The 139,588-nt window shown below is 35.9% G+C and overlaps 19 protein-coding genes, 1 non-coding gene and 1 pseudogene across 27 annotated transcripts in view; 13 read left to right on the forward strand and 8 right to left on the reverse strand.

The window, feature by feature from the left end:
* The window catches only part of LOC147282189 (agamous-like MADS-box protein AGL80), a 672-nt gene extending 586 nt beyond the window's left edge, over nt 1-86 (forward strand). The window contains exon 1 of the mRNA XM_086248184.1: nt 1-86. This exon is cut by the window's left edge and continues 586 nt beyond it. Coding sequence (XP_086104310.1) covers nt 1-86 — 86 coding nt within the window.
* Nucleotides 87-8,138: 8,052 nt separating this feature from the next.
* On the reverse strand, nt 8,139-9,795 carry LOC147282190 (uncharacterized). Its single transcript, XM_086247564.1, has 3 exons — nt 9,336-9,795; nt 8,727-8,831; nt 8,139-8,623 (listed from the first exon to the last, which is right to left on the reverse strand). Exons 1-3 carry the CDS (start codon nt 9,651-9,653, stop codon nt 8,312-8,314), a joined length of 735 nt encoding a protein of 244 aa, XP_086103690.1. The 5' UTR covers nt 9,654-9,795; the 3' UTR covers nt 8,139-8,311.
* A 1,835-nt stretch (nt 9,796-11,630) lies between these two features.
* LOC147282191 (putative RING-H2 finger protein ATL71 pseudogene) lies at nt 11,631-12,284 on the forward strand (annotated as a pseudogene).
* A 6,228-nt stretch (nt 12,285-18,512) lies between these two features.
* On the forward strand, nt 18,513-22,071 carry LOC147282192 (uncharacterized). The gene is made up of 4 exons (XM_086248857.1): nt 18,513-18,802; nt 19,269-19,370; nt 19,516-19,676; nt 21,739-22,071. Exons 1-4 carry the CDS (start codon nt 18,715-18,717, stop codon nt 21,850-21,852), a joined length of 465 nt encoding a protein of 154 aa, XP_086104983.1. The 5' UTR covers nt 18,513-18,714; the 3' UTR covers nt 21,853-22,071.
* Nucleotides 22,072-22,926: 855 nt separating this feature from the next.
* Nucleotides 22,927-24,457, forward strand: LOC147282193 (Glutaredoxin family protein). The gene has a single exon (XM_086248743.1). It carries the CDS (start codon nt 23,245-23,247, stop codon nt 24,127-24,129), a length of 885 nt encoding a protein of 294 aa, XP_086104869.1. The 5' UTR covers nt 22,927-23,244; the 3' UTR covers nt 24,130-24,457.
* Nucleotides 24,458-27,851: 3,394 nt separating this feature from the next.
* Nucleotides 27,852-32,062, reverse strand: LOC147282194 (structural maintenance of chromosomes flexible hinge domain protein). Its single transcript, XM_086249261.1, has 4 exons — nt 31,393-32,062; nt 30,262-30,417; nt 29,372-30,067; nt 27,852-29,156 (listed from the first exon to the last, which is right to left on the reverse strand). Exons 1-4 carry the CDS (start codon nt 31,762-31,764, stop codon nt 28,044-28,046), a joined length of 2,337 nt encoding a protein of 778 aa, XP_086105387.1. The 5' UTR covers nt 31,765-32,062; the 3' UTR covers nt 27,852-28,043.
* Nucleotides 32,063-48,158: 16,096 nt separating this feature from the next.
* LOC147282195 (ubiquitin carboxyl-terminal hydrolase 8-like) lies at nt 48,159-56,649 on the forward strand. Its single transcript, XM_086248538.1, has 13 exons — nt 48,159-48,559; nt 48,662-48,850; nt 49,466-49,604; nt 50,920-50,979; nt 51,065-51,160; nt 52,227-52,577; nt 52,691-52,831; nt 52,947-53,117; nt 53,253-53,510; nt 53,855-54,003; nt 54,477-55,040; nt 55,273-55,546; nt 55,935-56,649. The coding sequence occupies exons 1-13, from the start codon at nt 48,210-48,212 to the stop codon at nt 56,049-56,051; spliced, it is 2,859 nt and encodes a 952-aa protein (XP_086104664.1). The 5' UTR covers nt 48,159-48,209; the 3' UTR covers nt 56,052-56,649.
* A 429-nt stretch (nt 56,650-57,078) lies between these two features.
* Nucleotides 57,079-59,220, forward strand: LOC147282196 (dihydroneopterin aldolase 2-like). Its single transcript, XM_086247228.1, has 3 exons — nt 57,079-57,735; nt 58,209-58,413; nt 58,818-59,220. The coding sequence occupies exons 1-3, from the start codon at nt 57,717-57,719 to the stop codon at nt 59,020-59,022; spliced, it is 429 nt and encodes a 142-aa protein (XP_086103354.1). The 5' UTR covers nt 57,079-57,716; the 3' UTR covers nt 59,023-59,220.
* Nucleotides 59,221-60,533: 1,313 nt separating this feature from the next.
* Nucleotides 60,534-63,287, reverse strand: LOC147282197 (uncharacterized). The gene is made up of 7 exons (XM_086247511.1): nt 63,157-63,287; nt 62,893-63,036; nt 62,731-62,813; nt 62,474-62,644; nt 61,762-61,872; nt 61,298-61,364; nt 60,534-61,213 (listed from the first exon to the last, which is right to left on the reverse strand). The coding sequence occupies exons 2-7, from the start codon at nt 63,011-63,013 to the stop codon at nt 60,933-60,935; spliced, it is 834 nt and encodes a 277-aa protein (XP_086103637.1). The 5' UTR covers nt 63,014-63,036; nt 63,157-63,287; the 3' UTR covers nt 60,534-60,932.
* A 4,115-nt stretch (nt 63,288-67,402) lies between these two features.
* LOC147282198 (agamous-like MADS-box protein AGL62) lies at nt 67,403-68,005 on the forward strand. Its single transcript, XM_086248185.1, has one exon. It carries the CDS (start codon nt 67,403-67,405, stop codon nt 68,003-68,005), a length of 603 nt encoding a protein of 200 aa, XP_086104311.1.
* A 2,718-nt stretch (nt 68,006-70,723) lies between these two features.
* Nucleotides 70,724-73,952, reverse strand: LOC147282199 (L10-interacting MYB domain-containing protein-like). Of its 2 annotated transcripts, none has more exons than XM_086248476.1 (5): nt 73,853-73,952; nt 72,656-72,995; nt 72,438-72,570; nt 71,617-71,957; nt 70,724-71,373 (listed from the first exon to the last, which is right to left on the reverse strand). In XM_086248476.1, the coding sequence occupies exons 2-5, from the start codon at nt 72,986-72,988 to the stop codon at nt 70,849-70,851; spliced, it is 1,332 nt and encodes a 443-aa protein (XP_086104602.1). In that variant the 5' UTR covers nt 72,989-72,995; nt 73,853-73,952; the 3' UTR covers nt 70,724-70,848. The 2 variants fall into 2 exon arrangements, with proteins under 2 accessions (XP_086104602.1, XP_086104603.1); XM_086248477.1 differs by lacking the exon at nt 73,853-73,952 and adding an exon at nt 73,600-73,804.
* Nucleotides 73,953-74,834: 882 nt separating this feature from the next.
* LOC147282200 (uncharacterized) lies at nt 74,835-78,176 on the reverse strand. Of its 3 annotated transcripts, none has more exons than XM_086248480.1 (4): nt 77,470-78,176; nt 76,255-76,426; nt 76,032-76,176; nt 74,835-75,247 (listed from the first exon to the last, which is right to left on the reverse strand). In XM_086248480.1, exons 2-3 carry the CDS (start codon nt 76,414-76,416, stop codon nt 76,033-76,035), a joined length of 306 nt encoding a protein of 101 aa, XP_086104606.1. In that variant the 5' UTR covers nt 76,417-76,426; nt 77,470-78,176; the 3' UTR covers nt 74,835-75,247; nt 76,032. The 3 variants fall into 3 exon arrangements, with proteins under 3 accessions (XP_086104606.1, XP_086104605.1, XP_086104604.1); XM_086248479.1 differs by having other exon boundaries at nt 76,255-76,487; nt 77,470-78,175; XM_086248478.1 differs by having other exon boundaries at nt 76,255-76,476; nt 77,470-78,173.
* An 8,595-nt stretch (nt 78,177-86,771) lies between these two features.
* Nucleotides 86,772-92,523, forward strand: LOC147282201 (polyketide cyclase/dehydrase/lipid transport superfamily protein). The gene is made up of 11 exons (XM_086248101.1): nt 86,772-87,075; nt 87,701-87,953; nt 88,076-88,203; nt 88,759-88,867; nt 89,013-89,052; nt 89,239-89,328; nt 89,423-89,522; nt 89,644-89,780; nt 89,867-89,969; nt 90,450-91,090; nt 91,805-92,523. Exons 2-11 carry the CDS (start codon nt 87,815-87,817, stop codon nt 92,079-92,081), a joined length of 1,764 nt encoding a protein of 587 aa, XP_086104227.1. The 5' UTR covers nt 86,772-87,075; nt 87,701-87,814; the 3' UTR covers nt 92,082-92,523.
* A 3,909-nt stretch (nt 92,524-96,432) lies between these two features.
* LOC147282202 (iron-sulfur cluster co-chaperone protein HscB homolog) lies at nt 96,433-100,118 on the forward strand. Of its 3 annotated transcripts, XR_015122981.1 has the most exons (8): nt 96,433-96,860; nt 97,194-97,290; nt 97,401-97,490; nt 98,026-98,091; nt 98,744-98,812; nt 99,216-99,358; nt 99,650-99,734; nt 99,842-100,118. XR_015122981.1 is itself a non-coding variant. In XM_086248723.1 (7 exons), the coding sequence occupies exons 1-6, from the start codon at nt 96,514-96,516 to the stop codon at nt 99,351-99,353; spliced, it is 807 nt and encodes a 268-aa protein (XP_086104849.1). In that variant the 5' UTR covers nt 96,433-96,513; the 3' UTR covers nt 99,354-99,358; nt 99,842-100,118. The 3 variants fall into 3 exon arrangements, 2 of the variants coding, with proteins under 2 accessions (XP_086104849.1, XP_086104848.1); XM_086248723.1 differs by lacking the exon at nt 99,650-99,734; XM_086248722.1 differs by lacking the exons at nt 99,650-99,734; nt 99,842-100,118 and having other exon boundaries at nt 99,216-99,583.
* Nucleotides 100,119-100,427: 309 nt separating this feature from the next.
* On the reverse strand, nt 100,428-103,589 carry LOC147282203 (Pentatricopeptide repeat (PPR) superfamily protein). The gene has a single exon (XM_086248629.1). The coding sequence runs from the start codon at nt 103,575-103,577 to the stop codon at nt 100,428-100,430; it is 3,150 nt and encodes a 1,049-aa protein (XP_086104755.1). The 5' UTR covers nt 103,578-103,589.
* Nucleotides 103,590-103,702: 113 nt separating this feature from the next.
* Nucleotides 103,703-103,775, forward strand: TRNAR-UCU (transfer RNA arginine (anticodon UCU)). The gene has a single exon. It is a non-coding gene; the product is annotated as a tRNA-Arg (tRNA).
* A 1,094-nt stretch (nt 103,776-104,869) lies between these two features.
* On the forward strand, nt 104,870-107,056 carry LOC147282205 (Mal d 1-associated protein). The gene is made up of 2 exons (XM_086247154.1): nt 104,870-105,171; nt 106,467-107,056. The coding sequence occupies exons 1-2, from the start codon at nt 104,972-104,974 to the stop codon at nt 106,840-106,842; spliced, it is 576 nt and encodes a 191-aa protein (XP_086103280.1). The 5' UTR covers nt 104,870-104,971; the 3' UTR covers nt 106,843-107,056.
* Nucleotides 107,057-108,877: 1,821 nt separating this feature from the next.
* On the forward strand, nt 108,878-113,438 carry LOC147282206 (calcium-dependent protein kinase 26-like). Its single transcript, XM_086247153.1, has 7 exons — nt 108,878-110,633; nt 110,982-111,125; nt 111,224-111,376; nt 111,711-111,826; nt 111,978-112,145; nt 112,675-112,899; nt 113,085-113,438. Exons 1-7 carry the CDS (start codon nt 109,673-109,675, stop codon nt 113,208-113,210), a joined length of 1,893 nt encoding a protein of 630 aa, XP_086103279.1. The 5' UTR covers nt 108,878-109,672; the 3' UTR covers nt 113,211-113,438.
* A 4,634-nt stretch (nt 113,439-118,072) lies between these two features.
* LOC147282207 (TPX2 (targeting protein for Xklp2) protein family) lies at nt 118,073-122,002 on the forward strand. Of its 3 annotated transcripts, none has more exons than XM_086247214.1 (9): nt 118,073-118,432; nt 119,453-119,678; nt 119,780-120,145; nt 120,237-120,292; nt 120,468-120,542; nt 120,663-120,741; nt 120,825-120,896; nt 121,042-121,149; nt 121,328-122,002. In XM_086247214.1, exons 2-9 carry the CDS (start codon nt 119,463-119,465, stop codon nt 121,784-121,786), a joined length of 1,431 nt encoding a protein of 476 aa, XP_086103340.1. In that variant the 5' UTR covers nt 118,073-118,432; nt 119,453-119,462; the 3' UTR covers nt 121,787-122,002. The 3 variants fall into 3 exon arrangements, with proteins under 3 accessions (XP_086103340.1, XP_086103339.1, XP_086103341.1); XM_086247213.1 differs by having other exon boundaries at nt 118,074-118,432; nt 120,660-120,741; XM_086247215.1 differs by having other exon boundaries at nt 118,074-118,432; nt 120,660-120,741; nt 121,260-121,389.
* Nucleotides 122,003-127,323: 5,321 nt separating this feature from the next.
* LOC147282208 (fasciclin-like arabinogalactan protein 17) lies at nt 127,324-131,377 on the reverse strand. The gene is made up of 2 exons (XM_086248146.1): nt 129,932-131,377; nt 127,324-127,436 (listed from the first exon to the last, which is right to left on the reverse strand). The coding sequence occupies exons 1-2, from the start codon at nt 131,271-131,273 to the stop codon at nt 127,363-127,365; spliced, it is 1,416 nt and encodes a 471-aa protein (XP_086104272.1). The 5' UTR covers nt 131,274-131,377; the 3' UTR covers nt 127,324-127,362.
* An 8,092-nt stretch (nt 131,378-139,469) lies between these two features.
* The window catches only part of LOC147282209 (E3 ubiquitin-protein ligase RHF2A-like), a 6,185-nt gene continuing 6,066 nt past the window's right edge, over nt 139,470-139,588 (reverse strand). The window contains exon 9 of the mRNA XM_086246709.1: nt 139,470-139,588. This exon is cut by the window's right edge and continues 349 nt beyond it. The gene's annotated coding sequence lies outside the window, so the exon portion shown is untranslated.

Genomic DNA, 139,588 nt, shown 5'->3' on the forward strand with positions numbered 1-139,588 from the left:
TTGCTTATGTTGGTGGTGGTAGCAGCACTGCTATGAGTGATATGAGGGTCCCTATACATGCATATATTCGGGAACTAATCATATAGGGCTGATGTATGAAAATTTTAGTGGTGGAAGTGATCATATAGAGTTGCCTCATGTGAATTATGGGATGTTTTCGCCTCATTATGGTCATAATGTACTAGGGCATCCACATCATCATGGTAACACTAGTGGCGATGACGACGATAGTTCAGGAAGTGATTTGGGAATGCCTTAAGGGCTTTTTGGAGGTAACAAGGCTTGAAGTGATGTTAGGCTTCCTTATGATGTTAGCAAAACTTTACAAAATCGTCTATTTCTTTGTTACAATACAATGCACTTGATCATTAGAAATAATAATAAAAAATCGAATAAGAAACGAAAGCTGCAACATATACTTCTCTTGTGTTGTTTGTTGTGGTCGTCATTTGGTTATTTTTCCTTTTTGTCTCATTATGTTTGAATTATGTATCAATTTCTCATCTATAATGAAATAATATCTTGTCATTTTAATTATGCTATTGTCTTGTTGAGGAGTCATCGCTCTATTAGATAATGATCATATAAACACAACGAAATTTAAAATTTAAATATGATCATTCTTCGGATTGATATTTGATGCAAACTATTAACAAAACTTAATATGGATGATTCCTTGCTTGCATGCCTCGAAGCCAATTGAGGAATAAATCCAAGCTTTGTAAGTTAGCTATTGGTTCCTTCAATCACACAAATATAATATCTCTTATTAGTCCACGCTAGGAGGAGATGTGGAGATGGACTCACAAGAGAAGAATGTGCTAGTTTAACTCTCTAGTGTTTTGGTTAAACATCGGTTAAAACATCTCCCCTATTACCAGATGTGACAAATCCTAGGGGTGGGCACGAGATGGAGGGGGATGGGACTTCCCTCATCCCGTTCCCATCTCATGATTTGAGTTCGGGATCGGTACGGGATGGGATGAGGGTTTTGGGATTATGGTACCATCTCGTCCCGTACCAAAGTGATTCGGTACGGGTTCGGTACCATCCCGATCCTAGACAATAAAATAATAAAAAATTAATTATTCAATTTTTATTCAAGATTCATCTTCAAATAATAACCTGTAAACAATAAACATAACCTATTTTTATTCAACTATGCAAACGGAACAAGAATTCAAATAATAAACTGTTTTTATTCAAGATTGAAAATTCATCTTCAAGACTTCAACAATTCAAAATTCAAAATTCAAATAAACAACAATACAACATAAACTTCAACAATTCAAATATTCAAAGTTTCCATGTTCAAACATAAACTCATAAATCAGCAAATCACAATTAAGCCTCATGGCTTATTTACCAAATCCAAACTACAAAACATAATTAAGCCTTATGACTTATTACATCTCAAACTACAAAACATAATTTTAGGGATCAGGCGTTTTACTGTTTTAGAATTGGCCAATTGGGGATGATTACTGATTCAGAATTTTCAATTTTAGGAAAATAGGATTGTAGGCCATTTGGCCATTTGGGAGTCATGGGCCATTGGGCCTCACGGGTGTGGGTTGGGTTTTTGGGTGAAAGACTAAAAGTTAAAAAATAAAATGGGTTTAGTGATATTTGGGCCTATTAAATTATTAAATAATTAAATTTTAATTAATCGGTACGGGACGGGACCATCCCGGTATTGAAACTTCAGGACCGATCCCATCTCGTTTAAGATCGGTATGGGACGGGATCGGTACGGGATTGAAAAAAAAAAAACGGGATGGGATCAAATGATACGGAATGGCACGAAATGGGATGGTTTCGGTATTTTCGGTCCTAATGCCCACCCCTAACAAATCCTTTATTACACACGTACTTGACCCCACACGTCAATGACTATATCCAATCAATCCTTAGCTAAACTTGTGGCTGGAGCCTAACTATAGAACAATCAAATATAAGAACCGAACGAATAGGACAATTGTCGTATCCTAATTCTAAGGACCATTTAATTATCAAGAATTTTTTGAATTCTTGTTGACGGGTGAGTAATAATTCATATAGATATATATACTGCAGCCATGTTTAGTGTACCATGAGACGATATCCATGATCTTCTCCTAGTGTCTCTACATCGATAATCTGAGACTAATTATCTAGACCTTAAACAGGGATATATCATGTTGGTTTTACCATATTGATATTGTTTAGATATCAATCCTACGACCATGAATATTTTAGAATTTAAGTACTAAGAGATATAAGTCTCATAGTCTTAACTTAAAACCATATACCTCTTTTATGTATGTACATATTATATATATAGATATACTATGCATATGGAGAATATGACATAAAGGACAAGTTTCTCTTAATTGATAAAAACATGTACATGGTACATCATATGTGTGCAACCCAATGATTGGCCTTAGGGCTTATATCTAATAGGTTGTACAACTAAACTAATAAGGCACTAACCATTGTTGGGTCCACACCACAACGTGATTCTACGATTCTAACATTATGTTTTTTATGTCCCCGTTAAATGATTATTTTTACAAAAATCAACCTATTCGAAACCATTTAGTGATCATGTAACTGCGATAAAATAAATAGAATATATAGCATTTTTGAAAAACATTGAAATTATCATGTTGATAGTTAAATGTTTAAGTGATTTTTGATTTGACTAATTTTTTTACAAAGACTATCCATGAATGAGATTATTCCCTATAAAAATGTCATGGCCAAAAGTTGAAAGGCTATGAATCAAGGCCAGGTTTTTGTATTTTTGGTGTGATTGCAAGCGTTTCATTTATTGAGCTTAAAATAGCCAGAGTAGAAAAATGATTGATGAAAAGAAATAATAAAATATTAACGCGCCAAAAACAAATCTAACTTCCAACAATCAATTGTGCGACAAGCAAACGAACAACTCACATGTCTAGGTTCTTTCCTTATATGTGAAAGTAAAATACTTTAATAATAAGAACAACAAAAAAATACAGCAACAATAGCATATTGAAAACTAAGAAAATAAAAAAAACAATAAGTAATCAATATGAAGAAAAAGTTCAATCTTAGTAGAGCAGCAAAGAAGATTGGAAGAAAATAAATATAAAAACTTTGAAAAAAAGAATACTAAAAGACCAGGAAAAATTGTTTTCTTGAGAGGCTTTGAGAAATCTTGATTGCAAGAGTTGTCTGATTTGTTTGATTGTTGGAGAGAGAATGCCTGTGAATTTCTATTTATAGTGGACTATTTAAATATTAGACCTTAAGATTTCCGAGGCATACTAGGATTTGGCCACATGTATGGCTGAAATTACTCATTCGTAAATGAATAATTGCCAATGAGCTGAATTATATAACATATATGTCTTTGCTGAACAAATATCCAAACCTTGCTGAGTTGAAAATGATTTTGGGCCAAAGCCTTTCTCGCTCACTTGGCCAAAAAGTCTCAACATATCTTGGATTCTTTCCAAATTTCTTTCAATTCCCGCAAGAGCTACGAATTGAAATTCTCAATCAACGACTTGAGATGCCCTAAATAATGACTTGAGAAACTCTAGAGTAGGGGTGGGCGCGGTGCGGTTCGGTCCTTTTCTCCCCCGGAACCGAGCGCCGCGCCGAACATTCATACGCGGTGCAGTTCGGTGTTTAAAACCGGGAAAGGAGTAAAAAAACCAAACCAAACCAAACCATTCAAGGTGCGGTACGGTGCGGTTCTCCACTGCGGTTTTGTAACATTTACATATGTTTTAAATTTTTTTAATGTTTTATAATTTATATAAAACATATGTTTTGGGGTTTGAGCAATTAGGTTTGGTTGAGCAAACTAGTTTATGTAACTAGACTATATAGAGTATATAGAATATATAAAATTTTAAAGCTTAGGGTTTATGGTTTAGAGAATGAGAGATGAGTTGCAACCAAACCCCAAGACAATACTTTTACTTCTACAACCACCTTTACTTTCGTCACCGTCCACCTCCATTTCCACCACCAACCACCTTCATTTCCGTCACCGTCCACCATTGCAACACAAGAACCACCTCCGCCATCTTCTCAGGCAAGCCACCTTTTCCTTCTCGGCATCTTCTCTCCTCTCTCTCCATGGCATCTTCTCGCTTTAATCTCCTCATTCTTCACCTTCTTCTTCTCCTTCTCGGCCAACCCGTATTCCGACTGTCTCCGACTAAGACCCGAGCCGTTTAGTCGGAGATGGTTTGGACTCCCACTCGACCCACCCCGCCCGACGCCCACTCCTAATAAAAACCACATAAACAAAGTAAATAAATGAATTCATGCAAGAGTTTTCAACCTCTTGTGTAAAAAATGCAACGATAGTGCTGCTTTATATGTTCGGGGAGAACAACGAACTACCTTGGATATTCAACCCCCAAAATCACTTCCTTATCACGGGAGAGCTACTACCTTGGATATAACCATGAAAGATCCCAAGCAATCTTTAAATTCAATTGAAAGAGTTGGATAATAGTTTAAGGGGCCGGGTGGGAAGAGTGTTTATTAAGTGGGTGTTTGAGTTGGTATATCAAGGGGTATTATAGGAATAATGAGGGGTGTGAAGAGTGTTTTTATATATTTTTTTTCAAATTTAAAAAGGTGTAAAAATAAAGTGGGTGAGAAAATAAGAGAAGGGGGTGGGAATATAAGCACTCTATATGTAAATTAACAACTCCTATTGACTAAGAACAAGTCATTATAGGAAAACAATTACGTGGTTAATTTATTACGAGAAGCTATTTTGTATAACTGATATATTGTCACGTGATATAACCAATTCACGTATTAGAATATGTGTAGATGTTATTAATATTATACTTTACAAGACCCCACAAGTATAAACTCATATGCGGCCACTCATATGATAACATGTGGATTAATAACACCACGTAATTATATATCGGTTATACATAATATTTTTTGTTTATTACTATGCTATACATGACATGAATTTGAGTATGACATTTGAGAATCTGAGTGAGATAACTAAAATGGTAATAAATCAAAAGGTAATAGCTAGCCCACCTAAATTAACAACTCATATTTGGCTAAGCACATGTCATAATAGGAAAACAACAATTAATTAGGTGGTTTATTATCATGCTATACATGGCATGAATATGAGTATGACATTTAATTGGAAATCTGGGTGCGATAATTAAAATGGTAATAAATCAAAAGGTAAATAACTAGTCCACCTAAGAGGATTTGGAAAATTTAAAATATCTTAATCAGTTTCTATCTATAGTTATATGTTTTTTTTTTTTTTTTTGTGAGACTACATTTTTTCTTTTTGTGGCTAATTAATATTTTCTACAGTTTCACTTAATCCAAGTATATGGCCATCTATAGTATGCCTTATTGCCATGTTAAAAGTATTATATTCATTATTCGATAGTGTAAGTTCTGACCGTCGTCGTACTTATTCTATTTGACAAGATAAAAAATAGACATTTAGCGCGATCGACTTGTACGTACTACTTATGCTGATGTTAATTTCTATAAAAATTCATTTTTGTTACTAAACACCACAACCTTAAAATCTTTAAAGAAAATAGAATTTTTAACTTCAATTTTAATGACCAAATTGGCAGTGCACTGTGCACCTTTGATTTATGTGTTTTTCCAAATCTGCCTTTAAAACAAGATTGTTGGAGTCTCATCTATCATCCTTTACAAGTATATATACCTTGGCCGGGTTGGGGTGTACGTAGAGCAACATTAGAGTTCTAAGTGTAGAGAAGTAGTGAATATATAGAGAGAGCTATAGCACCTAGAGAATAGCATCAACCATGGCTAGGAGAAAGGTCAAACTTGCATGGGTAGAGAATAATAAAGCTAGGAAAAGTACCTTCAAAAAGAGGAGGGAAAGCTTGTTGAAACTAATGTCAGAATTCACCATTTTATGTAATGTGAATGGTTTTGTTATTGTGTATGCGCCAAATAACAACGAGCCAGCGATGTGGCCAGACCGCCCAGCAGTGGAAGAAATTCTCAGGAGGTTCCAAGACATACCGGAAGCTGGTCGGCAGAAGAAAATGATGAACCAAGAGATTTACCTGAAGGAGAGGACAGCTAAATTGAAAGAGAAAATCTGGAAGCACCAGAAAAAGAACCATGAAATGGAGATGAGAGAAAAGATGCACCAAATTGAAAAAGGTAAACCGTTTTTTGCCTTTGAAACTAGTGAACTAACTAGTTTGGTTTTCTTTTTGAAAGAAAGGATGAGCGAGACCAAGAGAAAGATAGAATATTTTGAGGATGGTGCTTTGCCTCCTCCTCATGAGGGTGGAGATGCAGATCAAAATATGAACCAAATAGGAGGAAACACACTTTCAGATGGTTGGAATAACCCTGTACAAATGGATTATTTGTACATGAAAAATGGGAACACTGTTGGTGGTACCAACAATAATGATAGGAGTGATATGGGGGAGCTGCCATCATATACCTATTTTGGAAGTTCTTTTGGTGTCAATGAGATGGAGCTGCCTGGTGGGAACCCCTATGGTGGAAGTCATGATTTGGGGTTTCACAATCCAATTGTTCAAAACAACAATATTGGTCCTAGCAGTAGTGTTAGGACTGATATGGAGAAACAACCTCCACATACATATTTTGGCAGTACTTTTAATGCTGCCAATTACATGAGAATGCCAATTGAGAACTTTGCTGGAAGTTGTTTTGGGCTGCCCTATGGGCATGGCAGCCAATATGAAAATGGTATGGAGTGGCCATATAGAAATTTGGGAGTAAGGGGTGACGAAAATAATATAGGGCTGCCTCTAAATTATGGAGGCATTACTACTGGAACTATGATGGGGCAGCATGGATGCATTCCTGGTGGCAATACTGGATGGAATGTTGGAGGCAATAGCGTTGGTCCTGTTAGATATAATGATGGAATGGGGCATCTGCCACATCAGAGGCCATCCAGGAAGTGATTTGCAGCTACCTCTTGGATTGTTTGGAGGCAACAATGGTGGAAGTGATGTCGGGCTTCCCTATGATGTTAGCAAAACTTTCCAAAGCTCCTTCTCTCCTTGAATTTTCATGTACTTCTATCGTGTTTGATTTGGTTTTCTTTTAGTTATTTGACTTTCAATCCCTTTGCCTGATCTTGTTTGATTTATGTTTCAATTAATTTCTCTCTATAATGAATTATTGTTATCTTTTCTTATACTTTTATGCAATTTTATAGTTTATTTTGATTGTGTAAGCTTACATACTTTTATACATATGCTACTTTTATAGGAAGACATTGTTGAGAATTTAATTTATGCAATCAACTGGAAGTTTTGAAAAGTCTCAAATGGTTCTTCAATTAAACAAGACAACGATTATGATAATAATAATAAATAATAATACTTTATTACATATATGTTCTTACTCACTTATGTGTAGTCAGTTTGATATAATATTAATTCATGCAAACATATAATGACAAAGAAGAGAGGGAAGCAAAATGAATATCTAGTACTTTGATTTGTACTACTTCAATTTGGAGAGGCCCAATTGACTACACTCTGATCTAAGATGGCATTTCTGTGGTGGTGTAAAGTTGATATTTCCCTTGAAATAAACATTTTATTAGAATTTGATTCTAGCCGTCACATTAAAGATTCTTATAAGCCCTTAAGTTTAGTTCAAGTGGTAAGTGGTGAAGTGTGACTGTGGAAAAATGAATTAGGACTAAGACTGGTTTCGATCCTTTCTAATGTCCTAAGAAAATTGACATTTCATATGTAAAATGTGGGATTTTTATATATTGTATTTTTGTTGGAAATTTAAGTTGTGGGAAGGGAAGTTTCCATACTGCATGAGAGGTGAGATAACCATGGCAATTGTGATTCTCACCAATTTTGTCAAACCAACCAAACTATCACAAATTCTGGAGAATTAACAATTCTTACTAAAATTTCTGCAGAACCAACACTCATAATTACTGCAACTCTGAACAATGAACACTCGGCATTTGAATTGTTTAAGGTACCAAGGATTTCTCAAAATCCCTTCAACTCCTAAATAATAAGTAAAAATCAATGCAAACTATGCAATGCAGAAATAGAGTCTGAATCAACCAACTACTAATTTGAGTGTCACAAACAAAATTAGAACACAAATCTGATGAAATTGATATCTCTTTCCTATAATCACAATATGATCCTCAAAGGTGATTAATTTACAACAATATGTGCAGGAAACACACAAACAAATAGATTATGAAACCTAGTGCCTAGTGGGTAGTGAGAAAATTACAAGATTCTGGCAGAAACAGTGTACATTAGAAAATATTGTTAAACTGACTAGTGAGAGAGTCCTTCAAATTTGAATAGAGACCATAGAGTGAGTACTGACCAAGGTTGGCCACCTCATACCATGAGTTGAGCACTGAAAGGTGTTTGTCTGTGCCAGAAAATGCCAATTGGATCCCAAGGCTGCAATCCACAGAGCCTCCATGGTTTTTGCAGCTGCTGGTCTTGATTGCACAGTCCTGACTTTTGAGGCAAACAAAGTTGGAGTTCCCTGAACACTTGGAGCACCCATCCCTTTTCCAATACAGGTTTTGCAGCCTGCCCTTGTTGAACTCAAGCACCTGCATAAACAAAATTCCAAGGAATTTTTTTTTATTTTTTTTTTCACCAAACCAAGAACCACAATGAGAGGAAAAAAATACCAATTGCAATGAATTTACTTACCAGGGTAAAGCTAGTGACAGTATAGGAACTATTCCCAACAAAAGCAGGAATGGACCTTGCAGCATATTTACGCCCAGCAAATGCAACCATATACCCATAAGAATCCTGGTAATGCAACACCAAAATAACCGAATTTCCAATAATTGTTCACACCTTATCGGAAAATTTCGAAAACTGCCCTTTTTTTATTTCTATTAAAGACATTTAGCCACTTTTTAAAAATTTTAGAAAATAACTCTCGAGTTGTACTCGAGCTCCCATCATTAGTGTAGTGCTCGAGCACTACTCGACAAGCATCAAACACTTATCGATGAGGCTTCGAACACAACTTGAGGGCCCCGAGCACTACTGAAGGGGCCCGAGCACAACTCGAGGCCCCGTTCACTACTCGAGGCCCCGAGCACTACTGACTACTCCAGGGATATATTTGTCTAAAATTCTAGAAAAATGGCTAAATGTCTATAAAGGACTCAAATTTTAGCTAGTTTTTCATATTTCGCTACTCAATCCCATAGTTTCTGTTGGGGTTAGAATGCTTAATAATCAATAAAAACCCATAAAAGAAACCCTAATTTGAAAATAACAATTGAAAACGAAAGAGGAACGAACCGGTTTAAAGGAGGAGTTGACGGAGAGGAGAGAGATCTCGTCGACCTTGGGCCGGAAAACGGCGATCTGGGATTGGAGGGTGGAGAGAGAGAGTCTGCTATCGCACGGCGACAACTGCGCGGTGGCGTTTGCTTTGTTTGGAAGGAAGGTTTCGTTTGACGCGAAGGCGATTCCCAAGGTGAACCCGTCCCACCTCTGCACCGTCGTGTCCGCGCACGGCGAGTACACGCGGTTGTTGTCGCCGCCTTCGATTAACGACACCGTCATCATCGTCGTTATCGTGAGGAAGGTCGTCGTCCATGTGCCGAAGACCGCCATGGTTGGAGTTTGGAAAGACAGAGAAGATGACTTGGTTGTTAAGCTTGGAAGGACGCGGAGTTGGAGGTGTGATCTGGTGCTACGCACGGAGATGAAATTCAGCGTGATCGAACGTTGACTTGGTGCGATGATCGTGGATCTGGGAATTTGGAGGGAAGGAAATTGGGCCAGCAACGTAAAAGAAAGTTTACTACGGCCCAAAAGGCCTTAAACATCATTACTTTTCCAATTAATAAAAGAAGATTAAGGATAAAGGATTACATGGTAAGTTTCCATTGGACAAGGGCAATTGTATTTACATTCAAATTTTCAAATTTTAATACGTTTTTGCTTTTCTATTACTAAAGTATAATTTCTCACTGTTAAATATATTTGAATGTTACACGTTTATTTTACAAAATGAACAATTTAATTAGTCTAAACAAACCAATTCAATCTACTTTAATCGATTTGATGATTTTAGTGAATTACTAAATAACTAACTTCAAAAATTAACATGTTTGTATTGATTAACAGGTTTTTCCAATATATATAATCCCTTCTTTAGTTAACTGCAAGTACTGGCGTTCAATACGTAATGCAATTTTGTACTGACGTTCACTACGTAATGCAATTTTTAAGTATTTACACTTATGGTTAACCGCATTAAAAAATTATATGTATGCATGCATTTATTATATAAATTAACAAATGAATCCATTGGAGTTAATTACAACACTCAATATCAAAGGAAGAAATTTCTTGTAACAAGGATAGTTATGTGGGATCACCAATGTGAGAGGACTAGAGGTGGGAGGGTCTCACATCGCAATTTTCCAACCCTTTATTCTCTCATGTTAGTGATGACACCTCATTGTTCTTATTGTAGGGAAGTTCTCCAAAATTAAGGATACTACTTGGGTCACCCCTTGGGGGTACCCCAAGGTCACCCCTCCCCCCTAAAATAATAATTTCGGTAATGCCGGCCCATGATCGAAACCGTTCACTTTTTAAATCACCTATTATAGATCATCTCTGCAAAAAATCAACTTAATCGAAAATCGTTTGATTATATAACTGTTGTTGATTAAATAGAAAAAATCAACGGTTTGATCAAAAAATCACTCTTTAATTGAAAACTATCAATTTTTTCTACTTAATTGATAATAGTTATTTAACCAAACGATTTCCGATTGATTTGATTTTTTGCAGAGATGATCTATAATAAGTAATCTAAAAAGTGAACGGTTCTGATCATGCGCCGACATTACCCAAATTGTTATTTTGGGAGAAGGGATGACTTTGGGGTACCCCCGAGGGGTGACCCAAATATTTTCCCAAAATTAAATATTGAATCTCTCCCTTCTCTTTTTACCTTCTATGTATTAAAAAAGAAAAAAAAAACAGTTGCATCCATTGACAAAGGACCAACCACATGACCCCAAATATTGTTTTGAATAAGGCTCTTACCAATCAACATGTGCTAACTTCCAATTCATTCTCTTGGCAGGGATAGAACAAGAGCTATAGCTGTATCAATATTCTGTGGGCACATAATATTAGCTTACCTCATTCTTTTTATAAAATAGCAGTAAACACCAACTAACCTTGCAAAATGCATGGAACGTGTGTTGCACGCCCAGAGAGGAGAAATTATCAAATATATACAGATAGATATGGAGAATTGGTTGTGAGTTGATAGAGAGATAATTATATAACAATACAGAGATGCAAAAAAAGCAAGACGTTACTCATAAAAGACAAACAATCTAAACCCAAAACCAAAAGGATTATCAGCAAACGTTGACCTTAAAAAACTTGCAGAAACAAATGATATCCATAATCTTACGCAAAGAAAAAACCATAATGTACTCACATGTAATGCCTCCTCCTCATTCACCTCTCTCCCTGTCTCTTTACTCAAGTCCAAATGCATCTTCCCTTTAATTAAAACTCCAACTACACCTTCTCTTTCTCTCACTCCACCTCATGGACTCGTTGACTTCTTAAAACTTGGATTCCCCAAATAACCAATTCTTTTGTCATTGTGCCAATGGCTGACCAAACCAAACCCAACATCATATGCAGCATCTTCCATCTCAATCCCTCTTGTTTTGGTTGTTATTTCTAAAGGAGATGATGAACAGCACAAGTGACACTAGTGGTTTCCTTGGCTCCAACAACATTGGTGGCTTTGGTTATGGCATTGGTGTATCAGTTGGAATCCTCCTGCTCATCACAACCATCACCTTGGCTTCCTACTTCTGCACCCGGACAACCCCATCGCAGCAGCAGCAGCCTTCCCCAGCGCCAAGGAACGCCCTCCGCGAGCAGCCTGACCTGCACAACTTTGTTGTTGACATAGGACTAGATGACAAGACCATCAAAAGCTACCCCAAGCTACTCTATTCCGAGGCCAAGCTCCAAAAGACAGACTCCACTGCCTCCTGCTGCTCCATATGTCTAGCGGATTACAAGGCCTCCGATATACTCCGGTTACTTCCGGATTGTGCACACCTCTTTCACCTCAAGTGTGTTGATCCATGGCTGAGGCTGCACCCAACTTGTCCCGTCTGCAGAACATCTCCAATCCCAACGCCTTTGTCGACTCCTCTGGCTGAGGTGGTTCCATTGGCAAGCAGGCGAGACTGATCATGGTGGATGGAGTACTAAAAGGAGCATGGATTTGCTTTTGGGGTCTTTTTTTTTTTATTTGTGCATCATTTGTACACAGAAAACATCATTAGCAGCATATCATTGGAGTTCCCAAATAATTGATGGAGCTCTTTCATAGTGAAAGTTTGTTCAATTCTTTTGCTTTATTTTGTAGTTTGAGAATGTTATGCCAGTAGGTGTTAACTATCAGTTTGGGAATGTATGAGAAAATGAATCAAATCAAGGATGGTCCCAACAAAAATAAACATCAAATCAAGAAAAAGAAGGGAAACTGAATCTAGATGCATCCATACAAATAGAAAACAAAAACAAAACCCAGTTGATGGATGAATTCCATATGAACGAAAACAACAAGCCAACTTATGCTAAAATCACCCAGAGAATTTGATGTTTGCAGAATAAGCCTGATAAGGATCAAGAGCCTAATATCTAAGCAGATCTGTACCTAAAGTTACTAGCCTGAATCTCATAACTGAAGGGGACAGTGACATTTATGAGTTACTACTAGGTAAGTCATTTACTGGTACAGGTTACCCTTGTTAAGAGTTAAGACCTATAATAGCCAGATTGCTGAAATTGAAGGGGAAAGTGACACTCCTTCTGACAACAGAACCTTCCATGATATCCTCCAAGATGCAAAGACCGAAGAAATCGAAGCATCCAACCCAAAAACCAATTGGCAATGGGACGAGAGACCTCTTATAAATACTATGCAAGGCTTTACATTCCCATCGTGGGATCTCTCAACAAAGACCTTTCTGATGAGAAAATATGTAAGAGGCATGCTCTGGTTGCAATTCCTATTTAAGTGGACAAACAAATTCCGAATCTATTAATACCCTCATAAAGCACCCCATCAATATCCATTGCCCACACATGATCAATATTTTCCCACATTGAGATTTCTTTGTAATTTCGTTTTCCTTCTCTTGTTGATGGAAACTGGAAGACATGAATTTTCTGTCCAACCTGAGCACAAGAAATTTCCCCCAGCTTTCTATGCATAGCTTCTGCCCTAATTCTCTGCCTCTATCAAAACATTGCAAGCTACCTATATGCCTTTACATCTCTATTATACAATCTTTAGAGTACACTTCAACTAGCAGAAGTCCTACTTAATTATTACATGCCTTTGGATCCTCCATGCTTCTTTAATGCTTTTCTGAAGTAATGATCTATAAAACAAGATGAAAACAGGTCATGAGAAGTGTTTCTCTACATGTGATGTACCTATCAAACTAGGAATGAGACTATTTCAATTATAAACCCAAATAAAAGAGGCATTTTCTGACAAGAAATATAAAAGAACTTTTACTTAAATGATCCTCTAACATTTCATAAGAAAATCGTTTAAAGTCCTCCATGAACAAGGGCTTAACTAGATATACAGTTGGGCCATAATTCTGAAACGCATCCCACAGAAACGTACAAAAACCACAAAATAATTTCTAGCAAATTCTGCAACCTATTCATTCATGTTAACACCTATTTTCCTTGCAACAATGCCACATCCACTTTCCAATGTTCCAACAACAATTCACCAAACATTTATGAATGGTTCTTGTTATATTATATCAACAAAATTATTTTGTTTCTCATTTAGAATATTGTTCCAACAACAATACAGCTAAGAGCATCACTGCAACTCAGCACCTATGCTCCCTCCCCTTACCACCAAAACTCCCTACATGAAGCATATAAAACTAAAGACAAACAATTTTCACAGTGAGATAGATTCCGTCCCTTTTCATCAAATAACGAGGGGTTTAATTCTAGTTCTTTAACAACCAAGAACATTACTGGTTCTTCTAGTAACTATAAATGAGCCTCAAATGTAAAATCATATATACATTGTCCTCATTATTTATTCTAGCTGATCATTTTCGGAATGTCAAAACCATCTCTGCCTCTCTATATCTTTCATTAGTTTCCATGTCCTACTAGCAGCTCCATTTCTTATGCATGCAACCAAAACGTTGATGGTTGCTTGACTGCATCTCCAACTTCCTCAAACTCAAAGCCAGCAGGTAAAGGGCATCTAAGACTATATCAATGCACTAAATTAGAACCCAAAGCACATGTGTTCGGAAGAAAGAAAAAGAAAAAGAGAATACATGTCTCTGTTACATGCATGCCAATGGGTTCTTAGTACCTGCTAGCTTTTGAGGATTCATGACTAAACTTGTACTCCTAGTCTCCTATCATTTTAACAAATTAGCATCTATATTTATTATGCACATGAAAAATCTCTTTGTTCCTTTTTTTTTTTTTTTTTTCCTTTTCTAAGCACATGCACTTCGGATTCCAATTTAGCACATTGATAGCAGCATAGCATTTTTGTGTCTTTCTCCGTTACATGCATTACTGTTGTGTGGGTGCCTTGTTTTGCCTAGTCAACCACAAACATCGCTTCCCATTCTAATATAATGTAACATTCATATCTACTGGCTAGGATAAACTTGAATTGAATGCCGAGCCCACCATTAACAATTCCAAATCTCAACTCGAAAACATTGCACTAGATCCCAAGTTTCACCACTACCACTAGTAAAACTTTCAAGTAACGGGTGTATACCCGTTGTCTCTGTCTCTCTCATCATCACATGACATCATGACCTAGCATGTGATGAGAGAGATTAAGTTTTCTTCCACTACCACCTACAAAATTCCAGATTTAGGGGTTCTTAATTTTTCTTTTGAAAAAATAAGGAAAAGATACGGTGCTAATTGGACAAAAAGGGCTTAAGCTTAAAATTGTGATTCAACCTAAGAAATCCAAGCATGAAGCCATGAATGTCTATACTGCATGAGCATTCATAACTATAGGATTCAACCATAATTTTTTACCAAATTACTGTGTACCAACATTCATGACAATGGCATGTATCAAATCTCAAATGAAACAACTGATCATAATGATGCTCGTGACAAAATATTTGGACAGAAAAAGCTTCACTACTGCATCAGCATTCACAAAAAAGTTAAACTAGTCGCAACCATGAAAACAATGAAACATGCCTACTAATACCATAGCATTCAAGGTAGAAAAAAACACATTAGTCTCTATGGGGTATTGGGGTTACCTGAACAAGCTTATTGAGGCCATGGTTTGCTATGCTGAGAACCGAGCATAGGCAGTGGACCCAGATAGTCCGTCCTTGACAAGTGACAAGAGTAGCATCGCTTTCGACCGCCTGCGCAGCTTGGAAGTATAGACGCAAGTAAAATTTCCACTTTACACTCATTTTTGCAGTTTTCTTCAAAAACTAGAGAATTTTTTCATTGTAACTGATACATCGCACCTAGTCTAACAAATTCAAAGTATAAGGATATTATTGGACGGTATGTTTATATTAATATGATACAATATTAATAACATCTAACTATATTATAACACATATACTAGTTACACCACGTAACGATGTTCGGTTATACAAAAAAATCTATACAAAAACTAACCCTTTTATATTAGCATATTTCAAAGTACAATTGTGCTCTACTGATTGGCAGCGGCGTCAATCGATCGGCCAATATAAATGCTGCCAATTTGTTCTTTTGGGGATCAATCGGTGCCTATTTGTTGCATAAATTTTAGGAGAAAAACTTTTATGCAACAATTATTAATGGTGTGGCATCACTAACGAAAAGAAGGAGATTTGGGACCATAACTTCTTGAATAAAGCTATCTGACCATGTGTATGTTACAACATCCGATTACATATTTATGTGTATATTTATTTCAAGTAAAGTTTATAATTTTTAAAATAAATAATATACATAGGACTGTAGCATAAAATGGTCGTACTATACACGTAATCAGACAACCCAACTTAAGAATTTCTCTTTCATTACCATATCCCTATATGTACTATTTACTTTAAAAAATTATAAATTTTATTTGAAATAAGAACACTTGTCATTGGAGATTGCACAATACAAGTTGCACCACTTCCTATTGAAGAATATCTTGTTTGGACATGAGACATTGAGCTTTGGGATCCACTCCCTCTGTTGATAATGACATCATCAACCCCTGTTACATGAGAGTTTTTAGAATTTAACTCTTGAATTTTGAGCGATCTAAAATTTGAAAGTTACAATTTAAAATCTAAATTTTATATGGCGATTCTATGCCTTAAAGTAAGTAACCCTATCAAGAATTATACTACGTGCCAATCGATCCACTCCACAAATGACACATTCAAAACCTTATAAAATATGAACATATGGTTAAGAGAATAATTTATTAAAACTATGTTAAAGTAGCTAGTGTGTTATAATCAAGATTGAATAAAGATGTGAATTGAAATAAAGATTTTAGATTTTAGATCACATCTTAGACTTGTATATTGACCTCATCTTGATCCTCTTAAATAAATCTATTTCCCAAATCTAAAGCCGATTAATTTTCAATAAAGTTTTTTAACTTGAGGTTAAAACAGTGAAAGTACGTGGAATTAAAATGTGTTATTTTAGATGGCTCCTATTTGAACACCCTTCCTCTTCTCACTACACACCCCTCGTTTAAATTGTGAAATGACAAGTTTAAGTTATTTAACCCAATAGTAAAAAACTTTAAAGGACCACTATTAGTTTATTATGAAAAAAAAAACTTTTTCTCTACACACCTAAACCCAACACCCCGTAACCCATTTCATCTTCCAACTCCAACATTTCAGCCACAACCTTCCTCAGCCCATAACCCCCTTCATCCTTCAATTATTAAACCCTAAATACATATTGTTGCTCTCAACACCAACATTGTACAAAAGTTTACTTTTTTTTATGAAGGGAGACTCACCTCGTTCCTTATTCGTCTTCAGATAAGGTATGATTATTAGTTTTTAAGTTTTTTATGAACTTTTTTCGTTTTTTGAACTTAGCTCTTCGTGGTTTCACTAAGGGTAGTTTGAAAATGTCAGGGGTGTTTTGTGAGAAATTATAAAATTTGAAAAGATAAAAAGGTGTGTAATGAGAAATGGGTGTGTAATGAAAAATGGGTGTGAAGTGAGAAGGAGATTTGTGTTCATATAGTAAAAATCTTGTTTTATGAAGATACTCATTATTTTACCTAATTATTAAGGGAAACTGATGTAGAACAAATGGCATAACGGTTCATGCAACAACTCGAACGCCAGAAGCCCAAGAAAAGAAACAAGCTTCAGCCCGGCCCAGTGTCAGAAATGGGCCCATGACATACCGATTCGAAGGGAACGACCGAGGGCCTATGACAGGCGATGACCGAGGGCCTATTTTGGCCAAATTCCTTCGTTTAGGGCTTCAAATAAGCAATTTAGTGTTTTTGAATAAGTTTCCTAAATTGCACTTTATTTCCATTTTTATTTCCGTTTTGAATTTCGAACGTCTAGGGTTCTGAACGTATTTAAACAACCTTTTGGCTGTTTGTAATTTTCAGTTTTATTATTTTTCAATCAGAAAACCTTGAGATTTCTCTCATTTCTCTGGTGGATTCCATATTCTTTCTTAGGGATTAACGCTGGTTTTCCCTAATATATCTCAATTGCGTGTTACGCTGCGTCAGAAACTATGAAATTTCTTGGGTTTATTACGCTTTGAACCCTCTAGATTTGGGTTGTTTTTCACTTTGCAACATGATTTTGAAAACCCTATAATTTACACAATAATATTAGGCTTGTCTTTCAATTTTTTCCTATGTTAATTTTGATCGTCATATGAAATGTTATTTTCTTACGTGGAAGCTATGTGATCCATGTATTTTCTTTATGCGGCATGTAATAAGGTGTCCACCCTAATTTATGTTAAGGTCAATTTCGTAAAATCAATTACCCCTTTCTCACCCAATTCTACCATGTCATGTGTGCCATCTGACATGACACATGCCCCAACAAAAATTTACAATGGACTTCTCGGCACTTGCTACATAAGAAAGTGTGGGTTCCATAGCTTTTATATAAGCAAGTAACGCTTCAAAAGAGAGGTGAAACACGGTCATACTTATAGAGGGTGGAAATTGAAAAACAAAACTAACATTAAGGTATAAATTGTAGAGTTTTGAAAATTAGAATAGCGAGTGAAAAACGATCGAAACTTGAAGGTGTCGATTGTAAATAACCCAACCTTTTAAACAAAAACGAGTCCGTGACAGCAAAGGAGCCTCTAAGGCTCTAAATATATAAGTCTTCCTTCTTCGCCACCTAACGTTCCTCTGTCTTCAACCAACATAATAACTATAAGTCGTCGGTCATCTTCAGACTCCTTCTTCTTCTTAGCCACCTTACCTTCCTCCATAATTCACAAATACCTCTCTTTCTCAGTTTCTCTCTCTGTCTGTCTGTCTTTTAGTTTTATAAACCCTAAAGTTTCACAGTTTTTATAAATATATATATAATATAGTTATTTTATTCGAGCAAAGCAATCCGTGAAGATGGCTCAGCTGAAGTTCATCGCCACCCTCCTGCTCTCGCTCTGTCTGGCTTTACCTCTCATCCAAGCCAAGGACGTCAACTACTGCGGTTCGTCACTCGAATCCTTCTCTTCCAGACTTTACTTTTTTTGTTTTCAGTATGCCTTATATGATTCTATGCTTTCAGATTAAGCTTTCAATTCTCTGTTTGCTTGCCCAGAAAATCACAAGTTTTCCACTTTTACAGTAAAGTCAACTGATTGTTGTTGTCAAATCCGATTTGGGTTCTTTTGTTTTGACATAAACAGAACATGGAAGAAATATCGGATATGCATCTGCATCCCCACTCTCTAGACAAAACCAATTTTTACAATTTTTAAGTAATTAATTTCCCAACTCAAGAAAAAACAAAAAAGAAGTATGGGTTTTGTTTTTCATTAGAAATTTTTCTCTGGGGTGTATATATTCAATAAAAGGTGTTTCAGTGTCGTATTTTACAATGGTTTGTTTCTTCACTTGTTGTTGTATTGCTGTTTGTTCAATGAAACTTAATTGGATACCCGAAATATGTTCAGATAAGAGTGCTGACTATGCTGTCAAGGTCAAGGGAGTTGACATATCTCCTTATCCTATAGCGAGAGGCAAGACTGCCAGCTTCAACATTTCTGCAACTGCAGGTTCTATTAAAGCTTGACTCTTTTAATAAATGTTTAATTTACATATAATTTGAAGAGATAAACACGACTTGGATAATCCTATGTCGTTTGAAGACTTTGCTGGGAGTTTGGTTTTGACGGGAGCCCTTTGTATATGCGCTGACAGGTGACTCCATCTCTGGAGGGAAATTGGTGATTGAAGTTTCTTACTTTGGTTGGCACATCCACAGTGAGACTCATGACCTTTGTGACGAAACATCTTGCCCTGTTTCAACTGGTGATTTCTTGATTTCCCACTCGCAAGATTTGCCTGGATTCACTCCACCTGTAAGTCCTTGCCTAACACATTTATAGTTTCATTGTATATGTAACTACTGACAATCAAACTTGAACAAGCCTCTGAGTTTAACTGTTGGTTTCCTGTGAGCTTCATGAATACAATGAAATATTTATAGTAACTGTTAGGTTGTCACCTTAGAAAGGGAATGAAGACAGCTGAACGCCTTATTGTAAGTAATCACATCATTGTAGATAAATGTAGGACATGAGGACGGTGCTGTATTATGGTGATGGTCGACTGTAGATGGCAGAAATTTTAGTAATCAAAAGAACTTTTAGCAAAAAGAAGAAGATGATTATTTATGGTTTCTGTAATTTCAGAGTAGATTGAAAGATAGGAGGAAATAAATAGAGACATGTAAAAGTAGATTGAGAGAGGATACAGGTCTCCAAGCATTCAACAAAGACACAAATTCCTTTCCTTCTAATCTACCTTTGACTTCAAAAGTGAGCCTTATCTATAGGCTTTTGAAAGAACTCCAAATAAGAGTTGTATGAAATCGGAGAATTAAAGAGTAGAAGACTCTTATAAAACTTAAAAGATGTTGATTCTTTCTAAGACCCAAATACATTCACTCTTTATAGCCCTTAACATTAATTCTTAGATTGACTCTTTGACTAAATCTTAAAAATGGGTGGACTCTTTTGATTACAACCGACATTCTTCTTTAGACAAAAAAGGCCTCATTGATAGACTGGGGCCAATGGTCTTAGTCTTTAGCTTCCAATGAGGAATGGACTTTGAGATTGTGTTCTTTACCCATCTCATTTTATTTTACAAATTTGATGTGTGGCTCAATAAGCAATCCAAGCTTGCAAAAAGCATCCACGAAAATAACATTGATGCAGCTATCCCTTTCAATAACTATGGTGTAGACTGCACAGTTGATCATTATATCGGACACGCATTTGAAAAATGTTGCTCCTTTGCCAATCTTCCTTGTCATGCTTCTTTTGTGTAGTGAGAACTGAGAAGAGTACGCAAAACCAAACAAGGTTGCCGCTCATCACTGCAATGATCAAAATTTCTGTCCCCACCACTTTCTTGTTCTACTTCTTGCGTAATAATTCCTTTTTCTCTCTGCTTAGGGGATAGCATACGCAATAAGAGCTTCTTTATTATAGAAAGGTCACCAATTGATCTGGACATTGTGCTGAAAAATTTTCAAAGCCTTTGCATGTCCAACATTGCACCTTGATTTTAGCTTTAGAAAGGAGCCTATAATCATTTGTAACCAAGCTAAAAAACTTATTGGTATATATTCTTCAACAAACAAAACTTCCTTGCACTAATTCTATGAACTGTAGGTGAACTCATAGCTTGTAGTAAGCTTGTACAAAGTAGCATGCAATAATCATCTACATAATGAGGTTTTTTGTTCATCTACTCCTGAATTTTTGCATTATAGATGCCTTTGCATAACAGATAAGAAGATCCTGAAAGAAAACTCTAAAAGTTTTCTAAGAAGTGCCTAATTTCTGAAATCCAACTGCTTTGCAATGTGCTGCTGTTTACTCATTTCATTCTGTCTTTCGGCATCTTTATTTCAGTTTTTGCTTACTTATCATCACTTAATTTGGATCTGTTAATAGAAGCCTATGAAAATAGAGATTGAGTCTATTTGAGTCTCAAACTCCATATAGTAGACATTCCATGATGCAAAATGACCAGGATCATCCATGTTCTTTAGAGCCAATACATTCTTTAGCTGGATTGACAATATTAATTGCAGAAAACCAGTGGAAAATAGCTCCTGATAAATTTTTTGAGTGCTTTAAAAAATATATATGGATTATACCTCACTCTGATACATAAATTAAATTGGTGCTGCTTTATGTTTGATTTCTTTCCCCTTTGATTCTCAAACTGCTTTTGGAATCACCCTGCTCCCTTCATCATTACCACTGTCATTGCCTCCTCCATCTTATTAGCAATTTGAATGAACCTAACATAGACCAAACTACCCGATGTCATGTTGATCAGCGATACAATTTTGTGATGTGTGTATTCATCTGCTGTCTGAGTTCTGACTAAGTTTGGCACATGCAGGGTTCATACTCTCTTCAAATGAAGCTGTATGACGGAAACAAACATGAGCTGACATGCATTGCCTTCGATTTTGACATTGGGTTTGCATCATCCGATTCTGTGGCTGATAGTTAAGTGCATCAAATGTTGGTCATTTGGTACACCTATCCAAACTATATTATATAGCATGTAAGTCTTATAAAAAAAATATATATTATATAGCATGTAAGAATAATTCTCATTGTTCCATGCTTATACTTCAACTTTGCTGGTATTTTGTGATGTGTAAATTATTATCACTCCATCTACTTGTTGTTGAGACTTTTAAAAGTTAATGGAACTGGAATTAAAATATGAGACGGTGTTATATTACATGTGATGAAGTGTGATTGCAGATGATAAGCAACAACCAGTCATTTTGGTTTTTTATTTTTTTGGATAATCCTTTTGTTTCAGAAATGATTGCACTATAGTAAAATACTTACGGCTCACCATTATGCTTGTGGCTGAATCAATGAATATGGACAAAAAAAAAAATTTGCTAATCTTATAGCAAGCAGGTGCAAGGCACGTGCAGTCGCTCTCCGAGCATAGACTCAAGTGTAGCTCCAGAATGTAATTGTGCATACTCGATATGGTGTGTTTGGTCTCATACTTGACATGGTGCGTTTGGTCTCATGCTCGACATGGTGTGTTTGGTCCCATACTCCGACATAGTGTCTGATACCAAATGGTATGAACTTAGATAGGACTAGTCCTCACAAAACCAACTTGCATGTAAATGGTGTCCAAGAGTTCATATACCCACAACTAGCACATACTTAGCGGATGAGATTGCAAGCAAAATACCCTCTCAAGTTAAGGATATAACACAATTTATGGAGGGTTTTGAGCCGAGTGCACAAACTTTAGATTCCTTATCGAACCATTATGGGCATAATGGTTGGATGTGTTTGCTGGTACAAAAGGTTTCAATCACTTTAGTTGTTATCTCGACTCTCGAGGGTTCCAACTGATTAAAGGAGGAAAAAGAAAGCTGCTTTTGCTCACTTGCAATTGAATTATGGTCAATTGGCACACCTTGTCTCCCCGGAATTAGCTCTTTTACTGTAACACCTGTAAGAGTCAAACACTTATTAAATTGTGCTAGTTTGAGTTAAGAAGGGCATGGACACCCCCCCTCTTCAGTGTTCACGAAGGGGCATTTCAGTCATTTACTCTTTCAATTGGTGGTGGAATTTACAGTCATACCACTTAAATCATGATTGGTATTTGGTTATGGGTCAATTTAGCTCTAGTGGATAGAGGTATGCCCAACCTCATAGACAGCCCAGCCCCCACCTAGTTTCTAAACATCCAACACTTGGCCATTTTCATTTTTCACCTTCCAGCCACTGGAAACCAATAGATAAAATGTCATCAGCCTATGGACCTTCAATCCCCTGACTAGTCATTTTCACTCCAAAACACCATTCCTTTATCTGCATGTGATCACATGCCCATTCTATGAACTAAACAAAGAAAGAGATGAGAGGAATGGGGGGAAAATTTCTTAACAAATTGAAGTCCATCCCAACAATTAGTACCTTGAGACATGGCCTGGTCTTCCAGCTAAATTCCACAGAAAAGTTCTCTAATCAGAACCATCCAACACTGTCTTTGCTGGTTCACAAAGATGAAGATGATCAGAAGAACAACAATCTCTCTGCAGAGACAGTAGTTCACAATACTGGGGTACCAGAGCATGTTAAAGAGCTCAGAGATGAAGGCATGGAATTGGAATTCAATGTTGGCCACAAGGAGAATGTTACACCACCCTCCATGATGACCAAAGAGACAGTGCCTGCCAATGATAACATGATCAACATGGATCATCATATTGCAAATGAAGCAGAGGATGAGGATGAAGGACATCCATCTTTATTAGATTTTGAAGAGAATTGTCCACCAGGAGGAGGCAATTCTGTCATTCTATATTCAACAAGCTTGACAGGCATCAGAAAAACATTTGAGGACTGCAAGTCAATCCGGTTTCTGCTCAAAAGCTTGAAGGTATCAGTGCACGAGAGGGACGTTTCGATGCACATGGAATTCAGAGAAGAATTGTGGAGGATATTTGGTGGTAGAGTGATCCCTCCAAGGCTTTTCATCAAGGGAAGGTACATTGGAGGAGCTGATGAAGTAATAGGGCTTCATGAGCATGGGAAGCTGAGGAAGCTCTTAGAAGGAACCCCACTAGACCTGTCTAATTCCTCATGCACTGGCTGTGCCAACATGCGTTTTGTTGTGTGCTTCAATTGCAACGGCAGTCGAAAAGTGTTTGCGGATGGTGATCATGAGAATGATGAATTGCACATTAGATGTCCGGAGTGTAATGAAAATGGCTTGATTAAGTGCTCCATCTGCTGCTGAAAAGTGTAACTAGATATTCTGGTTTTGATGTTACAACTTTTCTAGTTGTAAAATGCTTAGTGTTTGTGATGCATTAGCTTGTCTGAAATATGAAAAACTAACAATTGATGTTGCAGAGTTTCAGTTGTAGGAATCTAGTATATAGTAGAAAATTATTTAGCTTGATATACATTGTTGGTCATTCCCTAACAGCTTAAGCTTCCAAGGCACAATGGTTGTCTAACATGGTTTAGAGCCTTGTTTGCAGGAGGTCATGGGTTCACAATAGTTGGACCATTCCCTAATATAGCTTAAGGTTTTGCAGTTTAGTGATTGTCCAACATGTTAATAGGCCCCTGATTGCAGAAGGTCCTGAATTCCAAGCCTCCAATCCTTATTTCTCATTTCTTTGTTGGTTTGTAAGGTGTAAGGTGAGATTGCACCTATATACCTATATATTTCTTTCTTATTTCCTAACCGATTAAGTTATTGGGGTCTACTGGTTGTCTAACAAAAGCCTAATACATAATCCTAACTGTTCTTTCCATAGCTATGGAACTGAACATGGTATTGAGGCAGCCTCCATTTCCATTCACTTGGATTTCAAAGCCAAAAGGACTGCAAAACAGCCTGCTTGAAGAAGATTCAGTATTTGGATTATGTTAATATGCTGTGAAGTAGCATGGGTTTGAGGGGTTTGGGGGCAAGTGGGAGAACTTTGTTTATGCTAATTTCTTCTGCTCACCAGGTTGCAGGTAGATGCAACTTCTTATCTTCTTTTTATCTTCAGGTACAGATTTTGAAATGATGGCTAGGGAAGGCCATGCACATGGGCTCTTCCTAAAATTTAGATAAAAGTCACTGAATGAAATCAAAAGTTGGAAGGTGGGGCTCATAATTAAGCATTCACGCCAATAACTTTATGTTAAAGTGTCAATCAAGGCATCTTTTCCAATTTCCATGTTTTCAATTTTCTTGTAATTTGATGGGCAAGAAGAGGGCTAGGGGATTCCACTCAAAGCCAGAAGAAGAATATTGTACTCAGATTAGTACTCCTACAACCTCTAAATTAATCCCAAAACATTTACATGCCAAGTACAATAAGTCATAGATCATCCTATGATGCTACCTATAGCTACCAAGCAAGAGCAAGGCCAACATGCCATTGCATCATGAGACTCAAGACTGAACTTTACTGTTAGTTTACAAATCATTCAGAGCCTCTATTTATACCGGTTTGATAGTTTGATTAGGAAAATGTTCTCTTGTTAAACAATTTGACGTGCTATGTGATGATAAAATAAAAAAACAAAAAAACAATTGACATATTATATTATATTATCAGATTGTCAATTTGTGTCAATTTACACTATGATTACGCAAATTCTTGTTTGAATGTGATCTTTAAATTGATAGTTCACATCATAAACCAACTTGTCTAGCATAAGAACATTACCTGTCTAATTACAGTACCCACTGAGGTGATGCATGCTTTCCTGGCTTGGCTTTGTCAAACCATTGTTGTTAGAGACTTGTGGGACAAAGAATTTGCAATTTTGTGAACATAGGAGGCCTGAAAAGGATTTAGCTTTGGGTTAGGTTGGAAGTTTCGAAGCTGCCAATCAATACAGGAGGCATGTGAAGAGGATAAGTCTAGGCCCTTTTGGAGATTGACAAATCTTAACAGGCCGAGCCTAATCGTCTGCCACTAACCATTTACAAGCCCACAAAGATACCCAAAATTATAAAGCTACGAGTCAATTCGTTTTAGGCTTTTAGCCTTTCTAGAAACTCAAAAGTACAAATATAAAGGTATAGTAACATATAGTTCTTATTAAGATATACAGTAATGCTACACTTACCACAATTTCATACCATCTTACATGGCATTCATACATTGGACACTAAAAATTAAAAATTAAAATCTAAAAAAGAAAAAGGAAATACCCTTCCAGTAAGATAATGACACATCAAGTGGGATACAAATGTGGGAAAAAAAATGTGGGACAACTAGCATTATTGTAAGACCTATTACTCAAGAAGTCAAGAGCATAAGAATTCTTGAAATTACTTAAAAGTAAGTTTGAATTGTTATTCTAACAAGAAGGACATTCTTTGCGCACCTGACGCATATGCTTTAGCGAATTTGCAGCTGTTGGGTGATTGGTAACTACGTTGAGCACTCAACAACTGCACTTGCATCTACAATTGCCGATCAATTTTTTTTCTTGATTTTCTACTTGAATTTGAATATTTGTAGAGTTGATTTATAGTATATTTTAAGAGATTTATCTATTGAAAATTTAAAGTTAGTATTTTTTATTGATGTGATATATTGCGTAGCTGCAATGTTCTAAATGCATATCTAATTAATTGCAAATGCAAGTGCAATTGTTGAATAATCGAGCGCTTGGCATTACTTTTTAATCTGAAACGTAATAATACAAGCGGTTGCTCTTTTGAATAATTAAATTTAGTAGTATGTCATTTATCATTAACAGATCATATTATGATTTATTATATGATTAAAATAAGGGAATGAGACTGAGAAACCACATTCTCCTTTGGAAATGCAAAACTTTGGCTTTGTTGTTTTTTTGGATAGGAATGAGAAATCTACATATTCCTTCCTATGTTTGCATTTTACGAAACATGAGAAAAAAGAATCACATACACATTGACAAGTGCCAAATCCATGAAACAAACACTACTTATTGTCTACTCTCATTATGTAGTTGCTGCCCGGACGACACTGATTGGAAATTAAAATGGATTCTACATTTCTACCCATGATGATGTCTCCTAACTTTTCTTCACTTGTTCCATTCAAGCTGTTGGATTTGTGTTCTAAGTAGAATTTACTTTTGTTAAGTCCCCTTAAAAATCGTCTTGAATCGATGCAAAATTATTTTATATTAAGGCTCATTTATTTACAACAAGTAAAATATTGAAATATCCCATAATGTGATAATAAAACAAGACAGCATTTTTCTTGCATTAATTATATGATATTCAGCCTAGTAGAGTATAATATGCACATGGGGCAAGTTGTACCATACAGCTTGGAATCACAACAGAAACTTGTAGCTACAGCCTACAGAGGTGGGTATAGGTATATTCTGAACGTGCACTGCTGGGCCAAAATTCCAGAGAAAACCCTCATAACAAACACCCCATGCAATATGTTAATGTCATTTAGGTAGTAGTGCTGTAGTAGTGGAAATATTCCAGGCTTCAACTTTTCCTTCAAGACAGCGTGCATGTTTTTAGAATCTTTTCATGTCCTCGAAGACCAAACATGAAAGCCTTACCCATCTTTTTGTTTCTTTGTTTTTATTTTCTTCTAAGGAAAAAGGTTTGCCTATCCATCTTTACAGCTATTAAGATATAGAAAAGTAAAAACGGAATATCTGGCACAACCAAAAATAACCAGAATCCTATACAAAAGGCTCAGATTCCCTCTGCCAAATCCGAATGTTAGATGATGGCCATCATCAGAAATCATTTGGGAAATTGGAATCAGAAAGTAACTGCACCACAGTTGGATTTTAGTATCTTACATATACCAGTCCGCAAAAGTTAAAAACCATAATGCAAAGGTGAATTTTGAGATTCCTAAAAAAGAGTTTGATAACATGGGTAAGAAGTCAGAGCAGAGTCAGCTGAAAGAGAAATTACAGAGTCATGTGAAAATACTCATTTCCCAGAGAGATTAGGCAAAGTCATGGCAAACAAACATGAGATGCAACAGTGGAAACATACACTTTCATTTCCAGCTTAACTCAGAAGGGTTACAAGATTACCTATCCCATGACACTCAAAAATCTTAAGCAGTTTCCTATTTGTTAATCCAACTCCCATAGGACACTCACTTGGAAAAAGGTAAAGAAGAAAAGAAAGTTAGAGTAATCACACTTCCTACAATTTACACTCTCTTATGCAGCTACCTCTGTTGTGGAAGGTTGGGGACTTTGTGAACCGTTTGGGGTCACTTCTGCTAGTGGAGTAGTAAGTGGCAGTTTTAAGAACTGGGTGTAATGAAATTCAATCTGTAACCGGTGATGAAGAGGTGTGGATGCCATTAGTCCTTTCTTGATATCTGCCTGCAATTCACGTATTGGAATTGCAGCCAAAAAGCTCTTTATATACTCTTTGCAGGACTCCTTCCCTCGACACACGAGCTCCTCTTCCTCCTTCTGCTCATCTGGCTTGGTTACCTCTACCTCAAATATAGATTCCTCCTCCTTTGCATTGACCTGCTGAGCCTGCTGGTTCCTGGGTTCACCTGCTCCCGCCACAATTGGCTGATCACTGGTTGTTTTATCATCAGATGATTGTGCAACATTTTGCATTTTGTAAATTGTCGTGTTGCTGTCAAATTTTAAGATATAGGCCTGGTTGCATCCCTCATAGAGCCTCTCCCCTAATGTGTCAATTATGTAGTAAGCTTCTGGTTCAACCTTGAGGATGAAGAAATGGTCATTCCAACTGACTATATAAACTTGAGGTTCACCATTGCTAGGACATTCTGATCCAGCACGGCTAATCTCATCCCAAATGTTATCAAAGGACATTGCACCATGTAAAAAGTCAAATCGTCCCTCATCCACCCCATCAGGATGGAAAAACCCAATGAAAGATTTCCCCGGAACTACAGAAAGAGGACGTATTTTGGCTTGGAGGACCGTCTCAAGATCAAAGTGCTTGTCAGGGAATCGCTCCCTATAGGTCTCATTTTCGCAAAGATTCCTCCACTCTAATGAGCCTTCTCGAATCAGACTATCAAACTGGGACTTTATGGGCATGAGCTCACAGTTATTCTGAAACCAATCAGCAATCACTGCAACAAGAGCCGTACATGCACTCTCACCTGCTGCCCGCTCACTCCGCTGATCAATAGAAGCAAAGAAGATCTGGGTTTGAAGCTTCATGTGTCCGTCACGGTTTGTCACTTCCTTCTGCTCCCAACTGCCTATGGCGAAATTATCATCCCCAAATTCAGACACTGACGACCGATTAGCAGATGAATCCTCCTCTGTCTTATGCCACTGCAAAAATAATTTCCATATTTGTTATAAGAACCTAAACAACTTCATTTATGAAGAAATTGGGGGCAAAGAAAAAGAACTGATAAGATACTGAAAATCATCCTTGCAACATATGTCTCGTACTTTATCTAGGTTCAAACACTTTACAGTGCAAAGAAACTATATCACAGAATCATGATCCTATTAAACCAGAGCAATCAGTAGTAGATTCTTACCCCGAGATACAGAGATTCATCAGAGCTAAGCTGCCGACGATCAAAATCAATGTCATCACCACCTTCTTCACCATAAGCTTTCTTTAATAACGGTTCTCCTTTGGCTTTAGGAGACCGAATGAAGCTCAGCTTTCTCTTTCTCCAAGACAGTAAGCCCCGCTTTGGACCTGCAGACGGTTCGGAGACTGATGCAGTTGACTCCTCAGCTTGTGAGCACCCGACATCTGATTTGCGATTGCTGTAATAAACCCAATCCTCACCTTCGCCATTGATTCTCATATTGGAGTAAATTGATCCTCCAGCATAATTTACATGAGCCAGTGTGCCATAACTGAATGACTTCCTAACACTGGAATCTTCTTTGACCTCATTTTTTACCTCATCTGATTCTCCTTCCTCAAATTCATCAAGTGAATCAGAGTCAAATGGATAGTTATACTCCCCATCCTCACTCCTGGCAGAGCACCTACCCTCACTGCCATCCTCCTCACGGCAGGGCTTTTTAGCTTTTCTAGCAGACACATACTCTGTAAAAATCTTTACTTTTCTAAGACCAGCTTTAAGAGCAGAAAGCTCATCCTTTTCTGTTGAGACAGTTTCGCCTGACTGGGGTGGTGATGAAATAGGCACAATTGATCTCTGCACTGGCTCTGTTACTTCTTGGGCAGTTCTCAGTTCCAATAAGCTGAGTGATATCTGAAAGTTTAATAGAACTTGAGATCAGAAATTGTCAAACTTCAGAAAGTTAAAAAACATGGGTGAGGGTAGGGTAACATTATAACTTACACAGATTAAGCAAATAAAACTAGTAAATAAATTGAAAAATAAGATAGGATACGGCACACATGGAAGAAGAAGAAAGAAATGAATACTAAAGGGAAGGAACATACACAAAGCAAGGGACATGGCTCAGTAGCAGCACCAGGTGATGTGAGAGGGATGTTTAATTCAAGCTCCTTCTGTTCAGCTGCTGAAACAAATTCGGCAACGTTCACTGATGCTGTTCCGACAACAGGAGCCTTATTTTTTGGCCCTTGATTCAAACCCTGGTTCAGAATTGCACCTTAGTCCTCTAGAAAATGTTAATCAAAGTTTACTAGAAATCAAAAGAACTATGACAATCGATTACAATGATATTCAAGAGGAAATTTGAGCAGCAATCTAATCCCATTTATTTAAGCCACACTAATAAAATAAATAAATTCCAAAACACATATACTTTTATAACTATACAACCATACAAGAAATTCTGACTTTCTGAGTGTAGAGGTGTTGAATTCAACATAAGATGGCTGGTCTTGCAATGTAAGTTAAAGAAAGATTACAATCAAGGAATGGGTAATAAAAGCAACAATTCACAGACTTGTAAAGCTTGTGGGTTAAAAAAACCCTTCACATAAGATTTCTTATACATCAACCGGCCGCAACTCTATCATCCAACTCTCATTTTCAAAAACCCACCAGTCAATGACCCTCCAAAAAAGTCCAACAACCAAAACTTGACCCAGTTAACAGAATAAAAGAAACACTCCACCAAATCCAGCCCTTAATTATACAGAGAGATCCATTCAAAAAGAAATCATTTGTAAAAGTCAAATGACAACAATAATTAAAAGAAAAATTAAGAGTTTTTCGAAAAGAAAAATTAAGAGTTGCTGACACAGAAAATATATAATTTTAAGTTCACAAAGTAGGCGTCTAATTTCAAGCTATTTTCAGAATAAATTCTTGAAAATATGATATTCCATTATCGATGTTCAAGATTTTCACGATTGAACTAAAAAACAGCAAATTCAACCCAAGAAAAAGAAAAACCAAAATTTGTCCCATCAAACCCATATACCAAATTTCAAGATTACACAAAAAACAAAAAACAAACAAAAACAAAAAACAAACAAAAACAAAAACATAAAGAAAACCCACTAAAATTGCAAACTAATACAACATTATAAACATGATTACACCCAATCAGACCCAGAGAAAGATCAAAATGAAAAAACGAGAACAAGATTGAAACTTACATTGAAGACAGTGAAAGCGATCTCCCAAGGGTGAAACACATTGTCCTTGTAAGCGGAGAGAGAGCAAGGGCTGTGAAACTCCTCGTCCCACTGAACGACGCCATCTTGGGAAGCCTCGACCTCTTTGGTAAAGTTCCTCTTGACGACGGCACGGCGGAGGGAGCTCAAGGCCACCACCTTCACCTTCGATCCCTTCCACCGAATCTCCGCCGCCAATTTCTCCTTCTCCGGCTCGGCCCCACCTGCACCGGACCCACTTGGACCCTCCCGCACCGGATCCCACCCCTCCAGCCTCCGCACCACAAGCCTCACCTCGTACTTCTTGGTAGTCAGAGGCGGCCACGGCCGCCACCTCATCATCTTCACCACCATTCCTTGGAATCCGACCCGACCCGCCCACCACCCACCGACCCAGAAAAATTAAACAAGAACAGCAGCCTTAATCTGACCGAAAAATCGCTGTGAGTGCCGTTTGGTTCTGGGGAAAATGGATAATTTTGTTGGGGTTTTTTGGGTTTGTTTTGAAAAGATTCTCCGAGAAAATCTGGGAAGGGAAAAATAGAGAGAGAGGATGGGGGAGAAAAGAGAGAATATGCCGTTACTTTGGGTATGGAAAATTTTGGGAGAGAGAGACAGAGAGTGTATGTGGGTTTTAGAGAGAGAAAGTAAGGGAAGGTTGAATTGAGGTGTTTTTATTATGTCTTGTATCGTAGGCTTATAGTTGAAGAAATCAGAGACGTTGGGTTTGTCTTGTTTACTTGAGTTGAGTTGGGTTGGGTTTAGGATTAAATTAACAATTTTTTTTTTCTGTACGAAAAATTAACAATTGTCTACTTCTCTCAATACTGGGATACCCAAAGCGACGTCGTATTAAGGACCTACTTTGACTTGGGCTTTTGGTCTTCCACTAGCATTTCAACTTTTGCTGAATCTTGTTATCGATGTTAATTGCTCTTAGGAGAGCTTCTTTGGTAGTTGGTACAATATCCATATGGCAAAACTGGTTGTTAAACGTGTCTATATCTATATCCTTATCACGCGTAAGACACATTTAAGAATTTAAACTATAGTTTTAGAAAGGTGAATACGTAGACATTCAATGGCAAAAAATGTGTTTGTATTGTAAAATATTAGTTGTTGTTAGCATTGTTAAAACTTAAATGTTGTGCACACTCCATTACTACTTAGGTAGATTTGCCTGAGTTCCAAATGATCAAAACTCTAAATTTTATTACGTGACTCATAGGGCTGGGTTCGGTTCAATTATCGAACCGCTAGCCTTAAACCGACAACTGACCGACACAAACACGGAATGGTCAATTCTTAATCGCCAATGTTACTGACAATGTTAGTATACCAACGGGCGATTTCGATTGTTTTCGGTCAACAACTGTCGATATCGATGATGGCTGTGGAGGCTTTGGGATGGTGGTTCTTGGGGGTGGCTGTGGGATGGTGGTGGTGGATGGTGGTCACTGGTTCCTGGTGGCTGTGGGATGCTCACGTAAGACGACACTAGAAGCCAAAAGAAGAAGAAGAAGTGGGGCGGTCAGTATCGGTATATCGAACGGTTTGAAATTTTCAAATTGTCACTGTCACCGCTTACCGTTGAATTGGTAGGATTATAGCTACCAACGTATCGATCACTCATCGAAATGGTTTTGCTCAGAGCGGTAGTCGGCCATCGATGACGGTAATAGTTTGCCAGTATTCCGACCCAGCCATACGTGACTGTATATGAAGGGTCGAATGCTGCATTTTTATGATTCATCTCTTGAGCCCCGAAATCTCATTATTAACCCTAGGCCTCACAACGTGTTGTGTAAGTAAGTTACAATTGCCCATTATACTAGTGGTTAGTATAGTTTTTCTTGCTTGAGGATCTTTGTCCACTTTATTTTGGACTTGGTAGACAATAATATCTTAAGCGAGTATGGGATTTGAGTGTTCTACGTACTTATCATGAATTGTATCTTGTCCCAAACTGAAACAAACTTTAATGTCTCATGCTCTTAAAGCAAGTTAATACATTTGATAGATATTAATAAGTACACTAGATGCAATGCAAGGCAGCAGAGCAATATATTTTACCTAATTATCTTCATTTTTTTTTTCTTAGACGTAATAAAAGTCCATATAAGTTATAAGCAATATTTTTTATCAGATAATCAAACATATTAAACTGTAGATTACAAATCTGAATCACAAATTCAAATAAAACCTTGCATGATAAATAATTTAGATTATTTATTTTACCAAATAATTAATCTAAATTATTTAATAAGATTAATACATTTTTCAGGTTTTCAGCTTCAGTGGCTTTATGTGTCTCCAGCTGGACCCAACATATATATCCAAGTATTTCTTAGTTTGTATCACTATCCTTTTTACGAACAGAACAAAATTGAAAAAGGTAACCATGGACACACACACACACACACAAAAGGCAGCTTCTGATCGAACATGCACCATTATATTTTTATTTTTTTTCCAAATACTGCATAATGAGCAACTGCACACCATTATAATTTTATATCATTACATCTAGAAGGCTAAATCTCCCTTGACACATTTCATTCTTCAATATGCAAAACCAAGTGTTTATGACTATGTCAAATAAAGCCCAAAATCTTAATTTTGTCACTATGGTAATGAACTTAAAATGTACTTAGTAATATTCATGTTTTTTTTTTTTTGTGACGATCAAATTTCTCACTATCTCAGATACATATAATCACATATAAATTGCGTATATCGATATATTTACTTGATAATTCGATCACTTCACCTTGTCCCTTTATTACTAAACAATTAGAGTGCGGGTTTATATTTCTTCTATATATAGATCCAAAAATAAGTTCATCACTTTAGGTTGCTAGTGATTATGATGTCATGCTTTGTTAGTTAGCAATATGTATTAATGAGTCAACGTCTAAATTAATCAACCCAATTGATTGACTATTTCATATACATGAAAGTCAAGTGTGCCAATTGGTTATGGACCTTTTTCACGCCATGTGCACCATATGTGTACTACATTGCATGTGGATTTTTGCTTCATGGGTTGGGTAGGGATCGAAGACTTTTGAAGCTAGCAAAATATATAGCTAGCCTAAGTAGCTTTCTTTATGTGAACCAAAATGAAGAGCAACCACGCAAAGCTTAGGATTTTTCTTCTTTCAGTTTCACGTGCATGGACAGTTTGGCTTTACAGGCTTACAGCTTGGCTTTTGCACTTTTCAGATTATGATTTTGAAGGCTTAGATAGAGCCTTTGAACTTTGGGAATTAATTGAATTTTATTGTTGGTTGCAAGTTGATGAAAGGATTAATCATAACCTCATATAATTGCTAGCTAGCCAGAGAGGTTGATCATTATGATTGATCAAGTTATACTTAATCTGTGGGCTCCAAAATTAGTTACATAACAAATTTGGATCCACCATTATAATTAAGTTGAACATCACTTCAAATCTAGCTTAACTTGAAAGGTTTTTGATTCTGCGCTCAAGAGATAGTCATTTAAGTAGACCCATTTAAGTACTAGCATAAGTTGGTGTCAACCACAAGAATTGAATATACAATCTACAAGCATATAAATGATGAATTTATGTTACATATATAAAATGTTTACTTTTTTTTATTATTATTATCAATATAAAATGCTTATTTTAAGATCATTCATTTCATAGAAAAATCTTGAAAAATTATTAAGGGATTCAATTGTGATCAAATAAATAATAGCAAATACTATGATTTCGATAAATACTGAAATAATCACAATAAATTTAATTATTTAAACAGTTTTTTATTTGTCTAATCATTTTGTAATAGGTTCTTTAATTGAATTCATTGTAGTATAAGAAAATATACCATTTAATTAATATACTGTAATGGATAATCACTTATTTGAGGTGAGACTCTTGTTTATTTGTTGTATTTGGCCCACAATTGCTAACACTAATATTATATTTAGAGGCTCTCTCTAATGTGGGATGCAAATTTTGGGATCAATGCAAGTTGTGGATTGACGACGAGTTTATACTTTTAGGGTATAGTATTAATAAATATACACATGTTATAATATATGGATTAGTAATATCACGTGACGGTATTACAATCACACCAAAAAATTGCTTAAAATGTGAAGATTAATGCATTTAATGATTTAGCACCATTGTTGAAATCAATAATTCAATGAAGTAAATCTAACCTTTGAAAGCATTTTCCCTCAATTCAAATTTTGTAGGTGAGCACTTATAGTACTATGCTTATAGCCAAAATGATGTCATTTTATGATTTAGAGTTGGCTAAATTTGACTATTGGTCCTTGTTGTTTGGGTCAAGTTTCAATTTCGCTCATGTAGTTTTAATTTTTCTAATTTGGTCTTGTACTTTACAAATTTTAATAATTTGTAAAGTACACGACTAAATTGTAACAATTTGTAAAGTACATGACCAAATTGTAATATTTTGTAAAGTACATGACTAAAAGCACAATAAATTTGATGATTTAATGAATGAAAATGCTAATGTATCCTTAAATTTCAACGATTTGTAAAGTATAATACCGAAATCAAAACAATTAAAGCTATAGAGACAAAAGTGAAATTTGGCCTAAATACAGAGATCAAAAGTGAAATTTGGTCTTTAATTGAGCCAATAGTTTTGATTACAAGTACAATATCAATAAAAGAGTAAGTAGAGGATTAGAACTCTTTGATATATTGAGGAGTTGTCAACATCCTTGTAATTAGGTTCAACCCCTAATTAAACTGGGTTGTAACTTTAGGAAGTCTTGAAAAGAAGGGAAAAAAACATGTAGTGATGTTTATTTGGGAAAATGATATGAAATCAGGGAAGACTTTCCCCCCTTTTAAAAATATCTCTAGCATTGTGAAAATGCGGAGTTAACATCATCCACATGCTTCTGGATATGTTCTGACTTTTGATATTTATTTTTGGTCTGTTTAGTGTTCTTTTCATCATGTCATAATTAGGAATTGAGGCATGGTTGAAGCCGGCATCGTTTTTTAATTTATTCCATCAATTTTGTAATGGGAATTAGCATGCTTAGTGCCACAATATTATATCATTATTGTATGAGTATCCCTTCAAATGTACTATATATATAATTCAATCTATAATTTTATACATATTTCCAACTTGGTGACTCTACTTCTAGACATCGATTAAGTTTTTTTTTTTTTCTTTCATTTGCTAACCAATTGGGTTTATGTCTTTTTCTGGTATTGTTGTAATAGAGATGCAAGGTTTGGCAGGGTATTGAAATAAAGTTGAAAATCCATGGCCTAGGACATATCTTTTCTAGTAGTTTGTTTAAGCAACATAATTTATTCTTTCATATTTAGGCACTATTTATTTTAAGGCAATGACAAAATACTTGAAGAAATGCATCTAAAAAGTTGAAGTAGACATTTAATAATACCTTTCCAGCCACACAAAAAAAAAAATCTCAATTCACCCATAAACTTAACAGCAATTTAAAAGATCATCCGTATGAAATTCATCTTAAAAGTTTGTAGTCAATGGAGTAGTGAGGATTTTCTTTGTTACCATACTACTATACTAGACAACGGTTGCGACCAATTGACTGATAACTGCAATTGCCCAAAAAAAAAAAAAAACTGATAACTGCAATTTTTTAAAAAAAAAATAACACGCATTTAATAGTTTTTCAATGAAAAGACATGCATAGAGAATTTTTCTAATAAACATCTACCTCCAAAATCCCAGAAAAGCCAGAAAGGGACATGTGGAATAAGTAACCACAAATCAAAGGAAGGGGCATGGTGGACCTGCACAAAGTCACCAATCACAATAACATATAAGAAAAAGAGAACCCCTTGGCTAATGGGAAGATGCCACCTGTCAAACAGACTAGCCCTTATTGGACCAAAGAGTGATTGCTCGTCTTTGCACTGCAGGAGAAAGTAACCGTCTTTGCGACTCCTTGACATTTCACCTATTATTTTGGTAATCTTAATTTCTTAGTCATTAGAATAACTAATAATAATATTTTCTTTTTGGTAGAAATTAATAATAATATTTTCTTCATAAAGCTTTTATCATAACACGTCACTATCATCAAGTAATTTTCTTCATACCTTTTTACTATAATTTATAATTTTCCAAAATGCAATTAGGTCACTTAAAGTGTAATAAATTACACAAGTTATTTATCCTTCTAACTACTATATGCAAAAAAAAAAAAAAAAATTCCTGCCATATTTGAGTCCACAACTATTTTGCATTTTAGCATTACCCCTCATGTGCAAGTAAAGCTGTAAAGCCACAAGAGGGTTAAAAGACAGTTGTTTCGAGTGCATGGAAACTAGATAGTAGAGAAGAGAAATATGTTTTTTATGTATTCAAAAAGTTGGATTTACTAAGCTTTTGGGTTTACGGTTAGTCCAAATAATGAGGGATGATATGATAATAAGTTAAAATTATGATAAGTTAATGGTACGATTCTCTTTAATGTAACAAAAAGAAAATGTTGAATTCACTATTTAAATAGTTGTGTGTATGTTGTTTTATATGGATTCATTTTTGCTTACTACGGTGAGCATTACTATCATCATGGATTAGTGATACGTATCCTATAATCCATGATGGTGGAACACGTGTCACTCATTCATGATGATGGTAATGTTTACCATCACCTTTTTGTGGTGAGCAAAAATAGACTCTGTTTTATATACCAAGGTGGCAAGGTGTCTATATATTCTTGCAGTTGCACGTCAACAAAAATGATGGAGCCATCAAATTATTTGCGGCTCATTGTTTGTGTAAATTTTGATGGTGCAAATGAACAATAATGAGAGAGTACGTTGTCAAATTTATTTATTAAATGATATGTAAGTAATTTATTAATTTGTCATATATAAATAAGGTTTAGAGTGAGTTTAAATATGAATAGATAAAATACTTTCACAATATTTGATAAACAAATTTATAAGTTTGTTCATAAAATGATGTGTCATTACACATGTTTAATACATTAATTGTTAAAAAAAATGAAAGTGAGAGTGAGCTCGAAATACTGTTAAATGAACAAATTTGATAATCAAATTTTATTAGTGTGTATTAAGTTAATCGATCAACCAAATTTTATAAGGAAAAAACCTTAAATACACCAAAAGAACAGTTGGCCATGAGTCACAAGCGCCATGGAAGTATCTCTTATTGGAGCCTTTTGTTGATTAATTCTTACATTTTTAAACAAATGCAAATTGATTTAGGTATTTTGTCATCACGTACACATTCACATTCACACTAGTCTATCCCCTTTGTCTTTATACATCCGTACAACAAATATATAGCCAAATCTTTGTATTCACCAGGGTCCAACCGTCCAATAAATCAAATATTAAATAAATAGCCAATCGGTGGAAAATTTTCCAACTTTTTGGTCAAAAAGTGCAGGTAAGACCCTGGCCTTAATAAAGTTCTAACAAAATATTAATAGATCACAGCAGACCAACCACCATGTCCTAGATATTAATCTTATATTAAACCCATTTTATATTTAATAAAGAGTATAACTTTGCCCTGGCCAAAAAAAAAAAAGAGTATAACTTTGGAAGATACTTTTTGGAAAGCAAATTTGCTCACCACTATTTTTTTTTTTCAGGACCATCACCACCTTATTAGTTATTTGACATATGTTATTTAGAATAATAATGATAACCGTGGTTAACATTTTTAAAATTCTTATATTCTGATAGATTTATAATAAAGATAAAAGTTATTTTACAATAAATAATAAATCATTTTTCAAGTTTACCTTTATTTCTCTCACCAGTACTCTCACCTATAGCCTTTTCATATTTTATTTTTTTTTCAATGTCTTTTTTATTTTATTTTTTCTCCCAACAATACAATTCATTAGTTTTCGTCACTCTTTTTTGACCTTCTTCCACTTATGCTTTTCTGCAGTATTTGAGTGTTCAAACTAATACATACAAAATCTGCAATGCCTAAATGGATACCCCACTCCACAGTAAATAAGAAACAAATTTATAATAAACCAAAATTATGATTTCTGAGGCATGGAATGATGACGTTGAAGTTGAACTGAAGGAATTTTTGACAATTTAGAATAAAAAAAAGACAATGAAATTAAAAAGTTAAAAGATAAGAACTTTACCTTCTTGGTTTGTTGAATTCAAATACTGCAGTTGGACTTCGTACATTAAGTTCATTCCAATTGCAAACAAAAATTATATATTCAATACTTTTGAGAAAATTTTACAATTACAGACATGCATGCCCACCAATTAATATATCAAAGAAAATTCATTGGCTTCTGAAGGATCATAAACTCGATTAACCAACAAACTAAAAAAAATTTACATACTTGAGGTTCAAATGGTTCTTAAATAAAACCCATCAAATCAAAATTCTAAAATATTGTCCTGTATCCTAACATTAGACACCCAAAATCATCGCCAAATAACAATTAGAACTTCATTTCTCTTCAAATGCTGCAATTCACATCTTGGCCTAAGATATCACTGGATTTGAAAATTTTGGCTGACGTAAATTAGTCTTTTTTTAATTCTAAATTGTCGAAAATTCCTTCATGAGGTTGTTCAACTTCAACGTCATCATTCCATGCCTCAGAAATCATAATTTTGGTTTGTTATAACTTTGTTTCTTATTTAGTGTGGAGTGGGGTATCCATTTAGGCATTGTCATGGAGATTTTGTATGTATTAGTTTGAACACTCAAATACTGCATAAAAGCATAAGTGGAAGAAGGCGAGAAAGAGTGACAAAAACTGATGAGTTGTCTTGTTGGGAGAAAAAAAATGAAAAAAACATTAAAATGAAAAGAATATGAAAAGGCTACAGGTGAGAGTAATGATGAGAGAAATAAGGGTAAACTTAGAAGATGATTTATTATGTTATTGTAAAGCAGCTTTTATCTGTATCATAAATGCATCATAATGTGAGAATTTAAAAAAGGTTAACTATGATTATCATTATATTCTAAATGATACATATCAAACAACTAATAAGCTGGTGATGGTGGTGAGCAAATTTGCTCTCTACTTTTTGTACCGTTGGTGACTTGGTGTTATTATTAATTAAGAGAGTTTTCTTAATCACCATTAAAGTAGTGTGTATCACTGGTGTATGTTTTGCAAAATCTGGTTTTAGAAATCCTGAGTTCATTTCTTATAATGAAGTTTTTAAGTAAGTGGAAATCAACAATTCTCACTCGAAATGCTAAGATTGAAAGTGTTTTTTATTTTTATTTTTTAAAGAGGATATATTAGTGCCTAAATACATGAAACTTGGATTATCTAGAATTACACTAAACTAAATATGTACAATACATAAGTAAATCATCAAGTGGCAATTGTCATTGCATCTTTCAAAAAATTATATTATTGTTTATAAGTCAGTGCAAACTTTATAAATATTGTTTAATATTGTCTTTCTAAACAGTTTGTCAAAACAAATATTATGTTGTCAAATTGTGAATATAAATTATTAATTAAATTTATTTACAATATATTAGGAGAACATCAATTGTACAAATATAAATATATAGCGTAAGCTCAAAATTTTAGTGATAGTGCTCTTCACCTCACATTCACGATGATAAGAGTTCGATTTTCGGTCTTTCTTCTTTGCTTACACAAATATACATGCATGCAATGACATAAAGTCATAGTCGACATAGATGAAGAGATAAACTTAATTAGGTAGCCGTCTTCATTAGGTGAAGCTAAACAATTAATTATGGATGAAGAGGAACAGCTCGTTCGCACTACTTTTATACATGGTGCTCGAAATTAGTAAAGATCGAAAAAGAAAATTGTACGTTTAAGTTTCATGGAATCTGTGTCACAGCCTCACAGGTTATTATAGAAAACTCAGAACCAAGCATGTCTTTGTCTAAAATCAGTGACCTAGAAAGAAACTCCAAATTAAGATAAAAACAAGATGTGATATATCATATATATCCAACACCAAAACCCACGGGTGAAAACGGACAAAATTGAAAGGCAGCCTCGGAACAAAAGCAGTGATGCATACAATGCTGGATGCACAAATTGAAAACTAATTAACTTGGAATTCAAAATAATATTTTCAATGTTAACTATGTTATTAAGAAAAAAAGAAAACCCCCTTTTATTACTAATTTACTATAATTACTTATCTCCATTCCGAGAAATTTTTTAGTATAATCGATATATTGTCACGTAGTGTAACCAATATATATGTCATAATATGAGTGAATGTTATTAATATTATATTTTTGGAAAGATAAATATGCCGTCCAACAATACCCTTACACGTTGAATTATTTACACCATATAACGGTGTATCGATTACACATAAAAAATTCTCCTGCACTCCTAATATATATTGTCCCCCTTTTGTGTTGAATTACTGTTTTGATATTGTGTGACCTCATTTCATACATGCACCTCCTCCCCCTCCCTCTTACCAAAAAACCACATAACCTAATCCCTCCATGCTGATCAACATCCTAAATACTTATAATATATACATATAATGAACGTATATTAATTAGTTTACATATTGCATTTCATGGTTCAACCATTATTAATTCAGGCTTCATTTGTATGAGATTATGGTGGGTAGCCAATGGATTCTGTAATTTGGTCAAAGAAAACCTGATCATCCCACATGATCATCACCAATTATTGTTGATTAGGATCCACGCAAGCTGGGGGTACAGTGCTATCCACTTAATCACCTTCTGGGTTTGGCTCCTTATTAAGGAAAATAAAAGGTCAAACAAAATTCATATTGTGGTGTACTTCGTAAATCTCTTGAGCAGCTCATATTGCTTTTGAGTACGTATCTCATATTTTATTACCTTACATTTTGAGTTTGGTGCGAGTTCAGGTTGTTCATTTTAAGTTTGGCTTATAAAGGACCAATTACAAAAAAATTAATATTTTCAATATTATAAAGGGCAAATTACACAAAAGTACCTCAACTAACCACCCTATATCACTTGAGTACCCCAATTAAAAAAAGTTGCTCGTAGGTACCTCAATTACTGATTTTGCACACTCAGGTACCTCCGTCAACTTTTCCGTCAGGCCTGCCGTTAATTGCCTACGTGGCACACAAAAAAAATTTTAAAAATAAAAAATGTTTTAAAAAATAAACTAATTATTTAAAAAAACTAAAAAAAAAAACAAAAAAAAAACAAAAAAAAATGGTTGCAGGGGAGTTGCAGGAGCCTCCCTCCGCCTCCCACCTCTCCCTCCGAGACCCACCCAACCCAGCCATCCCCCCCTCCGACCCCAGCTACCATGCCGCCGATCCACCCACCAAACCGCCGCCGCCGACCCGCCTGCCCTGAGCTCCACCTTTGTTCAGATCTATGAGAGAGAGAGAGAGAGAGAGAGAGAGAGAGAAACATAAGGAGAGAGAATGGCAGAAAGAGAGAGATGGAGCTGGTGGCCGGAGATGGGAGGGAGGTGGGTGGGTCACTGGGGGAGGCAAAGGGAGGAGGGGGTGGGTCACTAGGCTTTGGTTGGGCTTGGGCTGGGGTTTCGGGGAGAGAGAGAGTTAGAGAGAGAGAGAGAGAGAGAGAGAGGAGAAGGGCGTGGAAAGAGAAGGGGTGGGTCGGCGGCGTGGTGGCTGGGGTCGGCGGCAAGGTGGCTGGGGTCGGAGGGGTGGGTGGCTGGGTTGGGTGGGTCTCGGAGGGAAGGGTGGGAGGCGGAGGGAGGGGAGGCGGAGGGAGGCTGGCTGCAACTCCCCTGCAACCATTTTTTTTTTTGTTTTTTGTTTTTTTTGTTTTTTTTTTTGTTTTTTTAAATAATTAGTTTATTTTTTAAAACATTTTTTATTTTTAAATTTTTTTTTGTCCACGTGGCATGTTTCTAGTGTGCCACGTAGGCAATTAACGGCAGGCCTGACGGAAAAGTTGACGGAGGTACCTGAGTGTGCAAAATCAGTAATTGAGGTACCTACGAGCAACTTTTTTTAATTGGGGTACTCAAGTGATATAGGGTGGTTAGTTGAGGTACTTTTGTGTAATTTGCCCTATTATAAATTAGTCAATCAACTTTTTTAAAATACCATGATAGTCACTATTGACCAAAATAAAATTAAGATAAATTATGTGAATTAACAACCGGACAAAAAACAAAAAAAGAAACTTATGAATCTTGCCACTATGCTGACGTCATCAATGTCTAATTTATAAAATTACATACAATGATACAAGTCAATAACAATCACGTACTTTTTTAAAATGGTAATTGTGTGACATTTACCGTTTTTTAATTGATAACTGTGTGACAGTTACATTTTTATGTTTTTAAGTTGGTGACTGTCACACAATTACTCTTTTTTAATTGGGATAGTTACCGTTTTTTAATTGGAAGTTGTTACACAATTACTGTTTGTAGACTTGGTGACTGTGTGACAGTCACCATTTTTAAAATTGAGTGAAAATATTTTTGAAGGGCACGATATTAATTTAACACTAGGAATAGAATATGGCCACCCAAATTAGGTTGGGCTCATTAACTTTTATGTAATTAGCAAATATGTGCATATGACGATTATGAAAACCCAAATTGTATTTTGACTATTATGAAATTTTCAAATATTTTATTAATTTATTTGTAATTTTTTATATTTTAAAACGGATTATTGAGTAACGAAATAAGTATGGGTGATGTTTTAAGTTAATAAACATATATGTCATTTGATTAATCTAAGGACTCTTATAAAACAATTTCTCATAATTAGTCTATCATAGAATTTATTTTGGTTAATTAAATTCATATTATATATGGTGCCGATACAATTAAGATCATTCAAGATCGAGTTTGATTGTGTCCCACATACGAGCCAAGCTTAAGCTTGAACTCATTTCGTAAGCGAGTGGCGTTGAGACAAATTCAAACTTAATTCGGACAAAAACATTCGAGTCAAGTTTGGACATGGCCTCTCGAGCTTGATTTGAGTTCAAGCTAAGTTACAACTTGATATATTTTATATATTTGAGCTGAGCTGTCTGAGCATGATCATCTTGATACTCAACTTGAATTGACTTGTTTACATCTTTTAAAAATGAGTGATGTAGAAAGTAAAGTAATGTGTAATTGTTATAAAAACATTAGTTTTTAAATTAGATATTAAAAATATTTAACATAATAAGGATATAATTGATATTTTCTCTTATACAACAATTGATAAAGACTCTTCTATTAATAATAGTATAAATTTTCTTACTTTTTATTTTCATTTGATTATGAGTAAATTTATAAGTAAATAATTAATAAGTCTACTTTACACATTTTAATGATAAATTAACCTACCTAATGTTTTGAAATGTTAAAAAAGTCTACCTAATGATAAATAAAAAAGGCGCTGAGTGAACATGATGCACTGTTTTGTGCTGATAGTTCCTATTTGATAGGAAATCTGCAACAATAGTACGTTCTTGTTGGATAGTAACAACTATTGTTACTATTGGCTGAATTTGTGTTTTATGAATTTTTGATATATTTATTTTAGAAAAAGATATAAAGTATATTTATAAGACTATAACTTATCATTTTTATGTGTTTTTTAATAATCATTGTTGCACAATCAGTATAATTCGGGTCCAAGAGAAACTATATTGCAAAAGCAGTGTGGGCCGGCCTATCACCAATTTTTTGAGGATAGGCGAACCTGTCATTGTATTTTCCACTATAGACTAAGAAAAAAAAAATCCTATATATATATATTAGGGTATGCTAGTCCAATTAATTTATTAGTGCAGTAGTGCTACATATACCACATTTTTATACCATAATTTCATACCACCTTATGTGGCAACTTACATGGCATTCATACATTGGATACTAAAAAATAAAAAGAAAAACCCAAAAAAAAAAAAAACATTGTCCAATAAAGTAATGACACGTCAGATGGTATAAATATGTGGTATAAGAATGTGGTAAGTATAGCATTATTCTTATTAGTGTATCTATAACTTTTTTCTTTCTTTCTCATGGACAATGTGTTCCTACAAGTAATCAATGTATCTGACTTGGTTTAAAAAAGAAGAAAAGCAAACCTTTGGCTGGAGAAGAAATGATGGTTTGGGTTTTTGACCTTCAAATTGTATGCCATGATTATAGGCCATTAGTGGTGGGGTGGGGGGTCCTTAAGCCTTGAGAGTTTTGAGGGCCACTTATTCCACTTATGTTTCTCTCCTCACGTTGATATTGCACCAAGGAATCCCATGAGAAAATGGTGCCTTTGGATTGGAGGACATGTATTTCTTTCTTACCAAACTATCTACCAATCAATCAAATGGCACCATTTGCCTCACCGAATGGAGCTTCACAAGGACAAAATTAAAGTAGCCATTACCTATTGGCAAACACATGTATCTTTTTCCCATTATACACACAGACATAGAGAAGTGCAAGCATATATGGATTGCTCATAGTTGGATTCTTGAAAAGACAAGACATGGCCATGTACCATATTTATTAACCATGCATATACTACTTGCATCTCTTATAAATGTGAGACTCATTTGTGTAGTCTCATATAAGTAGATTCATGACTGATTTGTGTAAAAAATATGGATAACAATACGGTTAACAAATTTGATACACAGTGTCATTGAAGTCATTTTATTGGGAAAAATGCTATTTAGCCCATTTATTATTCCCAACTTTATTTTTCCAAATTTTATACATACCATATTTTTGCATTAAAAAGACAACAATGTAGTATAATTCAATGTTAGAATGCTATGTAAGTTAGGAATAAAGTTGCTAATGACCATTTAGTCTTGTAAATGACATCAAGTCTCTATTTCCTCGTAAGGAGGTTATGAGTTTAAATATTATGAACGATAGTTGATTTAAAAAAAAGTTGGACTCAATAGTCCTTATTATTGGTCATGACTATGGCATTTTAAAGCCCACTAGGCCTGCAGCGGCCCAAATACTATCATTGCAGTAAAAAACATTTGGGCTGTGCCTCTTGGTCTATTTTCATCAGGGCCTTGAGTCAAATATCCTACGTATAGCTAAGCCCACCCATAAGTATTAGAAACATGGACCGATGAAGCTGGAAGAGTGGCCATCTTGGGCCTGGGCCGTGTATTGGTCAATTATATCAATCGTGAGTGAGATGGTATTCAGAAAGTTCATATGCTAGTATAGTTAGTAAATTCGTACTAACGTGTCCGTATGTATTTTTTGAAAAAAACTTCTGTTTTTCATTTTTTTTAAATACTGACGAAAATGCATATTTTAAATCCAAAAGTAGAATACACTAATATTTTCATATTATCACGTATTATTCCATATTTTTATGGATTATTCTTTCTTTTTTTTTTTAATAAAAAAAATTCAATTTCAATTTTAAAAAATAAAAAAATATATATATTATATCCGAATTTTTCACTATACTTTTATAGCAAATATTCCAAATAATATACGTACATATTTTATATGTATTTTTTCCATCCCGTATATTACTAACTATTAGTGCTAGTGTGCCATCCTATGTGATGAAATAGAAGCTAGCAAAAATAAGTTGAATATGTAAGCCAATAGGCAAAACCAACTCAAATGAACACAAAAAAAAAGGTCAAAAAATAAGTAAACAAGTAATAGTGAATGGGTTGGGTTTATGGGCCACGTCTATCTATCTATTTCCAAGTTTGACCCTAATTATAAAAATCAAAAAATCAAAAATCAAACCCAAACCCAAACCCAAACCGAACCCAAACAGCCCCAACGCCACCCTTCCTCCCACCACCAATTTGGGACAAACTTCAAAATACTTGAAAGAAAAAAAGTTGAGGGGTTTAAAAAATAGACAAAACCTTAGTAGCGATGCGGGTGAGTACTATACACCACATCAATGTCAAGAAAAAAAGTTTTAGTTTTAAGGCATAAGATGACTTATAAATAAATAAATCGTTTACACAACTTTATGTGTGAAATTTACAATTTTTTATAACTTTTTGCTAATTTACTTAAATATATATATATATCCATAATAGATAAGAGTTGAAGTTGTTATAGTGTTACCATCTATCTACCACAAATGTTTCAATCACAAATTTTATTTTCCTTTTTGATCTAAAAAATCGTTAGAGGTGCATGTAAGATCATTATCAAGATAGCATCAATTCTAAATTGATAATGGTCATATATCTTTATCTACAAATGAATTGTCAACTATTCAAGAATCACAAATTAGCTTGATTCCTCTCATGGTAATGTAGGCAACTTAAAATTAAACTTAGTTATAGTTACAATATCAAACAAACACATCAAGTTATAATTATAAAATGCATGGTATCTTAAATAGATGGATGATACCCACATCAACATTTGATGTGGTTTTAAAGATTTATCTAAATTATAATACAATTCTAAGTTTATAATAATTTGAGTGCATACATAACACTTACGACAAAATACAAAATAATTTTTGGTTATACATCGAAGTCGAATAAAATTAGAATTTCATTTTCTTTTGTTTCCTCGACATGGTGAAAACCTTGAAGTTTTTAGAGTCTACAAAGGTCAGAACTCTCGCACACTCATATTGAGCGCGTGGACTACACCCTTCCACCCCAGTCATACACAAAAGTGGGTCCAGCAGTGCGAAAGTCTCCCAAATAAAAAGCACAAAATTTGACTTGAATTATTTTATTTCTGAGCAAGTGGTGTGTGCAGTGCGTGAGAGAGACCCGGAGTCCCAAACCCAAGGATGGTAATGAGTAGTAAATAAGGTGAAAAGGTGAGGGCTCTCTCTACCTATTATGACCCGACTCTCAGAGAAGCTCCGTCTGTCTCTCTTCCTGTACAAGCCAACCACCGCCCGCTTATTTTTTTTTCTCTCTCCAAACGTCGCCCGCCTCTCCCTCTCCTCCACGCTCCACCTCTGCAAGTCCCTCGCACGCGCCCTTGCCTCCAAAACCCTAGCCCTCTTCTCCTCCGCCATGGACGACCCCTTCTCCGCCGCCAACGACGACACCGACTTCTGGGACCTCGACTTCCGCTCCCACTCGCGCTCCCAGCGCCCCCGCCTCCTCGACGACTACGACGACGACGACCGCCTCGACGACGCCGCCGACAGTGTCGTCGATAAGGTCTACCTCGTCCCCTACAGGTGCGTACGCGCTCTGCGACTCCAACTCCGACTTCGCTCGTCGTTGGCGAGTCTCGCATTGGATTTCATGGTTTTGTTTGTGTGTTTTGTATTGGATTTCAGGTGGTGGAAGGAGGTGCGGACTGAAGACGATCACGCCGGAGGGGTGTTGTACACTGTCTCGTCGCCAGACGACGAAGCGGCCTCGGAGATTGTCTTGAATTTGAGGAAGAAAGATTTTGCTGAAGAAGGGTTTTCGGGGCGTGAGTATGCTCTTGTCCCTGAAGCAACTTGGTGTCGCGCTCTCAGACGGTGAGGAAGCTTTCTTTCTATGAATTTTGCAATTTTTCTTGCTATATTGAATTAGGGTTTAGCGGACTTGTGAAGTTTTGGTTGCAAGACATTGCTGTGGTGTTAGAAGTTCTGTTTGTTTACATTGTCTGGGTGGTGTTACAGTGTTACTCTGGTTTGGTCATGGAAGTGCTGAACAAAACTTTCAGCAGCAGCTAAATGAGGCCTATTTTTGATTAATTTGAGTTGCCACTGCAGCATTTGATTGCCCATTTGGTGAATGGTCAGCATTGAATGATAATAATAGTTGCTAAAAGCCTAAAGGGCAGCTTGGTTTCATTGTTCTGGCTTATGAATACCAGCTGCCCAGTATTATGGGAGGAGGTAGAAAACTTATTTTCTTATGTGGACAGGGATTTCTTTCTTTCTTCTCCACCTCCTCCTGAATTGCTTTAATTTTTATTTATTTTTATTTCTATATTTACATGAATTAACTGTGATTTATGCGATTAGGGCTTTCTCTCTTCCCACTCCACCACCTCCTGTTTGCTATATTTTAACATTATTATACCCTATTTTTTAAGGAGTAGATTGTCCTATATAATATTTGCATTGATTTGTCCACTCTTCTTGTAGGCATAATTTCATTGCAGCCACAAAGAATAACGTGAGCCTCTTTGGTGCAGAAGATTTTTTGAGGGATTTGTTTCCTTTACAAATTAGGCTATCTGTTTCCTGGGAAACAAATTCATTGGTTGTAACGATCAGCCAAAAGGTTAGTTTTGAGATTGAGCCCTTATTTTGTATTCCTCTCTTCTTGTTATAGTTCTGTATTAGATGAATTCTGAAAATTAGTTATGGAATTTAGATAGTTTCAAAACTTAATTACATGTATTTGAATTCAACCTTAAATAGGATGTCTGATGTCCTTTGAGGAAGATTGTCTGGTAGAATAATGCTTCAGATTAGGGTTAGGGTTAGCATAATCTAAAGTGTGGAAATTTATTTTGCAGTGGTCCTTTTTTTTAATAAGAATTTTGCGGTGCTCTTACTTTGTATGCAAAAGTTGCTGAACTGAATCATGCACGCATTCATCCTAATTTAATTTGAGATAGCAATTGACTAACTGTGCCTTGTGGACTGGAGTGGTGAGAACTACAGATATCAGCTATGGGATTGGAAGAGTCAGGTTATCAGACACTGGATTGTTAAAGGGGTTGTGATCTCAAATTAGTGTTGATGAACTATTTTCCATCAGGCTATCAGATGTTGATTGGGGGAAAATTTGGTGAATATAGATTAGTGGGGTGGTCTGAGTCAAAGTTGAGGGAAGGTTGTTATGGCTAAGAGGAGTCATATTGAGAAAATGCATAAAGAATCAGAATATTAAATTATACTGTTGATGGATTATTTGACATCTTGCAGTTTGACATGAAGTGGAAGAGTTGATTTTACAATTTAAATTGTTTGATGTCGTATGATTGGTTTGGCATTGTTATCCTACTGAAATGTGGACTGTAACTTTCACTTTCTTTTCTTATGACTCTTGTATACTTGTGACATGCATATGCTGCTTACTTTTGCACCTTTGATGATTTCTTGTGCTTAAGAAAATGTGATTGTTTCTATGGCTTGGCCACAACATTATCTTAGGAAAGTTTTTATCACTTGGGCCACACTAGTTGGAGATAGAATAGTAACACAATACAGTGGATGGACCACCAGTAGTCTGCCTTGGGATCTACTGTAATGGTTGTAGTTGGGAAAAGACCATGCAACTAGGCAACACATCAATAGTATAGGGTTGTGAGCAACACATATTTGGTATTATAGACTCGTGAGCCACCCAAACTTTCAAGTTTTATCTCTGGCATATACATTATGTGGTAATTACTAAGAAGTAGTGATGAGATGTATATGCTTCAAGGATCATGCCTTGGAAATCATATACGCTATGTGGCTTTGCTTTATAGTGCTCATATGCTGTTATACAGAACATATCATAAATATTTCATTTCATCAAAACCGCGTTTTATTTTCTTTAATATTTTAGATTGATTATTTATTTGATTATGGACTGCAACTTTCAGGATAATGCCATTGATTCTTACAGGAAAGCCTGCAATATTTTCAGTTCAGAGTCTGAGCCGGTGAGTTAGCTAACAACTAGTCATTTAGAATTGGTCTGACAATTTTATGTGATGATATCCACTCATTCAAGAATGGATTGGACAGTTGCATATTTGGGACTTCTCAGGGCAGACAACCCAACTTTTCATGAATGACAGAATTAGTTTGCCAAACGATGTTCCTGGACAACTAAACAAAGAGGTGAGTAATTAAAATGTATGTTTTTTATTTCTTTTTTAAATCTCATATTTCATCAATCTGGTGGGCTCACTTTCCATTTGATTGTAGGATATTGATATGGAAATGTAAAAGTTGATTTGAATTTAAATAGATGAATTTGCACACTTTGGGCATGCAAAAATGGGAAATTTTCTTAGGGCATATTGCTTTATCTTGGGATGGTGGGTTTGATCACTTGTATTATATATATTTTAGAACATCCAGTCGTTTGGGCATATTGTTCAAAGAAAACCAAGAGGTTGACACCTCTTGGGTAAAGGATCGACACGCCTCTCAGCCAGGCACGCCTTGTGGATTATGTGCAGCCTCTAGGGTAGTCACTGCCAGGAGGCATGCCTCAAAAATGTTATTGGAAACACTGATTAGAGGTTGCCAAAAGTTTTTGCATGTTGTGTTCCTGATGCTGTTATACTGCCAGTGGATAGTGGACTACCAGTGGTGGGACAATCAAAGCAGAAACTGATTCGCCTCCGTGTGTGAGAGCCCTGTTAACTATTTTGTTTTTCATAATCCACCGGAGAGCAGTGTTCCTTTTGACTATTTTAGGCCATTGAGTTTTTAATTTCATTCACTGAAATATGAAATTGGGCATCCTGTCAGATCCTCTGTTAATTGCTATTTTTGAGTAGGTTACATCAACTGTTAATAACTGTCTATTTATATTAGTATGTTTTACAGGGTTTATCAATTCTGTTGGGATTTGATCTAAGATGTCTACAGAAATAAAAATTATGCTTTTGTGAAACACTCCTATCAAGTTATTTGTAAATTATGCTCTATGAAATCCAATTGTAGGCTCCCTAGAAAAGTTTCAAGGTCGGTGGTTATCTACTTAGTTGAAGGATGAAGTCTTGAATGTTTTTCTTTAAGAAGATTTCCTGTAGCATATAATTGAAGGATGGAGATATTAGAATACAAATAATCTAATAAACTTAATTTTCAATGCCCAGTTGCAAATATATATATTTTTGCTGATTAAATTCTACGGTTTAGTTATACGCCATTCTTTTTCATGTTGTCTTTGCAGATTCTCCTTGAATTGCGACTCCATGGATTTTCGGATTATATGAAGGATCGAGATTGGCAGAACAGTGAAATGGCTGAACACCAGTCCAGTATGGATAGTTCTAATTATGGCGGCTCTATTAAGATGAATGGGAGCACTGACTATGTGAATCCTTTTCCAACCAACTCCTTGCAAAGTGGTATTATCTATAGAGGAGTTGGTTCCTTGGGCTTAACTGGAATTGAGAATCTTGGAAATACTTGTTTTATGAACAGTGCCATACAGTGCTTGGTGCATACTCCAAAGCTTGTTGATTATTTTCTAGGAGATTACCGGAAGGACATAAATTATGAAAATCCACTAGGAATGAAAGTATGTAATTGGATAATTCTTTCCTAGTTTTCATTTTAAATTGTTGCCTTTTTGTGGCATCTCTTACTTACCTTGATTATGGCTCTTTTTGTTACTATATACTTATTTTTCAGGGAGAGCTTGCTTTAGCATTTGGAGAGTTATTGAGGAAGTTATGGGCTCCAGGTGCAAGGCCAGTGGCTCCAAGATTTTTCAAGCTAAAACTTGGTAGTTTTGCTCCCCAATTCAGTGGATATAATCAGCATGACTCCCAGGTTAGTGAGTTATTCTGGTTATTGTGTAGCTTCTCTTTTTGGCTAGAAACGTATATCTTTGTTGTGTGTGGGAAATAAGTTTATAAATTGTAATTTGTTGAAGTGCCTTATGTAGGAACTTCTTGCTTTTTTGTTGGATGGTCTCCATGAAGATCTAAATCGTGTGAAATGCAAGCCTTATATTGAAGCTAAAGATGCAGAGTGTAGTCCAGATGAAGAAGTTGCAGAAGAATATTGGCGGAATCACCTTGCTCGCAATGACTCCATCATTGTTGATGTGTGCCAAGTAAGTTGTCTGGTTTAAATGTTTTTGTAATTTGAAGATTTACCTTTCACCTACATTTTCTTAAAACAGTATAATGGGGATTAACTTCATTAAATTATTATTTCAACTGAATTCCAATTTTTCCTTTCATTGTAGGGCCAGTACCGGTCAAGATTGGTTTGCCCTGCTTGCAACAAGGTGTCCGTTACATTTGATCCATTTATGTACCTTTCACTACCATTACCTTCAACAACAATGCGGACTATGACTTTGACAGTCCTAAGCACAGATGGGACTGCATTTCCATCTACATTTACTATAACAGTGCCCAAGAGTGGGAGGTTCATGGATCTTACTGATGCCTTAAGCACTGCATGTTCTCTAAGAGATGATGAAACCCTGATGGTGGCTGAGGTATATTTCTGGATCTATGCTTTCGGATATCACTTTGTTGCATGGGCCTTTGGGGGGGGTGGGCGGTGTCATATGTATGTACTTATGGATGGATGACATGCATGCATACTAGATACATTGGTCATGGGGCAGTTATGGTGTTGTGCGAACTTTGGTTCTCTAGCACCATTTGTTGGCATTTTGACAGTTCATGCTGTCTACTTTTTGTATCCCATCATAATAAAGTCACCTCCATGATTGCTTTTCTAATTTGTTCTTATCCCATAGAATCTATCACTAAAAGGTTGTCAGTGCTAATCCCTTGGTTTTATTTTTCTTTGGGACTGACCTTGACCCCTTTGTAGATATACAAGAGCCGTATTTTTCGTCTACTGGAGGATCCATCTGATTCGTTAGCCTTGATCAGAGATGAAGACAAACTGGTCGCTTATCGGTTACCAAAAGATTGTGAGACATCCCTTTTGGTTGTGTTTTATCATCACAAGATGGAAAAGTAAGCTTGATTGGTTTCTCAAATAAATCATCCCTGCTTTAATAAATTGATTTACTCAAAAACTATTAAGTGATACAGCCTCTAATTTTTCTGCTATAATTGGTTCATCTGCCTTCTTTTTTTTTTTCCTTTCATTGTGTGTTGTGTCAAACAAACAAGTTTAGGAATTTGTATGTGATTGAAAACTAGCTGGGGGCCTTTGGGAGATGTTGAATGTGATAATCAAGTTACATTGTATTCTATGTCAGAATCTAATACAATCTGGAAATGAAAGGAAACATGATGCTGATATCCCATAATGGTGGCTCTCTTTTTTCTTTTTTCTTTTTTTTTTAATTTTTTTTTTATCCACTGTCTGATCTCTTGAAATGATTGAACATTGTTTGAATTTCTATGTTTTCACCGTTGAAAATTTTGTGCTTATTGTTATTGCCTATTCTCTTTAACTAAATTCTTATTTTTGTCTGGGTCAGGCGTTACGGTTTCAGTCATGCAGATGTACAATTAGTCCGACAGAGGTTTGGCATTCCGCTTGTAGCAAGGTTGTCTTATCCTTGTGATGGATCTGATATACGTAACGAGTTCTTGAAAGTATTAAACCCATTCTTGTTCTCCATTGGAGATGAAATAAGTATTTTTGATGATGATGCTGGAAATCATGCTAATGAAGATTCTAACAAGAAGGATGCCACTAGTCCTACAATTTTGGATAATGATGCTGGCTCGGACAGGGGATCAGGGGATGAAGCATATTTGGATACTGACTTCCAATTTTACTTAGCAGATGCAAAAGAAGGTATAGAAGATACCTTGCTAGAGATGAATCAGCCGGTAATGGTCCCAGGGTTTCCTAAGAGGTTGGAGGTGCTTGTTTTATGGTCAGATAAGATGATTCATAAATATGACACATGCCTTCTGAGCACTTTGCCGGAGGTTTTCAAGCCCCAATTTTTCATGAGGCCTCAAGAATCTATTTCTCTGTACAAATGCCTTGAAGCCTTCCTGAAGGAAGAACCTCTAGGACCAGAAGATATGTGGTCAGTGTCTACCTTCATTTGAAATCATAAGAAAAAAATGTTACATATATCTTGTTGACAACTGTTTCTTGACTTAAATCTGGCTTGTGAGAAAGAACACAGATTATCTAGTCATTAATTATGCAATAGCACTAATATATATATATTTTTTTAATGTTCACTCAAAAATGGATTGTCGTCATATTCCTGCTGCCTATCTAATGCCAGCTTTTTCAATGATATGTTGTTACAGGTACTGCCCTAGCTGCAAGAAGCCTCAGCAAGCCAGCAAAAAGTTAGATCTTTGGAGGTTGCCTGAGATTCTGGTTATTCATATGAAAAGATTCTCGTACAGCCATTTTTTTAAGAACAAGCTAGAAACATTTGTTGATTTTCCAATTCATGATCTGGATTTGTCAACTTACATTACCCACCAAAGTGGCCAGTTATCCAGTCGATACATGTTGTATGCAATTAGTAATCACTATGGCGGCTTGGGTGGTGGTCACTATACGGCATTTGTTCATGTAAGTATTGTTTCTTCTATTGTTGGATTTTGCCGAAGTACCTCAATTGAATCTTTTATACTGTATGAAAATCAGACTGCACATAGAAGCCTTGTCTTTTGTAATGATTGCTGTTTTTTTTTTTTTTTTGGGTCGAAGTTTGTAATGATTGTTAATTTCATAATTCAACAATGAGTAGGCAACAAAGGAATATGTTGTGTAAAAAACTGTTTCGCTAAATGAAAATGAAAGATAGTCAGAGAGTTGATTTTCTTTTTTAAAACCTGTTAAGTCACTCGAACCTAATTAAACAGGATTGTGGATTGTCTTCTGTGAGAAAATTTGCATTTCTTCTGTTCATGGACCTCTGGGATGACATGGATTTTTTAACAAGTTTGTTCCCTTGCAGGTTGGCAATGGTTCGTGGTATGAGTTTGATGATAGCAAGGTTTTACCGGTTAGTGAAGAGAGGATTAAGACATCCGCAGCTTATGTTCTTTTCTACCAAAGAGTACCAGATGTATAAACATACACATTTGTATAGTTCAGTAACAATTCGGAAGCAGGTTGGGGGAGGAGCGGCAGCCGGTTTCGATATTGGAGGGAGGATATTTTGTAGAGAAAAGGAACAAATGATTCATGTTGTACAGCTTTTAATGGCGCCAGTGAAAGAGGCAAAGAGGAATACTTAGCTTTTTGATTTTTGTTTTACAAGTATATATGCTTCACAGGAAAATATTGAAATTCCATCAAAATGGTTAACAGGATTGTCTTTTCGACTCTTTCCCCTTTTATGGAATAGTTGTTAGTGCTTATTTGCTAGATACATTTTTGTTTGTCGAAATTTGTAAGCTCTTTAGGAGCTAATTGAGGGTAAAGCGTGCAGCCTCATGTTTGCGGTGCCCTATCATCTTGAACAAAGATGAGGGTGCTTTCGGTACTGCCATAATTCATAAATAGTGAGGCCAAGCATGAGGTCGAGTTACATTTGTAAAAGGTGTATCTGCAAGCTTTTGGTTACGATTATGGTTTATATTGGGGAACATAGGCATGTTTGATGCATATAATTGCATTAGATATTTAGATGTGTATTTGAGAAATAAATTCCTAATTTGAAGAAAGAAGATGAATTAATCATAAGGGGAAATTTACTTATTTCTTCAAATTCTCTCAAAAATACCAAAATTTGTGGAGATAAGCTTTCTCTTATTGATAATCAATTTTCTTATCATTTACTTCTTTTGAGTTAGAAGACACTCTTCATCTTATTTTTTAAATGCATATGAATCTAGTCTTTTATCTAATTCAATTCATTCATATTCATCATATGAGGTTTTATGAGATAAATTTTGAACAATTGAGGGACATTGAATAATCATTGTTGGAAATTGGATAATTATTTGTTGAAAATTTTTAATCTATTTATTTTTAAGCCCCAAAATATAGGCTTAATTAATATGGTGCCCACCAAAACTCCAAAGCATTAGGCGAATCTCACTTATCACTAGAAATTTTTTGGCTTAATCTCCCGTTATCACTTTGACAAAAAAATAAAAAAAATCTCCCGTTATCACGTTATCAGCCGACTGCCCACCACACCTCACGCCACCTCCCTCCCCTTTCTTTCCCTCTCTTCCCTTCTCTCTCTAACCTCAATTCCACACTGTTAGGCCCTCATTCACTTTCTTATTGGGGTTCTCTCTTTCTCTGAGATATGGGTCATATGGCCTTTCTTTAGCTGCTATAACTCTGTATTTCTCTAAATTTCTAACAAAAATTCATTTGAGGGGTTTTGGCTTTGGAATTGAGGTGGGTCTGATTGTAACTTTAGGGGGGGCGCGGGTATGTGTAATCTGGGTCTCTTTTAGGGAAGAGAGTGTAGAGAGACAGAGAAGAAAAGAGAGAGAAAGAAAGGGGAGGAGGTGGGGTGGGTAGTTGGGCTGATAGATTTTAACAAAAAAAAAATAAATTATAAATATTTTTTGAGAGAAAATTAAATGTTTGTAGATGTGGCAAGATCTTAGCCATTGAAGAATATTTTAAGGCTGAGATTAAAATCCGAATCAGACTATAGTTTGGTGAGCTTCTCAATCTCTATCTATTCTTGTTTGGTCCTCAGATTCTTTCTGGGTCTACTTACTTCTCAGATTTCACCAAAGGCAAATTTTCCGGCAAAGCCTTTATTATACCAATGGCTGCGCCAACTGCTGGTAAAGTGAAATTCTACTCATAACCATATACAGCTTAGCTTCTAACCTTTGCTTAAAAAATAGAATAAAATTCAGATTTTTCTTTTTAATATTTTTTGGTATTTATGATAACGAAAAGGGGTCTATATTTGAGATGGGCTCTGAAATCTTTGTGCTTTAGCATCACTGGGTTCCTGCTGGGTTTACACATTTGTCATATTGAAGAGAAATAGGGGGGAAAACATGTCTCTTGGTGGGTCCTAGGAATCCCATCACAAAACACATATACATGCATATAAAATGAACTTTGTCTAGCTTAGAATACATATGATACTGAAAGTTAAGTTGTATAGCTTCTTATCTGCTCAGTAGTGATGTTATTAAGCTTTGTATATGGTCTATGTGAACATGAACTTTTTCCATGTGTCTTTCCTTTAATGCTTGGTGTTATTGTTTTCAGCCATTTGTGGCTAATGGTAATTGATTTTCATTAGGAACAACTATGGAAGATGCTGCAATAAGAGGGGGAGATAAGCTTGTATTAAGGGGTTTGAAGTTCCATGGTTTTCATGGGGTGAAGCCAGAAGAAAGGACACTGGGCCAGAAGTTTGTAATAGATGTTGATGCTTGGATGGATCTCCGGGAGGCTGGTAAATCCGATTGTTTGTCAGACACCATTAGTTACACCGAAATTTATCGGTTAGTAATAACATAACAACACCTTCTTCATTTTTCCATTACCTTGAAACCTGACATATATATCGTGTTCTAGTTAAGAGCTGCAATTCCAGCATTTGCATATTTGTTGTCAAATATTTACTCAATCGGCAATGGCTTTCAAAACTCATCTTTGATGTCAGTCTTTCTTGAATTCAATCTGTTTCAACTCTGTAGCTCTGGCCTTGTAAATAACAATATAATTACTTATAGTTGATTGACACTGGCAGATATTTAAAAATGAAGGAGACCCATAAAGCTAGGCACTTGTGTGCCCAAAAGAAAATATATATACAATATGCTTATCATTTGTGAGCTAATAATGTCTAAGGTTTTATCAGATTGATACTAGATCACTTTTGCTGTTTTAAATTTGTAAACCACAGCATCATAAAGGAAGTAGTAGAAGGGCCACCTCATAATCTTTTGGAGTCTGTGGCTCAACTCATTGCATCTACCACTCTGAAAAACTATCCCCAGATATCTGCTGTCTCTGTGAAAGTTGGGAAGCCTCATGTCGCTGTTCATGGTCCTCTTGATTACTTGGGTGTCGAGATATTTAGATACAGAAGTATTGATGCGCCAAACTAAGATTTTATTGGTTCTCATACATTGGCAAGTGATATATACATGTGACAGCCTGGCACAGGCTTTCCTTGGTGTTTTTCTTTTCTTCTCTTTTGAACATATGTTGGGGATTCTTGTTCTATAGCTTGCACAGTTGTATAACTAATCAATCGCTATGTAGTTCTATCTTGTGCTTATGCATATATTTTGAATTTTCTGATTTTTGGCTCCAGAATTCATATTGGTTGCATTCATTTTTTACTTGGGACCTCTGAACTTTTTTTGTTTGACTTCCTTCATCTAAATGGCAGCAATGCGTCATGTCGCAAACTTAAGCAGAAAATAAGAGAGTTAGTCAGATGCAAAGTCAGCCTTGACAAGTCTGCTGGTCATGGGTGAATCATTTGGATCAGTTAGCAATATTTGTTAATAGTCGCAATTAGTTATGAATGTGCTGTGAAAAAACCAAAGGATCTTGTCTAAATAGTAGCTACTGTGTACAAATACTTCCATTCAGGAAATACAATACAAAACTGTTGAGGCTTTCATTGAATATTGTTTGAGTCACTGAGTCTGAGTCTTGTTGTAGAAGTTCTGTTCATTATGAACCTGATTAGACAATGGAACTGTTCATCATGAACATGATGAATTTACAGAGGTGTGGGGAAGGTCATTGACAACAGGATTAGACATGTACGCATACAAGGTTTACCATACTATGTCATTTCCTTAATAGTACCAAGGAGGAAGATGTGTCAATTCATTTGGTTAGCATATGGAGCATTGTTATTGGCCTGCATGCTACAAATCCCCCCTAGGATTTTGCAGTAAGAATCAGTATTTTCTCTATGTTCACCATTGGAATCATGAGGCTTTCTCTAAATCATTTAGACTAAATGCGAGATACAGATACGGGATGCGAGAGAGAGCATTCAAACACTCATCAAATGCTCCCTTACATCTCGCATTATGAGAATATTTGTTGGAGTCAGATGAGTTTTAGAATCATTATTTGATGGAATCAATCTGGATGATAGGAAATCTTCTGCATTTGCTTTACTTCCACTAGTGTTTCCAAGGATGTTTGGTATCTTTCTCAATAACTGTTTTTTTCATCCTCGGTATTTATGGAGAAGTAAGGAAGAAAATTTGTTTAAAGTGCTTTTGAATAGAATACCAAACACCCTAAGCCTTTCATAATATTTGAAGACTCTTATCCGAACTTAAAGCTGAAATAGTAAGGTGGACATTTGAGTATCCCACAAATTTTTCATTCTTAACTGATAGAAAGATACTTGGAGGCCCCAACAACAAGCATCCTTGGCTTTAGTTAGAGCAGAGTATTGCACCATTTGCATATTAAGTTATTAACCTTGATCATGAAAGCTGGCACTAATCAAGCAAACAATTTGCTTACGGTGCCAACCGAAGGCTCAATTAAGGTCGTGAGATATGCTTGACTAAGCTTGCCGAAATTTTTCTAGTCCCACACTTGTCAGTATGATTTAAATTTTTATATAAAAAATACCAATATCTAAAAGAGAAAAAGGGAAGCCCATATTTAATCATCATTCACCACTAGTGAGAATCCTGGCACCAACATCAATTCAGAAATCTATCTATGTTCACATGAGCAAGAGCTCATTCCCTGCTTAAATATAAGGCCAAGGGAAAAGGGTAATAACAGAGCTTTGTCCATTTCGTAATCTTATTCTCTCAAATGAAGACAACTAGGATAGAAATGATTAGACGATATTCTACATGTTAAGCATTTAAAACCACATGCAGCCACTATCAGAAACTGAAACAAGGTAGCTCCTACTCTGGCACTTCATCTTTCACACTTCTTCACGACAATTATATCGAAATGCAAAGACACAGGAGGAGTCTCAAAACTTTCTTTTGGAACGTGAAAACATGGAAAGGAAGCTGGCTCATGCACCCATCCCATTAGATTCACGATTTCTGGCTTTTCCTTTGCGGTCCCAAATTGGAGTTGTCTCAATAAGCTGGTGAGGAACAAGCCTCCTTTCCCGCTTAGTGAGCTTAACGAAATTGCTAACTTTCAGTCTGGCTATCTCTGCCTCCTCTTCAGGGGTAATCTCCCTTACTACCACCGTCAGTCGGCATTCTGGTCTCACTTTAATTCCACATTTACCTTTAGCATGGTAGGAAACTCTCTTCTGGAAGTATCCCTTCCCAACAAATGCCTCAGCTGCGCGTAAGGAAAGAAAGCAGAATAAGGAGGGTGTAAATTGACAAAAAAAAAGGGGAAACCAACTTCACTTGCATTATTTACCAACGAGGAGACGGTCTGGATCCAACCCATGATTATGAGTAGCATTTGCTCGGGCTGAGTGAATAACCTGCACAACGGTAGTTTCTTGCATAATGTTGACAATCTGTTGTAACTTTTTTCATGTGAATAAAGATGAGCATAATCAAAGCATTGCATATGAAATACCCAACCACTATACTGATACCAAAATGCAAAATGCAAAATCATTCATATGATGATAACTAAAGAAAGAAACACTCATTTACAAAAAAATCATGATACAATCAGAAGGAGCATCTCTCGAATTCATGCCTTCTTACAAGTCACAATAATTAAAAAAAAAAATCACTTAATTTATTTAATCCCACACTTCTGACTTTCATGCAGACGCTTTCACATGGCAAACCTAACATATGTCAATACTTTATTCTAATAACATGCTTCCTAGTTTAACAAGATGCAGAATGGCTGTATGCCTGTATCACCTGATACACAGTTTTTGAAGCTCGCTTTACTGTCACTTGCAACTGCAACAATGCATCTTCAACACGCATGCCACGGACTAGTGCAGCAACCAAGTTGACCTTCTTAGGACTCTGAGAGCAGTGAGTGAGCTAAAATTAATATAAGTATGCCAACAATAGGGCCAAAACTTGAAAAAACATCAAATATACAACTTATAGAGGGGCCATTTAGGTGATCAGAGACCCATTAATGTCTACAGTGCAAGAAGATGAACTATCTAAGATATAATTCCAATCCCTAGGACTATTAGCATCCAAGTTGAGCGCAAAATGAACAGAAATCACTTTTAACAAAAGGCATGGCTCCACTTCACAAAAAGAACATCCACAGACTACCGTTTTTTCCTAAATACAGCAAACCCACATAAATCAGCAAAACAAATAATCTGAAAGTTCTCACTGTGGAGCCTTCCTTGGTGGAAAGAAGGCCTGAGAACAAGATATTACAGATAGGGATTTGGTAGTTATATGCACAGATCAAATCCTTCAAATAAAATTTGATTAATGAGAAGCAAAAGAACTTGACAATAACAAAACGAGCATATAAACCACATGACAGAACATGTGTTTGATGGCATTGATGCCCATATGCTTCGAAAATAAAAGATCCCAGAAAAACATAGATCCCATTAGAAAGCTTTATAGCAATGCAACAAGCGTGCAATACCAATACCTGTTTGATACCCTTTAATACAGCTTGAACTGTAGCAGGTTTAGTGAGTGATTTCTGGCTATGCTCTTCTTTTTTTGCAGTACCTGATCCCAAAAGAGGAGTGCTCAATGGGGATGGAAGAGGTGCTTCCTCAGTCGAATTTGCAAGTAAGTTCCTTGAACTCGAAATTCCCTGTGACAACAATACAAATTGAGACAATACAGAGTTTGAATGCTGATACAAATAACATTAAAACAAAATACAGATATTACAATTACCAAGTGTTGAAAATATTGATGAAGGGGCCTTGGAATGGTTGTAGAAGAGGGTGTGCAGAGTCTTTGCAAATAAGGCAAAGAACCTGAAAAAGCAAAAGTCTTATTGTCCAACACTTCCCCATAAACAAAAACTAAGCAATAGCACACTCTGAAGCTACTGACCCTCTAAGCGCGAAGAAGAAGAAGAAGCTGAAGAGAAGTTGGCAGAAAGGGTGTGACTGCGTTCCACTGTTTTCCCAAAATGACGGACTACTGATTGCAGATGCCTCTGCCACCCAACCATGGCTGCAACAGAGAATTACCCACCTGCAAAAAATAGCAAACATACACATTCATTATCATATTTAGGCATTTGGGTATAGGGTTTAGGGAAATCTGAAATTTCATTTCTTTTGGGTGATGCGAGCTCAAAACCCCCAAATCTACCTGAGCGTCCTTTCAACCGCAACAGCCACCGCAAGCCTCAAGCTGAAGAAGCCTCTCAAAGCTCTCTGCTTACCGCTGCAAACCTAATATTCCCATTTCTCTATTTCAATATAAATTAAATTAAAAACCCATGAATTTGTTTTACGGACTTTAAAGTTTGGAAGCTTTTTAAAAGAGAAAAAATTGATTTAAAATTAAAGTAAATAATTTAAAATTTTATTTTACAGTCCTTAATATTAATAAATAAACTCACCTAAAAGATTGTAATGACAAATAAATCTACTTTTTGACAAATAAACCATGTTATAACATGCTCTATGTTTTCTGTGTCGAGGGTTCGGCGTACGTTTTTTTGTTTTTTTGTTTTTAAATTGGGTAGATTTGTCGAACAGTGACAATTAGTAATAATTATTTTTACATTATAACGCGGGTGAATATGACTCCATAAGCTTAAATTTTGGATTTTATGTTGGTTTCATTAATTTTTTTATATGTTTATGTATAAAAGACATAAGGTATATCTATAAGTATTATTTTTATGCAGTTTCAAATAATTATCACTGTTGGACAATGGCAATTGATGAGCACTCGGTGAACAGTATCGAGGACTTAGGATTATTTACCGAGCGCTCTGTGGGTTCTTTATCGCGCGCGTTTTATTGACTTGGGCGGGCCTGTCACTGGTTTTTTTAAGGTGGGTCAACTTGTCCTTCTATTTTTTGAATTGGGCTTAAAAAAAGTTATTGGAAAAGCCGTAAAATTGTGCGATTGAAAACGCTGTAAAATTACTCACTTTGCACCTAAGTTGGAAAGGCTAGCTCCCCTTCCCCACCCCCTCCCCATCGCAGTCCTCAACCCCTCCGGGAATGCACAAGTTTGGCTCAAGTGGCTGATGTTTCCGCTAGAATCTTTGATCTTAGATATGAGTTTTAAGAAAAATCCAAATTGGTAGCCATAGTGTCTACTGAAGTAGTTTGAGGCTTTGGTACATGTTTCAAGTTTTTAGAGCAGAGCAGATGAAGTGTGTAGACTTCTCTGGATTTAGATTGTGTTGAGAAGTGAACATGAGGCATTAATGGGGTATTGATGGCTGGCTTTGGAGAAAGTGACAGTGGAGGACGAATTACTGAGATTCAAGGTAAGCATTTGTTGGGGCTGACAGTGGTGTAATTAGTTTAGTTTATTAATTAATTTGTTTTATTTTTTTGGGGCTATAGACTAGACTGTACGGAAACAAGCTGCCACAAAATTCTTCTTTTCCGCATGTTGCAACCTCCAAGCTTTGATGCACTACCTTACGGTCCTTACCCATTTTTTGTGAAGAAGATAAAACATCTACTGCACTTTTATTTAAGGTAATTTATTTTCATTTATCTAACCTTACTTATCTTTGATCATGTTATCACTTATGTTTTTAGTTTAGAGCAATACTAGCTGCATTCTATTTTATAAATTTTTGATATGTTTTTTTTAGGAAGTATTTATAGGAGTACAATCTTATCAAATCGAACTCAACCTACACAAGAACCTAATTAAAAACTTAATTACAAAGATAATTATAGTAAATATAAGGATTGTAGTGATTGATCATCCAAAGAGGAGGAGAAGCGGTGATCGATCGGTGGTGGTAGAGGCTGGATCCACGTTCATCTTGATTGATCTGGGGAATCGATCCCATCTGTTTTTTTTTTTAATTACTTTATAGGAAAAAGCTTACCTATCTCCATGTAATAGGTCAACCAATCAACGTTACTTTCTTCAATCACTCTTTTCTCGGTTTTCTGCTGTAATGGTTAACTAATTAATAGTCTTAACTTTCGAATGTCTCTCCATGAAGAGAAGAGTCAGAAGTATCTTGGCCAATATAATAAATTTTCTTCGCCACCCAGATATCTTTAGCAGTATCCAAAAAATCAAATATAGGATAGATGTTTTTGGTCATATAATTAAGAGGCCAATATGGCGCTAGACGTACAATTCTCTTCTTCCCAAGTATATATATATATATATCATAAGCATCATCATCTTCAACAGGTGGAATTTCTTTACCATTAATATAGCCCCACGTACATTCCTTGACCAGTGATATATAGGTGAGCACTCTATGCCACGCAACATAATTGGATCTATCAAGTTTTTCAAGTGTGATCTTGTGAGTGATAACATGTCTACCAAAAGAATTAGCATAATCATATATAGTAACAAAGTAGGAATAAAAATCAAAAGAAAATCTCAATCGGTAAGTGAGCAATCGATCTAGGCAAACAACAATCAATTGTCGAAGTGTGCATAGAAAAAAAAAAAAAAACCGAGATAGACGGCGACGGCCATGATGACAACAACATATGCATAAAAAATGAGTTATTTATACTTACATCCCCTAAGGTTTATCGTCTTTTCACACCTTGGGGTTTCAAAAATTTATACATACATTCCCTGAGGTTTCAAAATTATTACAAATAATAAGATATTTTTATTGAGGTTGGACCTTACACCTTGAGCAATTTTATTAGGCCATTTCACCCCTTAGCATGTCTTTTTGCATATTTTCTCATCATTTTTTGTCTTACTGTAAAGAATTATGTGCAATAATTTTGAAACTTCATGGGTGTATATGTAATTTTTGAAACCCTAGAGAGTGTATATAAAAAGACGATAAACTTCATGGGGTGTAAGTATAAATAATTTGAATAAAAAATCGGTGGGTATTTGTAAAAAAAAAAAAAAAAGTGGGGGGGGGGGGGGGTGGGGGTTCCTTAAGGAGGAAAGCTTGTGATCAAGTGGCTAGGAGTTAAGTGAGGTGGGTGTGTGTGTGTGTGGGGTTAATTTGTTACAAACCCAGCAAAAGGTTAATTTGTTACAAAGCCAGCAAAACCCTAGATTACCCGAGAGAGAAAGAAAACAGAGGAGAATAAAAAAGAGAAAGAGAATTCGAGAGAGGATCGAAGAGAAGGGAAGAGAAAAGAGAGAGAAAGTCCAGCAGGAAAAGCTTGAGTGGGAACCAGTCTAGAGTTCCCACTTAGGCTTTTCATCAAGTAGGTGGTGGGCGATTGGGCAGCGAGCTAGGGATCACCAACCAGAGGTCAAAGGGTCGTCGTCTAGAGGTTAATTTGGGGGGTCATTGGCAGTTGAGGAAAGGTAGTATGTTCACTACTAGGAGCTCCAGCGTTGGGGGGTCGCCCGACCCCCTCCCTCCCAACGTGCGTACGTTCGTCACTGGGTAAGGGTGGTAGGTAGGCAAAGCCTTAGAAAAAATTTTAAGGTTATAAGCCAAAGGCAAGATAGGCAACATGAACAAGAAAAAAAAAACTAATTCCCTAGGATCTTAGGAACCTGGTTATGATACCATGTCAAAATAAAGGTTTTAGGTAAGTTTTTAGATATATATTGTTTTTCCCTTATGAAGTATGTATTTATATAGTGCAACCTTATTTACGCAAGTAATTAACTTCCCTACCCACACAAGAAACCTAATAAAACCTTAATTACAAAGATAAAGAAAGTAAATATAAGGAAAACAGTAATGCTACACTTACCACATTTTTATACCACAATTTCATACCACCTTACATGGCATTCATGCATTGGATACTAAAAAATAAAAAATAAAACTTAAAAAAGAAAAAGGAAATACCCTTCCAGTAAAGTAATGACACATAAGGTGATATACAAATGTGGGAAAAAAAATGTGGGACAATTAGCATTATTGATAAGGAAAATAATCAAATCTCCTAATTAATTAGACTAGGACTAAGGCTCCTAATTATATTTAAATTAAAACTCACGTCAACAATAATCTCATGATCGAAAACACTTTAAATATTAGTTTTGCAAAAAAAAATATTTCTCATTTAATAATGAATGATTCCCACCCTCTAAGTCCTCCCATAAAAATATCTTATTAATGAAAAATCAGGAAGCATTCTTGATTTGATATGGGGCCTATATGGATTCTTCTTGTTCCTTGATTATAAATTGTAAGTAAATATTGGAATCAAATATTCTTTTCATTTCCATTAATCATGGAAACATGGTAAAACAAAGCCGAAAGGTCCTAGGAAAGAAAAGATCGAATTAAAATTACTTTCCTAATTTAAAATGGGGAATATATGATTTGCAAAAGAAAGAATCCCTTTATATATATGATTGTGTTCTTGGCCCTTATATATATAAACACCAGACTACCCTCGCCCTCTGGTAAGCAGATATGTTAGAGGACTGCACTGCTAGAAATCAAAAACGTACCATGGGCCGCAAAAAGATTGATATCAAGAAACTAGAGAACATGCAGTCTCTCTATGTCACCTTTTCAAAGCGCCGGAACGGCCTTTTCAAGAAGGCCGGTGCATTCGGTGCCCGGTGCGGCGCCGAGGTGGCCGTGGTCGTCTTCTCTCCGCACGGCAGGCCGTTCGTGTTCGGCCACCCCTCTGTGGACTCCGTCATCAGCCACCTTGAAAGTAGTGTGCATGGCCCAAACGACGATGTCTGCACACATGTACGTAGAGATAATAACGATAATAATCAAATCACCATGCACAAGACGAATTATGAGCAGGACCTTGAAAGTAGTCTTCAACTGCGACTTGGCTGCAGCGGGGGCATAGAATCAATGACGGAGGACATGGAGGAGGAGGAGGAGGCGGTGGTTGAGAGCGAAGGCGGCGGGTTTTGGTGGGAAGCGCCGATTGAGAATATGAAGTTGGATGAGTTGAAGCGGTTCAAGGGTTGCTTGGGAGAGTTGAAGGCTAAGGTGGCCATGCATTTCGATGAGATGGGGATGCGTAAAGCAGCTGTGAGAGATTATTTGGCTGTTAGAAGACATCAATGTGGTGATTCGAATGGTGGCTGAATAATTTTCATGGAGGGTGCATTTGATTATGATAAGTGTTTGGGTGTTGCCAATTTTTGCCAATCTTGCTTTATATATCATGATAAGAGAGATATACATATCATTATAGAAGCAATTGTTGGAGAAGGTTCTTATTAATTAATTAATTTCTTATTGGTATTTAGGGTTTGATGCTTGGACCACAAGCATAGACAATTCGTTAATTTGGGACATTATTTACTATTTTCTTCTTAGAAGTTAGAACTCTTCTTTCTTTCTTTCTTTTCAATACACAAGCCAACTCAATACAACTCAGTGCAATAATAATGTCCTCCATCACAAAGGTCATGGGCGGTTGTGGTATTTGTCTAATCTTCCCCATAAAAATATTATATATGAAAAGCAAAATACTTAGTTTGGTTAAATTTTTAAATAAGGTAGTCATAGAGTATCGATCCACGGATCCCTATCATCAACTTCTTATTCAATTCTATATATAATTATGCAATAATGCTAGTTGTCCCACATTTTTTCTTCCACATTTGTATTTCACATGATGTGTCATACTTTATTGGAATGGTATTTCCTTTTTCTTTTTTAGGTTTTATTTTTTAATTTTTAGTGTCCAATGTATGAATGATATGTAAGATAATATAGAATTATGGTATAAAAATGTGGTAAGTGTAGCATTACTGATAATTATGACATACACGGCTAATACTGAATTGTAACTGAAAGAAAATTTTAAAAAACTAATAACTCAAAAAAGAAGGCACAATTAGTTCACCAAACAGTAAAATAGCAGGTAATTTGATTATTTTACCCAAAAATATAGATCAAAATATTTCCGTTACAAAAACCCCTTTATAAAACCACGACCACTCCAAATCTTCCACCAAATCTATATGCGAATCAAATCTCCAAGAAGCCAAGTCGGTTTTTTTAGTCATAACAAATAAAATAAACCCAAAAGATGGTTCCAAGAAACGCCACCGTCTTGGTCGAGTTTGCATGACTCATTCGGTAGCATCGACTGCATGGATATAAATTGTAATCTTTATTTCTTTTGGCATCAAAAAAATAAAAAAGAAGTAAAATGATATGGAATCAAGACTTATATAGCAAATAAATTGATGTAGCAAACACGTATGAGTAATAATCTCCCAATACCGAATGTATTAATTCTAATATTTGGATATATGTCCGGATATGAACAATTCATACTAAATAGTCAAATGAAATAAAAAATTTAGAAAAATGTAAAAATTATAAATTTTTATCCATGAATAAAATCTAACAATCAATTCTTGATATTTACTTTTCCTCAATATCTCAATCAATATTGGTGCACAATAGTTGATACTTTAAGATACTTTAAGATACATTACTCTCATTTTAATTTATTAATTGTGCAATGTTCATCCAATTCTTACTTAAATATAGCCTTCATAACGCATAAATAGTATTCATGTAAATGTGACCTCACAAAAGAATTTTTTGTGTGAAATAAAAGTCATGTTTGTATGATTTTTTCACCAAAAAAGAAAATCATGTTTGTTTGCAATGTTACCTTTTAATAATAAAAATGGTTACTTATTTAAAATAGTATTGTTATGATTGTACGTACTATTGGTTGTGATTTAATAAACAAATCAATTAAACACGTACATGTGACACGTGCAGTCATTTCTTATTAGTATATTTAATATTACCAATGTACAAAATGGCTTATATATATATATATATATATATATATATATATACAGGGCCCTTCCAATAAGGGATCCCTCATTTAGTGTTAAATGAGGAATCACCTTGTGTGGCCCACACGAGTTGTTTTGTGTTAATCCGAACCGTCCATTTTTTACATCTCCATTGATAGATCATCCCTGCAAAAAATCAGTCAAATCGGAAATCGTTTACCCGTTCGTTTTAGCGGTCAAAGTTTAAAACAAATGGGCGAACAACAAATTCCTCTATAAACACCTAAACTTTGACCGTTTAATCGAAAGGGTAAACGATTTCCGATTTGGCTGATTTTTTGCAGGAATGATCTATCAATGAAGATATAAAAAATGAACGGTTCGGATTAACACAAAACGACTTGTGTGGGCCCCATTAGGTGATCCCTCATTTAACACTAAATGAGGGATCCCTTATTGGAAGGGTCATATATATCAGGGCATATGACACTAATTGAGGAACTATGAGGACTATTTTATAAGAGTTATTAGATTAATCAAATAACACATATTTAACTTCACTTATTCCCATTTACCCAATTACCATATATATATATAATTTAAAAAATACAAAAAATAGAATCATAATTTCTCCTTATGTTTATCGATCATTGTGTTCATAATTCATTATATATGGGATATAAAATTGTGAGATTTTTAAATCTCATACATTGTGAAATTTGAATCCTTAAATGATACTAGGGGCAATTTTGAAATGGAAAAAGAATCAAACTTGAAGTAGAAAATGAAAAATTATGTTATAAAAATGACAACCCTGAAATTAAAGCATTTCTGTCATATTTCAACCGTATATGAACTGAGGCATGACCCTTGCTAGAAACTAAAAGCAAGTATATATGGTAAAGAAAAATTGTAATGTTAGAATTATCCATAGACTCGTCACTGCATCACAAGGAGCCCTTTTATAAATGTTGAGACCTTGCATGGTCAATGTGTGCTACATTGACCTTGCATGGTCAATGTGTCCTACGGTACCTTCTTTTTTTTTTTGGGTCGAAAGAGATCTAAGGTACCAAATGACTGTAAAATTCTAGACAATTTGAATGGTGAATTGACAAAGCTATACACAATTCCATCAGTAATGGAGAGGAACAAGATGAATCACTGTGGACGAAGCTTTCTCATCAACCACTTCTTTCGCAGAGTGGGATCCAATGCCAAGAACATCCTGGCTCTCCTCTCATCCTCCAAAAAGTCACAGGCATCCAATAACAGATCATCGTCAATGTCCGGTACAGCCTTCAACACATCAATAACATTCTTTATGGATACAGATGCCTCTTTATTTAGTTTCTTCTTCAATGATGACACCGCGACCGCCATATCTTCTATAGCATTCACCGCAACTCCATCTGTTCTTCGTGCTTCTTCGGACTGTAGTGAGGTCTGCAGTCTTTCAGGTTGACGATGCCTTTTCCTTTGATCTGATAAACTCTTTGCATAAATTATGTTAGCAATAGGAATAGTTTCTCCATCAGCTTTCTTAGAAACGGTTCCCTTATCAAGAACTCGATTGCAACTTGGAGTAATCCTTTTCAGAAATGTAGCCTCATTTTCACATATGATGCACATACCAGAATAATATGGCATACTTTTATTCCTGTACATGCGGAAACTGGGATGTGCCTGCATTTATAAGAAAGGTGTAGCAATAGAATGTGTCTTCCATTATATTGTTAATCAAGAACAATTCATGTACAAAAATGCTAGTCACCAAATTTATTTACCAAACTTGTTCAGATGTGTCAGTATGCATGCCAACATCTTACTTTATAGAAATAAATGAGATCTACAATAGGCCCAAATTTGAATAAACACATAATTTAGTAAAAAAATTTGGTTAGCATTACATTACTCATTCATATATACCTTGATATATTTATTCCAGACCCGATCATCAGCCACCACCTTTTGTTGTGTTTTATCCCAATTAAACCCCTTTTGACCAAGCAGAGTCTTAATGCTGCTGTAATGCCTCCTAAATATATTGTACCGATTTTTTAAGACAACCCTACCATGCTGAAACCCGAATTTCTCATTAAAAGATGCGATCATGGATGCCCATGATTTCTTCTTGAAGGTGCGACCAACCTTATTTCCTTTACGCACCTCATCCAACATTAGTTCAACAAAAAATTGGTCCATAGTCTGTGACCAGTCAATTTTTTTAGGATCATCATTAGTGGGATCTTGAAATTCCATTCCTCTTGCTACAAAATTTGAGAAAAATTAATTATAAATAATGTTGCATGTAGCTTGCAGATAATGATCACACATAAAAGAGTAAATTTTAGTTTAGTCTCTGAACTTCAATCATTGTGGGACTTTCGTCCCTAAACTTTGTTAGTTAAGGACAAAAGCTGATAAACTTTCTTGCAAGGTCTTGGTTACTAAAGCTGAAAAAACCTGAGAAACTATGAAAAAATTAGCTTTAATCTCTAAAGATTTCTCAGGTTGTCTCAACTTTTCTCAGGCTTTGGGGACAAAATTGATCTTGAAAAAGTGGTCATGTGTGAGGTACTTACTATAGTTTGAGGACCAAATTGGGGAGTTTTGAAGTTCAGGAACCAAAGTGCCACAAGGGTAAAATTAGAGGGGGAAAAATTGAAATTTACTCAACATAAAATTAACTTAACCAAAAATCACCAAATTGACAACAATGAATAGCCAATTCCCCACACTGTACATACCTTCATTCTCAAAGTCTACATCATAACATGAAAGACTGTATCTTCCATCAGCAACTGAATGCCCACATATTATGCACAACTCGTAATAATATGAAACGACTTTTGTTCTGTATGGTTGCATTTCAGGGTGGGCCTGCATGGAACATGAGCAAAGCTAATTGCAATATAACTTCCATATGTGAACAGTGGAGTTTGAAGATTTAGTTAAAACTGTGTACCTTGATATAGTCTTCCCATACATCATCATCAGCTGTTATCATCTGTTGTGTTTCATCCCATCTAAACTCACTCTGCTCAACAAGACTCTTAATCTCACTGTACTGCTTCCTTAATCTTTTGTATCGATTTTTCAGATTATCTGTATCATACTTGACTCCAAATTTGGTGTTAAAGAGTAGAATCATATCTGCCCATGCTTGTTTCCTAAACCCATGGCCAGTTTTGTTCCCTTTGCTCACTTGTTCTAGCAAAAGGTCAATAAAGAAACTGTCTTGGGATGGAGTCCAGTTAGCCCTCAAATGGTCACCAATGCCAGAAGAACCAGAATTCATCCTTCACCTGCAATTCAAGAACTTTGTCAATTAAAGGAAGAGCTCATGCTCATGAAAGCAATTAGCTAAAAAGATGTACTCGAGTCACAATAGTAATACAGGCTAGATGGACACCAAATTTGTAATTGTAAATGTGTGTAAGGCATTGTTCAGTTAACATATCATGATACACAGGCTTTTCTCGAATACACATGCGGAATGCGAGAGAGCGTTCAAACACCGCAAACGCTAAGCAAGTGCACTCTCACATCTGCATACAACATTCCGCACCAAAGAATTTATGCCCGAATAACTCAAAAAGTTCTATAAGAAATTAAAAAGAAGCTCAGAATTAGGGCTGCTAAATGCTTTGAGGTGATTCAGCTTCAGTTAAATTTGGAATCCATGGAATTCTGAAAAATTTTAGTCTATTAGATGAAACCCACAATTTATTTACCAAAATTGTCTCCTTTTTTTTCACTTTATTTTCCTTTTGCACTCTTCACATTACCAAACACAACAAAATTTAAAAACTTCCGTTTCTTTTCTTGTTTTCCCACCATTTTCTACACTTTCTCAACAGCCAAATGAAGCAATAGAAGTACAGAGCAACTGGATCAGTTGAAAATTACCACATTAAGGCTCATTGGATTTCTAAATTCTGACTATCCTACGACGCATAATTGCTCCAAAGTTCAAAGCATTACATGAAAACCTTAATGCTCTGCTTGGTTGCCGAGAAAACATCTCCCGACAATTTCTCAAAAATCAGAAAAATGAACGCTCGCATATAAGTAGATGAATAATCAATTGGAAGACAATACACGGAAAAGAATAAAAATCAAAACTTGGGTCAAACAAACAGCGGTGAAGAATAGGAAGTACCAGTTGGACTGTTGTTGAGCCAAGTACCAACGACCTGGGGCTGGCAAAAAGGGAATAAGGTTATCCGGGGGATAAGAAAGACAAAAGTCTTGTTGGCTTTGGATTTGGCATTTGTTTTATTTAAATTTCATTTTTGGTCCTCTCTAGTTTGGGTAAAGTTTAGCTTTCATCCGTTTACTTTCGATTATTATAATTTTGGTCGTATACTTTATAAATAGTTGCAATACAATGATATATTAATATTTTCATCCATTGGGTAAATCCGTCCTTGAATTGCTAATGGCTTGTAAAAAACAAAACCATAGTTGCAATGTTTGGTAAAGTATATATATGACTAAAATTACAACGGTTTGTAAAGTACAAAATCAAACACAACAAATTTAACAACTTAATTGAGAGAGTGCTAATGTGTTCTTAAATTCCAAGACCAAATTTAAGACACTTAAAAGTAGATGAAAGAGAAATTTGAACCAAACTACAGTGACCATAAGTGAAATTTAGCATTTATTTTACTTTTACCAACATTGAAACTCCCTAGTATAGGGCCCACCACCCACTAATTGCGGTAACATAAAAAGATGAACGATCAAGATCAAATGAAAAATACTATAATCTAAACCTATAATTGAATAAATATAAAATAAAATTAAGTCCAAGTAGAAATGTTGAAGCACAAAAAGTATCATGATCATAATGAAATGACTAAACAATATTTAATTCGTTTTTTTTTTTTTTGCATAGATGATTTTTTAAGTGAAATTTAACAGTAGATAACTCGAACTATAGCACTACATTATTAGGGTCACCAAATTTTGTACATGTAACAAATTTTTCTTTTTTGTTATAAGATAATCGAACTTTTGATTTATCATTCTTCGGATCTCATCAAAAAAATTTCTATATAACCATAATATCACGTGACATGTTAACGTAATGTTACCAATATACTCAAATTAGATCGCCAAAAAAAGACTAGAAAAAATGATATAGTCAATCTCGTTTATTTTATAGAACTCTAGGATCTAGTCCTATTATGTGAGAACATTGTGCTATTAGGTAATACAAGTAGTTCCCAAGTGCATAGAACCGCAGTTAGGTAAGAAAGAAATCAACCAAAAATTTCCTCACTAATACAAAGCTCAATGGCCGAACCAATATCCATGAGCTATCAATATGGATACCTTACTTTATGAAACATTTATGCAATTATAGGATTTATCCAAAGCATCTGGTGGGAAAATTCAGTACAGAATTGTAGAAATAAATCCCTTCTAACTTGGGTTTAGACAACAGATGGTTCATGCACCATTTCAAACAAAATATTCAAGAAACTAAGGCGCTGTGGCTAAACCTATCATCACCTCAAACTCTCGGATGCCCTACATAAAGCTTCACCTGCCAAAAGAATGAAAGTGAAATCAAAATTCTACACATTGGAAAGTTTCCTTTTTGTCTCACATATGCTTGGGCTTATGCCCTGCTAAGTTGCATTTTCTAGCAACTTTAGCAGTTAGCAATTAGAGAGCTGAACCAGAGTAAATTACAGATGTTAGACTTGACAACTTAAGTTTAGGAGTCTTGACAAGCAGCAAATGACAAGAAGCGCAAATGAAATAATTTAAAAATATACAAAATACAAAAGAAGACAGTGCAAGACTGGTAGAGCATTTCCACCAACTGTTTTGGGAAGCAGTGATTGCTGTATTGTAACTATTGCATAATAGGTTTGGTGCATTCCATTAATGCGGAATGCACCAAACCTATTATATCTTTTATTAAGTTTCCAAAGAATTACATCCTTTCTGATTTTAGGTTTACAGCCAAAACGTCAATCTGTTGTCTTAATAATCAGTTGGAATCTTGTAAAAAAAATCAGAATTTGTAAGATGAGTTTTACAATTTTATATTATATGGCTTATGAATCTGACAATATTACAGGGACTCGGGGGAGTTTCCACTTCTCAGCCCGAAAAATCCCCAAAGAAGAAAAGAAGACTCAAGAAAAAGAGGCAACCACGAGTGGCTTTCAAGAAAATAATTTAAATAAAGGGTGCTAAGACACATGAAGGCAGAGAAGATTTTGCTTGAGCCAATTGTACTAGGATTGAGTTTTTTAAAAAAGAACTAATAATATTGTTGAATAAATAGAATATAATAGCAGTTAGAATGAAAGCGAAACCTTAAGAATCAGAAAGAGGTGAAGGCTCTGAAGCTGAAGGTGAAGCTGATGGTAAAGGAGGCTGATAGATGCGTGCTTTGGTGAGGATTTCAGCAACAACCCAATGCTTACGCTTGCTCAAAGGCCTTGATGGCTCCAATCGGACCTAACGAAATAACTTGCTTAAAATGAAATTAATTATAATAAAATAAAGAAATAGAAAACGAAATGAAAAGATACATACTCGGTCTCCTATGTTGCAGTCATTACTCTCGTCGTGGGCCATGAACTTTGAGGTCCTCTTCACGTATCGGTTGTAGAGCTTGTGATGGAACAGCCTGTCCACTGCCACCACCACCGACTTCTGCATCTTATTGGAAACCACCATCCCCACCACCGTCTTCATCTCTCTCAAACTGTAATATGAATAACAGCTAACTGCTTACCCCTGGCCTTGGGGACCTGCCTGTTGAGCATCTCCCATCCAACATATAATCAGACTTATCCCCAAACCATGTAATCAGACTAACAGACACATAAGTTAAACGGGGCTATTAGTTCTGTACTGTAATTCCCAACAGACCCCCAAATTCGAATTCAAGTTAATGTAATTTCTTGGATAATTATATCCAACTCATCCTTCTTTTTATTCATGTCAAGCCAATATCTTGATGGCATGAACCCTGATCTAAATAAGACAGAATTCTAACTTCTGTTAGACAGACTAGGATTTGAATCACAAATGGTGTTGTTCTACACCAAGAGAAAATACGATTATACTATTGGTCGGGTCTAAACCAAGCCCTCTACTTAAAAACAAACATAAATTAAAAAATTAAAAAAATAAAATCGAAACCACCAATAAAGCACCCCCAATCCAGGGACGAAGCAAAGATTTCAAAGTGGGATGGAATAAACCTCTAAACTATTTTTTTTTCTTCTCAGCAAAAAGATTCTTTTGAAATTTCAGGAGAGTCTCATTTTCTTTTTCTGTATTGTAACATTTCCCCAAGTTAAACTACAGGCATTGCCATGGAGGATTCACACTTAATCAGACTAATGTGATGCATTCTGGGCCGTCTGGCAATACAATCAAAACAGGCATTATGTAGGTGTGGCTTTTATGGTTCGTGGAAAGTAATGCATTCATGTACTCAATAACTGTCATAATCAAACACTAAGCTCAATATATAGTGCTAAAAGCCTAAAACTAACATTCAGTCTACAGAAACACAGAAAGTCTTTAACTAGTATAAATATTCAAGCCAAGCAACAAAGGTTGTACCTAGACCAAAACAAAGCACAAGATTGTAAAATATCACCTCCTCCCAGATTCTAATTCGTCCAACCTAATGCTTGCATAGCGGTTTGCAGAGAAAATTAAACCTTAAATTAAGTCCTAATTAAATCCTAAATAAGAGAAAAAATCAGAAACTACAAGAAGAGAAAGAGAAAATACCTGGGATCAGTGAGGCGAATGAGGCCGTGAGGCTTAGAAGAAGAAGATGAGGATTGCAAGCACTGCAGCAATGGCTGCAGATAATATTCGGAGATGAAGCTCGGGAGAGGAAGAAAAGCTCAGAAGAGGGGAAGATCAGAAATGAGGAGAAAAAAACTAGTAGAGAAAGCAGAAGTGAGGAGTGAGAGGGAGAGGGAGAGAGAGAGGGAGAGGGTTTACGGGTCTGGGGTTAGTGGTGTTGGTCTTGGGCTTGGGAATAGTGGACTGGACCTGGAGGGTTGGGCTATGGTTAGGGGCTGGGCTGGGCTATGTGCTATACGGTTTCATTCTCTTAAAGAGAGAATTTTGAGCAATTATGAGTTTACTTCTTGCACTAAATAGTTGGATTTAATACAATGCGTCACTGAATTATCCATTGAAGAACAACGTATCAATTAGGGGTCTGATTCCACGAAACCGACGACCAAAGCACATGGGGGTAGATGGAATCGGTGTTGAACCGACGGTTGTTGGTTACCGAAGTTTTGGGTTCAGTAGGGTTCGATAGTCGGTCGGCGGTGCGATACTGGTTTTGGTGTTTCTAGGTGGGTTGTTTCCAACCCATTGCCGATATCATCGTCAAACAATCGAAAACTGACATTTCACAACCAACGACCAAACCAATCGGTTCAGAAGTTGGTCGGAAGTCGGTTGTTCGGCACAAAATGCCAGCCCTAATATCGATTAAGATTTTTCACTATCCTTCACAATTGAAAAAGGAGAGAGAGACTTGGCCAAAAAAAAAAAGAAAAAGGAGAGAGAGAGAGAGAGAGAGTTAGGAGAGAGAGAGACTTGGCCAAAAAAAAAAGAAAAAGGAGAGAGAGAGAGAGAGTTACGGGTCTGGGTTATGGTTAGGGGCTATTGAGGGGTGGGCTATGGTTAGGGGTTATGGTTAGGGGCTATTGAGGGGTGGGCTATGGTTAGGGGCTATGGTGGGCTACTAGGTTATGTGGTATACCATCTCGTTCTCTTAAAGAGACAAATTTTGAGTACTTATTACACTAAGGGCCTGTTTGGTTTACATTTTGAAAAGGGTAGGAATGGAAAAATAATTCCATTCTCATGTTTGGTAAATGCAGGCATGAGAAATAATTTCCTGGCCCGTGGGGATTTGATGCACCCAAAGGGGAGAAAATGAATCTGTCCTCTCAGCTTGTGTTTTGTTTTTCCTTTTCTTAGGAAAACATTTATCACATTTTTTCTAGCCAAGTATACGGTGTATACCCCTTTTAATATTTGATAATATCAATTTTTATTTCTTATTTCAACACAAATTAAACATGAGAATGAAAATAAAAAAGTAATTATTGGTTTACTTTTCCAACGTTACCAAACATAATAATGAAAATCTTATATTATTTTCCCCATAAAAAATGCTTAGGAATCCGTAAACCAAACGGACGTGACTTGTGAATGACAACACATCAATAATTATAGAGCAAATTACAATTTAGTACCTCAACTTTATATGTTGTTTCAATTTAGTACCCCAACTTTGAAACCTTGCAAAAAAGTACCTCAACTTTCATTTTGTATCAATTTAGTACCCCAACTTTGAAACCTTGCAAAAAAGTACCTCAACTTTCATTTTGTGTCAAAATAGTACCTCCGTTAGTTTTTCTGTCAAAATAGCAGGGGTATTTTCGTCTTTTTCTTAAATTTAAAAAATAATAATTTTTTTTGAATAAAAAATTTTTTAAAATAATTATTTTAAAATAATTAAAATTAAAAAAAAATTTAAATTTTGTTTCCCTTCCCCCCCCCGCCCCCACCCCTCCCCTCCCCAACCAGCCTCTCCCTTCCCCTCCCCAGCCAGCCCCCACCCTCCCTTCCCCTCCCCTCCCCAGCCCGCCCCCCTCTCTGCCCTCCCCTCCTCCCCAGCCCATCCCCAGCCCACCCCCACCCACTCCCCCTCTCTCTGCCCGACCCACCCCTCCCCCCACCCCACTCCCGTCGCACCCCCTCCCCCAGCCCCAACCCCCGTCGAACACCCCAGCCCCTCCGCCCAGCCCCGTCACACCTCCCAGCCCCAACCCCCGTCGCACATCCCAGCCCCAGCCCCAGCCCCTCCCTTCCCCTCCCCGCCCTGCACCCCTTACCCAAGGAGTAAAATTTCGGTTTCGAGGAAATTTTCGATGGAAATTTCGACGGAAATTTTCGCGGAAATTTCGATTAAAATTTCGATTTCGATAAAATTAGACAAAAACGAGGAAAATTGCTATCAAAATATGAAAATTTTGAATGAAACTTGACCATATGTTTATTTAACATATTATCTACTACATTGATAAAAAACATTGAAGAAATCAAATAATATAGAAGATTTCATGTGATATGTAATGAATATAATGTGCGCCGGAGACAATACTGTTAAAAAAATACTTTACTAATTAATAATTACATAATAAAATTACACGAATAAATCACCAATGTGGCAACAGAAAGTAGCAAGCTTACTCAAAGTGACTTAGAAATGGTCTTCGATAGTTAAATTAAGCCGAATTTGGTTAAAATAAAACCAATCCGATGACAGCAGCGGTGACAACTGTTTACCTAAAATTTCAATTTTACAAATTATCAAAATTGAAAAACCAAAACATTAAGGAAATGAAACTTCATGATAAGGGGATAAATTTATTTTTCATAATTTATGTTTACAAGTTACAACTAAATGAAACACCAAAATGGCCAGATCAAACCCCAAATAAAATCTCAAATCTTTTTTTTTTTTCTTTCCAATTGCCTAAAGACTCCAAATCTCAATCTACCTTAAAAAAAAAACAAATTTCTTTCCTTTTTTTTTTTTTCTCTTCTTTTTTTTCTTTCCTTTTTTTTTTTTTTTCTTTTCTCTTTTTTTTTTTCCTTTTCCTTTCTTTTCTTTATAGGCTTGATTTTATTGCCAAAAGCCTGAAAATTGACTGAAAGGGGTCTTCTTTGAGTGCCACTGTTCCTATAGAGTGCTGCAAAAGAAATGGTGTTTGTTGAAGATATTGATGTCACAGAAAAGTGTGAAAGCGATTTGGTTTCTGCAGAAAAGTGGGTCTTTTGAGTTACTTTGACTGAGCTGATCATGAAGAAAAACAAATTTCTGTGAATGGGTATGGAGTTTTCTCCTCTTTTTTTCTTTTTCCTTTTCCTCTTCTTCCCAGTTCCCCCGTGACCTTCCTTTTTTTTCTTCCTTTTCCTCTTCTTCCCCCAGTGGTCTTCCACTATTCCCTTCCTTCTCCCTCCTTCCCCAGCCACTAGATCTGCGCCCACCTCCCGCGACTGCTTGCGCCGCCACCGAACAGAAACGAAAGCATGGAGCTCATCTTAGCCGCCACCGATCTGCGCCCATCTTAGCCGCATGGAGCTCATGTCTCATTCCTCCACCTTTCTCCTCCCTTCGATCACGCCCAACCACCCACCGTGTCTAACTTACTCACTTGTGGTGCTTAATCAGACCTTCCAAGATTCGCCCCCTGCTATGGAAGCACAGTACTTATCCTATACCTTTTTTTTATTTTCCTTGTGTTTCTCTGAGCTTTTTGTGATGCGTGTTTGTTTAGAGTAGCACAACTGTGCTCGCCTCCTCCCTCCTTCCCCAGACAGCCTCTCACCTCCTCACTCGCCCAGAACCCACGCCTCCCACCCTGCAACTCGAAAATTTCGCCGAAATTTCGAGGATTTCGGAAAATTTCGGCGAAATTTCGGCGAAATTTTTCGAAATTTATTTGGTATGGTGTTAAAATTTCCATACCCCTAAAAAACGAAATTTTACTCCTTGCCCTTACCCAAAAAATATTTTATTTTATTTTATTTAAATTTTGTTTATTAAAAAAAAATTATTATTTTTTAAATAATTTTTTTTTAAATTTTTTTTATTCAAAAAAAATTATTTTTTTTTAAATTTAAGGAAAAGACGAAAATACCCCTGTTATTTTGACATAAAAACTAACGGAGGTACTATTTTGACACAAAATGAAAGTTGAGGTACTTTTTTGCAAGGTTTCAAAGTTGGGGTACTAAATTGATACAAAATGAAAGTTGAGGTACTTTTTTGCAAAGTTTCAAAGTTGGAGTACTAAATTGAAACAACATATAAAGTTGAGGTACTAAATTGTAATTTGCTCATAATTATATATAATACAACGTGTCAATCAGTTATCCATTGAATAACAACATATCAATTGAGATTTTCCATTGTTCTTCACAATTACTCAAAATGTATCCACTAGAAGAATATCTTTCTCTAAAAATCATGTTTTACTAAAACAAACCCACCCAAATCAAAACCACCACTTGAGCATCACCCACCCAACGACCCTCCCTCCACTTGACACATCATGGTTCAAACAGTTCAGACGGCTCCGGTTTAACAACCAAATTTACATCTTCACATGTTAAGTCTCATCAAATAACCAAAGGGTATGGTCCTATAAAGCATGATTACCTTTTTTATTTATGGTTGCTATCAAATGCAACATTCGTACATGTCTTCAAAAGCTTATGTATGCATTTTAGATTAATCACATGCTAAACGCAGCTTTAAGTACTTGCTGGTAAATGCCTAGTTAAGTACCTCTTTTTTGCTAATCGAGTACACTGCATAGCATTCACTTACTCAAAGTCAAACAATACTAAGTTTTGGATAATTCAGTATTTAAAAATCATTTTGACATATTTAAATTTTATGTTTAAATATTAAATAAAAAAGGCAGTTAATAAGTCAAATCCCATGTATAAAACGAGGACAATTTCCGAAAAACAAAAGAACGAGGATAAAGTCCTGTTTAGGTAACTACCGTCTACCGTAACTATGGTCTTAAGTCTCTTAAGAGAGCAAATTTGCTCACCACCTCTATTTGGTGGTGAGCATTACCACCCTTTTCAAAATACGCCACCTGCCAAACAATGTAATCATGGTTAATTACAATAATTATGAGATAAAATTATTTATAATTAAAATAACCCAGGAACCCATCCCACCGAACCCAGTAGCCCCCTACTCCCCTTACCGGCGGCCGGCCCGAATCCGGCGTTCCCCACCGCCGGCGTCGACCACGCACCCATTGAATTATGCAGTCATGGTGAGCACCAAAAGTCCAGGGCATTAACCCATTCCCTGTTCCCTTCTCTTCATTTTTCTCTTTTTTGCTCAACTCTCTTTTTAACGTTTCACTGAAAAATTTGTTTCTTTTATTTTAGGGGGTTTTTGCTACATCAGAACTTGATTTTCAGGTTCCTTCAAACTGAAAGTAACCCTTTTCGTTCTATTTGGTTGATTTTGTCATATGGGTTTGTTTCAGAAAGCCGCATTTTGGGTTTTAATGGGTTGACTGTTTTTTGAACTCTTCTGATCTTTGGTGCTCACCATCTAGGCTAAAGAACAACATCGTTCAATGAGTTTAGAAGAGGAAAATGGGAAGTTGGGTTTGTGGGACTGGTTGAGATGGAGAAAGGGGAATATTGGGTTGGGGTTGAAATGACTTTGGTGGGTTTATCTGAGAGGGGGATATGGCATGGCTTTGAGGATTGAAAGCTTTTCTGGGTTTGAAACAGAAAAATGAAATTAGAGAAAAAAAAGAGAGATCAATGGATTGAGATTGAGAAAGAGAAGGAAAGAGAGGCAGAGATCGAGAGACAGAGAGAGTTCAAGGCTAGAGAGATGAGGGGAGGGGTGGGGAGGGCCCTCGGCGCCCGCACCAATAGTTGTGGTCGCCGGGTGTAGCACTGAACAACGGTGAGAGGGGAGGAGGTGGGTGGTGGGTTGTGTGGTTGGGGTCACTGGATGGGTTGAGATTCTTAATTTTATCTCTTTTCATTATTTTTAAATGTATTTATTGTAAAAAAATTTTAAAAAGTAACTATAGTTACCTTATAAGACAGATGTCTTATTTAGAATGAAGTGGTGATGCTCACCACCAAATAGTGGTGGTGAGCAAATTTGTTCTCGTCTCTTAACAATGGTCTATTATAATGAATATAATATTATTATGTTTATGGCTAAACCATTTGAATATATAGCAAATTTCAAATAAATTAACAAATAATTTGAAAATTACATATTAGTCAATACTTAATTTGATATCCATTAATAGTTAATTGCATATTATCAGAAATTATATAAAACTCAATGGCACAGCCCATTGTTGGAGTTAATTTAATATTGATTGTGTTCAATTACTATTTTGCCCTGCTGATGTATTTGTCTATGACTTTTCTTATTATTGCACCCAATTTGCATTTTTTTATCTTCATTTTTGTAGTCTTGTTCTTGGGTTTGAGTCACGACACTAATACATATATATATGAAGTCGTCGTTGGCGACAACGATGATGACGAGGATCTCTGTCGCACCTGGTGGAGTGTCTCCATGAGCTTTGCGCGTGGAGAAGATTGAGCTCCGTTTGGTTGCCGAGAATCCATAGGAAAAGAAAAGAAAATGAAAATTATGGCTCAATTTTTCATTTTCTCTTCCTATTATTTATCGGAAAGTAATTAGAATTTTAGATTCAGTGAAGACTTGATTTTCATTTTCAGTTACTAATATGAATTGAAAATACAAATTGTCAAATTTCTAATAATATATAGCTATATAAGTTAATGAGATAATGAGGATGGGAGAGTCCAGTTGATTTAGTGGGGATTCCTTTTTTTCTTTTTTCTTTTCTTTTTTATATTTTAATGAGATTGTGATTGAAAAATGATGTCAATACTTAATAGTATATGTGCCGAATAACTCTACACTAATCAAATTCAAATTATTAATAATGTTTTATTCGAGTTAACCCACTTATTTTTCGAATTCAAATCTAGTTCCTCTTCTTTCTAAACCAATGATATCACACAATCTCAAAACACAAAAAAATTCACTTTTTCATGTTGATAGTAGCAAAATCATAGAAATAATTCTACAATAATTCATTCAACACACATGTTCCTTCACATGATATTAGTTAAATATGTTTGTTGTGTCAAAATCGAGTTAGTACTTGACACTACACTACAAGAAAGGTGAGCAATGCTCACGTACTATTTTTTATACCAAATTTGCAGTAGGTTCCAATTGCTCAAAAATTTGGTCAATGTACAATATTTTGCCTTTGACCCTATATGGCACCCCTCCTTTTAGTTTGTTAAAAGTTAAAACTAACTAAAGTATGTAGGTATAGCTTATGGGGTGACTAATTATTCTAACCAACCATTATTAGAAATGGTACTTGATGCAGTTATGGCCAAAAAATGTCTCGGCCTTGTGGACGGCCAAGATCAACCACACGCCTCACCGTAAGTGATGGTGAGGTTTCTAATCTTTGGCATGAATGCGGGCGTGCCGCTAATCGGCTTAAATAACTAATTAGAAAAAGATAATACTTTATGTGAAAATAAAAATAAAATTTAATGCGCCAAATTAAAGATCTAATTTTTAACCACGATTGTGTAATATGAAAGGAACATGAAAAATCTATTTAGATTATTTTCTTATCTAGATCGATTAGGATTTTGAACAACCAAAATGAAAAAAATAAAGCAACATAAACTTAAAAGAAAGCCTAATGGTAAAACAGCTATCCACCAAACTACCAAAGCATATAGTTTGGACCTATTGCCATTAACCCACCCTACCTGTAGGGCGGTCCACTCTTTGGTGGATGTATGGTGGCTAAGCCAAATACCAACTATCAATAGTTGGTAATGAGCCATAAGAGTTGGGAAAATAGTTGCCTTTAGAGTTAATACGATGTGTTTATTATTTACGTTAGCGAATTGTATTATATATGAGTTTGTGTCCAGTAACAGTTAACTTAAATTTCTTAATTAGAAAATTCTATATAAGTCACTAAAATTTCAATATTGTCGACATATTTTTTTCCCATAATGGTCACTCTGTTTTATAATTTTGTTCCAAAATAATCATTAGGCCTAACCCACTTGCCAGTGTCAAGTAACTTTCGGATGTGAAAATTACTACATTGTCACACTGACCATTGGTACAAATATAAATATGCATGGTAGTGTCAATTTATAATCAAGGCTTAGAGTTTAAAAATGAGGTTTGAGGTTTAGAAATGGGGTTTAGGGATTACAATTGGAGTTATGGAGTTTATGCCTGAAGGTTTAGCCTTTTAGGTATCGGATTTTGCCAAGTAGCAATCAAACACACCTAGTACAAATCTAAATATGCATAATAGTGTATGTTTATTGATATATTGTAACTTATCTTTTTTTTCTGTTTATCAATAATGACTAAAATGAAATCACAAAAAAGTGGATTGAGTAATATGTAAATATAAAAATATTTAGGAATTTATTTGTAACTGGCCCTTTATTAATTTTGCATATATATTCAAGTCAAGTTATCATATCAATATTAAAATTTGGCAATCACCCCTAATTTTATCCAGCGTTTATATAATCTAATAAAATTGTAAAAATCCAAATCCTTTATTCCAAAAAGTCATCCCAAAAAAATAGAACCTTAGCTTTGTGCTCATATCAAATCATTCTTATTCTAATTTAATTTTGCAACCACTATTAGATCCCGTACCAACCCATCTAAGATTCTAAATTATTGAACAATCTCACATTTTAGAAAAGTCCATTCACTCACTTGCAAAAATCTCTTTCTTTGGTCCATCCCCACTTGCAAGTTGCAACAACTTGCATGCCATTCTGATATTTGGGTAAAAAGTACCATCTTTTTTTTGTTTTTTTTGGTCAAAGGGTAAAAAAGCACCATCTAGAAGGGTGGTTTGTTTCTTGTTGACCAATATCTAGAAGGGTGATAAACAATCAATGAATCAAAGATCACCAATATTACAAATTCTAAATTCTTCACCATGCACAGTTCGTACCTTTTACTCCCAATGGTTTAAGACACAAATCCTTCAACGCGCGTGTGCCCGCGAATCTAGCGGCCGTGGCTATTCCACGTCGCCCAAAAGACATCGCCTCGTCATCTAAATTTCTGTTAGCGTCAGACTGTCAACAAGGACACGCGTCACATACCCATTTCGCCAAAAACAGTCATGCGATTGTGGTATGTGAGCCATGTGACCATTGCTCACAGAGTTACAGTGCATCCTCTCCTTTTCACTTTGCTTTTTCCTTCCATAATCGTTTGTTTGTTTGTTTCTTTGTATTTCAATGTCCCCCGAGCCACCATATTAAGTATGCGGCCCCACACAGCCTTGTCGACAAACCAGTACAACTACGAACCAACGTATGAACCAATGAATAATCAATGTAGTCCTGCTTTTATTTTTGGCTAAATGATTTTGGTTTTTATTAATTTTGAGTCCTTTATTATATACTTCTTTTAGTTATATGCTATGCGTCTGGACTCCGTTACACCCAAGAAAAGAGGCCTAGTATTCCATGTTCTATGTCCGTCTGGGTGGTATAACATCAGGTGGCCTTGTCTCTCCTTTTAAGTGCTGAAAATCATTCCTTTTTTATTGAGATCTGCATTTGGGTGCTGAAGATTTCAGTTTTCATGTTCTGGGTTCTGTTCAGCCTTCAGAGTTGTTAAAAGGGGCAGCAGCTAGAGCTGGGTGGTCCTCACCTTATCCTCAGAAGCTTCTTGTGAGTTGGATTTTGATGATTTTTCATGGATTTCGTATGTCGGTACTTTCATTTTTCTTGTGTATGCTGTTGTTTTGAATTACTTTTTTGATGATTCTCATGGTAACTTTATATTTCTAGGCATATGAATCAGTTTCTGTGTTGTTTTGTATTCAAACTGCTCATAACTGAGAAATTGTTTGGTGTCAAATATTGTAGTTGATGTTTTAAAACTTGAGCTTCTATTGGCTCAATATTTTTATAGATCAAATGTTTGTCGGTTTGTTCATGAAGCTAGCTGATTGTGTCTAGTTCAGTGATTTGCTTAAATTTCTGTATCTGGGTGCTGGTGGATTGAGAACTATAGCTATTGGCAATCATCAAGAGTTTTTATATGGAAATTTCTAGTAGTTTTATTAAAGAAGTTTAAGAGCTTATATAGTTCCTTCTGCTGCCTAAGATGGTATTATGAACATTTGATATGTCTTTATCTTCTGGTGTAATTATATTTATGATATACCATCTGCAGTCATTATTATAAATCTTTTAATATACATTATATCTTTCTTTTGGCACATATGATCCAAGAGCCTGTTTCCTGATTACAGATTCTAATTTTTCTTTTCAACTATAATTGTAAGTTCAGGGGAGGATACTGAAATCTATTGGTAATTCCTGGCTCATTCGAAATGAGATACTGAAATTTCCCACATGACTTTCTGAGAGAGGGGCTCTTCCCATTTTGGTTGGAGATGCAAAGATGGAGAAAACAAGAAAGATCAATCAGTACAGGGATAGGCTGGACAAGACACTGGCATCTCCTAATCTAACGAATAAGGAGGCGTTAAAAGTCCTTGTTAAGAATCAGCTCCTTCGTTCTTCAGAAAATGAAATTGAAGGTTGCTAGTTCTCAAAATTTCTTCTCTTTGTTTTCTTTAATCATCCACCGATTATATGCCAATACTTTAACCTAGTTGCATTTGGTTAGCACTTCATAAGTTTAGCTTTTTGGGTTTTGTAGGGTCTAATGAGAATGTGATAGAAGAAAGGACTGCTGAAGTATCAAATTTTCTTTCCATGTTGAGGAGTGCTTCCGGTGAAGACGAGGGATTGAAAACTTGTGAGACCACATCACATCCTGAATGGAAAGTATGTTATCTAATCTGTCTTATTTTCTTAAAATCCTGTTTTTCTGTGGAACTGTGTTATTGGATTTAATAATTTTCTCTTTTTCCTCTATGTATGTGTGTTTGTGCGTCTCTCTCGCCTATAAATTTCCTTCTATTGAATCAATTCTCTTCATATTAATAAGTGAGAGAATCAAGGCAGATGAGTTTCATTTGTTATTTTGTATAAAGGAGAAGAGTGAACTCATGACTGATTGTTCTGACTTCTTATGTCTGTGGTTGGGCCTTATGGAGTGTAGATGCTATTCAACTCTCTTCTTTAAGGTGTAAAACTTCTAAAAACTTGAAATTTTCATGACTATTTTGAAGTTTTAAATTTTAATTTTGCAATTTGCATGCTTTAAACTTATTGCAAAAATCTAATACAACTCATTTACTTCTATATATTTGATATTTTAGTCTTGATTAGTTGTCATTAAATGTTATGGCATTTCTGTTAATGGTTATTAAGCAATTTTCTTCTTTATCAGTAAGGCATTAGGACAATTATATCATTGAAATATACTTCTTTTTACAGTTAAAACAGGATACTGAAGAGTTAAGAGTTATGTATCGGGAAGGAGCCCAAGGAACTCCCTTCCATACATTACTTGCTGAAGGCTACGTAGATGGGCCTGTAGATGTCTGTAAGTTGAACTGAAACACTTGAAAATTCTCATGCCTCATGCTACAATGATGAGCTTTAAATCAGTCAAATCATTTTGAGACAGTTAGAACCCATTGATGGTTAAATGAAAATCTTAAAATAACAAGTTCCCTTTTCCATTGCAGGTTTATGCATCTCGTGGGAGTCAGACCTTTACAAGAAATGGTAAGTCATTTCAATTGGGCCAATTCTATTGGGCCCCATAGAGAGAGAGAGAGAGAGAGAGAGAGAGAGAGAGAGAGAGAGAGAGAGAGAGTTAATATAACTGAAACACAATTGCAAGAACTTTTCTTGTGGACTGAAGGGATAATTCTTATTTAGACAATAATTAGTTTTTTATCCTTATCCCAGGTGGCCTCAGTCTACCATTCCAACCTTTAAAGTTCTCTCTAGCAAATGTTTGCAGAAGGTCCGGATTGGTGAACAGATATCTTTAGTGAGGTTTGTCTCAAACCACATCATGTTTGGTTTCTTCCACTTCTGAAAGTATCATCCATTTCAAATGCTGATTTTTGTTTATACTTTTGGAAGAAAGGATGAAGGTTCCATGGCCACTGTCTGCTAGGGAGGCTATTGTGCACTATTTTATGTTTGAGTACCTTCAAGATGATCTGCTTGTTGTTCTCTTAAAAACGGTAGTAAATTGAAATTTTCTGTTGACTTCAATTTTTTATTTTGGTTGCCATATGTCTGAGAGTCCAGCAATTCCAAGATAGAAACTTGAATAAACTGATTTTATTGGAAATTTTGTCTTAGATCTCTGATTTGGAAAGCATTGATGGTACTCATGGTCTCACCAATGAGGCAATCGTTGGAGCAAAGGATGCGGTAAGGATAGATTTGGTGGGTGGCTTTGCTTTGCAGAAGGTTGCCCAAGAAAGAAGTTACTTTCGGTAAGCTATGGCTACTTGAATGTTACATTTGTTCGCTTTGTTAAGTGGTTTGTAATTAAAGCCTTGAACATTGTCAAATTTTGTAGGACAATAGCAACTATGGATATAAAGATGGACTTTGTCCCACCATCTCTTATAAATTTTATCTCAAGGCAACTCATTGGCAATGGTTTCAGACTCTATCAGAAGGTTATGTTTTGTTTGTAATATAAAAGGATGCAGAGAACATAGACACATGCATGCACAAACACTTATATACTCAAAGGAATACTATTGTTGAATTTGTGAATGTAAATAAGGCTACATCTTCATCTAACCTTAGTCATCTAACCTAATAGGTTCTAGTTTTGGGCAATGCTTTGATAAACTGCCCACTTAACCATTTGCATTTTCGAAAGGATGAGAAAAATAAAAGAAAATTGCAAGTTTGCTAAAACAAGGAACCTGACTTCTTATGAAACTTAGCAATTTCCTTTCCGTTACCTTTCCATTTCCAAGATCCAAATATAGCCTTCAAAAAGAGGGGAGGGAGGAGAAATTTTTTAATTTACATGTTGTGCAGCCTGCTGAAACTGCATGGAAATATCCTTTCATTGTCATGTATGGGACTCCATTTTTATCATTCTTTCTTCACATCTTACTATTCTTAACACTGTTACAAACTTACAGGTAGTGTGTTCTAAGCTTAACTGTGATGAAGATTACAGCAAGGCTTTGAGAGGCCCGCTGTACACTCGGACACGTGAAGCTCTTTTTTCAATTAATGAATCAAACAGGGCTCTGGAAGGAAAAGAGCTAAACGGTGACACCTCCAATCTCTCTGAAGAACATCTAATTAAAGTTAAGATGAATGACTCGGAGTTGGTAGATATGGATCATAAAGTTGATAATGATCACTCTGCCAGTGAAGCTGCACCAGGTGATGCACAAGTTACAGGTCGGAGCACTTTTGGCGAGATTGAGGAGTTAGTGAGTGAAGAAAGCAAGCAGCTTGAGGATCAAGCATCCGACAGGATTGCAGAAAGGTGTCATCTAAATGGGAAGAGAAAGATTCATATCAGTTCTGAGGTGGAACAAGCTCTAGGAACATTAGAAAAGGTCATTTCTAGGATTCAGAAATATGGATTGAATGCTCAAATGCGGTCCTCTTCTGGCTTCATCAATGAAGGCCCCCTCAAGGAAAATGATGGAGGTAACCCAAAATCCTTGGAAGATGGTGGTGACCATTTTTTTGAAGTATCTAGAAAAGAAGTCATTGAGAGGACTTTGCCTAAATCTGCTAGGAATGGCTCTGGCATTCACAACTCAAGGTAAATATGTTAATAATACTGACCATACTTTCTTATAGACTGCATTTTCCTAGATGTTTGGGGTCCAAATCATATACCTTCTACAGTTTAGCTCAGTTTCTTTTGGATTTCATATTTTATATTTCCTTTCTGGTTTAGTCAATTGTAATTTATTTCTTTCAAGAAAATGCCATCTTTGCCATGTATTCCCTAGATTAGGGTTGAAACAAATTTGAAATCAGGAAGAACGAAAATCTGCAGAACACAAAACAAGCCTTTTTCCATGAAAAACATACTACCTTAAGGTGGGAAATGCACAGGCAAAGACCATAAGAAATCTATTACCTAAATTTTGATGCCTGGTCCAAAGGCCAGTATGTCCATTTAGTAGAGTCTGGAAGAAAAAAATATTGGCTCTGCATTTATTTGGTCCTTTTTCTTTCAGTTTCAAAGGAAATAGTGATCTCTTATAATTGTGTTTAATTGGTTAGCATGAGAAAAAGGAAAACAAGTTGGTCCTAAATTTTTTTCCTTTAACATGATTTTCTCTTCATTTAGTCAGAAACAATATGGGAGAGGAAATGGTTTGTCTAGGAGCCTAAAGGTTACCAAATTGTTTTTTGTTAAAACTGTCTCCCTCAGGATTTAGGAATACATTTCTAAGTTTAACCAAGCTTATATGGGATACTAACAATTTAAATCTATTTTCAACTTTTTTTTTATCTTATGTTGCAGCAATGCAAGATCAAATTCTTTTTCAAAGGAAGTTAACCACAACAGAATAGTGCCTACTCCCCCAGAGCAGGAACTCTCAGTTTCTTGTGATAGTAACCAGGTTACATTGTGTTCCTCCAAAGATGGGACTGCGGAGGTACCTGTATTGGATCATATTATGGATAGTACCAACCAAATGAGGCCCAAGACAGATGACACTCATGAAAGTAGACCAAGTAGTAGGAAGAAGTCAAGGCAGCAAAGAAACCATCGGTTCTGTTGCTTCAGCATCAACTAATAGCAGATAGATTTTTAAGAGATGGGAAGAAGTTGAAATTGCAAGAGTGGACTTTTGTTTAGACCCTCTACATTTCAAGCCTAATACTTGACTTAAAAGTGGGTTTGTGACATTTCACTCATGAAAGAAACTTATATAATGGTTAAATATATGTCTACTTTCTTAGGATAAGGAGGATGTACCAGTATTTCAGAATAATCAAATACATAATGATAAATAATAATGCAAAATTGATTATCTAGTGTATATAGATTGTATCTTTCTCATGGGACTTGTTCTTAGTTATGTTTTCTTAATGTTGAGATTTGTGATTTGAGAATAGTGGTTCTCTCTCTCTCTCTCATGAAAGTACTGCTAGTCCATTTGCCAAGGAAGATGATGTGTAATATTGGCTTTGAAAAAGATGACCCAAATTTTAGCTAATAGCAAAGTTTACTCCCCACTCTTGTAGCATTTTCATCTACATGAGATCTTACTGACCATTTTAAGCTGAACACTAACAAATTTTGTTGCGTCTTGCCATGCATGTATAAAACCTATGCAAATATTCGATGTTTACTCCTTTTACTTACTCGCTCATAAAGTTTAAGCTTATTACTTTTTCGCTCACGCATTTTCTCAGTACACTCGATCGAAATCACTTGAATCCTCAATCATCAACCCCACTCAAAAAGTTGGGAGCTGATTGAGGAAAGAGAAAATTGAGAAAATTGAAAAATTAACTCATTTTGGTTGTCATTAAAGACTTTTAATCATTTTTTAAATTTTTTAGAATTTTAACTTTCTGAATAATACTCGAACTCTCTTCGAGAAGTGCTCGAACTCCTCTCGAGTAATAATCAAACCCTATCGAGTAGTGCTCGAGAGATATTCGAGCACGTACTTCTCAAAAGGAGTTCGAGTACTATTCGATGGTCAAACTTTTAAAAATTAAAAAAAGAGATTAAAAGTCTTTAATTGACTTCAATTTAGATTAAGTTTTCATATTTCTCGAGAAAATTTTAGCGACACCCCGGAACTATTATCCGAATTCAAATTTGTCTTCTAGACAAATAATTTGGGTCTTAAACCTCCTATACTTTTAATTTTTCTAATATCCCTCTAACTACAAGATTTTTCTAACAATACGTTAAGTTTATAGGCATTTTCGTCCATTCAATATAAGACCCTCCCATTTGACCACCATTGACTCCCATTAGACTCATCTTTCTCCTCCTTAACCTTTTCCTCCTTTTTTTTTTTTCATGATATAGTTACCCCAATCTGCAATGTATAAAAGGCTAAAAGCCCAATAATCAAACCCACTTTTCATTCAACCTTTTCATATTGAGGGTAAATATGGCGAGAAAAAAAAATGAGGGAAATGTTAGGAAAGGAGAGAGAGGAGTCTAATTGGGGTCAATGGGGCCGGTTTGATAGTAAATGAACAAAAATACCCATAAATTTAAGGGATTGTTAGAAAAATCTAACAGTAGGTCTGTAGGTGACACGTTAGCAAAAATTAAGGAGGGTGTACTCAATCCAGATTTTTAAAGACTTTTTTTAAGTGACAGACTTTCAGAATTATGTTAGACTTTTAAAGAGTTTTATAGACTTTTATAGACTTTCATGAAGTTTTATTAAAAAACTTTCATAGACATTGATAGATTTTCAATGACTTTTTGATACACGCGCGAAAAGTCTTGGGGGGGAATTCTTCTGTATCCTACTGCACAAGTTATAGTAAAGAACACAAAAAAAAAATAAAAAAATTATTGATATGCCAGTAGGAAACCAGCAATCTATTGTTCTTTTCCTTAGTCTGTTAGTTGAGTATGTATACAAGAATATGGAGTAGGTGGGAAGGGATACCTCTTCAAGTATGTTGTTGAAAAGGTTATCTTTCAAATAAGTAGGGACACGATCACCTAGATGACCGTCAAAGATGGCAAACAATCCAAGGACGTGATTTTTCCTTTTTCTGTATTCAGCAACATGAAAATTCTCCATATCATGACCAGATTTGCCTTGGACTAAGAGGAATCCATGGGCCACTTTTGATAGAAGAGGACTTGCTTCGCCCTTTTCCAAAGTCTGAAGACGACGAATTAAGGCATGTAGCATTCTGCAATGCCAATTAAACAAATAACAATTGCATGATTGATTAGCTTTCAATCTTTTTGGATGATGGAAATATTTTTGGATATAGTTTTGTAAGTGCAGGTTAAAAGAAATTCCATTAATTGAACGCGATGAGTAATAGAGATAGAGTTTGAGCATACTATACAGGAGTTGGTTGATGATGGGAGAGGAGCTTAGGGCTTAAAGCATAGATTGCAACAGTATCAATGATAAGGAATAGGTGTATCAATGTTAGAAGGGACATACACGCGCGCATGCAATGCTAAAGGAGGCGAAGAGAGAAAATGGGAAGCCTTTTCTCAAAAGTCTTTCAAAGTCTTGGGGGGAGGGGGGGGAATGGAAGAGAAATAAGAAGATTTGGTATGTATACTTTAATGCCAAAAGTCTTTCAAAGTCTATGAATTTGAGAAATCTGTGAAAGTCATTGACATTTTGAGTACCGTATGACTTTCATAGACTTTTAAAAAGTCTTGATTGAGTACCCCATGACTTTCATAGACTTTTTAAAAGTATATAAAAGTCTTGATTGAGTACCTCCTGACTTTTTAATTTAACAAAAGTCTTTAAAAGTCTTGATTGAGTACACCCCCCTAAAAGTCTAAGATGACTGGAAGTCAAATTATTTGTCTATGAGGCAAATGTGAACTCGAGTTTCAAATACAATAACCCCCCCACCCCCCCTAGAAAATGAGTTTCAAATACAATAACCTTTGAGTAAATTAGGTTAAATCCCTAAAATCACCCCCAAATAGATGATAGAAAAGGCTTTATTGCATAAATGCTATCTAGACTATGAGGAATATGCGTAAACACTATCCACGCTAAATTTTTTTTATAAATTGTCAATCTTACTTTCACGTGACAATGTACCATCTGTCGTCACATTTTACCCATTTACCAGTTAAAATTAAGGGTATTTTTGTCAATTCATCTCATAAAATATTTAATAAATATATAAAATATGATGTTTAAACAAAAAATTATAATTAGAATGTTAATCTAATTTTTTTTGGCAAAAACAGATCCCCCACCACCCAGTCGCCAACACCACTTTCCGGCCCTTCCTCCCCTCCTTCTATCTGTCTCTTTCTCTCTCTCTCTCTCTCTCTCTCTCTCTGTGCAAATGGACAGTTTGTATTTAAAGAGTGGTTTCTTGACCAAACCGTCCATTTATTTCATTTATTCTATAACAATTATATAACCAAACGATTTTTGATTTAGTTAATTTTTTACATAGATAATCTTTAATAGGTGATCTGAAAAATGAACGATTCTGATCCTGAGTATGCACTGCCGAACAAGTACCCCTGGGGGTGACCAAAAATTTTTAGTCTGAATGTGCACAGACCTCATAGTTTGGATAGTATTTATAGAATAGAGAGCTACTATTTCTACACTTTTTTTTTTCTTTTTGCACACCCCTATTAAAAAAAAAATACACCCAAGAAAAAAGACCACACATCCCCTCTTTTTCCCTCTCTTTTTTCTCTCGTTCACACCCCCTCCCCATTTTTCTTCTTCTTCTTCTTCCCCTTACCCGAGCCAGAACAACCATCACCACCAAAACAGCCACCACCACCTTCTTCTTTCCTCTCTCTCTCTCTCTCTCTCTCTCTCTCTTCTTTCCTCTCGCCTAAGCATGCAACAAAAAATAATGGGTGCAGGTTGTTAGGTAGACCAGTGCCGAATGAAACCGACGGGTTCGGCACTGGTCTGCCGAACCACCTATGCCCATTTTTTGTGGTGGGGGTGGATGTGCGCCATTCAAAGAAGAGGAGAGAGAGAGAGAGAGAGAGAGAGAGAGAGAGAGAGAGAGAGAGAGAGAGAGAGAGAGAAGGTTGGGGGGAATGTCATGCAGAGAAGAAGACATAGAAATGGAGAAAGGGAAGGAGAGAGAGTGGGAAAGAGAAAGATGAGGTGAGAGAGAGAAGGTTGAGGAGGTGTGTGGGTGTGGGTGTGTGTGTTGAAAAATAGGGTGTGTAATGAAATGAAGGTATTTTGGTAATGAGTTGGGTGTGTGTTGAGAGGTTTTGAATTTGAGCTGAGTGTGTGGGGTGTGTAAGAGAAAAAAATAGAGAAAGGGTGTGCAAAAAAAAAAAACAAAGTGTGTAAATAGCAACTCTTATAAAATAAAGCCTATACAAAAAGAAAAAAATGAGATTACCCTTTTACCCTTCCTCTACAGTCAAATTCCTCCTGTGTCTAAAAGAAAAAAAGAAAAAAAGAAAAGCCATTTTTGCTTAAACCCTGCGAAGTTGCAATGACACAGTTAGCTCAAGCCTCCAATTGAAGAGGTCTCTAAGCTCCAACAATGTCGAAGAAGAAGCTATTCACTCCTCTCTCCTCCATTCTTCTTCGAAGCCTAACCTCGACCCCTCATTTCTCATTCAATCCTATCCGACAGTTCCAATCCCGCAGTTTTTTCTCACCCAATGTAGAAAACGACCACCGCCTTTTCTCGTTCCGCGGATTCGATTTTCTCGGGAATCACAAATTCCCTGGAAAATGTAATTTCTGCTCCGAATCAGCGGAGAAAGCCGACGCCAACTGTTGGAACTGCAGTGCCGCGGCTGAAACGGCGCCATTTCTGATGTGCTCGTCCTGTCGGTGTATTCAACCCGTGGATCAGTCGGTGGATTACTTTCAGATTTTCGGAATGTAAGTTATTAAGGTTCTAAAAATCAGATGCTCATGCTCATCTGTGTTTCGTATACGCAATTGTGGTTTATATTCTCTTTCTTTTAAATGTGTGGTTTATGTTTGTTTGGTAGCTGAGAAAGCTGAGAGAAAAGTAGAAAGAAAGTGAAAATTTGAAACTCAGTTAGTCAGCACTCACCATGTGTGTGGTTATAAGAAAACAAAGCTAATGAATAATTGGTTTCAAAATTGTTAGTTTCTGTTATTCTTAAATAAAAAAGAATGAAACTTTTGAAGTTTCAGTCCTTACAGTGATTTTATTATATTTTATTATGTTTTATTTAACGTTAACAGGGAGAGAAAGTATGATAGTGTGGTGGACAGTCTGGAGGGAAAGTATAAAGCCTGGCAGAAAAAGTTGCACCCTGATCTTGTTCATACAAAATCAGAGGTATTTCTTTTACATTTCATTTAAAAATATTGGAAAGATATAAAACGATAATAATTTTCACGTATAGAAAAGAGAAAATTTTGCTTTGACTTTAATGTTTGTTATGTTAGGAGGAAAGAGAGTATGCTGCAGAACAGTCTGCTCGGGTGATTGATGCATACCGCACACTTAGCAATCCCTTGGCGAGGGCAATCTACATTGTAAGTGTACTTTTAGCCTATGAGATTTGTATATGATGTGCTCAGAGTTGATGAGTTTTATGGGTACTTTATTGTGTTCACACCATTGTTCTGGAAATATTGTAAAAAAATCCAGCCTTTTCTATTAGTATCCACCGAAATCGACAATCTCACCAATATGTCACCGAAATTCCGAAATTTTGGCGATTTCAGGGGAAGAAATGAACTTCCCACCATGTCTTTGTTGGACTTTGAAAATAAAAAAATATCGCCCCAATATTTTGATATTTTCATCACTGGATGTCACATTCTTTGTTTGCTAAATTGCAAATGATGAAGAATCTTATTATTCAGTAGGTGGTTTTGAATCTGTGTATATTTCATATCTCTTCGTGGTTAGGTTTTTGCCTGCATTTTGGTTTCTGGGTCCCATGGTTTAAGAAATCAAAGCGAGAAAATCATCTAGGCAAAGTTTCTTGATGATGCTTATTATGAATGTCTGCTATTCAATATTTCTGCAAGTTTGTGAAATTAAATTGTGCTATTTCGTTTACAGCTAAAGCTTGAAGGTGTGGACATTGATGAAGAAGAGACACTTTCAGAACCAGAGTTGTTATCTGAGGTAATTTGCAAATGTTGAATTTCCCGTATTTATGCAATCCATTTTCTGTCTATGCATAACAACTATATCTGTTTTGAAACTGGAGCCTTTTCCCATAATTAAAAAGTCTAGTTAAACAGTGGCTAAAAACTGGAGCCTTCCACACTTGCTTGTCTACAAGACTACAAGCATGACCTGTGTATCCTGCTTATACTCTATGCCAGGTGGAATCTTTGACATATTTGGAATTGGAGTGCACACGTTTTAGATGAATATCATCTATGAGGGTCTCTCCCCATCCTGGCAAATCTTTTATGGTGAAAATATTTTGTAAACTTCTAGATGGTTGAAGGCTGAAGCATGTTCATAGAGTTATTTACAGGGTATTTGAGGTTACAGTGTTGCAAGTGAAATGACAGTATTGTGGTGAAAATGGAGGTAAATGTGGAGGTGATCTGTTATTACAGGATTGTAAATTTAAAAAATGAGCTTGTGTTATTAATATTGGAGAAAGCATAGTTCCTATAGAGGTTTTGGTGTCACTGAGTTTTTCTTTTGTTTGCATGGATATGCTGAAGTTGATGAAATTCATTGAGTGAATAATTGAGTTTCTCATATTTGGTCTCCATTAAAGACACTGATTTTCTTATACCTTCTGACTCTGAAATTTCAGATTATGGAAATCAGGGAAGCTGTTGAAGAGGCTGCTGACTCTGATGCTTTAAATCAGATTCAGTCTCTGGTATGACCCATTACCTTTTCAAATATAACAGTTCTGTTATCCCATCACATACATGTCTTGCACTCTAGATTGTAGAGCAATTTCCTAGAGTTTTCCCTAAACCTAGTCTTAGTTCTTAGAACTATCACACGGTTTCAAACTGCTGAAAGAAAAAAAGGTAAGTGATGGACTAAGGTTCTTCAATGGGATTCTTTAGATTCAAAAAAGGATTACTTATAGCATTTTGTTGATCTACTGGTCAGGAATGCTATTGTAATGGTTTTGTGTTTACTCCAGTTCCCAGAGCTTGCATGTTTACCTTTTTAATTCAATGTTTAGTTAATCATAATATGCTGATGATGACTATAATGTCCTTTATTCTATTTATTTATTTTTTAAATTACCTATGTTTTTGTTCATCCAGATGCAAGAGAAACTGGAGCACTGGTCTAACTCTTTTGCAAATGCATTTCAAAGCCGGAACTTTGAAGAAGCTGTAAAAGCTATCCGGAGAATGACTTACTATGAGCGTGTAAATGAAGAAATTGTAAAGAGGCTGTAATAAGGGTAGTCTATACAAGTAATTCTTAACTAAATCATCAATGTGGACAAAATGAGTATAGGGGACATCATATAGGGCAAAGTGTATGTATCACACACACATGGGAGAATGTAGGTACCCTTTGGTTACGTCCTCATTCTGTAATTTAAGTTAATAAATTGAGACTATAGAATTGTGGGTTTGTATACTACACATTCTTTATTGGAAAAGATTGGATCTTTATTTTTTCATTGTTAGATTATATCCAGATGAATAATACTAATGAGGCAATCCGCTATCATCTTATCAACTTTCAGGCTCTTGGGTCTGAAAGCGTTGTGGATCTTAAGCAAACAAAATTTTAACTCCACGATTGACAAGTAAAAGATTTGATGGGAAAATGTGAGTATCTATAAATTTAGAAAAACAATTTGATGCTTTTATTTTTCCTCTTTCATTTGCATGAATGGAAGCTGTAGTTTGATCCTAGATTGTTTCCACTTTTGCAGGCAGATTTTGACTGAAGACCTGGTTGACATTTGCTTGCTATCCTTCCGATGCAAATTAAGTGTTAGAAATACAAAGATTGTGGAGTTGACACTCGGTGGATCTGCAAATATTTTTTTGTAATTCTTTTATGATGGTTCAGAGATAGCACTTAAATTATAATGCTGTATGAATTGTTAATGCACAAGCTGTATCTAGCAAGCGTTTCTAAGCACGAGTTCATAACTGAATAACAACTACATTGTAATATCATTTGTTTACAATAATAAAGAACTTTTATGTGGGAATCCAACCCTAGACTCATCCTAATCCTAACCCATTACTTCACCCACCCTCACTACTTGAGCTAACCCAGGCTTATTTATTTTAATTCTTTGATCAGCGCACAAAGTGTAATTGGAAGTTTTGGAATTCTTACGTGCCAGGTGCATATAGAAGTCCCTTGATAAAATGTGAACATTGTACCAAAGAAGTGTCATAGAAGGAAGCTATCTCTATTTTAGGGCAATTATAAGACCACTTGATCAAGACAAGTTAACCAGATACCGGTATACCACTATGCTCATGCGCATAACATAAGGGTAGGAATTATGTTAACAACTTCCGATTTCTTATTAAAGATAACTTTTGTTGCATTACAGTGCGAGCCAAATCTTGCTTACCTTCTCTGTTAAGCCCGTAAAATACAGTTCGAAAATTGATAACACTGGGAACAATCCCACGATTCAACATTTCAGATAGAAGCTGCATGGCTTCTTCAGATTTACCCACCTTACAAAGACAAGCAATGAACATGGAATAAGTTTTGAAGTCGGGCAATGGCCCCTTGTGTTTCATACTGCGAAAGACATTCCACGCTTCAGCAACCATGTCCATATTCATGTACCCTCGAATAAGCGCGGAGTAAGTAACAATTGTTGGCACACAACCCTCCTGTTGCATTTCCTTGAAAATTTCTAATGCCTTTCCTATCTGCTTCTCCCTCAAGAAATGAACTATCAAGGATGTGTAAACATGGACGGTTGGATTTATGCCTGCCTGCTTCATAGAATCCACCTTGGCCAGTGCTGCTTCTAGTTGTCCACTCCGCAAAAGTCCATGAACTAGGCTCCCATATGTATACTGATCCAATGTGGATCGCTCTTCCCCAACATCATCTAGCAATGCTGAAGCTTCTTGCAACCTCCCAGCTCGACAAAGAGCCCTAATGTACAAGGAATAACTAAGAGGAGTTGTGAAACCAACTTTACAAAGTGAATCTATGCATCTTCTAGCATCTGTCAGCTTACCATCTTCACATAAACAACCAAGATAAGTTTCAACCAATTCTTTGTCAGGTATATGTCTGGCACGGATCATCTCCTGGAATATTCTAATTGCTTCATCTACCCTTCTACCTTTTCTCCCACAAAGAGATATGATCAAATACTTGTAGGTACTGCCAGTTGGGTTGTAATTATTAGATATCATCTCTCTGAAAATCTGAACAGCAATCTTTGTCATACCTGTTCGACCATATTGCATTATTATTATTGTCCATGTATCTGCTGTTATTGAGAGATCTTTTCTTGTCATTTCATAGAAAAGGTTCTTCATGTGCTTGAAATCTTTCCCGCGTCCTGCAATTTTGATAGCCATGTTGTAAGTTTCAGTAGTGTGGCTATAACCAGTTCGCTTTCCTACCCACGAGAAAAATTGTAATGCAACCACACCATGCATACTGCTATTCTTCAAAATTTCCAGAACGAGTCCTGGAGTGAAATCAATGGCAGAATTCTCCAGAGCCTCCTGAATTAAGCACCAATCTGTTGAAGAGGACAGAACTCTACAAATTTCTTGCAAATCCTTCTCATCATAGGCCTTTGAAAGTGTCTCCAATAAGGGACAATCCATCCTCACTGGTTCTAAATGGTTGAAGTCCAAACCTGTACTGAGCTCGTCTCCCCTGGATGCATCATTACTGGATACCTCTCCTTCTTGGGGTTGAAGTTTATAGATTCTCTGCATCTGCCTTACTTTTTCAAGGTTATCCATATCTCCCTTTTTCTCCATATGATGTATAACCATACGGAATACATCATCTCGAATGACTATATTGGATGCTTGCATATCAACCAAAACCTTGAGAAGCTCATCTGTCCTTGAAATTCTACAAAGTTCCTTAATGAATACTAAATATGACTTCGAAGTGGGCTTAATGCCTCTGCCCTTCATACTATTAAATATTTTCCATGCTTCAGATACATGGTTTTGGCGGACCTGACCTGCAACCATGGCTGTGATGGCCACACCATCTGGCTCAACTCCTCTTTCCAGCATCTCATCATACAGCTCACAGCCTTTTTGATATTCATTCAACTTGAAGAGGTGTTGCATCAGCTCTGTGTAGGTAGAAGTTGTACCCAAATGTCCAGATTCTTTCATGCTATGAAACAGATCAAGTGCTTTAGAAACATCATTCATTCTTAAGTATCCATTGATGATAATCCCATAAACTTTCCCATCAACGATATTTCTTCTCTTCATAATATCCAAAATTTCCAAAGCGTCTGCAATTCTATCAGCCCTACACAGTCCTTTCACCAAAGTTTCAAAATACTCAGGGCCAAGCATAACCTCTTTATTCTTGAGCTCACGAATAAACTCTAAAGCTTCTCTGATTCTTCCAGAGATGCAAAAACACTTTACCACACTACCATAAACAATGTGTTCTGGAATCTGTGAAACTCTCATCATGTCATCTGAAACCAAGAGAACAGCAGCAGTATCTCCCGATCTAGCTATGCCATTCAATAACAGCTTATACAAATTCATGTCAAGTCCAATGTCCTTCTGTACCATCTCCTTATAAAATTCCATTGCAACATCAGCTTTTCCGGCAGCACAGAGTGCACGTATCATCAACCTATAAACCACTACATCCGGTTCAAAACCACATTTCCTCATCTTTTCATAGACCAACAAGGCCTTGCCAATTAACTTAGCCTTCCCATACTGCGAGATAAGAATAGTCCAAGTCTTAACATCTTTCTCGCACGAGTTCGTTTCCATTTCCTCCACCAACTTCTCCATCAACCCAAACTCTTCTGCCTCCCCAGCTATACACAGCATGGTATTATAAGTCTTAGTTGTATGGCAAAACCCTTCTTTGAGCTTCACCCAATTGAAGAACCTTAAAGCCAAATGCGGCACTTTAAAGCACCTCTTCAACACTTTGTCAACAATATCTGCATCTAACTGAAAACCCATGTTTTCTAGTAGCTCCTCCATTGAAACTAAACCATTTGCCGCCCTGACAATCTTCGTAACCTCATTAACGACCGCGCTAACATCATTTTCAGTCGAACTTTCCAACCCTGTATCTTCCAAACCAGTTATATCTTCCTTTTCATTCAGCACCTTATCCTCGGCATTTCCACAAACAGTTTGTGTGCAAGGTGGGCACTCTTCCCCAACCCCACCACTCCCCACATGGGTTTCTTTGGATATTAAAATCCCAGACAGAGATAGATCCGCAGTGACATTTTCAGCGCCTAAAATGTCGGTTATTTCAGTGAAAAGCGAGCCAAAGGAGCTAGTTTCTGCTTCTTTTTTCGAGTGGGTTTTCTTAGGCTTAGATGGTTTAGTGAGTGTTGCAAAATGATCAATCTTGTACAACCTTGAGAAGCGGAAATGAAGGGTCTTGAAGGTTGAGCTCGAACACAAGTATTGGAGTTTGATTAAGCCTCTCATTGGCATGCCTTTGCTTTCTGAATTCTCTTCTTAGCTGGAATTTTTGGTTAAGCTGAATATAAACATGGGAGCGAAAACGAACGTGAAGTGAATAGTGTCAAATAAGTTAAGATTTTGCCGGACAAGCAATGGCGCTCGTGGCCTAATGGATAAGGCGTCTGACTTCTAATCAGACGATTGTGGGTTCGAGTCCCACCGAGCGTGGTCTTTAATTCTGCTTCATTTTGAAAACAATTTCCTTATACGACATGCCCTTATTTGACTTCAATATTTTATTGGGGGGGTATGATATTTGACTTCAATATTGTTAGTTAATAAATGGCCAGTTTTTTACGTTTAGTAAGATGGTTTCAAATTTTTTATTTTTACTCAAGTGGTTAATATATGTTACGACTTTAGGAGAAAGTTCAACTTTTGTTTTATTTATGTTTGACACTAATTCGGTCTCCTTATTATTTTTGTTTAGCAAATTGTATTATATTGTGTTCATGTCAAATAATGATCAATTTAAATCCACTAAATTTATATCAAGTTCAAATCATGTTATTGTATCATGTCAAAAACTGTCACCCACCCTCGGACCCAAAATTTTTTGTTCCTGGAGGCAAGACACCAATGGCTGCTCTGTGCCAGCGGCAGCTGAGCGCTTGAACAGAGGAGACGAGATGGCGGACTTCTAGGCTTGCAGTGGTGCCAGGGCAGTGAAGCTAAGGGGACAAGTTGGCTTCCTTGCAGCTTGCCTTTGTTTCAGCCTCTCTTTGAGGCAATTTCTCAAACACCTTGCCCCCACACTTAAGGTATACTTCAAACACAAGCTGGGTTGTTGGGGAAGCTTGTGGGTGGCTAAAATGGCGAGTGGGGACTGGGGGCAATTGCCTTACTCGCCCCTTAATAGGTCCGCCCATGCTTAGATTTGGTAGATATAAATATAACAAAGTGAAATGAAGACGAAATAAGACTTATAATGTCTACATGAGCACTTCAATACTTCAATTAGACATTTATCCTTGAATTGGCAACAAATATTAACTAAAAATGATAAAAAAAAAATTAGGATCACAGAAATAATATTGAAATAATGGTCAAGCCACCTTAACCCTTTTTTTTTTTCTTCTTATAACTCAAACTGCATACACTATAAAATTATAAATGTATATTTTACCTTCTCCACTGATACGTCATCATTCGATGAACACACGTCGTTTTATGTGGTGGATGTTCTTAGCGGGCCCAAACCCTCTTGCCAACATAGCCCAAAAGGCCCAAGTTCAGTCCAGTTTGCCGCCTTTGTGCCCACAAGTAATTTTCACGGTACCAAAATCGCGGAGAGATTTCTGGACGCTGCGCCAAGCCACACAACAGACTAACAGAGGCATAGATAGATAGCGCGAAGTGAAAGCATGGGGTGGGTATCGAAGGACGAATCATACGACTACAAATACAATTCATCTGCCGGTGACTTCAGCCCTAGATCGGACGGCGAACAATGCTCGACGAGAAAGGTGGTGAAGACGCAGTGCAAGACGGAGGAGGTGGAGCCTGGAAAGTTCGTCAGAAAGTGTGAGAAGACCGAGGAGCTTCTCAAGAAATGCGTTGGACGGTATGCCAATCTCTCTCTCTCTCTCTGTCCCTCTCTCCATGTTCCTAAAACTCCATAGCAAATTAAGACATTTTCACCGCTTTTTGTATTTAGGGTTTTTGTGGATTGTTGAAAATTGCCCAAGTTGCAAGATAGGGTTCGACTTCTACAACCCTTGTTCTGCCATGTTTTGTGTTGTCATAGACTCCATAGTTAATAGATTGATACTCAGTATTACTGATCTTTGAAGGGTTTTGCTTTGTTTTTTTAATTTCTTTTGAGTCTTGAAAAGTGAGGATTCTGAGATAGTTGAAGGGTTTTAGGGCTTTTAGATTAATTTGGGTTTGAATAGTTTAAGGCTTGATCAGGTAAAACGCAGTTGAAAATTAATAGTTTTGCTGTATGAAACTCTGGGACCAGCTTTTTTTCATTAAAAAAGAAATTAAAGGATTTTGTGTTATTAGGATGATGGCTTGGGATAGAAAAGGGTGCATTATGATATTTGGTGGAAAATGAAAGAAGCAAATGTTGGTTGTGCAGTGATTATGACAACACAGTACTAAAGTGAATCAAATTTCTTTTCTTTCTTTAACGAAAGAAGATCTATGGAAATAGGAGAAAATAGATATGAGAATGGGCCATGTCTAGTGAAGTATGTGTAGCATGTATAGGGTTGTTGGAATCTTCCTTATTCCAATAAGAGTACAACTCCTAAGACCTCTAACTTGATTATATGGCTTTGATTACATTATTAATTCGGATGGATATGCACTAAGGTCCTTTTACGGTCATGCAAAATAGGTTGTTTCTGTTAATAACATTTGGATTGAATGTCAGTCGTGATACAATTCATTCCTTGGTAAATTGCTATGAGACTAATTTAAACAATGCCCCAACAACATGTAAACCAGTATGGCATGTAAAATCGTTTAACAGTTGATAAAATGCTTTATGCTTGTATGGACAAATTACATTCGTTCTATTATAGATGAACTTCACTTGGAAGACCCAATGATTCTTGTGGGTTTAAATCGCATTGTCATTGTAGTTTAATGGAATTGGGAAACCTAAACCCATTTTTGAACACTATGATTATTAAGTGGGAGGATGAGCTACCTATGTAGCTAAACGTTTCTGTGAGCACCGTGTTGCCAACTCTGTCTTTTGCAGCCTCTGAAAGTAATTGGAGTTAGCTGCTTCATAAAAATACCCTTCTCTTTTTACCCCCTGTTGAGCATTGTCTGTACTTATTTTGGCTTGTTTACTATAACATTGACCAACATTTAACCCCTGTTGAGCGCTTTACTTCTTATTAGGCCTGCTGAAGTGGTGCAATCGAACAAAGAGTACACTGAAGAGGATGTCACAGACAAGGTGGTCAAAGGGTCTTGCTCCATTGGGTCATCAGAGCATGGATCATTTGACTTCCCTGGGCTACGCAGTGATATTGAAGACATTGAACGCAGCTTTTTAGGTGGGCTCAGCCAGTTCTTTGAAGCTGCTGAGGAGATGAAGAATGGCTTCTTCAGTGTATTTGGAGCTCCACACATCTTTGATGAGGGATCTTCCTCACTACCATCGACAAGGCGAGAAGTACCTGTTGAAAGCCATCGTCAGCAGGAAGCTTTTCCTAAAGCAGGTGGAGATGAATCAGGACATGTTGATCTTTCTTCGTTGGCAAGAGACGTTTGAGCTAGTCCATTTAGATCGCTGCAATGTTGTCATTTGTCAATGACTATGTTAACTTTTGATTTTTCTTATCCTATCTTCCCGTTCTACTTAATATAGGGTACATAATATTTCTCACCTATAGTAGTGCAGTTTCTATGAGTGCACAGAGAGTTGACTACAAACCCGTTTTTCAGTATTGTATTCATGTTCATGTTATGAAGCAATGGTTTTCTCATGGTTTTAGTTTCAGCAAGAGTCATCTTCTTCCCCTAAGATGTGAATATGAGTAGTGATTTTAGTTGAATACAGTCATACACAGAGTTTACATACGGGCAGACCATTTCCATTCGTAGCCCTGTATTGGGCGATCGGGATTTGGAGTAATGATAGAGAGATCATGTTTTCTGATTACATGATGTGAGTTTTTTTTGGGTAATTGATGTGGTGGTTGACCAATGGAATAAGTGCATATCAATTACGATATCAGTTAAATGTGATTTTTTTTGGAATTTTGTCGAACTTATTGGTTTAAATAATCCGAGATTGATTTAGAGGATAATTATTTGGGAATCTTACGCACTATTCATCGGTATCGACTATCGACATAGAACTTTTTTTAATCCAATGATTCTTCTACTCAAAATGTTATGCTTTTGTTGAGTGGACTCGTGTTTCACATTGAATCCGGCATTTGCTGCTACTTAGTGGCATACCTCAAAGTGTTGTTGGTATCAAATGAGGAATGAAGATTCTGTGTTTTCACGAAGTTTCCAATTACCTACCAACCAAACCAAACCCAACCCAACCCAGATAATGCTATACACGACTAGACTACTTCATACAATACAAAGCCATCATTTTCACTGACCAACAAACAAATCAAAGGTTATGAAAAGCCAGCCAGCCATGAATGAGCCAACCTCGTGGAGTCAACAAGCTGTTCCCATGAGGTTACATCAAGTATGAAGTATTGTGGGGTTAAGTGTCAAATCAAACCAATGAAGAAAATGTTCATTTTCAGTTCTTTGCAACAAGAAGCTATAATCGCATTGGAGGATTGTATTAATTTGGGAATTAAAGACTACATTTTTCCATTGAGTGTAATGCGTGGTTCGCATGGCATGTGAAATGTCATAGGCTAGGACCTTTTAAGGAAACTTCTCAAATCCATAGACCCATCAGGCCATCACCATCTAAGGATGGATCTAATGCAAGAGTCATGCTTAAATTTTGGATGTAAATGCGGTTTTAATAAAAATTTGGCTCTTAAGGTGTTGTGAACCGCGCCATGATCTAGGTTGTGTGCTGTCATGACTTGGTTAATTGGTCATGGTGTGCATTCACAAAGATTATAAATTGTAATTTTTTTTCCAAAAAAATTGCTTGGATTCCTTAAATTCTAAGAAAAATCAACCGAAATTTGCGGAAAGAATATATAAGGAGAACAAAATCAATCTTATATTTTGTTTAAATGAATTTGATACTCACAAGATTTGAGGAAAAAGAGATAAAAGGAGAGGATCCAGCTCCATTTGGTAACTCCAATTTCCTTGATAGATAAAGTCTCAATTATTCCCTTACCCATAATTTTGGTAAATTAGTAGTTGAACGTAAAAAGAAAATTTGCAAAAAAAAAAAAAAAAGGAACTGGACCGGCTTGGGCCGGCTGCCGGCAGTGAAGAGCCCGGCCCAATGGGACCCACCACCAAATCCTACATGCACAGTTGTACGGTACCAACCTTATGGTGCCTGCCGGTCATTTCACAACAATCTTTTTTTTTTTGGCCAGCATTTCACAACAATCTCAAATCTTCTCAAATCTCATAGTTTTGTCCACGTAGTCAAAACAAAATAAATATTTTTTATCAAATGGTCCGGACCAAGAAAACAAGAAAAAAACAAATACTTTTTTTTGTCAAAAAAAAAAAAACTTTGTTTCTGTTTTTTATTTAATCTCATCTCATAACCCGACAGCTTATACGTTTGACGCGTCTTAAGTTTTGAAGCATTCCAACAGAAAAACCTAACCTTCTCTCTCTCTCTCTCTCTCTCTCTCTCTCTCTCTGTCATTCCCTTTTCATTTTCCATTCTCCTTTTGTGTGCCGGATTTGCATGATTGTGTAATACTCAACAGTTAAGGCAGAGATTGACGAAAACCCTAGTCTCCAAAATCCAAAAACCACACTGGGTTTTCCTCATTCTCATTCATAGATATTTTTTTTTTTTTTTGGCCCGGACATTCATAGATATTCTTTTTTTTTTGGCCAAGAACATTCATAGATATTCATTCATTCATTCTTTGTTTCTTTTTTTTTTTCCCTTTGCTTCATGATCTGAAATTTTCTACCTTTTGTGCCTTTGACGTGGACTTTGTCAATATAGTTAATCCCCTATTATTGGGTTTCTTTGGTTGAAGTTTTCTGTTGGGGTGGTGATATACATAGTAGGGTTGAATGGTTTTAAGGGATTTTTGTGCCTTGTGCAATGTTTTCCTAGCTTGTAAGAAAGTTTAGGCAATTGGGTCATTTGGGTTTAGTTTGATTGTATTAATGTGTATGGACTTTTTGGCTGACTCTTCGATATGATGCATTGACGCATGAAGCTCTTCCTGGGGTACAGCTTTTGTTTGAAGATTATGATATGCTTGTAATCTGTTTGAATTTTGTTCACAGTGCAATACAATTCTCTGTTAGTGGTTGAAGTATTTATTGTCCATTGGGGGGATAATGCTCCATTTTTGGACCTTTCATTCCAAAATCACTTACCTTTTTGGGAGAAAAGAAATGGGATTGTGGCCTTTATATGATGTGTGTCTCTTAGATGTTTAGTGAGAATAGAGGATCAATATCAGATGGGAAACAATTGTGTGTCGAAGGATGGACTCTTCCATTCAGTCTCGCATTCAGTTTGGTGGTCTCGATCAACAGGGGGTCTTGTTTCACATACCAGAGGAATTGATAATACTACTGCTACTACAACACCATCATTGAGTAAGAATCCGTCAGAAAATACTCTAGTTGTTCAAAACAAGCCCCCAGAACTGGTGAAAATAGCTAAGGAAGACTGTAAAGAGAAGGTTCAACCGGAAAAGCACAAAGAACCGGTACAACCTCAAAAGCACAAGGAAGGGACTACACCAGCAAGACAATTAACAATTCAGAAGAGAGAGACTAAACCCGCACAACCAGAAACTGACAAAGAAGAGATCAGACAGGTGCAATCCAAGGAAGAGACTAAGACAGCAGCACCAGTGAGACCAAAGAAGCCTAATGTCAAGAGGGTTTGCAGTGCAGGGCTTCAGGCTGAGTCTGTCTTGCAAACGAAAACAGGTCATCTGAAGGAGTACTACAATTTGGGCGAAAAGCTTGGACATGGGCAGTTTGGGACAACTTTCCTTTGTGTGGAGAAAGCAACTGGAAAGCAGTATGCTTGCAAATCCATTGCTAAAAGGAAATTGCTGACAAAAGAAGATGTGGATGATGTGAGGAGGGAAATTCAAATAATGCATCACTTGGCAGGGAATGAAAATGTAATCTCCATTAAGGCGGCATATGAGGATGCTGTTGCTGTTCATGTTGTGATGGAGTTATGTGCAGGGGGTGAGCTCTTTGATAGGATTATCAAGTTGGGGCATTACACTGAAAGACAGGCTGCTCAACTAACAAGGACTATAGTTGGTGTTATAGAAGCCTGCCATTCTTTGGGTGTCATGCATCGTGATCTTAAGCCGGAGAACTTTCTTTTTGTAGATGAGAAGGATAATTCTCCCCTCAAAGCTATAGATTTTGGATTATCAATATTCTTTAAGCCAGGTTTGTTCTCAATTCCTTTTCTGATTTTATTTATTGTTACCCTGACATTTTGGTGACCTTCTCATGGACAAACTCCTATCAGATTGGTATTAGAATTCTGAATGATGTTCTTGACAGACCATGTGATGGTCACCACTCACTACAATAAGTAATATATTCAATTTCTTCTACTTTGTGAAAAATATATAGTTCTCTCATTTATTGGCCAACTTTTTGGTACATTATGAATTCTGTTCTTTTGCATGCTTCCCCTCTGCTTCTTTTTATGCCTAGAAGAATTTAAATATTCTGTGGTGCTATCTACAACTTTGCTCTGTCTTGTCTATCATTGACACACTTAATTCACAGAGGAGATTTTCAGTGATGTGGTTGGAAGCCCATATTATGTTGCACCTGAAGTTTTGCGCAAGCACTATGGTCCAGAAGCAGATGTTTGGAGTGCTGGTGTTATCATTTACATTCTCTTAAGCGGGGTACCTCCATTTTGGGGTGGTAAGAGTTTTAAGATGTTTCATATGTGTGTGTGTGCATTTCCAGAAAACAGTTGTCATTTTTTTTTTGTTCTTATTCGTTCTTTCATTCCAAAACAGAAACTGAGCAAGAGATATTTGAAGAGGTTTTGCATGGTGATCTTGACTTCTCAACGGATCCCTGGCCAAGCATTTCTGAAAGTGCGAAAGATCTAGTTAAGAAGATGCTTGTTAGAAACCCAAAAAAGAGGCTAACTGCTCATCAAGTTCTGTGTAAGTTTATATATTTCTATTTATTTAGATATGTTAAGAAAGTGACACTAGTACAATCCCCTTGTCAACAGTAGGCTTGAGGAATGAATTCGATCTCATGTTTTGTCTCAGAAATGAACTTCTTAAAATCTAACAAATCTAGTGAAAATTTTCTCTTAGAATTATATCCCATAGTATTTAAGCCTAAATGTAGAATGAATTGCACCCTGAAAGCCATCATTAGTTGCAATGAATCTTACGGGGGTGAAATTTTTGTAAGGGAAAAAATTGATCTCATCTCTTGGAGGATGCCATCGGCATTAAAACTGGTAATGTTTGTTCTGATTTCTTGCAGGCCACCCTTGGGTTCAGGTTGATGGAGTGGCTCCAGACAAGCCTCTTGATTCCGCAGTCTTAAGTCGCTTGAAGCAGTTTTCTGCAATGAACAAAATTAAGAAAATGGCTCTTAGAGTAAGTCTTTGCAATTATATTTTATAAAGTCAATCCAAACTCCAAAGAGTACTAGACACTCAATATAATAAATTTTTGTGAACGGTGGCTTCAATCATATACTAAAATCCCTTGAAGAAATGGTCTTCTAATTTTACTTTATTGCCTGCAGGTCATTGCAGAGAACCTCTCTGAAGAAGAAATTGCTGGTTTGAAAGAAATGTTCAAAATGATAGATACTGACAATAGTGGTCAAATTAGTTTTGAAGAACTCAAAGATGGACTGAAAAGATTTGGAGCTAATCTAAATGAGTCTGAAATATATGATCTTATGCAGGCTGTAAGTATTCTATCAGGATTTTCCCTCTAAACTGAATGATGCCACCCTTTACCTTTTACAGGTTGCCCAAAAATTATGCATGCGGGCATAACAAAAATCTAAAATTCTTCTAGATATTCACATCATCCAACTAGTTTGTTGATTATGGGAATATTTACTTTATTATGCTTGCAATTTGTTCAGAACTTCTATTATCTCTGAGGTGCCATACCATGTTTATTTTTTAGTTTATCCAAGAGTAGGAAAATGCTAGAGTTAACCTCTTCTAACTAATATCTACCATATCAATTTCCTTTCTTTGGTTCCAGCAAACTATTTTCATAATATTTTTTAAAAGATTTGTGTGATAGTAATGTTCGGACTCTTTGAAATTCACTGACCAACTATCGTGTTTGAAGTTCCATTTTACCCCATTCGGGATAATTATGCTAAAGAGATCCATGTATAGGAAAAGAAGTAGTACTGCTGTTTGTCAATGATGTGGATCTTTAATTCGTATGATGTAAATGTTACTTGTTCTGAATTGCAGGCAGATGTTGACAATAGTGGCACAATTGATTATGGGGAGTTCATAGCAGCAACATTGCATCTAAACAAAGTAGAGAGGGAAGACCATTTATTTGCAGCTTTCTCATATTTTGACAAAGATGGCAGTGGCTATATCACTCAAGATGAACTTCAACAAGCCTGTGAGGAGTTTGGCATTGTGGATGTCCACTTGGAAGAACTGATCCGAGAAATCGATCAGGATAATGTAAGTACTTATGTGGCACACAGAGGGACTAGATTGAGACCCAATGATTATTTACATGAAGATTTTTCGAATTATGGGGGTTGTCATGTTTTTCTGATTATGGGAAACAACAAAGAAAATTTTCTTAAGTAAATGAGGGTATATTTTCCATTGGTATTAAGTACTGTTACTTGTTTATTTTTCAGGATGGTCGAATAGACTACAACGAGTTTGTTGCCATGATGCAGAAAGGCAATGCAGATTTTGATAAGAAGGGCCTTCAGAATAGTACTTTTAGCATTGGATTTAGGGAGGCTCTATCTGTTTGTTAACATGGTAGTGAGGTATTTTTTTCTTTGGGTCAGTTTTTCCTCCAATCTTTTGTGAATGTATGAAACTTTCAAGGTTTATGGTTCATCAGGTCTTGGTCAATTATTGATAGGTGCCTACTTCCCTATATTTGAATTTATTCAGTTAGTTTTCATTTACTAATTTGTATCTGAACAGATTGTATATTAAGGAAATAGAATATGTGATGGGGAAAACTGAGTCTATCTCTCTCTCTCTCATGCATAAAGATGCAGGATTCATTCTAGTCACTGGTTAATGATATATATTTATTTCATTTGATTTTTTCCCAGTGATATTTATAGCTTAGCAAGAGGAAGGTAATGCTTCTAGATTTAACACCTCTACTTGTTTGGCATTACTTTACAATTTTTTTTTTATATTACACACTCAAGTTAAAACTTAAACAATTTTAAGAGATAAAAGAATCTATTTCCACTCACTACAGGGCTTCACAAGCACCACTTTCAGTTTTTGCGCTCCAAACTCGATCGCCCATCAATCTATTTATCACATGTCTTATTTTTATGCTCTGATTGCACATAGGTTAAGGTTTAGGCATCTGTTATTGTTCTTATCCCTTTTTTTTTTCTTTCCTTTTATATACAATTGGTCAGTTCATGCAATCTGTATATCCACGAAAATGAATAGACATGGACCAAATTATATTGTCTTACACAATATTATGGGTCTGAGAGATGAGGGACAAATGGACAATGAGACATTTGTGTGGAATGTGCAATACAAAACTAAATTAATTACAAAAATGATAGATGAGGAAAAAATGAGGAGAATTAATATGGGGTGCAATGCAACTTAGATTGAAAATTCCGATTCTGAAATAATTAAAAAAATTCAAATTTTACTTCTAAAATCACATTAGATGCAGAATGTAAAATTCAAAAATATTTTTGATTTTCATCACTACAAAATATTTTGAACTTTTAACACTTACGCATGCTTACAAAAAATAGTTCATACATAGTCGGATCATATTACGCTTATTTAATATTTATAACATTCTAGCAGTTTTTCTCCCTATTATGTTGAAGAGGTCTCACGTTTAAATCTCTCCAAAAAATTAAATTTAAAATAGAAAAAAAATGTTAAAAAATATGCAATCAAATTTTAACAAAAAAAAAGACACATAATATATATATATATTTTAGAAGAATGAGGATATATTGGTTTTATTATGCAAAATTATTGTCTTCCAGCGTACCAAAAATTGTTGTCTTCCTTTTTTGTTGCAATGTAGGCTATGTAGCTAGGGAAAATGGTATTTCAAAAGATGAAGACATCAAAAAAGGTGAAATAAAATTTTGGACCAATTGATACTTGGACCTAAGAAAAACAGATAAAAGGAACAAAAAAATCTTTAAATTGTTATGAGGAGGACCCCCCATCCCTGCAATATTATAAGAAATAACAAGGCCCAGTTTTTCAGTTTTTCAGTAAGACTGACCAAAACAAAACCAAAAGTTTCTGTGGGATGGGGGGCCAAATGAGTGCATAATTGGCTTGCTAGCTCCATATGACTTGTTTCAAGTCTAGACTGCAGTTTTTCTACAACATGTCTATTAGCGTAGACAAACTGGTTATGTGGCCATAATGTTTCATTGTCAAGCATCATTTTCTAATTAATGTTGCAAACATATATATTTAAGATTAGGAGGATGGAGGTTTATAACATGTGTAGTAACCCATTTTAACTTTACAATCATGGCAAGAATTTGGCTAAATATGTTATAACTTATAAGATAGATTCGTCTGGTGGTGCTCAGGAATTTGGATTGAATATGTTAACTAATTAGATTCAATGTATATTGAAGGAAGAAGATAAATGATGTCTTCTAACTTGAATGAAGAAGATAAATCGGCCTATATTATAAAATCAGTGATTGTGTTTTATAATGTCGAGCCCCCTTGAACCTGATAAATAGCTTCACATTGTAACTAACTAATAGTAATTCACAAAATTATTGAAACTAACTAGCAGTTCTATTGCCGGATTAAACTATCGAACAGTTTCGAATGCTAAAGGCTTGACACTTGTGCCGATTGCTCGTCTCATCTATTTAAAGATTAAATTTAGCAATATTATTTTTCCAACATGAAGGAAGAAGATAGATTAATCATAAAAGGGTTAATCTAGTCATTTTTGTGGGGATTGAAGGGGATAAGTTTTATATATCAACCCCTTATGACTAATCCATATTCTTCTTTAACATATTCAATCCAATTCTAGGCACAAAGGAGGAGAAAAGAGTTGGGATCGGATCAATAACCAATTCATTGGTCGACAAAAGAGAAATTTATTGTGTCAAACAAGCTTAGTTTATCAAGCATGGACTGATGGACATAATTCAATACTTCTTATCCTTAAGCATTGGTTGAATGCCCCACTTTGGTATGGTTTTAATACTTCTTATCTTTTAACACACCAAACAAACCTCACTTGATTATATATGATGGAAATATTATAACAGATCACTGATGAATAGTGTCCTTAATCAAATAGACAAATACTGCCAGTAATTGTACGAAAGAAAACAATGTATTTTTCATGGGCCACGAGGCCCATATGAGGCCCATAATGGCAAGTGCCAAATCACAATGAAGATTGAAGAGGACACTCGAGAAGCCAGCCTAGCCGTTGAATGCAACGCTCCACCAACAAAATCCCGACCAAAACCAAAAAATTCCAAGTCCTCCAAAACGTGGAGCATGATTGATGCCAAACTGACGGCTCAGATCGTCCGCCGAATTCGCAGCAGCCGTTCGATCAACTCTCTCTCCCACACACGTTGTTACAGCTCACGCGCAGTTGGTGGGACGTGGTGGGGTGTCCCAGGTTGGCCTAACGTGAGACCAATCATGTTGCTTGGTCGTGCCACGTGAGCAAGAAAGACAATAACACCACCTGTGACCCCCCCCCCCACACACATGAACGCTCTCCCCCAACGTTCTCCAGCAGTAGCCTTCCGGTTTTCAATAATTTGTTCCTTAGCTATTGACCATTTTGCCCTTACTATTAATTCTATTGGTTTATGTTGTCTGACCATAATGCCCTTGCTTGCGTTGTTATCAACTTATTGTTAATCAATTTGAAAGTTCCATTTAAAAGCTAAAACAAAATGGGAAAGAGAAATTTCATTATCCTTATCTATCACCACCCACTATTTGTAGGAGACTGACAATGATAACCTTCTAATTAGATTTGAGTGAAACATTGATTAATACTTTTGATCATCCTTGTAATTAAATTGTGGAAGATTAGGTCTTAGGGGTCATGCTGAGCATTTGAGGATAATTTGTACAATCACATAACGTAAGGAGTTTCCGATTAAACATAGCATACTACAGATATTGAATGAAATGGTAATGCTATGTTATGGTTATAGTGATCAACAAAATTGTGGAAACCAATATCTTATGCATAGATGTTCCAAGTAACCATCTTTACACTCGTGTACAATTTTTATTTTTTGTTTCCGAGACAATCCATGTTCAAGTTATTTCTCTCACTTTAAGGAAATCAATAAAAACTATCATTCTTGTCATTAATTTAAAGAAAATAAAAAGTATAGTGCCTAGATATTAAATTTTTCATTTTAGGCTTTTAATTTAGAAGTTGATGAATATTAAGGACAAGACAATAGGCATGAATCATTAAATTCTTCATATTTATGATGATCATACTCATACATCAAGGAAGTAGAGATTTATTATTATTATTTTTTTTGTTACAAAAGGGAGGCCAAGGAAAGAGGCCTAGAAGGGGGATGGGGGATCGAAACCCGGTGAGGTGAGGGGCAGCACAACTGCTTGGCCAACTGGCCTACCCCAAGTCCTCAAAGTAGAGATTTATTTAACTTAAAGCTTCATGTAGGAATTCAACTAACAATCTTTGTGACCAAAGTATAGAATGACCTAATTTGATATATGACTAAGTATTACAAAAGTGCTTTAATGAAAGTGAGTTTAATCCAATTATTTCAACTTTTTTTCCTTTTAAGGAAAATGTGAACTCAATATTTATATATGATATCAATTTATTTGAAGCACGCTCATAATAAGATCAAATTCAATTCTCGCTTTTCTCCTTAATTTACTAAATAGAAGAAAACTATTTGAAGCACTTTTGGATTATTTACACAAATAATACATTGATCTGTATGTACGCAATAGGACAAAGTCGTAGTTGAGACATAATTAATTGATTGTCATTTCCCCTATCTAAAGAGAAAATAGAAAGGTCATATATCCCTAAAAAATTATTCTTTAGTTTTTTTTTTCATCAAAATGAGGTTATTTTCTCATTTGGGAGAGGGAGAATCAAACTTGGATCTCTCCAACATTGTGAAGTGAAATACTAGGACACCAATATGTAATTGGTAAAATAAGGTCCTTAAAATAGGACATGTTTTTTGAATTATTCAATCGGCGTTTAAGACGTATTACAAAGATCTCTGAATAGTTATCAAACAATAATCCTCCTTCCAAGTTCCAAACCTCATAAATGGTAAAAAGAATTTATAACTTCTTTAACTCAAAATCCACAAGTAATGTGAATATGCCATAACCTGATAACCTCATTATAAAGGAGAGAATATCCTAGTGTTCATTTTCTTACCAAAACAAGAAAAACTCTGAAAACTTCCTCAAATAAATTCCAATACCATTTCCTCTCCTGTCCATGAACACCTTGCATTGCAATATCATCCCTCATTCCCCTTTTTTTCCCTCCATCACCATTCAGAATTCAAAACTGCTAGTAACTCCCCCAGTGGCAGTTTAGTCATTTTCTCACCATTACCAATCTAATTCTAATCCACTTCATTGAGAGTTCAAAGCCTCCTTTCTCATCTGCTTTCCACAACTCTCACTCCCCTTCTCTCTCTCTTCTCGGATTTCTCGAACCACACCAGAGCGTGACACCAACTCTCTATAGCTTTCAAGTTCAACTATCACAAGCACTTAACCATCACCAAGTGCTTCTAGTCCAAACCACTATCAATATATTCCCATACTCTAGTCTGCTTCCCTCTTCTATTCTTCTTGGTTCACTCTCTATCATAATTCAATCTTGGAATTTTGTTTACATTGTGCCTTAGTCTCAGTATCAATCAGTCTCTGAGTGGTCCTATAAACAATTTAAGCCCAAATTCAAGAACCCAAGTTCGGAAACTGCCTACTGAACTCTGTAAGTTCTGTGTTTCTTTGATCTATGATGATTTGTCCCTTGGATTCTTCAACATCTGTACTGCTTATTGTATTGCGTATCTGGGTTTTTTTTTATTTTTTTTTATTACTGTTACTTATCCTATTTTGGGTCTTTTCATGTATCAATGATCTCAAGAAACCTCTTGTTGTTTGAAAAATGTGAGTGCACAAGAACTTAAAACCACGAGCCAATATTGACACTCACAATAGATTGGTTATACCATTTTGGCTCAATTGGTTTGATTTCATTCTTCTTGAAGTAATTTTGAGCCACATAACAGTTAAGGAAGGCTTGATGGGATTTTGTGAATGGGATGAAGTGTTGAGTGTGAGCCTGTAGAAGGGTTGACTTCTGTTGCTGTGCAGATGTGTATTTTATCAACAAATTTTGCATAACTGTTGACATGTGGAGAATTGTGTGTTGTGGGCCTGGTACAATATACATTATGATCTAGACTTTCAAGCATTTCATGACTGAAATGATGGGAACTCATTCTTGGGGTGGCTATATTAGGATAATTTCATCAAGAAAATTTTTTCTTGGTGTTTTTGGTTTTTCATGCCACAATTGTGTTTTACATTTTCTTTTTGGATGGAGGGATAAAGCTGGACATTATAAAATTAATTTTCTGGAGGGTTGCTCGTCATCTTATTTTTTGGTGCATAGGGAAATAGCAGGATAGACCTTTACCTTTCAAGGATCTGAACATTAGTTGAGCATATTGTATTGGATTTGAGTTCTTGGGGGGAGGGTAGGGTACTCATTATGTATTGTTATTTCCTGCCCTCATATGTCTTGCTGGTGTTTACTGAAGATGCATCATTTATGTTAAATCAAAGTAACATAAGACTAAGGTGTCTTGGTTTCTTTGTTTCCTCAATTTTGCTTTAACTGTTCGTTGTGTGATTTATGGATTAAGCCAAATGTTGTACTCTTTATGCATGTTGGGGACATTGATTGACTCTGCTAAGTGCTAACATCTTTTTTCTTTTCTTTAAGTATTTGCTAAATGGAGGATGAGAGTTGTGTTGTTGAAGAAAAATATGTGGAAGGATCAGTACTGGATTCGAACAAAGAGGGCAAGAATGCTGATGGTAATATAGAAGTTCCTGCCATGAATGGACTATCTGAACCTGAAACAAAAGATGAAGGCATTCACTCTTCTGGAGTTGCAGTTGAAGCCTCTGTAACTGTTCTGCCTGCTAAAAATTCAAAAGCTACAAAGGTACTGCATGCCAGAATTTTCTGTCATTTGAGTTGTTTCTCTTATCAATTTTCATGTCCCAAACTTGTTCAAATTATCCCCCTACTTCCCGTTTTGTTCAGGTTCCTCATGCTCCAAACAATGGTTTTTCAAAGAACAAATTGGCCAACGATAAACCTAATTTGAAAGGCGCGACTCAACTTTCTCGTAACCAGAGGGCAATACTTTCTCAGAGTCTTTCTTTCCCAGCTAGAGGACTTCGTGCTGATGTTATGAAGAAGAGCATTGATGTGTACCCAGTGAAAACAGAAATCAAACATGCTCGAGGAAATGCAACCAAAGCTGAAGCTCCTTTTTCAGCTTCTCGTTTGAATCACCAAAATAGACGTGCATCCGCAGGAGTACATTCAAATGAAGAGAACACAGCTGGTGGAGCTTCCATCAAGAGGACTTCTTTAGCATCAATACCTAGCATTAGAGGCTCTGCAGTAAGGCTTTTTCAATATGCTGCATCTATATTTTATACTCTTCATTTTACGTTAACTTCATGTAGCTAATGTCCATGCTTAATTGCATCAGTCTGGAAAGTCTGGTTCTGTGAATGCATCAGCTAATAGTTCATCCAATGGGACACGGTACGTCTTCAGTACAGGAGTTTACTTAATCTTTATTATTTTTTGTTCAACAAAGTTCGTACGTGCTACTTGTCCATTTTGTTTCTGTATAATATGTGCTTGAAAATAAATGTGTCCATGGGAAACTTGATTCTGCTGAATGATTAATCATTTATGATATTCAATGCAATTACAGATCAGACCAAATTTTAAATACTGTAAAGACAACCCTGCCAATCAAAGAGGACGACGATGCTCATTCCATTTCTTCGTATGGCTCATATCCTAGAACATTATGTTATTACTGTTGATCATCTCTTTACCGTCTGTAACTAAATTGTCCAATCTGTTGTATTGATACTTGCATGGTATTCTGTATTTTCAACAGAAGTAATACACCTGGTGGGCGAAGGAGCAGTGGTTCTGGATTTTCCTTCAGGTTGGATGAACGTGCTGAAAAACGGAAGGAGGTTGCTAACATGTACTTTAAGACCTGGTTGATAGTTTTGTTTTCAATGCATAACACTAATCAACTTTATTCATTATTCATCAGTTCTATACAAAGCTAGAAGAGAAGATTCAGGCTAAAGAAGCAGAAAAAAATAACTCGCAAGCAAAATCGAAGGTCTTGGGACTAATTTACAGCACTCAGAAAATTCTACCTTTCTCTTGGTTTATATATTTATTTATTTTTTTTTATTTCCTGTTTTACACACACACATGGCCCTTTTCAGCATATTCACTATGTTTTATATATGCTTGTCTTGCAGGAAAGCCAGGAGGCAGAGATCAAGCAACTAAGGAAGAGCCTGACATTTAAGGCAGCACCCATGCCAAGTTTCTATAAAGAGGCTCCTCCGAAAATTGAACTGAAGAAGGTGACTGTTCTATTTTATCTGATGCCAATGTTCCTGCTATTTCCAGACCTTTCTACAACCTGAAAGTTTTTTTTTTTTTTTCCCAATTCCTTTACTACTCTCTTCTTCAGCCTCTGCTTCACTTTGTTTGCTTTTGTATAGCAACATTTGTGTGACTCATCTCTTCCAAACAATTTAGATACCAACCACACGGGCAAAATCTCCAAAGCTTGGAAGGCACAAGAACCCCATTTCTTCATTGAACAACTCTTCAGAAGGTGGTGGGTTGTGTCTCAGCCCACGTCTGAATCGAGAACAGAATAGTTCAAATAAAGGATTAAAGGCTAAAAGCGAAAAAAATGTCACTGATTCAAAGAAGCCTATTAGGAAGTCCCAACATAGGCTCCATTCTCAGGAAAATGTGGCTACTAAAGCTGAAGGAAAGCCTGTTAAGTCACAACCAAAGGCTACCACAGAAGAAGGACAAAACCAGGAAGCATGCACCAGAGAAACTGAAGAAAGCCAGGATCAATCTGGGGGTCTTGCTGAATGCAAAGATAAGATAGAGTCTGAAGTGAGTGTTGGTCAGATCACAGAACCAGTCCTCAGCGCACCTACCCCAGAGATCATGCCTCATGAAGTTACCATTGGAGTTTAATGACATATTTGTGATACATTGTGTTGTTCATAGTCTTCAAAATTTCCATATTGTTGTGAATATAGCGATTATGGGATACTCATTAAAGTCATTTGTTGATATCTACAGGTTAATGCAGTTATGTGTTTTTTCAATCATTAAATACTGTGGAAGTTTTTGGTGGAAGACATTGATGCTTCAGTAATCTATAGTTGATGATTGCCTCTTCTCCCTACATATCTTCAAGTTTGAGCTTTTCATTTCATTCTCACTTGTTGATTGAAGTACTCTCATTGGGATTCTCCACTCAAAAGGTTTTGTGTTTTGTATTGCATTTGTGGGAACTTGAAACCAAGTTCATGTTACCCCTATCTCCTCAACCCACTTTCCCAAATTTGCACTGGACAGTGGACACCTTATCTGAGGGAATTTGAGCTAGTGGCAATGCTTATCATGAAGTCACTTCAATACTTGTTTTTTCCTAAGTTACTCTTACAGTCATACCATTGTTAAAGAAGCACAACTAAATTGGCCAAAATCTGAAAACAAGAAAATAGGTAGCCAACACCATATTAGAGAAGGGTCTTGGCAGTTTGATAATCCTCGATGATTAGACAATTCACCAGAGCTGGTGGACGGGGAGGAGTGAAAAGAGGAGGAGGGAGATCAATGTTATAGATTGGGTTGACCAGACCCGACACAATCAAAACAGGATAGTGGGCCGGTCCTGCATGATTGAAGCAGGCTGCCGGCTGGCCCACAACTGAAATATATGGTCACAGTTCTACTTTAGGGACAATGGGCTTTTCGAGGGTTGGGACAGATCGATTGGTGACCCATATATTTTTATTGAAAAAAACAAAAAGATTGTTACTGTCAGGGGATTAAGTATTGAACCACTCTGAACCTTCCTCTAATCAAAAGCAAATGCCTCACAGTGTTGCACTCTCTAGGCTTTGAAAATAACTTCACTCACTTGTGCTCGAGCCATCTGTTTCTCACCTCTTCCACTACATTTCGGACACATTCAGCGGTGTTTTTAGAATGCTTAAAAATGCTTTCAAATAGTTAAAAGCGTGTTTGATAACATTTAACATAAACAACTAAACTTTTTTCTAGGTTATGAAAGCACTAAAAGTGCATCTTAGAAGCATTTGATAGATGCTTCCTCATAAAGCACTTCCAAATGCATTTACATAAAGCACTAGTATTTTCAACAAAAAATATTACAAAACGCCTCTTAAAAAATACTTCCAAACAATCCCTTCAGCCCCCAACAATCCTCACAAGTTTTTAAGAGTGTGGTTGCTTCTAGGAAATAAATATACTTCCACGACTAGAGCATGAAAACCTACATCTAAAGCCAACTCAAATTGGACAATAAACTTTAATATTTAAAGTCTTAAAGAATTTGGAAAATAAACCCTATATTATTCCAAACATGGAAAAACGAAAAGTTGGACTTAAAATATTTATTTTTTTTAATAGAGAATTTTCTTGGTTTTAGACATACTGTAAATTAAATACAATAAGATCTAAATACAATTCTGGCATCTCCATTTGTTTTAGGGAGACTTAGAGTCCAGTCCATTTTATACTTTTTTCTTAGACTAAGACCGGTAGTGATTTAGGGTTTTTAATTAAGTCCTTTTATTTTTCTTCTTTAACGGCTTTATGTTAGGTTTTAACTCCGAGATTTTGGGCGCCCAAAATCTCGGAGTTAAAACTTAACATGCAGCCTCTACAAAGCTTATTCTATACCCGAGGAGGGGAAATACCCTTCAAATAGAGGGAAATACCCTTCAAATCGGAGAAGGACTTTATTATGAATTAAAAGGATTTTCTTATAAATTATTATGAATTAAAAGATTTTCTTATAAATTTTAAAACACTTCCGGTCTCCATCTAAAAATTATTTTTCTAAAGGACCTAAGCCTAATTATCTCTTTGTTTTATCTCAAGAATCCGACAATATATTGTGACAATCAAATCCCTTAATTAAATCTTTATAAATAAAAATCCTTTATTAAATCAATAAAAAATCTTCTATGACAAAAATCAATAAAAAATCACTATATTAAATCAATAACAAATCCTTTATTAATATTTAAAAAGGTCAACATGCTTAATTTACATCTTGTTGTTTTGTTTAGTAATAGACAAACTACCATAAATATAAAAACTGTTAATTAGCACATGTTAGTTCTTAGGAATCTTTATATTTCTTTATAATTCTTGATATTTATATATATATATATATTAATTAAATCAGTGGTACTTAAGGAATCAGAGGTTTGCTTAGACCCCAATCAAAACAGGCCTGGATAAAAGAAGATTCGTCATTACCCACATGTGCCTTGTAGCCATACAGCTTGTCAGATTTTGAGATGAGAAATCTTGGGAATTAATTTCAGTGGCCAAGTGGACTCTCTTGAGTGGCATTCTCAAATGCCAGGGACAATGTTGCATGAATGCCTTGTAGAATATGAGAGAATTTGCCAGACTAGCTTGTCCAAAACATGCCCCATGACAAAGAGGCTTTCAATTTGAACTTCCTCAGATATATTGTACGTGTTTTCTTCTTCTTTGGTCATATATAGTTTACTTATGAGAATGGCAAAGAAATATGTTAATGCATACACTGAAAAATTGATTGAATAACATTGAGTCCTAAAAGTAATGCAATTTTTTTCCCATACACCTTTATCTTTTTTTACTTGTAATTCAATGAATAAGTATTGAATTCAAAAAAATTAAGTTAGAGAATGAGTCAAATACTTATACTAAGTTAAATGACATCATTTAACATCATTACTCATGTTAAATGACGTCCTATTATATACTCAATGTACGAAATGAGAATGAAAAGTTTCGAATTTAAGATCTCTTATAACAAGTTAAAAGTTCTGGAATCATGTTAAACAACTGCTAGATTCCAAAACCTAAGAATAAACCATACCAAGCTAGTATATAAACTGTAGGTAAAAGGTAAGGTTTAACAACTAGTTTAGGGTGGCACATGCATTGCACTGAAAAATACTATGTTGTTGGTCTGTTGCATCCAGCCAAAGCTTTTGGTACGTTCTGCCAAGTGTCAAATAATGTAGTGTATATCTGGCTTTTAGCCAAGGGCATATTTCTGGTTTTGACTGTTTCTTCTTTCGGACTGCTCTGGCTTTTGACTGTTGCTAAAGGGTCCTATTAGCACCGTAGTTGGTAGCCGTCGCTGAGTAGTGAAATTTTGGGTTTCTTATCTTTAGTTAGACTTTAGCTCATGCCTAGCTTTGTCTCTTTTTTTCTTTCTTGATGAGCACGAGTTGAAGGGCATAGAATTTTGCTTTCTAGTTGCCCACGACCCTTTGTCATAGTGTATGAACGATTGGGTGCTAGATTTTTTGGGTTCTCCAAATTGTATCGATATTGTCCAAACTTAATTATTTAATTTTTGTTTTTTTGGCCACTTAATCATTTAGGTTCAACACAATATAAAGTAAGTTTTTTAATTAATCCATTTAACCGTGAGATATCTCAAAAAAGAACTTGATTTAATTAGTAAAAATATAACAGTTAATAACATCCAATAATATATAATCACTTACTTAATATAAAATAATTGCATTTGATTGTATAATATCTAATATGAATGAGACAGGTCAAAGCATAGAGATTTTCTGTTCAATTAATTGTACGTAGAAAAAGCATGTTCTCCGTGGGAGTAGTCAATTCAATTCAAAAGACCATTCAAATCCCTCATGCTATTTTGCTGAGGAAACCCTCATGTTGATGGCGAACCCCTTAAGTTTGATTAGAAGAAAAAAAAAATTATCATGATATAATGAGCATGTAAGAAAGGTTTTTATAAACAACAACCAATAATTGACCACAATCTGTTTTATCATTTTATTATAGAGTGACAAAGAATACCAACTAATTATACCATGAGAGGCTACCTACTGATGCTGTGTACGTACTTGTGTGCATATTAAATCCTACAACAACCACCTCAATAAATCACCACATATAATATTCCAGTTAAAGCAAACGCAAATGGAGTCTACATTCATATTCTCATATAGGCAAAACAAATGAGTTATTCCTTTAGTTGGCTAATGTTCTGTTATCAAATATTTAAAGAATAATGCTATATTTATCACATTTTTATACCATATTTTTATACCATTTTACGTGTCATTACTTTACTGGATAAAGTTTTTCTTTTTCTTTTTTGGATTTTTGTTTTTATTTTTTAGTGTCCAATGCATGAATGCCGTGTAAGTTGCCACATAAGATAGTATGAAATTATGGTATAAAAATGTGGGATGTCTAGCACTACTGATATTTAAATCTTATGTTGTGAAACTTGAAATTAAACCATACATTTAAACAAAAATTTATTAATTAATCCATCTAATTAATGGTTTACGATGATAGATTATTAGTAAAATATAAATTGTTTGGCAAGAGAATATTTCTCAAATTAAGTTGAATAGATGGGGCTCCCTAAACTAACAACAATCAAATTTCATATGATTTTGAGAAATTTCAACTTTAGTACTAAAGAATCTTTCTCCAAATTTAACTTATCCTCATATTTAAAGAAAATATAGAAAAAAGGCTGGATGTGCTCTTATACAATTTTTGTAATTTGAAGTTGGATTTATTTACATTTCATTTAGTTACAATTAGAGGCTGAAGGACCTTATATATTGTTAGGCAAAACTTAAAATTCTCTATATGAAATTATATACTCTCAACATGGGGCATAACTTAAACCAAACACGTAAAGGACTTATATTGAGAGACACACATGTGTGGTCCAATAGTAGACTAACTCGTGAATTGCCTACTGTATAGAAAATTAGAAATTAGATCGCTCCACTCTAAACCAATGAATGAACGATGAGACTCAAAAGTTTAATATATGACGCAAGGCTTAAAATTTCCTGCTCTCAATAATCTACTAAAGCTAATTGAGGCCGAATGGAATAGTGACACGCAGACCTTCCTCAACCAATGGTTTCAAAGAAAACAGGTTCAAGTTTGATTCACAAGCAATGGTGCACAAAAGAGAAAAGAACACAACTTTTATAGGAGGCCAGGATAGCTTAAATTAGCTGTTTTTTCAAGGATTGTCATGCACACACATCACAGTCAGTGAAGTGACCCAAACACAAAATATAATAATAATAATAATAAAGAAAAAAATGATATGTAATTACAATTTTTGTAATAACAACACAAAACAACAGGGTGAGATTTCTTTCTGTTGTAATTTCTAAATTAAGAAATCCCGCAGACCAAACACTCCCTCTGTTTATACATTCAATATTCATTCATTGTATTATGCAGACTCATCATCATCCTACACTGCATGGACCATTGACAAAACTATGTTTAGCCAAAGAAAAGTAGGTCCGTGTAATTTGAAGCAAATTACAGTGAACATAGAAAGAACTGTATTTACCATTTTATCAATAACTGTTTACATGAACAATTTTTTTTTTTTTTCTTTTTGTGTTTCTTTGGGGATTTTTCTGAGAGAGAGAGAGAGAGAGAGAGAGAGAGAGAGAGAGAGAGAGAGAGAGAGCTTAATATCTTCATTGACATGTAGTGAAGTGAGAGTCCTGTCCAAAAGTTCCAAGCATTCTACAGGCTACTTCCATCAACTTGCCTGCAATTAGGTGAAAAGAAAAAGTAAGTCAACTGATGAAACATCACATACCCGGAAAAAAACATGTAAAAGCCATCCATATGTATATGTATGATGTATCACATGCTTTCTATATAATAATGTGAGAAGGCAACCACTTGGGGAGGCATGAATTTAATTAGTGGACTTTGAAGCCTACCCTAATTAAACTAAACCAAACACCAAAGTTAAATATAAATAGTAAATCATAAATAATATAAAATTAATGAAGGTCAGCTAGTGATCAGCTGGGTGAGAAAATGTACAGAGAGACAGAGCAAATGATAGTAGCTGACTTTCAATGAGTAGAATGGAATTAATTATAGACAGGCTGTGCTGTACTGCTGTGTGCTGTACTACTGTGTGCTGTGGTGGGGAATATATATATATAATAATAAGATTATTAGGTCACAGCTGAGCTGAGCTGAGCTGGACAGGCAAGCAGTTTTTGCTTGGCACCCAAGTGGTGCGTCACATGGACTCGTCGGTAGCAGAGCATTTAGCACAAAGGAAATGTCACTTGCTTGGATTTGGAATCATTTCTCAATGGGGCGGGCCTTCATGTTTTTTTCATGACCCCTAATTAAGTCCGTGATCAATTTAACTGTGCACCGACACTCTCAGCTCTGCACCATTTCCAAGCCTCCCCACCCCAACATTCCAATTCTCTAAAACAGAACCACCCACATACCTAATCACAACCCACACAACTAATCTGCCCTTAATTACTCCATACTCTCACTTCTAGGTTACGACTAAATCTTGTATGGAGCATGTTCCAGTGCAGCATCTCTCACATGAGGTGGGATCCACATGATATGAGAGGTGCCGCACGGCACGCCCCGTCGAAGACTCTCTCCTAGGTTACTCTAGAGTTTCGGGTATAATATGCACACACATTTAATTTCATCCCAATAATAGAAAAGTTGAATCCGTCAACATTTAAAGGCATTAAAAAGGACTCTAAATACTACACTAAACTCTAAATTAAAAGGGCCAAATATCATCTCTCCAAATACAAGCACTTAAGTGACGAATGAGTAATAACCATTTGATTGATATAGACCTCTCACACTAAGTAATGATTCAGATTCGATTCCCAATAACAAAGCTCAGTAGGACTACAACTAACTGGGAGCAGTTGGGTGTCTCTGTCTTGGATATGCATAATTCCAAATTCCAACTTATTGATTAAACCATATAAATTATAAACCTCCTGCACTGCTCTATTAATGATCACATTATGAGTGTAGTTTTGCTCACCTCCTTTAACTCAGGTGTATGCTCACCTCCCATCTAAAAAGTTGACATGTGTTTAAAAATGTAACCATGAGTTAACCCCTTATATTTAATTATTACTCAACAATAAACAATACATATAAAACATTTTAAAATATTTAAAACTTCAAAATTAAAAAAAAAAAAAAAAAACTTAAGAAAACCCATAGACCACCCACGTGTGCATCTCCCCACCAGCCTCCGCCCCTTCTTCTTCCTTCTCCTCCTTCCCCATCCCAGACCTTCTGCAACTAAACCCCAAGGTCAGGTCATCACTAATTGAAAAAGAGAACCCAAAGCCCAAAACTTTAGCCCTCTCACATCTCCTTCAAGCTTACATGTTTTTTTTCCTCTACCCAAAACAAAAACCACCACAATGGTTTTTATCTTTATAATTAGGTAGAAAGCACATTGAATTTTAGAAGCATATACCTTTTTTTTTTTTTTGTCACAAGGTAACTGAATCTGATATCTACCTTTTATATAAGGCTCATGTCATCACCAATTGAAAAAGAGAACCCAAAGCCCAAAACTTGGGTTCAGTTGCAGAAGGTCTGGGATGAGGAAGGAGGAGAAGGAAGAAGAAGGGGGGGGGGGGAGGCTAGTGGGGAGATGCACACGTGGGTGGGCTATAGGTTTTCTTAAGTTTTTTTTTTTTTTTTTTCTAATTTTGAAGTTTTAAATATTTTAAAATGTTTTATATGAATTGTTTATTGTTGAGTAATAATTAAATATAAGAGATTAACTCATAGTTATATTTTTAAACACATGGCAGCATTTTAGATGGGGGGTGAGCATACACCTGAGTTAAAGGGGGTGAGCAAAACTGCTCTCTCACATTATTGTAATCATTTGCAACATGTAAGTATGTAACATTAACATAATTGGCCCGACTATCTTAATGAACCAAAATTAATCCAATCCATAATCCATTAATAAACTGAAGCTTCAGAATTCAACGTACTCCACCATCAACATCTAACCAACTCCCCAAACACAAATGCAATTTCAGCACCAGAATTAAGCTATCCTCAACCCATTTGGTTATGAACTTATGACAGACATTATAATCCTAAATTCCTAAACAAACATCACAAATTTAAGCAATTCAAAGCACAGCATAACAAAAAAACAAACAGCAAATTAAGCAATGAATCAAACACAAGAAGAGCAAATACTCCATAACCAAACAATCATACCTCTCCTGGGTTTATTAGCAGCAACCTTCACAACCGGAGTTGCTTTCTTCTCCGTCTTCTGCTCCTCCTCCTCCGACGGAAAAAGTACCCCATCAATTCCCTGAACCGAAATCCTCCCATCCGTATAAATATCGGGGTCAAAAAGATAGGCCGAAACATCGCCCTCCCCGAATTTCACAGACCCATCAGCCTCCTGGGCCAAAACCTTGTGCGGCAGCCTCAGCGTATCGTATCGGACCTTCCCGAAACGCCTCACCGAGTTATACATGCTCTCCTCGGTCTGGTACTCCGGTATGATGTGGTAGTACACTATCTGCTCCGGCGCGCCCGGTTCGCTCAGCTGGTCGGTGGTGAGCTTCGCCATGGCCTCGTCGTTGGGTGCGAGCACTGTCAGCACGTACCCCTCCGATACCAACCGGCCCATTTCGGTGGCCAAGGAGGTCAAATTCACCAAAATATCGGCCATTTCGTTGTACCCGCCGTAATGCAATAGCGTGTGGATGAAGTCCTTGACTTGGCTCTCGCCGTCGAAGTGGTGGCGGGGCCCTCCGGGACCCGGAGCCGGAGCCGGAGCTAGAGAAGGACCTGGTGCTAAAGCATCGTAAATGGGTAGAACCGGTGGAGCTCCGGCGGGGACTGCTGGTGCCGGTTTCTTGAGGCGGTGGGTTCTCGGATCCACCTCCGGTGCTCCCGTGGGAAGAACGGCGGAGATTGAGCGGAGATTCCTTCTCTTGTTGAAGTCTTCTTGCACGGAGCGGGGGATTAGGAGGCGCTCGATGCCGTGGATGACTCCATCGGGTCGGGTGACGTCGTCGGGTCGGAGGAGCTTAGCAGAATCGACGAGTTTTTCACCGGAGTCTTTGGTGGCGAGGTGGAGGAGCTGGTTGTTGGAGAGGGTGGGGTGGCGGGTCGACCCGGAATTGGGCCAGTGGTGGGAGGCGATGCGGTTGGGGATAATGTGGAACATGAGGAGGGTCTGGAGGGACTTGAGGTTGCCGGGTTCGAGCAAGAAGCGCTTGAATTCCGGGTCCAATTGGCGCTCCAGGGCTTCATTTCGGGGCGCGAAGATGGTGATGTTGTGCTTCCCCACGGCCTCCTCCAGCGTCTGCAAGAGCAGGGCCTTCTCCACGAGCTCGGCGAGCTCCGTGTAATGCGAGTCCAGAAGGGCGACGAGGACGGAGTTGGAGTTGATTTGCACCGACGACGAGGACGAGGACGAGGACGAAGAAGAAGAGGCGTTGCGAGGCAATGCGGCAACAGAAGAGGAAAGCAGCGCCGCAGCGAAGACGAAGACGATGATGAAGCGAAAGTTGTTGGAGCGACCACAGATGTGGGAGTCCATGGCGCTCTCTGGTGGGTTTGAGCTTGTGTTGGGTTCTTGTAGTGGGTTTGGTGGTGGAAGCTCTCACAAGTGATGAGAAGCTGTCTGTAAACACAACAAGAAGACTTGGGAAGGTAATGCCATTAAGGATTAAAAAAGGTGAGAGTGAAGATGACTGCATTTTTTGGACAGCCTGGAACCTGGGGACCACACGGCAACTTCTTCTGTTCATCACTCACCACCCGCTTTCTCGGCTTTAGGCTTGGCTTCCGATGCTTCTCAACTTAAGCCTATACACTTGAAGCCACGCCAATTTTTGCTTATTTTATTTTATTTTATTTTGCCACATAGCAATATCTGAATTTTTTAATTCCATGTGCTGCAATAGTACCCTCCCAAGTTCGATACCCACTAATTCGTAAAGGGCTAGCCCCATGGCGCAAGTAAAAGTTGGTTAGTAAAGTTCGAAACCATCTAAGTTGAGCAAGTATATCAGTTTTGCAATTTTACAAATACGGGAGGTGGTCGACTCTTCCTCCAACTTGACAAGGTGGTAGTGGACAAACTCATGTTAGAAATATGTTACTTTTGGTCATTAAAGTCTCGTTTGGATTGTTAGAAGGGATTAGACAAGACAAACTAGTAAGAATTTTAAGTGAAGTAATTTTTCTAGTGGAGGAAAAAGAAAATAGAGATGACTAAAGCAAGTTATCACTATATATTAATTAGGTCACGAGGTAACTCATGTGTTTGAAGTAGACAAATATTACGAGTTTTTTTGGACAATTAGTCAAACGTTTGACTATCTCTACCTCTTATTTCTCAATCAAAAAAATTATCTCAAACTGATTTTAACTATTACGTCATGTTATATTATCATTCCAAACTTAGATTCAAAGTAAAAGAGCTACCTAATTTTTCTTAACATTGCTGGTGCTCTAGCTTAGATTGGTTCGAGCTATGCAGCAACACCAAATCAGTTGTGTTCATTCAATGAAAAAAAACTTTAAAAAAAAAAATCCAACCTTTTTAGTTTGGGCAAGTTTTGTTTTATTACTTTTATATCTAAAAGGAGTTGGTAACTTGGTATCACTTTGGACTCGAGTGCATGGCAAGGGTAAGCCGAGAGTATTGTGGCTTAAAGGGCTTAAAGGGCTCAAAGGGAAGCTGTCGGTGTCCTCCTACAAATTACAAAGATGGAACAAAATCAGAAAGAAAGAGAAAAAAGAAAGAAAGAAATGGCCTTCTCTCGCCTTCACCTAATCACCTCAGTTGTACGCTAAGCTACAACAACACAAACTCCTCCATGTCGTCACTTTAAAGCGCGCGTGCATGCGTGGAACAAGTCCTTTCCACTTTCTAATAAATATTAAAAACCCCAAGACGGTGACGTCTTGTCCACTGGCAGATTGCTTGTCAGCCTCAGCTGTCCAAAATTCCAATGTCCAAATTATACATTACATTTTTCAATACAATACCATTAATACGGTACACACCCACACAAATGTTGGTTTCACATATTTCGGTGCCAAATGTAAATCATTTTTTAACTACTTGTGACAATGTCTTGTGAGCTTTGGGAAAAGGAAATGCTACATTCTATCTTAATTCTTACCCTATAAGGCAATAATCTATGTTTTATATGTTAATATTGTGTAGCTTGTCAAAATTTTATTATTTTAGGTCTCCATTTTGTTAAATTTATCACTATAATTTCCTTTTACAAAATTGGTTTATAAGAAAAGGGTGTTTATGTGTTTATATATTACAAATTTAAAGATACTCAAATGAGGTGATGTGAATTTATATTAACTTATACTTTTTCACAACGGTAGAGCAAGCATTGTAGAGCAGGAGATACAGACAAATTGGTCATTCTTGTGGCATATGAACACACTCTTATACGATGTTAAATTCGTGAGAAGAATTTATAGTTGAAAAACCAACTAATAAGGAAACGATACTCATGTGTATATACACTACATAGTCTAAAGATACTCAAGATATGTGGACCTATGCTAATATGAAGGTGTTTAGGCTAAATGGCCTTTGGCTACAGTTGTTCGACCCAAACTACACTCTTTGGCAAATTTAAAGAGAAAGATCAATTGTCAATGACTCAATATATTCAACTCTTGTGAAATTAGTGAAAATTTTTTTTTTTTTTTTTATGGGGAGGGGGAATCAAATTTAGGTACAGAGGGGCAAATTTTATGACTTTTTCAACTGAACTGTCCATCAATTGCGTGAAAAATTACAATTTAGTGGTTACATTAAAATTGAACTGAAGTGCCTACTAAAGGGCTTATGAATAAATTACTTGATAGAATTAACCCATAAATAGGAAGTGAAAAGGTGAATTAAATAGCACAAAGTGCAATATATACCACACAAAAAAAAAACTATTAATTGGAAGTTGAATATAGGAATGAATTTATACGAATTGTGAAGAGCTGATTGGGATTAGAAAAGAACCTCCAAACTTTTGAAGCATGAAAGTTATGAAACGACCTTTAATTTCTTAAGCACACTTAACTCATGCCCTACTTTTTCCTACTTTAGTATTTTTCTACAAAATGTCTCAATCTCTTTATCAATAATTGTTAGCATATAATTGGAAAACGATATAGCAACTTTTGATGTGTTTTCTATCATTATTTTATTTATGACTTTAATTAGGTCGAGCTTCTTTGTATTCTAGAGATAAACCTTTTCTTATATTTTATTTTTTATCTTTTATAGGAAGCATTAGACTTAGAAAGAGAGAGAGCAACAATTGGATCAGGCTCTTATAGAGGTAAATGTTCTACCACTAAACCTATAAACCCTATTCTTTAGTAATAATATCTCATAGGAACAAAATACAATAAATTAAAACATCTAAGTGGGAACAACATGGATGCTAGAGTGATTTGCTTCCATCAAGAACAGAAATAAGAAAGTATGAAATCTAGGTGTTTTTTTGTTTTTGGTTTTGAATGATTTGAGCTCTTCATGCGATTTGAAAATGCAATGTATGGTCCCCAATTTTTTTTAAAGAAAATGAAGAAGAATAAGAGAAGGTGCAATTGTATGTATATGTATAATTTATATACATAAGATAAAAAATAATGCTATTAGACAGCCATAAAAGATGCTAATTGGAACACAGATCCTGCGATCCTTTGGTCAAGCTAGGGACATCGTTTAATATATATGGCTTAATTATCGATTTACTACCCAAAACTGTAACTCATTCCCACTTTACCACCTGAAAGTTTTTTTGTCCCAGATTACCACCTGTAACTTACATCCGTGTCCCGTTTTACCTTGTTCCGTCAACAATTCCGTTAATGCTGACGATCTGGCCGTTAATGCTGTCGTGGCGCGCTAGATGTGCGCCACGTGTCACATCTTTTTTTATTTTTCGCAGTTTATTATTTTTATAAACTTTGAAAATTAATTAAAAATAGCTTCGAACTCAAAAAAATACACGAAAAATTTCTACGGACTCGTCTTGACTAGCACTAATTTACTATAAGGTTAAATTACCAATTTGCCCTCTAAAAATTTCCAAAAAAATTAGAAAGTCCAAATTTATTTCTAAAAAATTAAAATAAAGTTTCCTCTATTAAATAAATTCTAGAATTTTTGTAAACTCTTGGACAAATTCTCAAAAATATTTTGAAAAATTACCAAAAGCCTGTTTTAGAGAATTATTTTGAGACTTTACAGAAATTCTAGAATTTTTCTAGAATTTATTTTATAGGAAATTTTATTTTCCTCTAAGACCGAGAGGTCTTTTGGGTAGCAAGTGTTCACGAGAAAGGTATTGTTAGTTTTTAGAAGACTAACGGTGCAGACCTCATATTTTTTGGAATTCGGGAGATTATTTTATGAATTTCTAAAGAGTCTAGAGTATTTAATTTTCTAGAAATAAATTTAGACTTTCCAAATTTTTTGGAAATTTTTAGAGGCAAAATTGGCATTTTGACTCCATAGTAAATTAGTACTAGTCAAGACAAGTCAGTAGGAATTTTCCGTGTATTTTTCTAAGCTCGGAGCTATTTTTAATTAATTTTCAAAGTTTATAAAAATAGAAAAATCAAAAAAATCAAAAAATACAAAAAAAGATGTGACACGTGGCGCACATCCAGCGCGCCACGTCAGCATTAACGGAATTGTTGACGGAACAAGGTAAAATGAGACACGGGTGTAAGTTACAGGTGGTAATCTGGGACAAAAAAACTTTCAGGTGGTAAAGTGGGAATGAATTACAGTTTTGGGTGGTAAATCGATAATTAAGCCAATATATATTGAAGGCTAATAATGAATTGGTTGAGGCCATTTTGTCTCCTTGAAAGTCTGTTTGCTGTTATTGTTACATGGAGAAGGTGAGGAGAGTAACGCAATAACAAAAATCAATCATCTCAATAACTCAATGCGTCAAAACTTTGAAATTAGCATAATCGGTGAAAAAGGGTTCAGAAATTGGTTTACAATTTAGATTGGCTAAAAGATTCGGTTCTTTTCAATATAATCAAAATCAGCTCAATAGGTCAAAAATCAAAATGCATTAGGTTACCACATTTGGGAAGAAAGAAATAATAGGATACTCATGGCTAGCTGCAACTTTAGATCATAATGGTAAGCATGAAAATGAATTCTTTGTTGCACTTGCTTTTACTATCTTCAATCCTAATCGTTAATTAAAAGTACCATGGACCAAGTCTGAGGCTTTGTGAGGCTTGGATTGAAGGGTCCCTATTCCTATGGCAGATTGCTGTACTTTTTAGCAATTGGTGAACATGCTGTTCTGTTTTCTGAAAACACTTTGATTCTTTGTTTCAGGGTTTGGGCTGTCTGCTGTGTGTGGTTACAGGCTGTTTTGATCTTTGTTCATCATTATGGTCTACCCACTTATCTCCTGATGAAATAAAATCCTTCATTAAAAGAAAAAAGAAAAAAAAGATGAACAGATATACATGGTATTGAAAAAGGGCAATTAGACCACTCCAAAGCAAATCAAAGGCTTTCTTGTTCCATATAAAATGTGGGTTCTTTTTCAATTTTGGTAACTCAACTTTGGATTTTGTCCCAACTAGGTACTTAAACTATTATTTGTCATAATTTTATACCTAAACTTTTATTTAGTCTCAAATTCCCAATTTATATAAGGTGATTTTTTTAAAAAAATACATCAAAATTAGGGGCATTTAAATCAACATATGATTGTGCATAAACCAAATTAACCCTAGATATAAAACATGTGTAACACACATGACCAAATTTTGTTAGTATTTTTTAACAAATGTCACATTGTATACCAATTTGGGACAAAATAAAAGTTTTGGTATAAAATTGGAACAAATAACAGTTTAGGTACCTAGTTGGAACAAGCCCCAAATTTTAGGTACCAAAATTGAAAAAAAAACCCTAAAATGTGAAGAAATCTAAACTTTGACCAAACATCATTTGGGCTATGGCTCAGACCACTCAAGGCTTCTTAAGCTCAATTTATAAAAAATAAAAAAATTGTAGGTTTTACTCATAAACTCATATAAAAGATATATTTATTTTTTAGCTACAATAAGTGGTTTAAAACTAAATTTTTTTCCTAATGCCGTATGTAACCTTCAGAGAGTTACACTTTATTTAGTTATATTGCAGTATGTAAAGAGTTACACTTTATTTTGTTATGATGCAGAACGTAACTCTTGTAAAGTTACACTTATTAATTTCGTAGAATTACACTTAATTTGTTGAATGATGTAGTATTATTTTAATGTTTAAGCATTTATTTAGGTTTTATGACTTCGTATTTAGGGTTTTAGGGCTTTAGCTATAAATTCTAAAGACTATATATACCATAAACTCTAATCTCTCAAAAGAATTCAAAAATTAATTTAACTAAAACTTGGGTATGCTTGAGTTTGAATAATATTGAATGTTCCATACTTTTTTTTAACTGTGGCTTAGAGATATTTTTTGTGGCTTAAAAGTAAATAGATTAGAAGTTTGGATTTATGATTAAAAAAAGTTGTATGTTATGGCTTATTAATAAAGAACTCAAAAAAAAAAAAAAAAGACTCCTCAAACCCAATTTCCCAAGATCAAAGAGTAAAATTTATGTTTCGAAGAAATTTTCGATGAAAATTTCGACGGAATTTTCGCGGAAATTTCGATTAAAATTTCGATTTTGACAAAATTAGACAAAAATGATGAAAATTACTATCAAAATACGGAAATTTTTGAAGAAATTTGACTGTATGCTTATTTAACATATTATCTACTATATTGATAAAAAACATTGAAGAAATCAAATTATATAGTAAGTTTTATGTGATATAAGATGAATATAATGCGCGCTGGAAGTAAATATTATTAAAAAAATAAGTCACTAATTAATAATTATATAAATAATACCTCAAATGGGCCATAATAGCAATACCACTCAGTCTCCAAAGTTTTATATGCAAAATAAAAGCCGATACCAAAATATTATAATTTATAACATGGATACACTCATACACTTAATTTTGATTCATATACTCACTGCATGTATGATGTATATGAGTACATCATGTATCATTGGTAATTGTTAGTTTGTTACACACTTACACATATATTATATATATAGACATATATAATTGAGTACTGAGTTATTGACATCAGAATAGAATATAAAGAGGTATATAATTAATAAGTATAATTGTATAAACAATTCTTGGCAAAAAAAAAAGTAGAAACAATCAAACAATTAAAAATGTGTTCTTATATTGAATGATCACCTTGTTGTATAAAGTGACACTCGAGACCTCATTAAGTGGTCCATGTTGTTTGTGTTTTCGGTGGATTACCAGTAAAGCAGTAATTACTAACTAGTAAGTATATTATTATTAATAGTATATATTAATATACTAATATACATAATACATTTGGATGGTGGTAGTGGGTGACTTATTACTGACTAGCAAGTGGAGGTTATTTTGTTATTTATTACCCAAAAACCTACAGTTACAAATTCTTAACGCACTTAGTAGTATAAGGGTTATCTGTATTTGATTATTTGGCTGTAGACTTGCAGCCTAGCTTGTAGGGCAAGGGGGTCACGATGGGGGAGGAGGCAAGGGGTCACGCCAGAGGCAGCTGGGTGCGCGCAGGTTCTGCTACAGGGGGAGAAGATAGAGAGAGAGAGAGAGAGAGAGAGAGAGAGAGAGAGAGAGAGAGAGAGAGAGAGAGATGACAGAGAACTAGAAAAGAGAGAGAAAGGTGTTACGCAGGGGGAGAAAACAGAGGAGAGAGAGAGAGAGAGATGAAAATGGGGCTGGGCAGATGCAGATCTGAGTGTATAGTCGCCAAATTTCGTTGACAGTTTACAAAAATGAACGTGAGGCTGCTTCGAAATTTCACCGAAAAGTTAATGAAAATTAACGAATATAGTATAAAATTTTGAGACCCCCAAAAAATGAAAATTTTGCTGAAATTTTCAAAATTTCACTCCTTGCCCAAGATAGAGGTAGAATTTAATATAAGACATTAATAAGAAAATGCTAATGTTGAAATTTCTACAAAAATACTAATCTAAAGGACTTAATTTTAGGGACAATGTATTTAAGTGCTAGAGTTTACTTCAATGTTTATGAATTTCATCCATTGTGTTCAAGGGCTGGATATATTGTCCATTAAATTAATTCCCTTACCCATTTGGTTCACAGATTTGGAGTTTGGGATATGAGATTTCATTTTTATGTTTTGGAAAACACATTCGTGGGAATGTATTACATTTTACATGGATATGAAATACTTATGAGGGGGAGGGGGGGGGGGGGGGGGGTGGGTTTGCTATTTCCCTTGAGCTGATTGTACACCTAAATTAATAATAGTAACAGTCCCTATCTTTACCAAAATAAAAAACTTTGAAAAAAAAAAGAAGACTGAAAACTAAAGGGCCGTTGGAGCTGTAATTGTCACGCAAAGCGAAATCCTGTCAAAGAAGCTTTATTTTTTTTTCTCCCTATAAATGCAATATATTATAGTATAATATAAGGAAATAAGGAAAGAAGTTAATCACAATTCAATTGGGCAACTTAAAAAGACATTTTTGGTACCTTACTAAAGGGTTGGGTATATTATAGTGTTATTTAGAGAGAGCAAAGATTGTTGATAATATTTTTGTTCCATCCAAAATATTTAATGGCAAATGGCTGTTACTGAAATTTCAGTGCCCAATTGTAGTTGATCAATGTATAATGGCATATTGCTCTGCAGATTATTTACCATTTACCAGGAGGTATACTTCTAAAGGCTTCCCTTAGTTTTAACACTTCTCCATAGTGACCCAAAATATCAGTGCC

The sequence above is a fragment of the Dryas octopetala genome, chromosome 6 (genome assembly GCF_963921425.1).
Source record: "Dryas octopetala chromosome 6, drDryOcto1.1, whole genome shotgun sequence".
In the NCBI taxonomy this organism is placed as follows: domain Eukaryota; kingdom Viridiplantae; phylum Streptophyta; class Magnoliopsida; order Rosales; family Rosaceae; genus Dryas; species Dryas octopetala.

Excerpts from the sequence above, each read along its gene's own strand:
- LOC147282199 (XM_086248476.1), bottom strand. The coding sequence starts at position 72,988 with ATGAATTCTGGTTCTTCTGGCATTGGTGACCATTTGAGGGCTAACTGG. Across the intron at positions 72,571-72,655 it reads TATGGGAAGACTATATCAAG|GCCCACCCTGAAATGCAACC; the intron begins GTACACAGTTTT and ends TGTTCCATGCAG. Across the intron at positions 71,958-72,437 it reads TGTAGACTTTGAGAATGAAG|CAAGAGGAATGGAATTTCAA; the intron begins GTATGTACAGTG and ends CAAATTTTGTAG.
- LOC147282205 (XM_086247154.1), top strand. The coding sequence starts at position 104,972 with ATGGGGTGGGTATCGAAGGACGAATCATACGACTACAAATACAATTCA. Across the intron at positions 105,172-106,466 it reads CTCAAGAAATGCGTTGGACG|GCCTGCTGAAGTGGTGCAAT; the intron begins GTATGCCAATCT and ends ACTTCTTATTAG.
- LOC147282198 (XM_086248185.1), top strand. The coding sequence starts at position 67,403 with ATGGGCCGCAAAAAGATTGATATCAAGAAACTAGAGAACATGCAGTCT.
- LOC147282201 (XM_086248101.1), top strand. The coding sequence starts at position 87,815 with ATGGAGAAAACAAGAAAGATCAATCAGTACAGGGATAGGCTGGACAAG. Across the intron at positions 87,954-88,075 it reads TTCAGAAAATGAAATTGAAG|GGTCTAATGAGAATGTGATA; the intron begins GTTGCTAGTTCT and ends TGGGTTTTGTAG. Across the intron at positions 88,868-89,012 it reads AGATGGGCCTGTAGATGTCT|GTTTATGCATCTCGTGGGAG; the intron begins GTAAGTTGAACT and ends TTTCCATTGCAG.
- LOC147282202 (XM_086248723.1), top strand. The coding sequence starts at position 96,514 with ATGTCGAAGAAGAAGCTATTCACTCCTCTCTCCTCCATTCTTCTTCGA. Across the intron at positions 97,291-97,400 it reads TTGTTCATACAAAATCAGAG|GAGGAAAGAGAGTATGCTGC; the intron begins GTATTTCTTTTA and ends TTGTTATGTTAG. Across the intron at positions 97,491-98,025 it reads TGGCGAGGGCAATCTACATT|CTAAAGCTTGAAGGTGTGGA; the intron begins GTAAGTGTACTT and ends TTTCGTTTACAG.
- LOC147282192 (XM_086248857.1), top strand. The coding sequence starts at position 18,715 with ATGGCTCAGCTGAAGTTCATCGCCACCCTCCTGCTCTCGCTCTGTCTG. Across the intron at positions 18,803-19,268 it reads CAAGGACGTCAACTACTGCG|ATAAGAGTGCTGACTATGCT; the intron begins GTTCGTCACTCG and ends AAATATGTTCAG. Across the intron at positions 19,371-19,515 it reads CAACATTTCTGCAACTGCAG|GTGACTCCATCTCTGGAGGG; the intron begins GTTCTATTAAAG and ends ATGCGCTGACAG.
- LOC147282203 (XM_086248629.1), bottom strand. The coding sequence starts at position 103,577 with ATGCCAATGAGAGGCTTAATCAAACTCCAATACTTGTGTTCGAGCTCA.
- LOC147282200 (XM_086248480.1), bottom strand. The coding sequence starts at position 76,416 with ATGAAGACGGTGGTGGGGATGGTGGTTTCCAATAAGATGCAGAAGTCG. Across the intron at positions 76,177-76,254 it reads ACTGCAACATAGGAGACCGA|GTCCGATTGGAGCCATCAAG; the intron begins GTATGTATCTTT and ends TTATTTCGTTAG.
- LOC147282195 (XM_086248538.1), top strand. The coding sequence starts at position 48,210 with ATGACCCGACTCTCAGAGAAGCTCCGTCTGTCTCTCTTCCTGTACAAG. Across the intron at positions 48,560-48,661 it reads GTCTACCTCGTCCCCTACAG|GTGGTGGAAGGAGGTGCGGA; the intron begins GTGCGTACGCGC and ends ATTGGATTTCAG. Across the intron at positions 49,605-50,919 it reads TTGTAACGATCAGCCAAAAG|GATAATGCCATTGATTCTTA; the intron begins GTTAGTTTTGAG and ends TGCAACTTTCAG.
- LOC147282194 (XM_086249261.1), bottom strand. The coding sequence starts at position 31,764 with ATGGTGGTGAAGATGATGAGGTGGCGGCCGTGGCCGCCTCTGACTACC. Across the intron at positions 30,068-30,261 it reads AGCCATGTCCCTTGCTTTGT|ATATCACTCAGCTTATTGGA; the intron begins GTATGTTCCTTC and ends TTAAACTTTCAG. Across the intron at positions 29,157-29,371 it reads ATGAATCTCTGTATCTCGGG|TGGCATAAGACAGAGGAGGA; the intron begins GTAAGAATCTAC and ends TTATTTTTGCAG.
- LOC147282208 (XM_086248146.1), bottom strand. The coding sequence starts at position 131,273 with ATGGACTCCCACATCTGTGGTCGCTCCAACAACTTTCGCTTCATCATC. Across the intron at positions 127,437-129,931 it reads TGCTAATAAACCCAGGAGAG|GCAAGTTGATGGAAGTAGCC; the intron begins GTATGATTGTTT and ends ACCTAATTGCAG.
- LOC147282193 (XM_086248743.1), top strand. The coding sequence starts at position 23,245 with ATGAGAGGAATGGGGGGAAAATTTCTTAACAAATTGAAGTCCATCCCA.
- LOC147282197 (XM_086247511.1), bottom strand. The coding sequence starts at position 63,013 with ATGGTTGGGTGGCAGAGGCATCTGCAATCAGTAGTCCGTCATTTTGGG. Across the intron at positions 62,814-62,892 it reads TTCTTCTTCGCGCTTAGAGG|GTTCTTTGCCTTATTTGCAA; the intron begins GTCAGTAGCTTC and ends TTGCTTTTTCAG. Across the intron at positions 61,365-61,761 it reads CTTCAAAAACTGTGTATCAG|GTTATTCACTCAGCCCGAGC; the intron begins GTGATACAGGCA and ends ACCGTTGTGCAG.
- LOC147282196 (XM_086247228.1), top strand. Across the intron at positions 58,414-58,817 it reads AGTTACACCGAAATTTATCG|CATCATAAAGGAAGTAGTAG; the intron begins GTTAGTAATAAC and ends TGTAAACCACAG.
- LOC147282190 (XM_086247564.1), bottom strand. The coding sequence starts at position 9,653 with ATGGCGGTCTTCGGCACATGGACGACGACCTTCCTCACGATAACGACG. Across the intron at positions 8,832-9,335 it reads TCAACTCCTCCTTTAAACCG|GATTCTTATGGGTATATGGT; the intron begins GTTCGTTCCTCT and ends TTGCATTACCAG. Across the intron at positions 8,624-8,726 it reads CTGTCACTAGCTTTACCCTG|GTGCTTGAGTTCAACAAGGG; the intron begins GTAAGTAAATTC and ends TTGTTTATGCAG.
- LOC147282207 (XM_086247213.1), top strand. The coding sequence starts at position 119,463 with ATGGAGGATGAGAGTTGTGTTGTTGAAGAAAAATATGTGGAAGGATCA. Across the intron at positions 120,146-120,236 it reads CTAGCATTAGAGGCTCTGCA|TCTGGAAAGTCTGGTTCTGT; the intron begins GTAAGGCTTTTT and ends TAATTGCATCAG. Across the intron at positions 120,897-121,041 it reads ACTCGCAAGCAAAATCGAAG|GAAAGCCAGGAGGCAGAGAT; the intron begins GTCTTGGGACTA and ends CTTGTCTTGCAG.
- LOC147282206 (XM_086247153.1), top strand. The coding sequence starts at position 109,673 with ATGGGAAACAATTGTGTGTCGAAGGATGGACTCTTCCATTCAGTCTCG. Across the intron at positions 110,634-110,981 it reads ATCAATATTCTTTAAGCCAG|AGGAGATTTTCAGTGATGTG; the intron begins GTTTGTTCTCAA and ends CTTAATTCACAG. Across the intron at positions 111,827-111,977 it reads TTAAGAAAATGGCTCTTAGA|GTCATTGCAGAGAACCTCTC; the intron begins GTAAGTCTTTGC and ends TATTGCCTGCAG.